At 36.6% G+C, this 144179-nt stretch overlaps 1 long non-coding RNA gene, 11 other non-coding genes and 4 pseudogenes across 14 annotated transcripts; all 16 read left to right on the top strand.

The window, feature by feature from the left end:
• Positions 1-6035: 6035 nt before the first annotated feature.
• On the top strand, positions 6036-23696 carry LOC113607674 (uncharacterized). Of its 3 annotated transcripts, none has more exons than XR_003428025.1 (9): positions 6036-7262; positions 8668-8779; positions 9094-9227; positions 10422-10536; positions 10731-10885; positions 13430-13559; positions 17941-18081; positions 18842-18956; positions 20990-23696. It is a non-coding gene; the product is annotated as an uncharacterized LOC113607674 (long non-coding RNA). The 3 variants fall into 3 exon arrangements; XR_003428026.1 differs by having other exon boundaries at positions 10688-10845; XR_003428024.1 differs by having other exon boundaries at positions 10688-10885.
• On the top strand, positions 6183-6264 carry LOC113607694 (uncharacterized; annotated as a pseudogene).
• Positions 7703-7784, top strand: LOC113607693 (uncharacterized; annotated as a pseudogene).
• On the top strand, positions 9454-9533 carry LOC113607695 (uncharacterized; annotated as a pseudogene).
• LOC113607696 (uncharacterized) lies at positions 11826-11910 on the top strand (annotated as a pseudogene).
• Positions 23697-66900: 43204 nt separating the features above from the next.
• Positions 66901-66976, top strand: LOC113607689 (small nucleolar RNA SNORD115). Its single transcript, XR_003428040.1, has one exon. It is a non-coding gene; the product is annotated as a small nucleolar RNA SNORD115 (small nucleolar RNA).
• Positions 66977-78829: 11853 nt separating this feature from the next.
• LOC113607687 (small nucleolar RNA SNORD115) lies at positions 78830-78908 on the top strand. The gene has a single exon (XR_003428038.1). It is a non-coding gene; the product is annotated as a small nucleolar RNA SNORD115 (small nucleolar RNA).
• A 4335-nt stretch (positions 78909-83243) lies between these two features.
• On the top strand, positions 83244-83321 carry LOC113607688 (small nucleolar RNA SNORD115). The gene has a single exon (XR_003428039.1). It is a non-coding gene; the product is annotated as a small nucleolar RNA SNORD115 (small nucleolar RNA).
• A 1834-nt stretch (positions 83322-85155) lies between these two features.
• On the top strand, positions 85156-85236 carry LOC113607683 (small nucleolar RNA SNORD115). The gene has a single exon (XR_003428034.1). It is a non-coding gene; the product is annotated as a small nucleolar RNA SNORD115 (small nucleolar RNA).
• A 974-nt stretch (positions 85237-86210) lies between these two features.
• Positions 86211-86288, top strand: LOC113607684 (small nucleolar RNA SNORD115). Its single transcript, XR_003428035.1, has one exon. It is a non-coding gene; the product is annotated as a small nucleolar RNA SNORD115 (small nucleolar RNA).
• A 2023-nt stretch (positions 86289-88311) lies between these two features.
• LOC113607681 (small nucleolar RNA SNORD115) lies at positions 88312-88391 on the top strand. Its single transcript, XR_003428032.1, has one exon. It is a non-coding gene; the product is annotated as a small nucleolar RNA SNORD115 (small nucleolar RNA).
• A 2042-nt stretch (positions 88392-90433) lies between these two features.
• LOC113607680 (small nucleolar RNA SNORD115) lies at positions 90434-90514 on the top strand. The gene has a single exon (XR_003428031.1). It is a non-coding gene; the product is annotated as a small nucleolar RNA SNORD115 (small nucleolar RNA).
• A 2052-nt stretch (positions 90515-92566) lies between these two features.
• LOC113607682 (small nucleolar RNA SNORD115) lies at positions 92567-92647 on the top strand. Its single transcript, XR_003428033.1, has one exon. It is a non-coding gene; the product is annotated as a small nucleolar RNA SNORD115 (small nucleolar RNA).
• Positions 92648-94654: 2007 nt separating this feature from the next.
• On the top strand, positions 94655-94735 carry LOC113607685 (small nucleolar RNA SNORD115). Its single transcript, XR_003428036.1, has one exon. It is a non-coding gene; the product is annotated as a small nucleolar RNA SNORD115 (small nucleolar RNA).
• A 17191-nt stretch (positions 94736-111926) lies between these two features.
• Positions 111927-111993, top strand: LOC113607699 (small nucleolar RNA SNORD109A). Its single transcript, XR_003428046.1, has one exon. It is a non-coding gene; the product is annotated as a small nucleolar RNA SNORD109A (small nucleolar RNA).
• Positions 111994-116634: 4641 nt separating this feature from the next.
• Positions 116635-116698, top strand: LOC113607700 (small nucleolar RNA SNORD109A). The gene has a single exon (XR_003428047.1). It is a non-coding gene; the product is annotated as a small nucleolar RNA SNORD109A (small nucleolar RNA).
• Positions 116699-144179: the final 27481 nt, after the last annotated feature.

Raw genomic sequence — 144179 nt, 5'->3', positions numbered from 1 at the left:
TTCTCCCTATTTATCTGCATGAGTCTGACTAATGGTTTATCAATTTTATTTATCTTCTCAAAGAACTAGCTTTTAGTTTTATTGATCTTTGCTATCGTTTCCTTCATTTCTTTTTCATTTATTTCTGATCTGATTTTTATGATTTCTTTCCTTATGCTAACTTTGGGGTTTTTCTGTTCTTCTTTCTCTAATTGCTTGAGGTGCAAGTTTAGGTTGTTTATTCGAGATGTTTCCTGTTTCTTAAGGTAGGATTGAATTTCTATAAACTTCCCTCTTAGAAGTGCTTTTGCTGCATCTCATAGGTTTGGGTCATCGTGTCTCCATTGTCATTTGTTTCTGGGTATTTTTTAATTTCCTCTTTGATTTCTTCAGTGATCACTTCGTTATTAAGTAGTGTATTGTTTAGCCTCCATGTGTTTTTATTTTTTACGTATCTTTTCCTGTAATTGATATGTAGTCTCATAGCGTTTTGGTCAGAAAAGATACTTGATACAATTTCAATTTTCTTAAATTTACCAAGGCTTGATTTGTGACCCAGGATATGATCTATCCTGGAGAATGTTCCATGAGCACTTGAGAAAAATGTGTATTTTGTTGTTCTTGGATGGAATGTCCTATAAATATAAATTAAGTCCATCTTGTTTAATGTATCATTTAAAGCTTGTGTTTCCCTATTTATTTTCATTTTGGATGATCTGTCCATTGGTGAAAGTGAAGTGTTAAAGTCCCCTACTATGAATGTGTTACTATCGATTTCCCCTTTCATGGCTGTTAGTTTTTGCCTTATGTATTGAGGTGCTCCTATGTTGGGTGCATAAATATTTACAATTGTTATATCTTCTTTTTTGATTGATCCCTTGATCATTATGTAGTGTCCTTCTTTGTCTCTTCTGATAGTCTTTATTTTAAAGTCTATTTTGTCTGATATGAGAATTGCTACTCCAGCTTTCCTTTGGTTTCCATTTGCATGGAATATCTTTTTCCATGCCCTTACTTTCAGTCTGTATGTGTCTCTAGGTCTGAAGTGGGTCTCTTGTAGACAGCATATATATGGGTTTTGTTTTTGTTTCCATTCAGCCAATCTGTGTCTTTTGGTGAGAGCATTTAGCCCATTTACATTTAAGGTAATTATCAATATGTATGTTCCTATTCCCATTTTCTTATTTGTTTTGGGTTCATTATTGTAGGTCTTTTCCTTCTCTTGTGTTTCTTGCCTAGAGAAGTTCCTTTAGCATTTGTTGTAAAGCTGGTTTGGTGGTGCTGAACTCTCTCAGCTTTTGCTTGTCTGTAAAGGTTTTAATTTCTCCATCAAATCTGAATGAGATCCTTGCTGGGTAGAGTAATCTTGGTTTCAGGTTTTTCTCCTTCATCACTTTAAATATATTCTGCCACTCCCTTCTGGCTTGCAGAGTTTCTGCTGAAAGATCAGCTGTTAACCTTATGGGGATTCCTTTGTGTGTTATTTGTTGTTTGTCCCTTGCTGCTTTTAATTTGTTTTCTTTGTGTTTAATTTTTGACAGTGTGATTAATATGTGTCTTGGCATATTTCTCCTTGGATTTATCCTGTATGGGACTCTCTGTGCTTCCTGAACTTGATTAACTATTTCCTTTCCCATATTAGGGAAGTTTTCAACTATAATCTCTTCAAATATTTTCTCAGTCTCTTTCTTTTCCTCTTCTTCTTCTGGAACCCCTCTAATTCAAATGTTGGTGCATTTACTGTTGTCTCAGAGGTCTCTGAGACTCTCCTCAGTTCTTTTCATTCTTTTTTCTTTATTCTGCTCTGCAGTAGTTATTTCCACTATTTTATCTTCCAGGTCACTTATCCATTCTTCTGCCTCAGTTGATCCCATCTAGAGTCTATTGATCCCATCTAGAGTATTTTTCATTTCATTTATTGTGTTGTTCATCGTTCCTTGTTTCATCTTTAGTTTTTCTAGGTCCTTCTTAAATGTTTCTTGTATTTTTTCTATTCTATTTCCAAGATTTTAGATCATCTTTACTATTATTATTCTGAATTCTTTTTCAGGTAGACTGCCTATTTCCTCTTCATTTGTTAGGTCTGGTGGGTTTTTACCTTGCTCCTTCATCTGCTGTGTGTTTTTCTGTCTTCTCATTTTGCTTATCTTACTGTGTTTGGGGTCTCCTTTTTGCAGGCTGCAGTTTCCTAGTTCCCGTTGTTTTTGGTGTCTGTCCCCAGTTGCTAAAGTTCATTCAGTGGGTTGTGTAGGCTTCCTGGTGGAGGGGACTAGTGCCTGTGTTCTTGTGGATTAGGCTGGATCTTGTCTTTCTGGTGGGCAGGTCCACGTCTGGTGGTGTGTTTTGGGGTGTCTGTGGACTTGTTATGATTTTAGGCAGCGTCTCTGCTAATGGGTGGAGTTGTGTTCCTGTCTTGCTAGTTGTTTGGCATAGGGTGTCCAGCACTGTAGCTTGCTGGTTGTTGAGTGAAGCTGGGTGCTGGCGTTGAGATGGAGATCTCTGGGAGATTTTTGCCATTTGATATTATGTGGAGCTTGGAAGTCTCTTGTGTACCAGTATCCTGAATTTGGCTCTCCCACCTCGGAGGCACAGCACTGACTCCTGGCTGCAGCACCAAGAGCCTTTCATCCACATGACTCAGAAGAAAATGGAGAAAAAATAGAAAGAAAGAAAGAAAGAGAGAGAGAGAGAGAAAGGAAGGAAGGAAGAAAAAAGAGAAAGAAGGAAGGAAGAAGATAAAATAAACATAAAGTTATTAAAATAAAACATAAATATTAAGAAAAAGAATTTTAAAGAAAAAAAAACTGATGGATAGAACCCTAGAACAAATGGTTGAATCAAAGCTATACAGACAAAATCTCACACAGAAGCATACACATAGACACTCACAAACAGAGGAAAAGGGGAATAAATCATAAATCTTGCCCTCAAAGTCCACCTCCTCAATTTGGGATGATTCGTTGTCTATTCTTGTATTCCACAGATGCAGGGTACATCAAGTTGATTGTGGAGCTTTAATCCGCTGCTTCTGAGGCTGCTGAGAGAGATTTCCCTTTCTCTTCTTTCTTCTCACAGCTCCCGGGGCTCAGTTTTGGATTTGGCTCCGCCACTGCATGTAGGTCACCGGAGGGCGTCTGTTCTTCGCTCAGAGAGGACGGGGTTAAAGGAGCAACTGCTTCGGGGACTCTGGCTCACTCAGGCTGCGGGGAGGGAGGGGCACGGAGTGCGGGGCAAGCCTGCAGCAGCAGAGGCCATCATGACTGTTGCACCAGCCTGAGGCGCGCCATGCATTCTCCTCGGGAAGTTGTCCCTGGATCCCGGGACCCTGGCAGTGGCGGGCTGCACAGGCTCCCTGGAAGCGGGGTGTGGATAGTGACCTGTTCTCGCACACAGGCTTCTTGGTGGCGGCAGCAGCAGCCTTAGCGTCTCATGCCCGTCTCTGCGGTCTGCGCTTTTAGCTGCGGCTCGTGCCCATCTCTGGAGCTCTTTTAAGCAGCGCTCTTAATCCCCTCTCCTCGCGCACCAGGAAACAAAGAGGGAAGAAAAAGTCTCGTGCCTCTTCGAGGCAGCCTTTTCCCCGGACTCCCTCCCGGCTACCCGTGGTGCACTAACCCCCTGCAGGCTGTGTTCACGCTGCTAACCCCAGTCCTCTCCCTGCGCTCCGACCGAAGCCCAAGCCTCAGCTCCCAGCCCCGCCCACCCTGGCCGGTGAGCAGACAAGCCTCTCGGGCTGGTGAGTGCCTTTTGGCACCGATCCTCTGTGCGGAACTCTCTCTGCTTTGCCCTCCGCACCCCTGTTGCTGTGCTCTCCTCCGCGGCTTCGAAGCTCTCCCCCTCCGCCACCCCCAGTCTCTGCCCGCGAAGGGGCTTCTAGTGTGTGGAAACCTTTCCGCCTTCACAGCTCCCTCCCAGGGGTGCAGGTCCCATCCCTATCCTTTTGCCTCTGTTTTTTTTTTTTTCTTTTGCCCTACCCAGGTACGTGGGGAATTTCTTGCCTTTTGGGAGGTCTGAGGTCTTCTGCCAGCGTTCAGTAGGTGTTCTGTAGGAGTTGTTCCACGTGTAGATGTATTTCTGGTGTATCTGTTGGGAGGAAGGTGATCTCCACGACTTACTCTTCCACCATCTTCCCCTCGTCCTTCTATTCCATCTTTTGCTTGGTTGATAAATGTACATTATCGCTTCTCATCTTTACATATTACATCTTTACATTCTATTACTACAATTCAAGATGGACCAAGAGCTGGGTTTCATATGAATGAGTTTATTCCCTCTTCTTGAGATCTGACATGAAGGAGTATTTCAGTAACAATTTTGCCTCTCATCCTTAAGGGCCAGTGAGAATTTTCATGCTGGTAAGCACTTTGTCCTGAAGATACTGACATTCCTCTCAGGGAGTGTAACCCTCCAGTGACAATGGGACTCTGGGGTCATCAGTGATGCTGGCCTCCACGGTTGAATAGTGTGGGCCAGTGTGTCCCAGGGAGATGGATTCCTGAGAGCTCAGTGTCTGCCACATGTTTCATTCTAAATTTCCCTTTTATAAGTGTGCCTGGATAAATGGTGACTTCAAAAATGGACCTCAGTGGAATCTGAACAAAATTAGTGACAAAATCGCTTATGTGAGCTGAGGTCCAGTCCACGGACCATGCTAGGCAAAAGTGTGGAGGGATATTCAATTTGCTCAGCAGGTGGTGTCCCCCAGAAAGGACTATGGTATTGAAAAACTAAGATGCTGGCATACACTAGAGGAACTGAATTGTACAAAGGTCGCTAAATAAACAATTTGGGGATGATATAATAACTCTTTGGGTACTTGGCTGCCAGCATGTACAAACTTGTAGTAAATAAACTCTGGGTAATCACCACTTCAATAATGAGTTCTATGAGAAATCTTTGTAACTACACTTGAACCATTCACACATTTATCTGAGCTACCAAAATCTTCTGAGTGATTATTGATATCTTTAGTGTGCTTAGATTGTCAAAATTCAAAGATATTGTATTATGAACTTCTACTTTTCCTTTTCTATTAAATGGAACAATTATATGTAAATTGAAGAGTAGATGTGTGGAATCTTCACAACATATTTTAATTTGCTTGCCAACCCAGACACCAGAAGTAGAACAGTTGTTTCTTTGTTTTTCATTTTTCTTACAAACTGAGCAAGTAATTTCATATATTTTGAATGCTGGCTTCAACTACTAATAGTTTTCTGATGTGAAATGATTATACTTCAAATTCTTAGATTTTTACATGGATATCATTGGCCCCTTTCATATATTCTCAATGGGTTTCTAATGTGTTTAAAGAGACATCCTAGTTACAGTAAATGATTTTGCAGTGACTGTTTTGGGGAAACTTTGAGACAAATATCTTAGAAAAAATTATATCTGTTCTACTGTGATCAAAGTTGTGAGCATAATTGTTCTTGTCATCTCATGATTCAAGGAATATCTGTTATGAATACTTATAACTTCTTACAGCTGAATATTCCATTAGGAAAACTTTGTTTTGCAATTTCCCTAATTTCCTGCGTACTTTTTATATTGACCATAACATTAGAATTCCATGAATGTCATCACCACACCACTGAGGTACCGATTTTGTCACTTGTGCCAGCTCTCTTAACTGGGAAGTAACAAAACAATGCACTCCTAGGGTAACATCCAATTTTAGTAAATTTACTTTTCTGGATTATTTTTATTATTTTTTAAGTAATCAAAAATTGTATTGAGTTGTTGAATAATCAGTTAATACAAACAACTCTACTAGCTTTAATAATCTGTTGAGGCATCTGAGGCTTCAGTCTCCTTTATTTTTAAGATTTTATGCTTTACTTTAACCAGAAACATCCTAAAGGAGTAATAAATTAGGAGATTTTCCATAAAGATACATAGCACATCTTCTTGTCTTATGCAATTTTGACAAATAGACATGTATACCTTTCACCTTTTCACATTTATACTTTCCCACAAGTAGATATGGACCAAAAACTAGGTTTCATATGGACGAGTTTCTTCCTACTCCTTGATATGTGCCATGAAGGAAAATATTAGGAATAATTCTGCCTTCCATCCTCAAGGGCCAGTGGGAATTCTAATGTACTTTTTCCTGAAAATACTCCATCCCAGGGAGACGGAGTCCTGAGAGCTCAGTGTCTGCCACATATCTAAGGATCAAGGTCTCTTTCACAAATGTGCCTGGATCGATGATGACTTCAAAAATGGATATTGTTGGAATCTGAACAAAATTAGTGACAAAATCACTGATGTGAACTGAGGTCCAGCAGAAGAGACCATGCTAGGCAAAAATGTTGGGGTAGAGCTCAGTTTGGTCAGCTAGTGGTACCTATAGGGTCCATAGTAATTGAATGCTATCCTGATTGCATACATTAAAGGAATTGAATTTCACGGAGGTCTATAAATATCTGACTTAGGGATGACATGGCAACTCTTTGAATGCTTGGCTGGCAGTTTCCATGCATTCATAGTAACCAGATCCTGGAGAACCAGCATAGGAGTAGAGAGGCTGGTGGTAAATGGTTATGTCTACCCATGAGCTATTCACACATTCTTCTTAGGTGCCTTAGTCTTCAGAGTGAAGTCAATTAGGTATTCAAGGCAGAATATATGAGTGTTTATTTATCTCTTAAAGTAAAAGAAAAACATAGAAATTTAAGAGCAGTTTCTATTTGTCAAAATGTCTTCCAGAACATTTTAATTTCCTTGCTGACCAAGTCACAAGTATTAGAAGAGTTTTTTTCCCTGTCACCCAAAGAGGAATTTTCTAGACATTTATGTTATGGATCCAAATAGATGCTGTATTAAACATATTTAATTAAAAATTATTACATTTCCAATTACTTATATTTTAGGTAGATTTCATTGCCCAGTATTCATATTGTGTTAGTGGGTTTCATAGTGTTGAAGGGGAGATCCTAGTATTAATGCCTGCTGCTGAGTGAAGGCTTTGGGGAAACTTTGAGACCAAGGCCTTACAACTTTCAGTGTTACCCTGATCCAAGTAGTGAGCATTATTTTTCTTCTTATACAGATAGTCAAGGGAATATCTATGGTTTATTCCTTATAATCTGTTATTAGTTAGTAAACTTTCAATTATGATGGTTTGGTTTGTCAAATTCCCTAATTTCCCAATATATTCAGTAGATTAGAGGTGATATTGAAGTTGGATGGAATTCCTCCCACTTCTTCAAGGAACTGCTGATTTTCTCATTCATACCAGCTCCCTTCTGCATAAATAATCACAACAATGCACTCCAGAGGTAACATTGCAACTTTTAATAAATGTATTTTCCTGGGTTAGTATGTGTTTTTAGCGAGCAAGATTACAGATGGTCTTTTGGAGTCTGTTAATCTGAACATGTGAGGCTTTTAATAGTCTGGGTCATCTGAGGTTTCTGTGTACTTTTTTCCCAGGATTTTAATGCTTCCTCCATTTTGCATAACATCAGAAGATCCTACTAGAGAAATAGTATTTTTGTATACTTGTGCATAGTAAACATCTTGTGTTCTGCGTGGTTAACAGGTGGACACATATACTTCTCATCTTTCCATAATTTTACTCTATGCCAGCATATCGACATGGACCAAGAACTCAGTTTTGTATAAAAGTGTGGGCCACTGTGTCACAGGGAGATGGAGTCCTGAGAGCTCAGTGTCTGCCACATATCTCAGGATCAAGGTCTCTTTCACAAATGTGCCTGGATTGATGATGACTTCAAAAATGGATCTCGTTGGAATCTGAACAAAATGAGTGACAAAATCACTTATGTGAACTGAGATCCAGCATAAGAGACCACTTTAGGCAAAAATGTAGAGGATTCAGTTTGGTCAGCTAGTAGTATCCCCCATAAAAGGACTATGATATTAGAAAACTAAGATGCTGGCGTATGCTAGAGGAAATGAATTGTACAGAAATTATAAATAACCATTGTGGAATGACAACTCTGAGTGCTTGACAGGCAGTATCTTTACACCCATAGTAAACAAACAGTGGAGAATCAGCACATGAAATGGTTGTGCTTACACTAGGACATTCTCACAGTTTCCTTAAATGTTGCAGTCTTTTGTGAAGATCAGCGTGTTTTGGTCTATTAGATAGCCAATTAGAAAGAAATTATTAGTTTTTGCTTGTCATTTATCTCTTAAGTGAAAGAAATATGGGAAAATAGAAGAGTTGATTGCATTAGTGAGATTATCTTATATCATGTTTTAATTTGCTTGCTAACCTATCAATTCAAAGAGTAGAATATGTTTTTTTCTTTTTCTTGTCACTCAGGGAGAAATTCCCTAGATATTTGATGATGGATTAAATTTAGATATTTCATTAAACATTTTTAACATGAAATGATTAAATTTCTAATTCTTGGAATTTTATGTGGATATCATCAGCGAATATTCATATTCCTTCAATGGGTTTATATGTTTAAAGAGATGTTGTAATTTTAGTAAGTAATAGGGGGAATTTTGGGTCAACTTTGAGATGAATGTCTTAGAAAAATTGATTTTCTATTCTACCCTTTTCCAAGGAACAAACATAATTTTTTCTCATTATATAGATGGTCAAGTGAATATCTGTGGTTAATTCCTTATTACTTTTTATCAATTGACATTCAATTGGGAAGGTTTTATTTCACAACTTCCTTTATTTCCTCTGTGCTTTGAAAGATGGAAGTGACTTTGGAATTGCATGGAATACTCACCACCATAAAAAAGTGCTGATTTTGTTGCTTTCACCTGTTCCCTCTCCTGGGATGGAACAAAATAATGAACTCCAAAGGTAATAACAAATTTTAAACAAATTTTCTTTTTATGGCTTATTTTTATTATATTTTTTGTAATCAGGTAGATAATTGGTTTTGTGAAGTATCTGTTAATCCAAATAATGTGTTATTAATTATCTGGTGAGGTCCAATATTTTGTCTCCTTTATTTCCAAGGTTTTTGTGCTTTCTCCCTTTGAATAACATCAGAAACATTCTAGTAAAGTAATATGTGTATATTTAATATGAAGGTACATAATAAATCTGCTTGTCTTTTGCATGTTTGACAAATAGACATATATACATCTCATTTTTCCATATTTTTACTCTAGTTCCACAGATATGGACCACTGGTTGAGTTTAATATGAAAGAGTTTATCCCTCTTCTTGAGAGGTGACATGAAGGAAAGTATTGAAAATCATTTTACCATCTCATCCTCAAATGCCAGTGGGAATTGTAACATCAGTAAGCATTTCATCCTGAAAATACTGACATTCCTCTTAGGACATTGTAACACTCATACGACAATGAGACTCTGGCTGTGCTAGTCAGTCATGGGGCTGTTATCGACTGTGATGACTGGTCTGCATTATTGAATACTGTGGGTCAATGTGTCTGAGGGTGTCAGATCCCTGAGTGCTCAGTGACTGCCACATATCTCAGGATCAAAGTCCCTTTTACTAATGTGCCTGGATTAATGATAACTTCACATATGTTTCTCATTGGAATATGAACAAACTGAGTGACAAAATCATTTGTCAGCTGAGGTCCCTCCCAGGGACCATGCTAGGCAAAAAATGTGGAGGGAGCTCAATTGGTCTAGTAGAGGTACCAGCCAGGACTGAAGTGTTTGAAAGCTCACATGATTGCATACATTAAGGGAAATGAGCTGTACAGAGATCTATAAATGTCTGGTTTAGGGACGACGTGGAAACTCTTAGAGTGCTTGGCTGACAACATCCATTCACTAATAGTAATCAGACTCTGGAGAATCAGCACATTAGTAGTGAGACCAAGGATATATGATTTTGTCTACCCTTGAGCCATTCACAAGATTTCCTTAGATGCTACAATCTTGTGAGTGAGCAGTAGTCTATTGAGGTCAATTACGTAGTCAGTTCAAAAGATATTATGTCTTTACTTGTCAATTTTTTTAGATAAAGCAAATATATGGAAATTTAAAAGTAGTTTGTATTTACAGGAATATCTTAGGGCATGTTTTGATTTGATTGTTAACTCAGTCACAAAAATTCATACAGTTATTTTTCTTCTCACCCAAAGAGAACTTTTCTAGACGTTTGAGTGATGGAGTCAAGTATATGCTGCACTAAATATTTTTAATTGTAAAATTATTGCGTTTCCAGGTCTTGGCATTTTATTGGTTAATATTCATATTCCTTCAGTCTGTTTCACATGTGTTTTAAGGGAGATCCCAGTTTTAATGAGTGATTCTAAGGGTCCTTTGGAGAAATTTTGACCAGGTCTTAGAACAAATGACTTTCTATACGTTCCTGTTCCATGGAACAATGCTATTTTTATTCTTATCATACAGGTGGTCAGCAAATATATGTAATTAATTCCTTATAACCTCTTATCAATTAATATTCAACTTGGAAGGTTTTCTTTCTCAACTCCTCTAATTTCCTCTGTGGTTTGTAGGTTGGAAGTAATACTGGAATTGCATGGAATTCTTACCACCCCACCAAAGAAGAGCTGGTTTTGTCACTTCTGCCAGCTCCTTATCTAAGAAGAAATCCAATGATGCACTCTCAAGGTAACATCTAATCTTTTATAAATTTTTCCTGAGTTATTATTTTTTAAGTAATTAAGAATTTAATTGGTGTTTTGTAGAGTCTGTCAATTCAAACAGTGTGAGGACTTAATAATCTGGTGATTCTTTGAGGCTTCTTTCTGTTCTTTTCCAGAATTTTTGCATTTTCTCAGTCTTCCTACTAATGCCTCATACAGGAATTAAGCATGGAGATGAAAGTAAAGCCATTCCTCACCAGTGTGGCAGAGAGAAACTGTTTCTACTGAGGGGTGTGCTTGGCCAAATGTACTGAATCCTCAGCAGTGTGGCCTGGTGAGCACCACCCTGACAATAGGATGGGAAGTATTTCATGGTGAGAGGGCTCAGTGTTTGACTTTTCCTCTCTGCACCCTCCCAACCTCTCTAGTCACATGTCGGTATTTATTGTGCCTGTGTGAGTCCTGCCTGCATTGCTGTGACCATACCATGTAGAATCAGGCGTAGAGTAACTGTGCATCCTCTGCAAATTGCCAGGTTCCTGAGCTCAAGCAAGTTTAGTGCTATAAGTGATTTTTAGACAACTGTTCTTTATTTCCCTATCATGGCAGTTTTCTCCTCCCCAATCCATTGGGTCATCTTTGAGGATAAAATAATTCTGAGGTTTAATTTACAGAATATATATGTATTATATGCATTGTTGTGGTTGAATTGTTCACCAGGCCAACATTTTCCTGGAACTTTAAGCACATTCCGACAGTCTGATTTCACATTTAATTTGTCTGGCAGAAAATGTTGGACAATATTTGCTCTTATGGAGGCCAGAGAGCCTAATACAATTAATGTTGTTGGAATAACACTGGAAACACCCTAGCAGAGCAATGCATTAGCTTATTTAATAGGAGGGTACATTATTGAACCCTACTGTCTTATGCCTGACCGGCCAATGGACAGGTTTACTTCTAATCTTTCCACATTTTTATTCTACTCCCACAGGGTAACAAGGATAGAGCTCAGGTTTCCTATGAAAATGTTTATTCCTTCCCCTTGAGATGCAACATGAAGGAAAGGCCCATCCTAAGAGGCCAGTGGGAATTCTCAAGTCAGTAAGCATTTGTCCCTAAAATATTGACCTTCCTTCTAAGGATTATATAATATTCCAATTACCATAGGCACTGTCTATGATAGTCAGCTGTGAAGCCTGGATCACTGATGTGGGGTCTGGTCTCCATAACTGAGTAGAGTAGATAAGTGATGAACTTCAGAGTCTCTTTCACTTTCTGAGGTGAGCAGTGCCCTATTTTAGAAACTCATGTGTATCAATGATTGCTATAATAATTGATCTCATTTAAAAATCTGAACAAAATGAGTTACACAATCACTTCTGTGAAACTGAGGTCTAGCATAGATACCCACCCTAAGCAAAATATTTGCAGGGTGGAGATCAGTGATTTCATTCATGTGGTATCAGGCTAAGCTGCTTGCATGCATTAGAGGAACTGAACTGTACAGTGTCTATTCATATCTAATTGTCAGGTGAAATTGCAACCCTTTGAGTCTTTAGCTGGCAGCATAAATACACTTGTAGTAAACAGACCCTGGGGAACTAGCACATGAGCACTGAAGATTCTAGAAATGGTTGTACCTACACTTGAGCCATTCACACAGTTGTCTGAGCTACTGGAGTCCTCTCTTGAGTGCTATTTATAGGTGGTCAAAATACAGATTATGGATTTTTACTTTTCCCTAGTAAGTGAAACAAATATATGATAATTAAAAAGTAGGTACTATATGTGAGACCTTCACAATATATTTTAATTTGCTTGCCAACCAGTCACTAGGATTGAATTATTGTTTCTTTGTTTTTTGTTTTTCTCATCAACCAAAAGAGCAACACACAAGTACTGGCTTCAACTATATACTGCATTAAACATTTTCAGATGTTAAATGATTAAATTTCCAGTTCTTGTGTTTGTTTGTTTGTTTTACATGGATTTCCTTATACACTTTTATATACCCCCAATGGATTTCTAATGTGTTTAAAGAAAGATCCCAGTTATAATGAATGAAGTTCTGGTGGGTACACTGAGGAAACTTTGAGACAAATGTCTTAGAACAAATATTTCTAAATTAATATGTTCCAAGGAATGAGCATTTATAGTTCTTGTCATATTTTTTTAACATCTTTATTGGGGTATAATTGCTTTACAATGGTGTGTTAGTTTCTGCTTTATAACAAAGTGAATCAGTCATACATAAACATATGTTCCCATATGTCTTCCCTCTTACGTCTCCCTCCCTCCCACCCTCCCGGCGGTCACAAAGCACCGAGCCAATATCCCTGTGCCATGCAGCTGCATTCTTGTCATATTGATTGCCACTGAATATCTTTGATGTATTCCTTATAACAACTTGTTACTAAATATTACATTAGGAAAGTTTTCTTTCTCAGCTCCCTAATTTTCCTTGTGCTCTGCAGATTGGAAGTGATGTTAGAGAGAAGGGATATTTTGCTGCTTGTAATTCTCACTGCCACACCAAAGAAGTGCTGTTTTTGTCACTTGCACTAGCTCCATTCTCTGGGAAAAATCAAAACAATGCCTTCCATATGTAATATCCAATTTTAATAAATGTGTGTTCCTAGAATATTTTACTAAGCAATTTAGAATTTTATTGCTTTTGTGAGGTGTCTGTTAATCCAAAGAGTGTGAGGCATTAATAATCTGGTGAGTCATATGAGGCACTTTTCCACCCCCAATTTTTGCACTATCTGTCTTTTGAATAATTTCAGAAACATCTCAGTAGAATGATAATATGTATTACACTATGCATATACATAGTGAACGCTCCTGTCTTGTATATAGTTGACAAATGGACTCATCCTACTTCTCATCTAGATGCACATTTATCTTTCCCACAGGTTGAGATGTTCCAAAAACTGGGTTTCATAAGGATGAGTTTATCCCTTCCCCGTGAGATGAGACATGAAGGAAAGTGTTGGGAATAATTCTGCTTCCCATCATCAAAGGCCTGTGTGAATTCTCACAAAGGTAAGCATTTTGTCCTGAGGATACTGATATTCTTTTAGGGACTTGCAATGTTCCAATGACACTGAGAGTCTATCTGCATTAGTCAGACATGGAACTGGATCGCTGACTGGGTTTGCTGGTCTCCATGACTTAGCAGCATGGACTGTGTATCCAGTGGTGATGGGATCCTTATTGTTCCATGTCTGTCACCTATCTCAGGCTCACAATTGCTTTATAAACATGCTGGGGCCAATGATGGCTTCAATAATTGATATGTTGGAAAATCTGGACAAAATAAGTGACAGAATCACTTCTCTGAAACTGAGTTCAAGATATATAAAAGGACATATAACAAAATTAGTGTTACTCTGAAGTAGATTGTGATAATTTAAGGTGCATTTGTAAACCCTAGGGTCAGTACTAAGCAAATAACTCAAAAACATTAAAAGAACTACCAAAGAATTAAAATAGTACAATAAGAAGTATCTATTTAATACAAACAAGGCAGCTAAGAATGAACAGAGAAACCAAAATGATATGACATCTAGAAAACAGATAGGAAAATGGCAGGCATAAATCCAACCACATGACCATTATATTAAATTTAAAAGACAGAAACTGGGAGATTTAATTTAAAAAAATTAAACAGGGCTTCCCTGGTGGTGCAGTGGTTGAGAGTCCGCCTGCCAATGCAGGGGACACGGGTTCGTGCCCTGGTCCAGGAAGATCCCACATGCTGCGGAGCGGCAGGGCCCATGAGCCATGGCCGCTGAGCCTGCACATCCGGAGGCTGTGCTCCGCAACGGGGAGGCCACAACAGTGAGAGGCCCACGTACCGCAAAAAAAAAAAAAAAAAAAGAAAGAAATAAAATTAAACAGGTATACATTGTTTATAAAAGAGATACTTCAGAACAAAAAACACAAACTGTATGAAGGTAAAGGATTAGTAATTATATCATGCAGAGAATACCCAGAAGAGAGCAAGAGTGGCTATACTGACATCAGAGAAAATAGCCTTTATGGTAAACTATTACTAGAAATTAAGAAAGATATTATATGATAGAAGGTTTAATTACATAATCATCAAGTAATAGTGTCTCAGATTACATAAAGCAAAACCCAACATAATCAAAAGGATAAATAGGCAATTAAGCAGTAACATCTGGGCTCTTCAGTACCCTCTTCTTAATAATTGATAGACCAATATAGAGAATCAGTGTGGTTATAGCATACTTGAGCAATCTTATCAACCAACTTGACCTGACATATATAGAACACTCTACCTAACAATAGCAGAGCACAAATTATTTTCAAACACATCTGGAACATTTTCTGACATAGGTCATATGCTAAGTTATAAAACTGAACTCAGTGAATTTTAAAAGATTGAAATTGTGTAGAGTATGTTCTGTGACCACAGAAGAAATTAAATTAGAAATCAAACAAGTCAATCTGGCTTATTACTAAATATTTGGAAATTAACATCTTTTACAAGAACCCATGGTCAAAGACAAAATTATAAAAGAAAACATTTAGAACTGAGTCAGATACAACTAAAGACATGCCTGGGGGAAATTTATAGTTTTAAATGATTATATCAGAAAAGAGGAAAAATATCAAACAAATAATCTAAGCTTTAACCCTAAGAAGCAAGAAAAAGACTAAACTAGAGAATTAAACCCAAATCAAGTAAAAGGGAGTAAATAATAAATTTCTGAGCAAAGATCAATGACATAAAAGTAAAACCCAGAATAGCTATAGGGAAAACCCATTTAACTGAAAGCTAGATTGGTTGGAGGAATGCTACTATTTGTCTCATTGTGTTTTCTTGAGAGGAGGTGGCTGTGGAGGAAAGCAATGTTCTAGTTGCACTTTAAACTCAGTAACATGCCATTGATATTAGGTTTGCATTACTATCAGTATCAGTGCTGATCTCTGTGAAGTTTCCAGAAGATTCATTGACAATATACTATCATTCAAATTTACCTGTTGCTAGTCAGTGGTTTTTTTAATTTGTTTTTGTTTATTTGTTCGTTTTGTTTTGCTTGTCAATAGTTTAATCTCTTTTGGGAGGACCCTTGTTATAACATCAGATACATACATTAATAATATGGTGAGTTCTCCATGGTTTCCATTCCTGTAGATTCTAGGATTTTTGACACTTCTGTGCTTAGCTCAAAGCATAAAGGCATTGGACATTTAGAGTGCTTGAATAGTTCCTTCCTTTTTAGGAATGAAGATGATGTTGGGCCAAAATGAGGTATATGATTGAGAGAAGGTCCCTGAAACCTCAGCAGTGTGTCCTGTTGAGTGACCATTTGAAGAGAATGGGAAACTGCCTCAAACACAGTTCATGACAGAATGGAACACTCTATGCGCTCCTTACCTGTTTAGTTTTTTTTCTCAAATTAACAAGTATTCACAGTGTATTCTCAACATAGTCGATGTCATCCTCCTGAGGTGAAAAATTGGTTCTTGGAAATCAAAAGAAATCTTAAATATTACAGTGGTTCATTGTCCTCCAAACAACCATAGTACATAAGCAGATATACAGCATATCTGTGGTACTAAAATTTGGGGGCAGTGTTGAAAACTAGGAGAAAATGTCTAAGAAGGATATCCAGGCAGGTGATGGGAAAAAAAGGTTGTGAAACACTGTTGAACATGTTTCTGCCATCCAACTATATAAAAAACAGGTGTGATGTAAGCCAGAGCACTTGCTACCATTTGCCAAGATTTCCTTAGTAGTAGCAGGTTTTACAGAGACAGTGATTTTAGAAGGTTGTGTTTCTTTTTCCATTAGAGGCACTTAATATCCTTCTCTTCCTCAATACATTATCTTAACTTAGGTCTTAAATATTTTCTGAAGAAGTGTGTCTGTGTAGGTTTCTTTGAAGGCAATGGCTGCTTATCTTCTATTGGAACTTTCAGAAAACTCAAAGTCCACATCTATATATTTTCCAGCAGGAATATTTAGGACTAAATTTGCTGTGTCTGAGACCAATGGCTATTGCAATAGCCATTGTGCAATAACATATGCACAATGATATGCTTTTTCTCACCCCTAAGATTTCCAGACCTTTGTTTAGCAGAAACCAAAGTTCTATTGGACACAAGTTATCTAGAGTTATTACATGTATGTCACTATATGGTAAGAGATATAGTTATTATAAAAATAACATCTTTAAAAAGTTGTTGAAATTTTAGGTAAGATTATTTTGGAAAACTATGTTGGAAAGTAGAATTATAAGCTATCACATTATGATAAATATTTCTAAATTTGTTTATTGACTTGTCAGGAAGCAAGAAAATGAAATAAGACAGTGGCCTTATATCAATATGTTTATATTCAGAAGACCAATGCATGTTTTAACAAGTGTATGTTTTTTGCTTAACTTTAATATAGAAGTTAAAATTTTACTCCTTTACATAAATCTAGTATTTCAATATATTTTAATGGTTAACATGATAATAGAAGAAAACCTGTAAATACATTTGATAAAATGTGTGATATAGTGTTCCGCAGATGACTTCAGAAAGAGTATTCAGACATCACTTTAAGATAGATACAGTTTTTCATTTGTTCATCGGGTGATCAGCAAAGTTGAGATCAGTAAATCACATGTAAGCCATTGTTCTCTGCATTTTTGAAGATAATCTGAACATAGTAATCAAATGTGTTCTTCATTTTGTCACATCTATAGTTATATTGAGATTGCTTAAAAATCATATATTAAAATATTGTATTTATGTATATGTTTTAGATGAAGAATAGTTAGTACACTTCTGATTATTGCACAGAACTGTACCTTTTCACTAGATTATTGTTCTGGGGCAAATTTTAGACTATTTTTTTAAAAAGAGTAATTTAGCTTAATCCAATGTTTCTAGGTATTTGGATATTATTGACAGGCATATTTTTTCTAAAGATGGTTTTATGATAATTGATAAACTAGAAACAATTTTCTTTTGCCATTGGAATTGTTGGGAGCGTCTGTTGGACTTCAGCAGGTTGTAATAGAGAAACCATGTTTTCATTGATCTGTACATAATAGTAAAAAAAATTGTTTTCTAACATTTAGTCTTAATGGAATGGGAATATTTTCCCTTGCTAACATAATTATTGGTCAGATACTCTCTGTGTCTATTGGACCTCAGGGGGAAAAGAGAGCAGTGCATGTCTGAAAGTTGTGCACGTAACACACAAAGGACTTAGCGACATCCACCCTGCCCAGTCTGTGTGTAGCACAGGATACCCACATTTTATGAATGTTTTATTGTTAAATTAGATTACATGCATGTGTGTTTGTGTACAGTTTATATGTACACATAGGTGCATTTATATCTGCATATACTCTTTCTTAAACTGTTATTTTTCCTCTTTTTTTTTTTTTCCTGTCAGGTGATAGAGCCTAGAAGGAAAGGGAAACTGTCTATGCTTTTGCCTTAACCTTTGAATGTCAGTTCTAGAGAAGGAGGTGACAACTTACTTCTCAGCCAGTGCTCTCCCTTCCCACCTGTGGTCCTTTGGACACCCTCGCAGGTATGACTATACAGGCAGGGAACTGCATGTTTATTAGAAAAAGGCCTCAGGTGGATAGGCATTGATAGATCTTGCTCTTCTTAAGTTTGATGACATTTGGTTGTAGCTAAATAGCATTAAAAACCAATCCAAGATCCAGATGAGCGTGAGAATAGTAATTGGAAGTTACAGCTTTGGGTCATAACAGGTCTTCCTAAATGGGGGTCTTTCCTCAACTATTCTATCCTAAAACTAAATTTACCTCTATAGGACCATTTACTAAGTTACTTCTCAGCTCTTTATTTGTATGACTGATTCATCAAATGGGGTTTTAATTTCTTATGGCCTGATGTTTTTAGATTCATTTTTGTGACACAAGTGCCTAATGGGCTGTCAGACATAGAGTAGGATTTCAATAAAATTTTATTGAGAATAGATATATGAATAGATGATATAGAGTGATTTTATAAATAACCTGGCCAACTAAGCAGAAAAAAATAAATGATAAAAAAGAAACAATTTTCAGCAGGATCCAGGCAATCCAGTCAGCTTTGGAAATGTACAAGAGAGAAAGGTTCTGATACAAGGTGTTGATATTGAGATGTATAGAATTATGAGCAGCTAGCTAGGTATAATTTCAGAGCTGCGTAACGGAGTAGAAAGCAGCTTCCAAATTAAATCAATCTGGGAGAGTACCGAACGGTGACTTCCCAGCTTCCAGCTGAATTGCCTTTTTCACTGGAAGTGGTGTTTCTTTTCTTTTCTCCCCCCCCCCCCCCAGAAGATGACTTCTTGGGAACTCTTTTGGGAATGAATGATACCAGTAAATCCCTGAAGCAAGATTCTTCAGACAGAGCCTATTCACCTACCTGTTGTCCAAGGGCTACCCTCTGAAGGTAAGGTTTTTGTCAGAATAATCCTCGCTTTCTAGTAGCAACCACATCTGGGTAGAAAGTTAGACATTAATTTTCTGAAGATTGATGACTTGTGGTTACATTCTAATTGAAAGGCCAGATTGTATAATGAGTTAAGAGATGTAACTTCTGACCTGTGTGAGGTGATACCTCACTGTGGTTTTGATTTGCATTTCTCTAATGATTAGTGATGTTGAGCATCTTTTCATGCATTTGTTGGCTATCTCTATGTCTTCTTTGGAGAAATGTCTATTTGGATTTTCTGCCCATTTTTGGACTGGGTTGTTTGTTTTTCTGATATTGAGCTGCATGAGCTGCTTGTATATTTTGGAGATTAATCCTTTGTCAGTTGCTTCATTTGCAAATATTTTGTCCCATTCTGAGGGTTGTCTTTTCGTCTTGTTTATGGTTTCCTTTGCTATGCAAAAGCTTTTAAGTTTCATTGGGTCCCATTTTTTATTTTTGTTTTTATTTCCCTTACTCTAGGAGGTGGTTCAAAAAGGATCTTGCTGTGATTTATGTCATAGAGTGTTCTGGCTATGTTTTCCTCTAAGCGTTTTATAGTGTCTGGCCTTACATTTAGGTCTTTCATCCATTTTGAGGTATCACCTCACACCGGTCAGAATGGCCATCATCAAAAAAATCTACAAACAATAAATGCTGGAGAGGGTGTGGAGAAAAGGGAACCCTCCTTCACTGTTGGTGGGAATGTAAATTGATACAGCCACTATGGAGAACAGTATGAAGGTTCCTTAAAAAACTAAAAATAGAACCACCATATGACCCAGCAATCCCACTACTGGGTATATACCCTGAGAAAACCATAATTCAAAAAGAGACATGTACCACAATGTTCACTGCAGCACTATTTACAATAGCCAGGACATGGAAGCAACCTAAGTGTCCAGCGACAGATGAATGGGTAAAGAAAATGTGGCACATATATACAATGGAATATTACTCAGCCATAAAAGGAAACGAAACTGAGTTATTTGTAATGAGGTGGATGGACCTAGAATCTGTCATACAGAGTAAAGTAAGTCAGAAAGAGAAAAAGAAACACCATATGCTAATGCATATATATTGAGTTTTAAAAAGCAGTACTGATGGACCTAGTGGCAGGGCAGGAATAAAGATGCAGATGTAGAGAACAGACTTGAGGGCGGAATGGGGGGGAAGGGGAAGCTGGGATGAAGTGAGAGAGTAGCATTGATGTATATACACTACCAAATGTAAAATGGATGGCTAATGGGAAGCTACTGCATAGCACAGGGAGATCATCTTGGTACTTTGTGATGACCTAGAGAGATGGGATAGGGAGGGTGGGAGGGAGGCTCAAGAGGGAGGGGATAGGGGGATATATGTATACATATAGCTGATTCACTTTGTTGTACAGCAGAAACTAACACAACATTGTAAAACATTTATACTACAATAAAGATGTGGGGGAAAAAAAGAGATACAACTTTTCTTGTATATCTTCATAGTTTTCTACATCTCAGTTAGTACATTTACTGTTAATATGAAAGATTTCCTTAACTTTTCTTATCCAACAAACTAAACTCCTTGGCTGGATCCATTGTGTTATCAGAGAATTATTATATGCATGAGATATAATAGATTCTCAATAATTATTAGACTGGAAGGTAGACAAGTAGTTTTGCCTGAAATAATTGAGTCAATGAATGAGTGACCTAGAACTTTAAAGAGCCAAATTCAGAGGGGAAGAGACAGATAAATATCTGAGATAGTTGGAGATCTCCATCATTTTTTGGCCAAGCAAAGGAGAAAAATGTATCACCAGTGTTTTGCATCCTTTAGGAAGTCTTAAAGTCACTTTTCTGGCCATAGCAGCCACCCAGTTGCTGAAAATGTGGTTTTCTCTGTGTATTCTGGGTAGATTTTTTCCAGAACATGTAGAGGAAGAGTGTACAAGGATTTCATAGCCCCCCTGACAGGCTCCTTAGAAAATGTGTGCCTCACCTTTGCCAATTTTCCCCACTGTGTCCTTGCAGGTGATGACCACAGAGACGAGGTGGATTTGTTACTGTGGGTACCATTACTTCTACCATCAGCTTCTTCAAAACAATGATACAGTCTTCTTTGTGCATGGAAACTCTTCTATTTCCTGTGTTGCAGTGGATTCCTCCTGCAGATAAGAAATGCTTAACTGAGAAATGCTCATGTTGGGATATCATCGATGAGACTTTAATTTGGGCATGGTGACTGTTTCCCTTGCTTCCACTTGACTCAATCCCAGGAGCCTCAGTAGAGGAAATATTATTGCACAAGAAACTCAGAATGATGGAATTGCTCAGTGCTCCCATAAATATACATTTATAATTTTCATTTGCCATGTGGTAAATTTAAAAATTAAGTTCTATTAAAATTTTTTCAAAAATTCAAAGCATATCTAAATATCTAATATATAAATTAAGTGCCCTCCTCTCTCCCAATTCTATCTCCTAGAGTTATCCTCTATTAAATAAGTTGTGTGCATTCTTTAAGTGGATAGATGCACACACACACAAACACACACACACAAGATATTTTGGGGGGTTCTGAAAGTGGAGCTATATTGTACACATTATTCTTCAAATTGCATTTCATTTAACAGTTTTTTCAACACCTTTTTCTGTTTCAGTAATACATATCTGTGTCATTTGTTGAATGACTGCATGATTGTTTTGTACATGAAATATAATTAAATGTTTTAAGCATTTCTCATTCATAGATATTTATGTTAGCACCAAATTTCTGTGCAATGAACCTCCCTATATATCAATAATTTGCATTTGTCTATTATATCATAATAAATTACTCAGCAGTGAAAATACTGGGATTAAGTATATGCACATTTCAAATTTTGAAAATGATCACAAGATTTCCTTTAAAATGTGGTAACAACTTTATCCTCAAATGGCAATGAATGAGATTGCCAGCTTTCCCACAACCTCACAGATAATGAATTTTATGACTATTTAAAATCTTTGCCAGTGTGATAGCCCAAACTATTGTCTTAAATTGTATTTCTTTCATTTTTGAGTGTGATCATTTTTTCATATGTTTATTAGCCATCTGTATTTTTAAATTTTCTTTTTATATCCAATTTTGGGGGTGGGTGGAGGTTTTAATCTCTTGCTAATTTCAGAGAGCTCATTTATTATTGGGGGAATAAGCTTTCAATTGTCAAGCATTACAGATATTTTTTACACACTTTTAAACTTCATTTTTGTTATAAGAATGTGTATGACTGTTATGTGTCCAAGTATAACCATGTTCGCTTCTATGGCTTCTGAGTTTCATGTCATTTTAGAAAGATATTTACACTGATCCCATAAAACTCTCCACCTATGTTAACTTCTAATTATTTTGTGTTTTTTAATTCAAATTCTTAAATCATGAGAAAGTTTTTTTATTTCAAATCTTAAAGTTGCCAAGTTATTTGCCATTACTTGCGATTATTTGCCAATAATTGCCCATTTATCTGTAATGCCATCTTGCATATATGCTGTATTCTCATCTGTGACTGGCTCCATTTTTGTTCTGTGGGTCTGTGTGTCTCTTCTTCTGCCTCCTGTCTCATGTGTCTTCTCATTGGAAGAAATTACAGTTTAGACTGCAATTTCATCAACTTCAATAAATTAATTTAGTGGAGAATTGGTTTTTAACAATAGTCTTCCTATCCAAGATCAAGGTATGTCTTTCTTTTTATTCAATAATTTTAATTACTGTTAATATTTTCACTTTGTGGTGGGGGTATCTTCTTTCAGTTTATTTTCTTACTTGCTAATTTTTCTATATCTGGAAGTTTTGTTTTGTTTTGGGGGTAAGTGATCTCCTTACTCTTTCTCATGGCTTTTCAGAATTTTTTTTCAAATTATGTACTAAATCCTTTGAAAATACTGATAGTTGTGATTCTCCTCTTCCAAATGATCTGGATTTTAGTTATGTTGATAAAATTCACTGACTGATACTTTCAGAGCACTTAAACAATTGTGGAAATATTACCCACCATTGATTTAATTAGGTTTTAATGGATACTTCTTGGGTTTGACCAGCATGTTTTTGCTGGTCTATTAAGCAAAAAGACTCTCAGAAACCTACTGCAGCAAGGGAAAACACCACTTTGACAAGGTTTAGTAGTGTTTCAAAAGCAGGAAATTAGGGCTTTGAGGGATGGGTTGATGTGGTTTAAGGCAGGATTTTCAAGGCAGGGAACTGGTTAAGAGTGGGCAAAATTTGTCCTGCGATAGTTTGAAGTCGATGAAAGAGTAAGATGAGGACCTTGATGTGAGTTTAGATAATCAAATTTTTGTCTGATGAATGAGCTACTTCCCTATATGAATAATAAGTTATCAATGATGGAAGAACTATTTGCTTAGATGAACAGACTGAATTTATTTGTTGGTTTACAGTTCTATCTTGTTTATAGAACCCTGCTAGGGGTGGTATCAGGTCTTAGTTCCAATAGGTAAGTTATTTTGATGTAAGTAGTCTCAGTCATCAAAGTAAGATGCTAATTTTAAATTTGAGATTCTTGTGTATTGTGTTAGGAAAAGTCTCTTACCTTTGATATATTTCTAAAGAATTTTAATCAAAACCAAGTGGTAGATATAATCAAATGCTTTTTGCATAAACAATTGTATTATTCTTTAAACTTTTATCATTGTGAAATAATTCATTTTTAATATTGAAATTTCCTTATATTCCTTTTATTGTTTATTCAGCAAACTCATTTTGGTTAAAAAGAAGTTTTGCTTTTTAAATTTACTACTGAATTATGAGTATCTTAATTTGATTTGGAATTTTTGCAGGTGTACTACTTAGATGAAACTGATCTGCAATTTTCTTTTTTGTTCTGTTTTTGTCATGTTTGTATATTAGATTTTCTGGTTGTGTTAAAATAATTTTAAGGATTTTCTTTTTACTCTGTGCTCTAGAATGGGTTGAAAAGGTTTGGCATTAACATCAGCAGTTAAGCGAACACATCATTTAAATCACCTGAATTCTCCTTTGTTTTTGGTGGTTTGGAGTAGAACTGAGGCTAACTATCTAGAAAGTGTTCTCACTTTTTTCTACGGTTATTGCTTATTTTTTGTTTTATTATCTTATATTTAACTTGTTTTCTACTAGAAAATCACAGTCCAAGTAGATTTGCAAACACGGTATGTAGGATGAAGTAATACAAAGTGTTCTTTCATCACTCTGTTAATTTCTCTTGTCTCAATTAATATCCGTTTTCATTCCAGTCTTGGTTGTTTCTGCTATGTCTTTTTTAATGAAATGAGTTTGACTCATGGATTTTTATCATCACTAGTTCTCCATTCCCCTGTTCCCCAATCAGCTCTTTGGTATAATTTATCAGTGTTGTTTTTTTTAATGTTCTAATTTATTTATATATTTTTTCTGTATTCCTCTGTGGTTTTTTCCTAATAAATTCTTAAACATGTGTAATCCACTGATTTTCACTTGTTCTTGGCAATGAAAGATTTTCTCTGTTCTGAATTTTATAAAACTTCACACAGAGTATAAGGAGAAAAGAACAGTGACTTTACAAATACCAGTAACCCAGGTTCTACCACATTTTGCCATATTCACTTCATGTTATTTTTAAAGTATTTTTAAATAAGTTAGAGAAATCATAACACTGCTTTCCCCCAGAAGCATTTTTTAAATTTTATTTTTAAAATCATAATATATGTTACAAAATTCAAAATTGAAAAAGTGATTTTCAGTGAAAGGTAATATATCTTTTCAATTCTGTCTTTCATAACCACTCAATTTCCCTTTCCTGGAGACAACTATGTTACAGTTTCTTGCGTTTCCTTTTGGACATACATATACACATACACACACACATCCCAAAATGTGTGTGAGTGTATGCATAGATATACACACATACTTTTATAGTGTTCTGTACTTCCTTTTATGTTATATATCTATGTAATGTGTAAATATTTTTAATATTTCTAGCAGATCAGCTCATATCAGTAATGAGCTTCCTTATTTTTTAAAAAAATATACTTTTACTGGTTCTGATGAACCCAGGGGCAGGACAGGAATAAAGATGCAGATGTAGAGAACCGACTTGAGGACACGGGGAGGAGGAAGGGTAAGCTGGGATGAAATGAGAATGGCATGGACATATATACACTACCAAATGTAAAATAGATGTCTAGTGGGAAGCAGCTGCATGGCACAGGGAGATCAGCTCAGTGCTTTGTGACCACCTAAAGGGGTGGGATAGGGAGGGTGGGAGGAAGATGCAAGAGGGAGGGGATATATGTATACATATAGCTGATTCACTTAGTTATACAGCAGAAACTAACACAACATTGTAAAGCAATTATATTCCAATAAAGATGTGTTAAAAAATATAATTTTACACAGGTAAAATTTTCATAGTTAAATGCATAGATCTTAATAGTGTAATTCAATGAGTTTTCTTAAAAGTATATACCCATGTAACTACTACCTTATTCAGGAGGTAGAGTATTTTTTATTACTTGAGAACCTCCCCTACTGCATCCTTCCAGCTAAGCCTAATTCTCATAGGAGACAATGTTCTGATTTCTATCATCATAGATTAGTTTTGTCTGTTCTCACAATTAATTAAATGAAATCACACAGTATATGTCTGACTTCTTCCACTCATCATAATGATGTTGAGATTTATCCATGTTATTCCCTGTATCAGTAAGTTTAAATTTTTTTCTGTTTAGTTATAGAGTAACATTCCATTGAACAGGCATATTGCAATCTGTTTATTCATTCTCCTGTTGATGGACATCTGGGTTGTTTCCAGTTTTTAGCTATTTTGAATATGTTAGCAAATCTTTTATGCAATTACCTAAAAATGGAATTTGCTTGATTATAAGATATGTTTTGCTTAATTTTATAAGGAACTGTCAAAGAGTCTTCTAAAGAGGTGGAAATTTTTCACACTCTCCATATATATCAGTGACATATGATATTTTCAATTACTGTCCATCATCACCAACACTTGAAGTTGTCATTCTTTTAAATCTTATTCACTTGAGTGAGTGTGAGATGTTATCTTATTGTGACTTCAGTTTACAGTTTGGTCACTTAAGATAAAAAAATTTTCATAAGTTTAGCTGCCAGTTTTAAATCTTAGGAAAAGTTTCTGTTTAGTTTTTCCCAAAATTTTATTTATTATTTTGAAGTAATTTTAGACTTGCAGGAAATTTTCAAAAATAGTACAGAGTTCTTATATATTATTTACCCTGATTTCCTAATGTTAGCGTCTTATATAACCATTATTATAACGTTAATACATGTAACAATCTTTGAAATACGTAAATACTATTAACTAGTCTGAAGACCATAATTTTAATTTTTCCAGTTGTCCACTAATGTTCTTTTTTCTAGTTCAGAATCTAATTCAAGATTCCATATTGCATTTCTTTGTCATGTTTCCTTTTTCTCTATGCCAACCCCCTAATCTGGGGGAGTACCTCAGTCCTTCTTTGTATTTCATAACCTTGACACATTTGAGAAGAACTAGGCTGTAATTTTGTACAAAAGTCCTCAGTCTGGCTTGTCTGATACTTTAATGATGAGATTGGGGTTATGCAATTTTGGTAAAGATAACACAGCGATGATAGTATGTGCTTTTAGTGGATCATATCAGGAGTGCATGAAGTCAATATGTCTTATTTCAGCAAATGTTAAATATGGTCACTTTTGGTTAAGGTGGTGTATGCCAGGCTTCTCCACTACAAAGTTACTACTTTTCTCTTTTCAATTAACAAATATTTTGTGAGGAGATACTTTGAGACTATGCAAATATTGTCTTTCTTATCATACATTTACTCACTAATTTTAGTACCCATTGATCATTCTTGCCTACATAAATTAATACTATGATGTTTACCTAATGATAGTTTTCTATTTCCATGATACTTTCTACACTTATTCACCAGAATTTAACTATAGGGAAGAACTCTTCCCTGCCCCCCTCCTCTATTTTTTATGTATTCGGTCGTTGTTCTACATCAATATGGATTTATGATATTTACTTTAGTCTATGGGTTTTCATATATTGTTATAATTATTTATTTTTACTTCTAAAATTTTTTTTAAGATTTGACCATTGGGAGCTCCTTTAAAGTTGGCCCCTGTGTTCTTTTACCATGCCCACATAATTTTTTGAGCACTTACTTATTTTCTGGTTCCACAGATGTTCTAGGTTTATCTTATGTTTTCCTTCCCCAAACCTGGAATCAGCCATTACTTCAAGGAGCTCTGGTTCTTTGTATTGGAAAATAATATTTAGAAACCAAGATCTGAGTGTTATGTGTGCTCATTGCTACTGGGAAATCATTTCTTCTAGGCCCTACTAATGCACAGAGTTGGGAAATATTTTTAGGTTTATTCATACACACATGCACCCACCTAAAAAACTCCATCTGTGTGTTTGTATCTCCATACTAATGTTTCTGATTATGACTTATTTTCTTCTTCCCTCTTTCCCTATTTGTAACTCCTTTCTCTAACAGCAAGAAACCTACCTTTCATTATCCACAATAGTTTCTTATTTCCTTAATCCAATATGTAGTAGTTTCAGAATCGCTAAAACATACCCCTTTAAAAATGAAAGCACTAACTAAAGTACAGTGTTCAAATACAGGGCTTTTGTTTCTTTACCCTTACAGTATCCAGTCAACACGTTAAATAGATAGGTTAGTTTTTCCCCCGAACCCCCTACATATGTTAATCTTAGAGTCAGGTATTTCTCTTATTGTTTATATTCCAATTTGAGTTACTCCTCCTCATGGTTGACTCTATTTATTTTTGCAGTATGAAGCATTACTGTGGTTCTAAGAATTAGAACTCTGAGGATTGTTGTTCTTCCCCCATTACTGGTCCCATTCCTCCCACCTTTCCAGGTAACTAGTCTCCTTAGTTTCTGGTTTATCTTTTCTTTTCCCCTTGTTCACAACTGGGTAACTACATGTATATTTTTTCATATCCCCATCCTTCTTACATGAATGGCAGCATATTGTAGATGGTCTTTTACAGTTTGCCTTTTCCACTTCATTATCATGGAAATCATTTCATCAGTATGGAGATTCAAAGAGGTCTTCCTCAGTGTTTTGGTTGATACTTAACTCTGTACATACTGCAATATGTTCCACCACTCTGCTTTATGGGAATTGTTTACAGTAGTTTTAAATTGCAGAAACTTTTAAATTGGGTTGTTTCACTCTTCATTTATAAGTGTTCTAAATATTATGGGGATACACATTTCTTGACCAATATTTGTATTGCAAATGTTTCTCCCATTAAGTAGCTTACATTTTCCTTGTTTCTTTCTCTTTATTTTCCTTTAAATGACCATGTGGTCTAAGTTTTTAAATAGCCCAAATTTTCTAATTGTTCATCCCTTACTGCTGTTATTCTCACTCTATTTTCCTTTTTCTTTTGCTCTTTTTTTTTAACTGAGATGAAATTGACATAACACAAAATTAAACCTTTTAAAGTGTAGTATTTAATGGCATTTAATACACTCACAATATTTTATAACCACCAGCTTTATCTAATTCCAAAACATCTTCAGTACCCCAGAAGAAAACCCTTACCCATCAAGCAGTCAGTAGCACTCCCCTTTCCTTACATTTTCATTTTTAAGTTGTGTTTTTATAGGCAGACATTTTTAATTTTGATGAAGGTTCAGTTTGATTCTTTACTTTTTAGTGTTTATTGAGAACTCACTGCTATATTCTGTTTTCTTCTAGAAGCTTTATTTTTTCACATCTTTATTGAAGTATATTTGCTTTACAATGTTGTGTTAGTTTCTACTGTACAACAAAGTGAATCAGCTGTATGTATACATGTATCTCCATATCCCCTCCCTCTTGAGCCTCCCTCCCAAACTCCCTATCCCACGCCTCTAGGTCGTCACAAAGCAGGGAGTCGATCTTCCTGAGTTATGCAGCAACTTCCCACTAGCTATCCATTTTACATTTGGTAGCGTATGTATGTGAATGCTACTCTCTCACTTCATCCTGGCTTCCCCTCCCATCCCTGTGTCCTCAAGTCTGTTCTTTACGCCTGCATCTTTATTCCTGCCTTGCCACTAGGTTCATCAGAACCGGTTTTTTAGATTCCATATATATGCTTTAGCATACAGTATTTGTTTTTCTTTTTCTGACTTACTTCACTCTGTATGACAGATTCTAGGTCCATCCACCTCACTGTAAATAACTCAATTTTGTTTCTTTTTATGGCTGAGTAATATTCCATTGTATATAAGTGCCACATATTCTTTATCCATTCAAAGTTCAGTGGACATTTAGGTTGCTTCTATGTCCTGACTATTTAGAAACTTTATACTGATTACTCCTGCACATAAATATAGCATCTATCTCAAATCAGTTTTATGTGTGGTGTGATATCAAGGCCAAGGGTTTGTTTTTGTTTTTTTCATGTGTTCCTCCAGTTGTCCCAGAACAATTTGCTAAAAAAACTTTTCTTTTTCTTTTGAATTACCTGATGCCTTTGTTGAAAATAAGTTGACTATATATGTATGGATCTCTTTTGAACTTTATTTTTCCCTTTTTATGTCATTCATTTTCATAGAAGCTTCATAGTAAATCTTTAAATAAGGTAGTGTGAATCCAAACCTTTGTTCTTTTATTTCAAGGTTTTTGTAGAGGAGGGAGCTGGTTTATGGTATTTTCACTTAAATTTTAGAATTAACTTGTCAACTTCCTAAACACAAAACCCTGCTGAGATATTGATTTTAATTACCTTGAACTTATAGATCAATTTAGGGAGAATTGACATCTTTACAAGATCGAGTGTTCTGATCCATGAAAGTGGTCTATTTTCCATGTATTAGATCATCTTTAATTTCTCACAGTAATCTTTTATAATTTTCAGTATAGAAGCATACTTTGTAGTTTTCAGTACAGAAACATACTTTGTTAAATTTATCTATTTTATTTATTTTTGTGCCAATATTGTAAATAAATATTTAAAATTTTTACAGACTTTGTTGCTATTATATAAAAATAAAACTGAGTTAGTACATTGAGCCTCTGTCCTGTGGCCCTACTAAGTTAATTTATTAGTTCTTGCAATTATTGTTCATATACATTACGATTTTCTACATAAGCAGTGATGCCATCTGTTAATAAAACAGCTTATTATTTATTTTTGAATCTCTATGGATTCCCCTCCTTTTTTTGCATTATTACATTGCCAGGGACCTCTAGTATAACACTGAACAGAAGTGATGTGAGTGGGTATTCTTGCCTTTTTCCTAGTCTTAGGTGAGATTATACCGTTTCTCATCATTAGGGAAGACACTAGCTGTAAGTTTTTTGTAATACACTTTACCATATTGAACAACTTTTCTTCTAGCCCTAGTTTGCTGATAATTTTTACAATAAATGAGTGTTAACTTTATTGAATGCTTTTCTACACTTACTGATGTAATTACGTTTTCCCATTATTCTCTTATGGGAAAACATATTGATCAATTTTTTTTTAATTTTTAAAAAATTGATTATTTTTGGCTGCGTTGGGTCTTCATTGATGTGCACAGGCTTTCTCTAGCTGTGGCAAGTGGGGGCTACTGTTCGTTGCAGTGCATGGGCTTCTCACTGCAGTGGCTTTTCTTGCTGTAAAGCACGGGCTCTAGGTACACGGGCTTCAGTAGTTGTGGCTCATGGGCTCTAGAGCGCAAGCTCAGTAGTTGTGGTGCACAGGCTTAGTAGCTCCGCGGCATGTGGGATCTTCCCAGACCAGGACTCGAGCCCGTGTTCCCTGCATTGACAGACGGAATCTTAACCACTGTGCCACCAGGGAAGTCCCTATTGATCAATTTTTAAATGTTAATCCAGCATTGCATTCCTGATATAAACTCCACTTGGTCACTATTGTCCTTTATATTTCTATGTTCAGTTTACTACTTAAGGATTTTTTATCAATGTTCTTAATGGCCATTAGCCTGGGATTTTCTTATCCATATTTCTTTCCTTCTTCCTTTTCTGTGATACCTACTTAAGGTTGAAACTTGGATCATTCCTGGTGGATCTTCTATCCTCATGTAAATGATCTAAGTCTACAAGCACTGCATTAATGGATCCCACAAATTTTGATATTTAAATTTTGTTATTTTAATTATCATTTAGTTCAAACTTTTTTTCACTTCTCTTGCAGTTTATTTTGACCTGTTAGTTATTTTTAAGTGGTGTATTTAATTTCCAAGTACTTGGGGTTTTCCTGGTAACTTATTACTGATTTATATTTTAATTTTGTTATAGAAAAAATAGAACTCTAATATTTTAGCTTTCCCAAATTTGTTGAGACTTGTGTTGTGGTCTAGCATAGAGTCTATCTTGATGAAAGTTCACATGCACATGAATGTGTATTTGGCAGTCATTGAGTATAATGGTATACAAATGTCAATAATTCAGGGTGTTTGTTCATATTTTGTTCAGTTAGTATTTAGATTTTCTATATCTTTAGTGATAATTTTCTTGTTCTGTCTTCTAGAAGGAAGTGTTAAAATTTTCTACCTGTGATTGTGAATTTCTTTGGTTCTCTCATTTGCTTTTTTTTTTTAACATCTTTATTGGGGTATAATTGCTTTAAATGGTGTGTTAGTTTCTGCTTTATAACAAAGTGAATCAGTTTTACATATACATATGTTCCCGTATCTCTTCCCTCTTGCGTCTCCCTCCCTCCCACCCTCCCTATCCCACCCCTCCAGGCGGTCACAAAGCACCGAGCCGATATCCCTGTGCCATGCAGCTGCTTCCCACTAGCTATCTACCTTACGTTTGTTAGTGTATATATGTCCATGCCACTCTCTCGCCCTGTCACAGCTCACCCTTCCCCCTCCCCATATCCTAAAGTCCATTCGCAATTAGGTCTGTGTCTTTATTCCTGTCTTACCACTAGGTTCTTCATGACATTTTTTTTTCTTAAATTCCATATATGTGTGTTAGCATACAGTATTTGTCTTTTTCTTTCTGACTTACTTCACTCTGCATGACAGACTCTAGGTCTATCGACCTCATTACAAATAGCTCAATTTCGTTTCTTTTAATGGCTGAGTAATATTCCACTGTATATATGTGCCACATCTTCTTTATCCATTCATCCGATGATGGGCACTTAGGTTGTTTCCATCTCTGGGCTATTGTAAATAGAGCTGCAGTGAACATTTTGGTACATGACTACTTTTGAATTTTGGTTTTCTCAGGGTATATGCCCAGTAGTGGGATTGCTGGGTCATATGGTAGTTCTATTTGTAGTTTTTTAAGGAACCTCCATACTGTTCTCCATAGTGGCTGAACCAATTCACATCCCCACCAGCAGTGCAAGAGTGATCCCTTTTCTCCACACCCTCTCCAGCATTTATTGTTTCTAGATTTTCTGATGATGGCCGTTCTGACTGGTGTGAGATGATATCTCATTGTAGTTTTGATTTGCATTTCTCTAATGATTAATGATGTTGAGCATTCTGTCATGTGTTTGTTGGCAGTCTGTATATCTTCTTTGGAGAAATGTCTATTTAGGTCTTCTGCCCATTTTGGGATTGGGTTGTTTGTTTTTTTGTTATTGAGCTGCATGAGTTGCTTGTGAATTTTGGAAATTAATCCTTTGTCAGTTGCTTCATTTGCAAATATATTCTCTCATTCTGAGGGTTGTCTTTTGGTCTTGTTTATGGTTTCCTTTGCTGTGCAAAAGCTTTGAAGTTTCGTTAGGTCCCATTCGTTTATTTTTGTTTTTATTTCCATTTCTCTAGGAGGTGGGTCAAAAAGGATCTTGCTGTGATTGATGTCATAGAGTGTTCTGCCTATGTTTTCCTCTAAGAGTTTGATAGTTTCTGGCCTTACATTTAGGTCTTTAATCCATTTTGAGCTTATTTTTGTGTATGGTGTTAGGGAGTGATCTAATCTCATACTTTTATATGTACCTGTCCAGTTTTCCCAGCACCACTTATTGAAGAGGCTGTACATTCTCCACTGTACATTCCTGCCTCCTTTATCAAAGATAAGGTGACCACATGTGCGTGGGTTTATCTCTGGGATTTCTATCCTGTTCCATTGATCTACCTTTCTGTTTTTGTGCCAGTACCATACTGTCTTGATTACTGTAGCTTTATAGTATAGTCTGAAGTCAGGGAGCCTGATTCCTCCAGCTCCGTTTTTCATTCTCAAGGTTGCTTTGGCTATTCGGGGTCTTTTGTGTTTCCATACAAATTGTGAAATTTTTTGTTCTAGTTCTGTGAAAAATGCCAGTGGTAGTTTGATAGGGATTGCATTGAATCTATAGATTGGTTTGGGTAGTAGAGTCATTTTCACAATGTTGATTCTTCCAATCCAAGAACATGGTATATCTCTCCATCTATTTGTATCATCTTTAATTTCTTTCATCAGTGTCTTATAATTTTCTGCATACAGGTCTTTTGTCTCCTTAGATAGATTTATTCCTAGATATTTTATTCTTTTTGTTGCAGTGGTAAATGGGAGTGTTTTCTTGATTTCACTTTCAGATTTTTCATCATTAGTGTATAGGAATGCCAGAGATTTCTGTGCATTAATTTTGTATCCTGCTACTTTACCAAATTCATTGATTAGCTCTAGTAGTTTTCTGGTAGCATCTTTAGGATTCTCTATGTATAGTATCATGTGATCTTCAAACAGTGACAGCTTTACTTCTTCTTTTCTGATTTGGATTCCTTTTATTTCCTTTTCTTCTCTGATTGCTGTGGCTAAAACTTCCAAAACTATGTTGAATAAGAGTGGTGAGAGTGGGTAACCTTGTCTTGTTCCTGATCTTAGTGGAAATGCTTTCAGATTTTCACCATTGAGGATGATGTTGGCTGTGGGCTTGTCATATATGGCCTTTATTATGTTGAGGAAAGTTCCCTGTATGCCTGCTTTCTGCAGGGTTTTTATCATAAATTGGTGTTGAATTTTGTCAAAAGCTTTCTCTGCATCTATTGATATGATCATATGGTTTTTCTCCTTCAATTTGTTAATATGGTTTATCACATTGATGGATTTGCATATATTGAAGAATCCTTGCATTCCTGGAATAAACCCCACTTGATCATGGTGTATGATCCTTTTAATGTGCTGTTGGATTCTGTTTGCTAGAATTTTGTTGAGGATTTTTGCATCTATGTTCATCAGTGATATTGGCCTGTAGTTTTCTTTCTTTGTGACATCCCTGTCTGGTGTTGGTATCAAGGTGATGGTGGCCTCATAGAATGAGGTTGGGAGTGTTCCCCCCTCTGCTATATTTTGGAAGAGTTTGAGAAGGATAGGTGTTAGCTCTTCTCTAAATGTTTGACAGAGTTTGCCTGTGAAGCCGTCTGGTTCTGGACTTTTGTTTGTTGGAAGATTTTTAATCACAGTTTCAATTTCAGTGCTTGTGATTGGTCTGTTCATATTTTCTATTTCTTCCTGATTCAGTCTTGGCAGGTTGTGCATTTCTAAGAATTTGTCCAGTTCTTCCAGGTTGTCCATTTTATTGGCATAGAGTTTCTTGTAGTAATCTCTCATGATCGGTTGTATTTCTGCAGTGTCAGTTGTTACTTCTCCTTTTTCATTTCTAATTCTATTTATTTGAGTCTTCTCCCTTTTTATCTTGATGAGTCTGGCTAATGGTTTATCTATTTTGTTTATCTTCTCAAAGAACCAGCTTTTAGTTTTATTGATCTTTGCTATTGTCTCCTTCATTTCTTCTTCATTTATTTCTGATCTGATTTTTATGATTTCTTTCCTTCTGCTAACTTTGGGGTTTTTTTGTTCTTCTTTCTCTAATTGCTTGAGGTGCAAGTTTAGGTTGTTTATTCGAGATGTTTCCTGCTTCTTAAGGTGGGCTTGTATTGCTATAAACTTACCTCTTAGAACTGCTTTTGCTGCATCCCATAGGTTTTGGGTCGTTGTTTCTCCATTGTCATTTGTTTCTAAGTATTTTTTAATTTCCTCTTTGATTTCTTCAGTGATCACTTCATTATTAAGTAGTGTATTGTTTAGCCTCCATGTGTTTATACTTTTTACATATCTTTGCCTGTAATTGATATCTAGTCTCATGGCGTTGTGGTCGGAAAAGATACTTGATACAATTTCAATTTTCTTAAACTTACCAAGGCTTGATTTGTGACACAAGATATGATCTATCCTGGACAATGTTCCATGAGCACTTGAGAAAAATGTGTATTCTGTTGTTTTGGGATGGAGTGTCCTATAAATATAAATTAAGTCCATCTTGTTTAGTGTATCATTTACAGCTTGTGTTTCCTTATTTATTTGCATTTTGGATGATCTGTCCATTGGTGAAAGTGGGGTGTTAAAGTCCCCTACTATGAATGTGTTACTGACGATTTCTCCTTTTATGGCTGTTAGTATTTGCCTTATGTATTGAGGTGCTCCTATGTTGGGTGCATAAATATTTAAAATTGTTATATCTTCTTCTTGGATCGATCCCTTGATCATTATGTAGTGTCCTTCTTTGTCTCTTCTAATAGTCTTTATTTTAAAGTCTATTTTATCTGATATGAGAATTGCTACTCCACCTTTCTTTCGGTTTCCATTTGCATGGAATATCTTTTTCCATGCCCTTACTTTCAGTCTGTATGTGTCTCTAGGTCTGAAGTGGGTCTCTTGTAGACAGCAAATATATGCGTCTTGTTTTTGTATCCATTCAGCCAATCTGTGTCTTTTTGTGGGAGCATTTAGCCCATTTACATTTAAGGTAATTATCGATATGTATGTTCCTATTCCCATTTTCTTAATTGTTTTGGGTTCATTATTATAGGTCTTTTCCTTCTCTTGTGTTTCTTGCCTAAAGAAGTTCCTTTAGCATTTGTTGTAAAGCTGGTTTGGTGGTGCTGAACTCTCTCAGCTTTTGCTTGTCTGTAAAGGTTTTAATTTCTCCATCAAATCTGAATGAGATCCTGGCTGGGTAGAGTAATCTTGGTTGCAGGTTTTTCTCCTCACTTTCAGTATGTCCTGCCACTCCCTTCTGGCTTGCAGAGTTTCTGCTGAGAGATCTGCTGTTAACCTTATGGGGATTCCTTTGTGTGTTATTTGTTGTTTTTCCCTTGCTGCTTTTAATATGCTTTCTTTGTATTTAATTTTTTGACAGTTTGATTAATGCGTGTCTTGGCTTATTTCTCCTTGGATTTATCCAAGGAGACTCTCTGTGCTTCCTGGACTTGATTAACTATTTCCTTTCCCATATTAGGGAAGTTTTCAACTATAATCTCTTCAAATATTTTCTCAGTCCCTTTCTTTTTCTCTTCTTCTTTTGGAACCCCTATAATTCGAATGTTGGTGCATTTAATGTTGTCCCAGAGGTCTCTGAGACTGTCCTCAGTTCTTTTCATTCTTTTTTCTTTATTCTGCTCTGCAGTAGTTATTTCCACTATTTTATCTTCCAGGTCACTTATCCATTCTTCTGCCTCAGTTATTCTGCTATTTATCCCATCTAGAGTATTTTTCATTTCATTTATTGTGTTGTTCATCATTGTTTGTTTCATCTTTAGTTTTTCTAGGTCCTTCTTAAATGTTTCTTGCATTTTGTCCATTCTATTTCCAAGATTTTGGATCATCTTTACTCTCATTATTCTGAATTCTTTTTCAGGTAGACTGCCTATTTCCTCTTCATTTGTTAGGTCTTGTGCATTTTCATCTTGCTCCTTCATCTGCTGTGTGTTTTTCTGTCTTCTCATTTTGCTTATCTTTTTGTGTTTGGGGTCTTCTTTTTGCAGGCTGCAGGTTCGTAGTTCCTGTTGTTTTTGATGTCTGTTCCCAGTGGCTAAGGTTGGTTCAGTGGGTTGTGTAGGCTTCCTGGTGGAGGGGACTAGTGCCTGTGTTGTGGTGGATGAGGCTGTCTCTCTAGTGGGCAGGTCCACGACTGGTGGTGTGTTTGGGGTGTCTGTGGACTTATTATGATTTTAGGCAGCCTCTCTGCTAATGGGTGGGGTTGTGTTCCTGTTTTGCTAGTTGTTTGGCATAGGTTGTCCAGCACTGTAGCTTGCTGGTCGTTGAGTGAAGCTGGGTGCTTGTGTTGAGATGGACATCTCTGAGAGATTTTCGCTGTTTTATATTATGTGGAGCTGGGAGGTTTCTTGTTGACCAGTGTCCTGAAGTTGGCTCTCCCACCTCAGAGGCACAACACTGACTCCTGGCGGCAGCACCAAGAGCCTTTCATCCACACGGAAAACGAGGAAAACGGGAAAAAAATCATAGATCTTTCTCTCGAAGTCCACCTCCTCAATTTGGGATGATTCGTTGTCTATTCATGTATTCCACAGGTGCAGGGCACATCAAGTTGATTGTGGAGCTTTAATCCGCTGCTTCTGAGACTGCTGGGAGAGATTTCCCTTTCTCTTCTTTGTTCTCACAGCTCACAGGGGCTCAGCTTTGGATTTGGCCCTGCCTCTGCGTGTAGGTCTCTGGAGGGTGTCTGTTTTTTGCTCAGACAGGACGGGGTTAAAGAAGCCGCTGATTCGGGAGCTCTGGCACACTCAGGCCGGGGGGAGGGAGGGGCACGGCATGCGGGGCGGACCTGTGGCGGCAGAGGCCGGCGTGATGTTGCACCAGCCTGAGGCCCGCCGTGCGTTCTCCCGGGGAAGTTGTCCCTGGATCCCGGGAACCTGGCAGTGGCGGGCTGCCCAGGCTCCCCGGAATAGGGGTGTGGATAGTGACCTGTGCTCGCACACAGGCCCCATGGTGGCAGCAGCAGCAGCCTTAGCATCTCCCGCCCATCTCTGGGGTCCGCGTTTTTAGCCACGGCTCGCGCCCGTCTCTGGAGTACCTTTAAGCAGCGCTCTTAATCCCCTCTCCTCGCGCACCAGGAAACAAAGAGGGAAGAAAAAGTCTCTTGCCTCTTCGGCAGCTCCAGACCTTTTCCCGGACTCCCTCCCAGCTAGCCATGGTGCACTAACCCCTTCAGGCTGTATTCACTCAGCCAATCCCAGTCCTCTCCCTGCGCTCCGAGCAAACCCCGAGCCTCAGCTCGCAGCCCCGCCCACCCTGGCGGGTGAGCTGACAAGGCCTTCGGGCTGGTGAGTGCCGGTCAGCACTGATCCTCTGTGCGGGAATCTCCCCGCTTTGCCCTCCACACCCCTGTTGCTGTGCTCTTCTCTGCGGCTCCGAAACTCCCTCCGCCTCCCCCAGTCTCCACCTGCGAAGGGTCTTCCTAGTGTGTGGAAACCTTTCCTCCTTCACAGCTCCCTCCCACTGGTGCAGGTTCCGTCCCTATTCTTTTGTCTCTGTTTTTTCTTTTTTTCTTTAGCCCTACCCAGGTATGTGGGGAGTTTCTTGCCTTTTGGGAGGTCTGAGGTCTTCTGCCAGCGTTCAGTAGGTGTTCTGTAGTTGTTGTTCCACATGTAGATGTATTTCTGGTGTATCTGTGGGGAGGAAGGTGATCTCCGCGTCTTACTCTTCCGCCATCTTCCCCTCTCCTCTCATTTGCGTTTTATGTATTTGAAGATCTTTTATTTTTTACACTTTTATGACTATCAAGTCTTCTTGATGAATTGTCTCTTTCCCAACTTTGTATGTCTCTCTTTATCTTAGATATATTTGTTGTCTTGAAGTCTACTTTGTCTTATATTGGAGTAGTAATACCAGATTTCTTATGCTTACTGTTTGTCTGATTTTTTTTATCTCTTTATTTTCAGTCTATTTTTGTCTTTATATTTATAGTCTTTCTATTGTAGACAGCATATAGACCGGTCTTGATCTTTATCCAGTTTAACCACCTTTCCTTTTATTTTATTTTATTTTTTAATAAATTTATTTATTTATTTATTATTTATGTTTGGTTGTGTTTGGTCTTCATTGCTGTGAGTGGGCTTTCTCTAGTTGAGGTGGGTGGGGGCTACTCTTCATTGTGGTGCACTGGTTTCTCATTGTGGTGGCTTCTCTTGTTGTGGAGCATGGGCTCTAGGTGCATGGGCTTCAGTAGTTGTGGCTCGCAGGCTCTAGAGCACAGGCTCAGTAGTTGTGGCACACAGGCGTAGTTGCTCCACAGCATGTGGGATCTTCCCAGACTGGTGATTGAACCCATGTTCCCTGCATTGGCAGACAGATTGTTAACCACTGTGCCACCAGGAAAGTCCCCCACCATTCCTTTTAAATCATTTGTAGTCTTTTGGTCCATTTACATTAAATATACTTATATATTTGGAGATAATTGGATTTATGCCTACCTTTTAGCTTTTTTTTTGGTCCCTTTTAATTTTCTCTTCTCTCCATGCTTTTTTTTTTTTTTTTACATTCTCCATGCTTTGCTTTATTCTTTTGGCAAAGAATTGAATAACTGCCAAATTATTGAATATTTTAGTGTTCTGTATCAACTTCTCTATTTATGTTTATCTTTACTTCTAATTAGCTTTATTTAGGGGTTTCATATGGATTATAGTATGTACCTTTAACTTACAACTATCTTAGAATTAATATTTTATTTCTAGAATTTTCATTTGGTTCATTTTTATAATTTCCCTGTCTCTGTATATATGCCCTATTCATTCATTATGAGCATCTTTTTTCTTTAACTATTTTGAACATATTTTAATGGATTCTTTAAAGTCCTTACCTATTAATACCACATCTGAGTCATTTTAGAATATGTTTCTATTGACATACATGTAATTGGGGTCTTGGAAGAAGAGAGAGTGGGGAGAAAAAATAATTTAGGAAATACATTGACTGATATAAAAGAAGTTTATCTTTTCTTTCAAAATTTGAAAGCCATATTAATATTGAAACCTAAAATTATAATACTAGGTCATGGGTGTTGTAACATATGTAAATATAATCTATATTACAGCAGTAGTACACAGGATGGGGCAAGGAAGAATGTAATGATAGTGGTGCATGGTTTTTATATTTTATATGGAGCTATATTATATTAACTATAAGTGGACTCTGATAATTTAAAGGTACATATTATAACCATACAACAATTACTAAAAAATACAGAGAACTATAGCTAAAAAGCCAATAACAGAATTAAAATATAATGATAATAAATATTTTATTAACCCAAAATAGTGCAGGAAAGAATGAAGAAAAATTATACAGAGGTATATGGAAAATAAAAAGCAAAATGGTAGACTTAAAGCCAACCATATTGATAATTACTTTATACTCTAGTTTTTCATTGCTTTGATTAGTCTAATACTGGGTAAAATGCTTTAAAGCTTCTTCATAGTTTTCTTTAAATCTCATGGATTTTGTACAATTTTCACTTTGTAAAATCTAATACTATGATATTTACCCTTAATGGGGTCAATCTAATTTTATCTTCTTGTGGATTGTAACTCTTATTTTTCTGTTGAAAGCTCTTTTTAATCTCAGATGTGTCATTTTGAAAAAAAATTTTGTCGCATTATTTTAATTTAATGTTATGTTTTAAATTAGATATTATAATCCTATTATTCTTATTTATATAACAGGCAGTGTTGTTTTTATTACCTACCGTTTTATAATCCTCCCTTTTTTAAAAGTGATTTGTGGTGTTTTATTTGACTTTAATCTGTTTTTATATAACTTCTGTTTCCTCCATTTCACTTATTTAGAAGATGTGTTGCATGTGTGTTTTGATTAGTTTAGGTTACTTACATACCTTTAAATTATATTGGGAAGCAAACATATTTTTTTAATTTGATCATCTTAATAGAAGCTTCCTTTTTTGAAAGAAGAAAATAACAGGTCTATACATTCCTTATTCATGTAATAAAATAATTAATGACTATGATAATAAATGTTTTTATTTATTAAGTGCACACTTAAAGGTGGTAGGGTAAACCTTGAATTTTTTTGGTTTGTAAACCTTGAATTTTTAAAATTTTCCAGTTACCCCATGAGATATGTATTAGAATGTTATAAATTTGATACATATATATTTTATATATGTGCCTAAATAGTGAGGATACTCATACTGCCTTTCTCACATTTCTCTTTTAAGTAGTAAATGTCTTCATATAGATAAAGCAGCTTGGAAAAATTTAGAACATAATGCTGCAGTGAACAGATGCTGGGAACAGCAACAATAATGGTAGTCATTATAGTAACTGGTTGAGGTAACATTTGAACCCAGATATGTCTTAACTGTAGAACTGTTTGCTTAACCACTATACCTTAATTCTCTCCACATCCTTGCTTCATTTTGTTGGCATAATCTGAAAGTTTAATCCCATGGTCACATATTACATTTGCACAGTTATATTCAATTACAATATCTGTACAAATAGGTAACATTACAGAAAGTTACATTATTGAATTTATTTCATCATTGCCTTCTGTTTTGCAGCATTAGATACAACATGATCAACAATTAATCACATATCAAAGAGAATTTTGTTGTCACCTCTTGCTCCATGGTACCACCTTCACATCACTTTTATTTTATCTTTTATTTCCCCCATTGGCAGTATTATGTTCTCAAGAAGAATTGTTCAAGAAGCACTCTAGGAATAATATAATTCCTCAATGTTGATATTATTAACCCTTCTTTACATTTCCTCATAATTGTCTTGATTAGTCATATCTCTCAGTTATAAATGAAAGATATACAACACAGTACCTTAAAAGGAGGAAAGGAAATTCATAATCTTCTATAATCATGAGTCTAGCTTCAGTCTTAGTGGAATCCAGGAGTCCAGGATCTAAAGAAGCATCTGACCTTGTGCTCATTCCACATCTCTTAGTTCTTAATTCTATGTTTCTTGGCTTCAATCAATTCTGCAGTCAATTTTTTCTTTAGATGATTGGCAAAAAAGCCTTTTTAAGTTCTAAATTCAGTTATCTACTTTGCAATTTTAGTAAAATGTGAACTTTTCTCTCCCCTTTTCTATATAGAAGTCCAAGTGTCGAGGGATGGGCCTGACTTGGGTCACTAAGATATTCACTGACCCAAGAATAGGAACTCTGGGTAGTCTGGTTATATCCCCAGTGGAGGTAAGGTACCCCATGATTATCAGCCCTTCCAATATCTCGTAGTCTAGAAGAGAATGTCCCCTAAGAGAAAGGGAAAGGGAGTTAGTTGCAAACATGGCCAGGCAGCTATAAAGCATAAGTGCCACCATGCACCACCAGTGTGCCATGTGCTCTAATGCAAGCCTTTATGACCATGTATGTCATGTTAATAATTACAACAAGCTTACATTATCAAACAACCCTACATACCACGAAATATGAAGTACAGTCTGATAGACAACAGCAAGGGCTCCCTCCCTACTTACGTTCATTGGTCAATTAATCCAATTGTTCTTGTTTTGCTTTTGTGGAAGAGCTCAGTTTTCTAGAGGCCTTAGAAGCTATATGATGACAGTGGTTGGAGAGTTCCCTCTTTGTGGACTATTATGACTTAAAAATTCCTTTTATCAGGGCTTCAGGGTTAGGCTTTAGGTTTCTAATTTGTATATGCAGTTCTCTTGAAGAACATAGGCAGTTTGATTGAGGAAACTTCTTGGGATATGAAACATTATCAGGCACCATTACTTATCATGGTATTTAAATCATGACTCTACCTTTAGAGAAAAAGTGATTCTTTCTGTCTTGGCCTCAGGCTGCTGAAGTGAGTAATAGAGCATCACTTATTTCCTGAGGCAATAACCTCCTAAATGAATTCTTTTAAGGGCCAGTGATGTACACCTTCCATTCAGGAAGGAAGTGTGCATCTGGAGGCACTGGTAAAGATTTCTTATCTCACTCTGGCTTGGGAAGAATATGGCTACTGCAAATTTTCTACTTTCATGAAAATTTGACCTTCAGGTTCCTTACATTTTGTACACAGAATAGACTTCTCCACAAAGCTGTATGCTATTCTCTGCTTTTAAAAGGGCAGCTTGGGATGGCACTTATTTCATTGTGGCAGCACCATTATGACTAGATACCACATCCTTAACGTTATTACATTTTTTGATCAAGACCCAAAGACTTCAGGTCAAGACTATCCCAAAAGATATGGTAATACACTTCTTTGGTATAATCTCAAAGTAACTGCCAGTTTTCCATTGGAAAGCCAAACTAGTTAGACATAGAACATAAGAATAGAACTTCCTCAAAGGAACTAGGGGAGTGAAGAATGTAATGTACGTTAGGCACACAAATTATTGTTCTTTTTACCTTTGATTCCTTTCCACTGAATTATGAGTGAGCTCCCAACCCCCACACTACCTGCTCATCCTTCACCTCAGTGAGGCTATTTTCAGGCTGTTGTGGAATTAAGTGTGTAGAATTAAATTAATATTTTTCCTTCTAGCACTTGTAAAATAAACAAAAGGAAGAAATTTGAAAAAGAAACTATGTCTCTGATATAGAAATAGGACCTGTACTACAAATAGAAAGGTTTCATCCACATAAATGAAAATAGTACCAGGTGAAGGAAAACACTGGGGATCATTCATTTTTATAATTGCAATCAGGGTACATATTTTTAAATTTTAGTCACAGACATATAAATGCAGTATTAGCAACTCTCAACTTGAAGAAGAAGCTACTGTTGTTCTGGGTAGACCACAGAGGAAACAATACCAACTGCATGTTATATTTATACAATTTAAAATGGCAGTGCTCAGTATTTTCTGTCTCTGACCTCTAACAGAGAATCCTGCCCTAGACAATATAGCTGGTGTCAGACCACAGGGAACCCTGTTCAGCATGTTCCACACTCTTCTGGGTAGGCTTGACCTTCCTCTATCCTGGTTTGGAGGACAATTAGATTCATCATTAACAAAATTAGAGGTATAAATTGAGAAAATATTATAAAAAAATCTTCTAAATAAAACTACAGGAATAAGTTGTGTCATCATTCTTAGACCTGTTTGTAAGTTCGTTCAGTTATGATTTTTAATTATTGTCAGTGTTCCTTTCATCCTTGGTAAACTATAAGCTTCAGATTGTCTTTTTCATATTGAGATATTAGTGCTTCTCACACTTTCTGATCATGGTATATGCTCAATAAATGCAATGATTAAAGAAATGGGTTATTATATGTATTTTATATATAGTCACATGTATGTATGTTATGCATACACACACATATAAAAAGCTATATAGAGATTCAGGAATATACAGCTGCATACATACACACATATACATTATTCTTTCAATCAGGTGTGAGTTTTAGTGAGTATGAACAAATGTGTAAATTTCAAAGGATAGTATAAAGAAAGCTTATTTGAGGTGAGTGTCAGAGATGCATGTGGATATGATATAGAGGCCAAGAGGGCATTGGAAACTTCACACTGGCTGTCAGCACTATACTGAGTTCCATGAAATCAGTCAGAGGAAGGACTGTACTCTTGTGTCTAGTACAATACCAGGTATAGAGGACATGCTACAGCAATGCTTGTCTATTGAATAAATTATCAAAAACATGAATGGGCAAGAGGATTTTTTTCCCTACCTGCTGTGGGAAGTTTCTTATAGTTATTACCTCCATGAAATAGAGTAGTATCTGAAGAGAATCCATAGCTAAAATCATGATGAAATTTCATTTTTTGAAGTCATGATGGGTCTCTTTTTAGCCTGTCATATAAATGAAGAAGATTACAAACATAATACTGTATGTGCTTAACCTGACACAATTCCTTCCTTTTGAGGGGTTATCTGTTGTTTGATTATTATTATGCATTGAATGAGCAAATAGTGCAGAAGTAAATGTGATACTTTCCTTTCATTACCACTTATTGAGGTTTTGCTATATACCAGCCACATGCTTTATCCTGTATCTATGTCATCTTTCTTATATAATCTACATATGTACATCTATGTAGGGCTTACACCCACTTGAGGAGAAACTCCAATGTTTAGAGATCAAGAAAGATGTCTTGGGACATACATTGCCCTAGTGACAGGGAAGTTTACCTCTACAGCAGCTGGGCAGAATCCCCACTACAATAAAAATGCAAGTTTACTCCCTCACATATCTACCTACTTTTCCTCTCCCCTTTTAATCCCTGATTCTGGATGAGATGTAATAGGCATTAAATGGTTACAGTCCACTTTCATGCATTGTCTCCAGACACTCAGAAACCTCCAAAATAAAAAAAGGAATAAAAACTAAAACTATACAACAGCTTATTTTATGTTACTAAATAACCAGAAACAAGCTGAAGTGTAAAAAATTAAGGGAGTATATCACTTAATGAAATCATAGTTAGGAAAGTAAACTACTGGGGGGGAAACAGTATAAGAATCATCATTATCATCATCATATTAGACACCATTTTATAGTACCAGTCTATTCTAGCCCCTATGGCTGCTGCCTTATATAATTCTACCATATAATCTTTAAAGCAAACCTAGGTATTATTTTCTCCATTACAAAAATTATTTACCTTAAGGTAAATAATAACCAATTAGCATATATATTAGTTGAACTTCTGAATTCAAAGCCCAGGTTCTAGGATATCACTCTTGTGTACCATCATGCAATATGTTTTAAATTCATCTATTCATCCTAAAAATATTTGTGGATCATGTTATATGAGAAAGGAACTGTTCTATGCAGTGGAGAAATAGCTGTGGGCAAGATAGTAAGGGTCCCTGCAATCATGCAAATAGAATATATTAGTAGGTACAAAGAAATGGATGCCAGGATAGATTTCCTGGATCCAAATTCCCATTCACCATGGTTTCCTAATTGTCTCTGTAGTGAGGAAGTGAGATGTGCCAGCCATTACCACAATTAAGGGAGATATGTTGGGGAAAGTTTCACTTAGCTCAACATCTGGCACATTATGTGTTCAATAAATTTTACTTGTGACCCTTTGAGAAAACATACATTTAAAAATAACTGATTATGTTACAAACATCAAATGCTAGCTTCTGAAAAATATCACCAAATCTACCTTACTCTCTTATGATAGCAAGAGATAGCCCACCTTGGCAGAGTCTCAGCAGTATATCAGAGAGGGAAGGACATTCTGAAATTTCATTCAAGGTGAATCTTTCAGTATGGGGGCTTGAGAAAGAAAGCAATACAGAATTCCCCTTGAGTAGTAGGGCTTGCATTCTAACATCAAGGTCTCGTTTTTCTTCTTCTAGAATTAAGTTATCTGAGGATCTCTTCTTAGAGGAGAAACTAATGGGTCAAAATAGAACATGGGTGATGTCAGAGAGTATACGAAAGGCAGAATTTAGTTTATCAAGGTAGCAGGTTCCTCCAGTGTGCAGGATGTAGCCAAGAGACTTTTGCTTCACTGATCCAATACCAGTCTTTCAGAGGTACACAATGGTCTGTTTAAAGCCAAAATACCCCTATGATATTGTCAAATAGTTTTGTAATGGTTCAGTGCTTACTCATCAAGAATAGTTTAGTGCTAGACAATGAATTTTGTAGTATCAATATCATTAGTAGATCTAAAGCAGAAGAAAAGTAGTGAGTCTTACTTATAAGATCTGAGAAAATTAGACACCTCCAAATAAATACTGTCTGCTCTGTAGTTCTCATGCAAGTTCTATTCCTGTGAAAGTTCAGTTACAAAAGCTGACTTCCACCAAAGACCCTCCAGTATTGTCTTCGTAGACATAGAATACACCTTTTCCAGATATGAGAGGATAGTGATTTTAGATTTCTGGCTGTCTAGTATATTGTTGTTTGCCTGCCTTGTCATCTATTAGTTGGGCCTCAGTTACTGATTCATTTCAAAGAATTGGAACCAAGAGAAATTGTGTGGCTCACAAGGGAAAATGTGTACAAACTCAGCAGTCGGTTTGATTGTATGCTTTAACCCTTCACACATACACTGTAACAGATATTAGACTTGTACTAAAGAGTTATTACATGCAAAATAAATAAAGCAATATAAATAATAAATGCCTTATAAGTAACGTAATTAAATGTAACCTAAACCAGGTAGGTAAGAAAATAAACAATAAAGGAATACAGATTAAATGATGATAATTTATCATATTTTTTGTGGATATTGAGGGGAAGCCGTCGCCGTCTACATAGCCATCTACTTGGTTAGAAGGTCTTTAGTAGAAGCCATTTCTTTCCAAAGAACGTCTGCTTCTAATGCGTTCCTAAAATTTCTTAGCTTGATATCTCCAGTAATGATTTAATATGGTTTATGCATCTTTGATTGAAATACATCACTCTCAACCTCATGGAATTTTACTTCTGCACTAGCCTCAACAGTATCTGATAAGGTTTTTTCCCCCAGAGTTTGAAGGCTATCTTTCTCTCACAAATATTAGACAAGACCTCCAGAATTTAATAGTTGTTTAGGAAGATATTGAGGAAAGCTATTTGTGTCTCTTGATTTAAAGGAGACCCTAAGCTAAAACCAGGCCAGCAGAAGTTTCCACCAGTTTAGCTGCTATGCCTATTGTCACTGGTCAAGACAGATATATTAGTAAGGTGGTCTCTGAGGATTCCAATGAAGTTGAATCAGAACACCAAGAGTTTTTCTGTCCACATTACTCAGATACAAATTGGTAGAAAGTTTTATTATAATTACAACTGGATGAATTTCTTGAGTCACCTGCAGTATTTGACTAGGATTGCTTACAATAGTGAAGAGGTGATATTCCTACACTCATACATCGTCCTGTTGCTAACTCAAAAGGAACAATTCAATGAACCCCAAGAGTTAAGCTCATTGTCATTAAAGCAAACCTTAGGCCATGGGAGTTTGAGAGTATCTGAGAATGTTGCTAATCTGGGCTTCAGATTTCTGTTTATTCTATCCCTTCTGAAGATTGGAGCAATATGGACAATAGGGTTACTGTGTGACTGGAAAAGATGTGCAAACTCTTCAATCATGGTCTCATTAAAATAATTTTGCCTAGTACTATCTCAGAGATAGTTTGGGAACACAAAATCATGTAATATATTGCTACTGGCAGAGCTGGAATTCTCCAAAGAGGCTTTAATCCACCCCCCGAATAAACAACCAATTACTGTATATTTTTTAACATCTTTATTGGAGTATAATTACTTTACAATGTTGTGTTAGTTTCTGCTGTATAACAAAGTGAATCAGCTATATGTATACATATGTCCTCATATCCCCTCCCTCTTGTGTCTCCCTCCCACCCTGCTAGGTGGTCACAAAACACCGAGCTGATCTCCCTGTGCTATGCAGCTGCTTCCCACTAGCTATCTATTTTAAATTTGGTAGTGTATATATGTCAATGCTACTGTCTTACTTTGTCCCAGCTTATTTTTACCATCCCCATGTCCTCAAGTCCATTCTCTACATCTATATCTTTATTCCTGCCTGCCCCAAGGTTCATCAGAACTTTTTTTTATTCCATATATATGTGTTAGCATATGGTATTTGTTTTTCTGTTTCTGACTTACTTCACTCTGTATGACAGACTCTAGGCTCCATCCACTTCACTACAAATAACTCAATTTTGTTTTTTTATGGCTGAGTAATATTCCATTGTATATATGTGCCACATATTTATCCATTCATCTGTTGATGGACACTTAGTTTGCTTCCATGTCCTGGCTATTGTAAATAGAGCTGCAATGAACATTTTGGTACATGACTCTTCTTGAATTATGGTTTTCTCATGGTATATGCCCAGTAGTGGGATTGCTAGGTTGTGTGGTAGTTCTATTTTTAGTTTAGTTTTTTTTTTTTTACATCTTTATTTCAGTATAATTGCTTTACAATGGTGTGTTAGTTTCTGCTTTATAACAAAGTGAATCTGTTATACATATACATATGTTCCCATATCTCTTCCCTCTTGTGTCTCCCTCCCTCCCACCCTCCCTATCCCACCCCTCCAGGCGTTCACTAAGCAACGAGCTGATCTCCCTGTGCTATGTGGCTGCTTCCCACTAGCTATCTACCTTACATTTGGTAGTGTATATTTGTCCATGCCTCTCTCGCTTTGTCACAGCTTACCCTTCCCCTCCCCATATCCTCAAGTCCATTCTCTAGGAGGTCTGTGTCTTTATTCCCGTCTTACCCCTAGGTTCTTCGTGACATTTTTTTTTCTTAAATTCCATCTATATGTGTTAGCATACGGTATTTGTCTTTCTCTTTCTGACTTACTTCACTCTGTATGACAGACTCTAGGTCTATCCACCTCATTACAAATAGCTCAATTTCGTTTCTTTTTATGGCTGAGTAATATTCCATTGTATATATGTGCCACATCTTCTTTATCCATTCATCCGATGATGGACACTTAGGTTGTTTCCATGTCCTGGCTATTGTAAATAGAGCTGCAGTGAACATTGTGGTACACGACTCTTTTTGAATTATGGTTTTCTCAGGGTATATGCCCATTAGTGGGATTGCTGTGTCATGTGGTAGTTCTATTTTTAGTTTTTTAAGGAACCTCCATACTGTTCTCCATAGTGGCTGTATCAATTTTTCATTGCCACCAGAAGTGCAACAGGGTTCCCTTTTCTCCACACCCTCTCCAGCATTTATTTGTAGAGTTTTTGATGATGGCCATTCTGACTGGTGTGAGGTGATACCTCATTGTAGTTTTGATTTGCATTCCTCTAATGATTAGTGATGTTGAGCATCCTTTCATATGTTTGTTGGCAATCTGTATATCTTCTTTGGAGAAATGTCTATTTAGGTCTTCTTTCCATTTTTGGATTGGGTTGTTTGTTTATTTGATATTGAGCTGCATGAGCTGTTTGTAAATTTGGAGATTAATCCTTTTTCAGTTGCTTCATTTGCAAATATTTTCTCCAGTTCTGAGGGTTGTCTTTTTGTCTTGTTTGTGGTTTCCTTTGCTGTGCAAAAGCTTTTAAGTTTCATTAGGTCCCATTTGTTTATTTTTGTTTTTATTTCCCTTACTCTAGGAGGTGGTTCCAAAAGGATCTTGCTGTGATTTATGTCATAGAGTGTTCTGCCTATGTTTTCCTCTAAGAGTTTTATAGTGTCTGGCCTTACATGTAGGTCTTTAATCCATTTTGAGTTTATTTTTGTGTATGGTGTTAATAAGTGTTCTACTTTCATTCATTTACATGTAGTTGTCCAGTTTTCCCAGCACCACTTATTGAAGAGGCTGTCTTTTCTCCATTGTATATTCTTGCCTCCTTTATCAAAGATAAGGTGACCATATGTCCATGGGTTTATCTCTGGGCTTTCAATCCTGTTCCATTGATGGGGTTTATCCCAGAAATGCAAGGATTCTTCAATATATGCAAATCAATCAATGTGATACACCATATTAGCAAATTGAAGGATAAAAACCATATGATAATCTCAATTGATGCAGAAAAAGCTTTTGATAAAATTCAATACCGATTTATGATAAAAACTCTCCATAAAGTAGGCATAGAGGGAACCTACCTCAACATAATAAAGGCCGTATATGACAAACCCACAGCCAACATCATTCTCAATGGTGAAAAGCTGAAAGTATTTCCTCTAAGATCAGGAACAAGACAAGGTTGCCCTCTCTCACCACTATTATTCAACATAGTTTTGGAAGCTTTAGCCACAGCAATCGGAGAAAAAAAAGAAATAAAATGAACCCAAATCAGAAAAGAAGAAGTAAAGTTGTCACTGTTTGCAGATGAAAAGTTACTATACATAGAGAATCCTAAAGATGCTACCAGAACTACTACAGCTATTCAATGAATTTGGTAAAGTAGCAGGATACAAAATTAATGCACAGAAACCTCTTGCATTCCTATACACTAATGATGAAAAATCTGAAAGAGAAATTAAGGAAACACTCCCAGTTACCACTGCAACAAAAAGAATAAAATACCTAGGGATAAACCTACCTAAGGAGACAAAATATCTGTATGCAGAAAACTTATAGAAACTGATGAAAGAAATTAGAGATGATACAAATAGATGGAGAGTTATAACATGCTCTTGGATTGGAATAATCAACATTGTGAAAATGACTATACTACCCAAAGCAATCTACAGATTCAGTACAATCTTTATCAAACTACCAATGACATTTTTCACAGAACTAGAACAAAAAATTCCACAATTGGTATGGAAACACAAAAGACCCCAAATAGCAAAAGCAATCTTGAGAAAGAAAAACAGAGCTGGAGGGATCAGGATCTCTGACTTCAGACTATACTACAAAGCTACAGTAATCAAGACAGTATGGTACTGTTTCAATATATATTTAAAACCCATTCCAGAAAATATGAAATCTGTTTGGTCATGTTCAAAGGACCCCTGAGGTTTGAGCTCTTATCCATGCTCCACTTTTACAGTTTTACCAAGAAAACAAATGAGACAATCACCACAAACACCCTGAGTGATCTTAGTAAAGTTTCTCCACCAATGTTGATTATGTATATTAGCCAATTTGTCTTTGCTGTGAGACATTCACCACAGACACATTGAGTGGTCTTAAGTAAAGTTTCTCCACTAATGTTGAATATCTTTAGTAGCCAATTCGTCTTTGCTGTGGTGGATAATTTCATGTTAAATGTTTGCAATTTTCCATTTGTGGTTGCCTGCTACTACTAAGTGTCCGTAATGAGAGTGCTAGAGATTATTCTCATGTAATTTACCTGCAGTTTTCTCACAGTAACACTTTGTCAACTCTGGAGCCAATTTCTGGCATTGTATAAGAGGCTATTTTAATCTCTCAAAAGATTTAATCATGAGGGATAGAAGCTTAGTGAGCACTGCCTTCTGGGGCATTTCCTTCAGCTTCCATGGTATCCCTTCTTGTATGAGAGTTTACTTTTATAATAGCCACCATTTTAGGAAACTTCAGAGTGTTTACTTTGATAATAGCCACCTCTTTAGGAAACTTCAAACTAAAGTTACTTAATTTGCTGACTATTCTTCATCAATGTTCCTGCTGAGATCAAGAACCCTGTTTATTCTCAAAGAATTCCAAAATCGTGGGCTACACTCAAAGTATACTCATTATCGCTCTGTATCACTCTCTTATCTCTCTCTAAATGATCAGATTTGTGGAGTGTAATGAGTTCTGCCTTCTGGATATGTTTTGCCTTGGGACATAGTCCAACTATACTGTTGATTTTCCTGAGTGGACAAATAAGTATAGACTATTTTGATACAAAGTGACACTAACAAAAAACTAGAACCGAATCTACCACTATAAAATATACTGCCTCAAGGAGTCACTGAAAATAAAATGGTATTTGTGTGTGTACTATAGGGAAACAGCGAATAATGATTCTATTTATGGCTCTGAGGTCCTAAACAAATCTCAATATTTGCCAGGTAGGTTTTTGGAATTGGAGGGTAAAAGTTTTATAAGGACTGGTACAAGTTTTGGACTTGTGTTTTTAGTCCTTTTCAGTTCCTGGTTTTAGAAGATACTGTGCAAGTTTGGATAGCAATTTAGATGGATAAATCTAAACCTTACTGGGTTTAGCCCAAACAATCCTATGTATATTAGTAGAAATTCTTGTGCACAGGAATATTGGGCGCTTCCTTGAGATCTTCAATTTGGATTCAGTTTAGATACAAAAGTAACAGTAAATCAATTTCCAGATTGTCTATAAATTCTTTATGAGGAGGGGAATCCTCAGGGACTTGAGGCCCAGACCATCCAGAGAGTGTTTAGTTTGCAATTCCATTTGTACAGTAAATCTCTACCTAGCAAGAAAGCAGAGGTGGTATTACAGTGGAAGAAAGTGTAATTTAGTTAAAGTCTGAGGGTGATTTGTCCTAAGCTGGAACATGGGGAACATGGAACATGTGAGAGTTACTGGAGAAACCTACCACCTGAATACTTTGTCATTTCTGAGGACCAAATTGTGAAATGCATGTAATAGTGGTAGTGTGTAAAATTGATATTGTAGCACCAATATTAATTTTTTAAATTGCAAGTTTATCTTTAACATTTAAAGAAAGTTTTCTTTTTGACTTTAAGGGTAAAATGGATTATTATTTGCTTGATACACACTTGAAGCACCTTGATTGATTACTTATTTCATTTTTTTTTCTGTTTAGATTCTCAGCTAATGCAGGACAATTATTTTCCCAATGTACTTAACGTTTACAGGTGTCTAGGATGAGAGGATGTAGTTTTGTCTCTAGTCTGATTTTGTTTTTATTATAAAACTCAAAATGATAGTGAGGTAATAGAGATCTGATAATGTGACTATTTCCCATTCTAGGGTGGTTTTTTTTTCATATTAAATCCTCTATTTCTGGCTTTAAGTTTATTTGTATCCTGTTCCATGATTTTTAGTACTTATCATCTAATATGAAGTACTTTATTTAATATTTTTTAATGAGTGTCTTCCTTCTTGCCCTAGAATGTAAACATGCTGAGCATAGAGACTTTTGTGTGTTCTTTACTATACTAATACCATAAAAATTAACTTAAATTTGAAAATCAATTGCTAAATTTACTTCAAGTTATTAGTCTGGTAAAGGAGAAACTGCAAGAGAAAATTCAACTTTTTGCTTCTTGAAGAAAAAAGCAAAATTACATAGACTTTTGAGGATGAGTGGAATTTAGGCCAAATTTATAATAAGCAGTATTTTGGGTAGATCAAAGCAAAAGTGGAGTTGGTTGGATGGAGTTGATTTGATCAAAGCCAAATAGAGATGATTGGAAGGATTGGAGAGCAAGTCAGTTCCAGTAGTGTTTGCTAAATGTGGGGATTTAGTTAAAAACCACTTTTGACCACTTTTGCAGCTTCCTGAGTACTGGGTAATTCTACCATGGGAAATTAGAATTTGCAGTATTTTTGTATGTGTGGATGATGTCCTTCAGGCAAGGGTGGCATTTGTTAAAATCTAACCATCAAAACCTGGAAAAGTACAGGGAACATAAAAGTGGGAACATAATGTTCATAATCATCTAGATACTCTTATTTGCCTTTGTAAATAATTGCAGTTTTCCTAAATTAAATGTCTTTAATATAAATAACATTTGAAATCTAACTTTTTTTGCCCCTTAATAAATACAGTTGACCATTGAACAACATGGGTTAGAGGTGCAAGCAAGTCTCCTCTCCCCAGTTGAAAATCTGCATGTAACTTTACATTCGGCACTCTGTATCTGTGGTCCTGCATCCTAGGACCCACATTCACAGATTGAACCAACTGCAGATCCTGTAGTACTGTAGCACATATTTACTGAAAACAATCCATGTATAAGTGGATCTACACAGGTCAAACCATGTTGTTCAAGGGTCAACTGTACCAATGAAATAGGAAATTTCCTTAAAAATATAACTAGTGAAAAAATTGCAGAAAGAAATAGAAAGTATAAATTGTCCTATATCTGTTAAAGACATTGAATCCAAAGTGAAAATCTTTCCAAACGAGAATACTCCAGGCATAAATATTCTCACTAGTAGATTTTTACAAGTATTTAAGGAAAAATATATTATTAATTCTCATTTTCCCAGAATAACTTAACTAAACCTGATAATGACAGTGTAAAAAATGAATTTACAGAATATGACTACTATGAATATAGATGCAAACATCCTAAATACAATAATAGTAAATCAAATTGCATAAAACATGTCAAAACAAATGCATCAGAACCACTTGGGGTTTACTTATTTAATAAAAATTTTTCTTTACATTCAAAACGTTATCTAAGACTTCTGATTCCAAATCTGACATGTGAAGGGATCAGAAATCATTATTTCTGCTCTTACAAGATAAAGGTGGGAAAACTGAGAAAATCAACTGATTTCCTAGGATCCATCAGAGACCTGAAGCTGCAGGGAAAACTGCCACCCCAAATTCTGGAGATACAGACATCCATTGAGATACAGGTGAGATTTGCTTATCTGAAACAGAAGCTACAAATTGAAAACTTGAGTGGCAATTTAGATGAATAGCTGGACTGAATGTGGACTAGAGTGAAAGGGGGAAACTTCTGGAAACTCTCACACTTCTGTGGGCTTTACCTAGAAGAACCTCACATGTTTCTTATGGTAAAGATTTAAGAAAACCCCCCAAGATGCCCTTAATGGCTCTGGAATTGGAGTGCTGGGGTAGAGTGATCATTGTGAAATACACCCAAAGAAATTTCCATGACAAAGGCTAATCTTCAAGGGAAAGACTTGGGCAAAGTATTATCACACTTGAAGGAAGGGCATTCATCTAACTCTGGTCTCTAGCCATTCTATCTTATCAATCAGAAAACAGACACACACACACACACACACACAATTGTCAATAGAGGTCAATGCTTCGAGGAAATAGATTGGGAACACTAGAGTCAGAACAAGGAGAAAAAACTATATTACTGAAGAAATACTTGTGAAGGTCACAGTTCTAAGACACAGGCACATAAAAACAGAGAAAAAAACGTTGTGGATCACCCAACTCCCACACAAACTTACCATTCCACCAATAGGCTTCACTATAATAACAGTGGATTAGAGTTGAAAGAGCTGAAAGACACCAACTCTCTCAGGGGTACTTAGGGAAACCCAGAGTCAAGAGAGGAGACAAAAACAAGCACACTAAAGGAATTTGACACTTCTGATACCTCTAGCAACAGCAAACATTAAACAACATAACCCCTAGTTAGATTACTATAAATCTCATACTAAAGGCTTATTTATCTCAATTCCTAATGCCAGACACAACTCAACAAACAATTACAGTGAAGTTATATGGCAAGAAAAAAAAAAAACTCTGAAGAGACAAAACAATTAGTGAAACCAGACTCAGGACACAGATGTTGAAATTATCAAATGGGGAATGTAAAATAAGTGTGATTAATGTGTTAAGAGCTCTTAGGGGAAAAGAAGACATCATGCAAGAATAGATAGGTTATATAAGCAGAGAATTAAAAACTGTAAGAACCAAAAGGAAATGTTAGAAATAAAAATCACTGTAACCCAGATGAAGAATGCCTTCAACAGACTTTTCACTAGACTCAACAAGATAGAGGGAAAAAAAATCAGTGATGTTGAAGAGTCCAATAGAAATTTCACAAAATGAAATACAAAGAAAAAAAATAATGGAAAGACAGAACAGACCATCCAAGAACAGTTGAGCAATTTTTTAATGTAATAGACATAATTGGAATACCAGGATGAGAAAAGAGAGAGTACAGAGCAGAAGAAATTTTCAAACTATTATAATAATCATCAAGGATATTTCTAAATGAATAACAAACATCAAACCGCAGGTGCAGGAAGTTTAGAGAACACAAAGCAGGAAAAAATGCAAAGCACACAGACAATAACAACATTAAAGCCTAGGCATATCATATTCAACTGAAGGAAACCAAAGACAAAGTCTTCAAAGAAGCTAGAAAAATACCCACAATGCATTACCTATACAGAATTACAGTGGACTTCTTATCAGAAACCAGGAAAGTTAAAAGAGAGTGAAGTAAAATATTTAAAATGTTGCAGGAAAAAAATTCTATCTAGAATCTATATCTAGCAAAATTATACTTCAAAAGTAAAGGAAAAAAAAAAAGTAAAGGAGAAATAAATACTCTCAGACAAACCAAAAATGAGGGAATTCTTGCCAATATACCTGCCCTCCAAGAAATGTTACAAGTTCTTCAGGAAGAAGGAAAATTATACAGGTCAGAAACTTGGATCTCCATAAAGAAAAGAAGAGCATTGGAGAAGAAATAAATGAGGTAAAATAAAATGATTATTTCCATGATTCTTAAATAATCTAAAAAATGTCTAAAATAATAATAGTAACAAAATATTGGTTGATTACGGCATATGGATAGTGAAATAAATGACAGTAATGTCACAAGAGATGCGAAGGAGAAGTTGAGAATACTCTGATCTATGGAACATGTACTACACATGAAGTGGTATAGTGTACTTTGAAAGTGAGTTTGGGTTAGTTGAAAATTTTTATTGTTAAGTTCTAGAGAAACTAATGAAAAAATGAAAAAGAAAGAATAATTGATATGCTAAGAGAGGAGATAAAAAGGAATCATGTAAAAAGATCAATTAAAAACAGAGAAGGCAGTAAAATTGGGAAATGAAGAAACAGAGTAGTGCAGTGACTAGAAAACAGTTATAAACATGGTAGACACTAATCCAACAATATTAATAATTATTTTAAATGTGAATGGTTTAAATTAAAATACAGGGCTTGCTAGAATGAATAAAGAAGCAAGACTCAACTAAATGTTGTCTACAAGAAACTTACTTTAAAATTAAAGATTTAGGTCAAAAAATATAAAGGGATTGAGAAAGGTACATCATGCTAAAACTAATCAAAAGATAGCTGGAGGGCTTCCCTGGTGGCGCAGTGGTTGAGAGACCGCCTGCCGATGCAGGGGACACGGGTTTGTGACCCGGTCCGGGAAGATCCCAGAAGCCGCGGAGCGGCTGGGCCTGTGAGCCATGGCTGCTGAGCCTTCGCATCCAGAGGCTGTGCTCCGCAACGGGAGAGGCCACAACAGTGAGAGGCCCGTGTGCTGGGAAAAAAAAAAAAAAAAAAAAGATAGGCATGAAGATTATTTAATGTTAAAGGATCAGTTCTTAACAAAGACATAACAATCATAAATGTGTATGTCCCTAATGACAAAGTGTCAAGATAAGTGAGGTAAAAGTTGAAAGAACCAAAAGTAGAAATAGACAGGTCCACTATTACAGTTGGAGACTTCAACACCCCTCTGGCAGTAATGGATCAAGCAGGCCGAAAAACAGTAAGGATATAGGTGATCTAAAGAGCACTATCAATTAGTTAGTCCAGCTGATTCTTATAGACTACTTCATCCATCAAAAGGAGAATACACATTCTTCTAAATCTCATATGAAATAGTCACCAGAATAGATCATATTATGTTCCATAAAACAGACCTTAACAAATGTAAAAGATTCGAAGTTATACAAAGCAACAATGGAATAAAACTGGTAGTTGATAAAGATACAGCTGGGAAATCCCCAAATATTTGGATTAAAAAAAACATTTCTAAATAACAGATATATCAAAGAACATTTGAGAAATTTTAAAAATATTTTGAGTGAAGTCAAATGAAAATAATTATCATAATTTGTCAGATGCAGCTAAAACATTGCTTACAGGGAAAAAATTTAACATTAAATTTATGTTAGGAAATATAAAAGACCTAAATCCACAATCTCAGCTTTTACCTTAGAAAACTACAGAAAGAACACTTTAAGCCTAAAGCAAATAGAAGAAAATTAATAACAATAATTAGAAGTCAGTAAAATTAAGAAAAGGAAAACAGTAGAGAAAATGAACAAAAACAAGAGGTAGTTCTTTTAAAAGCCCAATAAAATTGCTAAAACTCTACCCATGCTAAGCAAAGGAATAAAAACACAAAAATGACCAAAAACAGAAATAAGAATCATCAGTTCTGATGCTATGGATATTAAAAGAATAATAACATAATACTATGAACTCTATGCTCCCAATTAGATAACTTAGATGCAATAGACCAATTACTCATAAGACAAATTACCAAAATTCATACAAGGACAAATACATATTCTAAATAGCCCTAAATCTACCAAAGAAATTAATTAATAGTTAATAACCTTCAAAAAAGAAAACACCAAGCCCGGATAGTTTTGCTGGTTTATTTTGCCAAACATTTAATGAAGAAATAATACCAGTCCTCCACCATTGCTTCCATAAAATAGAAAGAAGGGAGACACTTGGTAATTCACTGCATTAAACCATTATTACCCTAACACCATAACCAGATAAAGACATTACAAGAAAGAAAAACTGCAGACCAATATCTGTCATGAGCCTCCTCAAAAAATATTAGCAAATTAAATCCAGCAATGTATAAGAAAAATTGTACACCACAACCAGGTGAAATTTATTCCAGGTATGCAAGGCTTTTTCACCATTCAAAAATCAATCAACATAATCCATTACATTAAAAGGCTATAAAAAAATCATATGGTCATATGCTATGAAAACTTTTGACAAAATCCAATATTCATTTAACATAAAAACTCTCAGTAAACTAGTAACACAGGGAAATTTTCTGTTTGATAAAGAACATCTACAGAAAGCCTTATAGCTAATATCATACTTCCTGATGAGAGACTTTATGATGCAACATCATACTGGAAGTATGATGCAACATCATGCTGGAAGTCTTAGCTAGTGCAATAAGACAAGAAAAGTATTAAGAAGCATACAGATTGAAAATGAAAGAAATAAAACTGTCTTTATTCAGAGATGACATGATTATCTATAGAGAATCCCAAAGGATCTACTAAGGTAAACAAAACAAACACCTCCTGGAATTAAGTGAGATAAATGAGTATAACAGAGATAAATGATATAAGGTTAGTATTTAAAAAGTTAATTGCTTTCTATATACCAGTTATGAACAATTGGAGTTTCAAATAAATAATATTTTTTTAAATCTCATTTACAGTTGCAATAAAAAAGAAAAAACTTCGGTATACATCATACACATGCACACACAACATGTGTGTGTATATGATCTAAAGGCAGAAAGTACAAAATTCTGCTAAAAAATAACAAGGAAGATATAAATAATGGACAGATATTCTGTATTCATGGATTGGAAGACTCAATATTGTTACCCGACTTTACATATAGATACAATTCAATCCTATTCAAAACCCCAGCAAGTTGTTTTGTAGATATCACTGAATTGATTTTAAAGTTTATATGGAAAGACAAAAGAACTAGAGTTAACCAACCTAATACTGAAGGGGAACAAATTTGGAGGACTTGCACTACCTTATTTTAAGACTCTTATTATAAGCTTACCATAATCAAGACAGCATGGTATTGGCAAATAAATAGACATAGGTCAATAGTACAGAATACAGAATCCAAAGGTAAATACACACACTTAAAATTACCTGATCTTTGACAGGTGTTCAAAGGCAATTTAATGCATAAAAAATAGTCTTTTCAATAAATGATGCTAGAACAGGGGATGTCCATGTTCAAAAAGGGGACCTAGACACAGACCTTACATGTTACATATAAACTAACTCAAAAGAAACCATAGAACTAAATGTGAAATATAAAACTATAAAACTTCTAAAAGTAAACATAGGAGAAAATCGACATGACCTTAGGTTTTGTGGTAAGTTTTTAGATACAATACCCAAAGCACAAAACCATGAAGAAAAAAATGAGTTGAACTTTATTAAAATTAAAAGCTCTGCTCTGGCAAAAGACACTATTGAGCTAATGAAAAGACAGGACAGATTGGGAGAAAATATTTTCAAAATACATATGTGCTAAAGGCCTTCAATCCAAATATACAAAGAACTCCTAAAATTCAGCAAAAAGAAAATAACCCATTTAAAATGGGCAAAAAATCTGAATAGAGACCTCACCACAGAAACATACAGATGACAAATGAGCATAGGTGAAGATGCCCTACATTATCTGTCATTAGGGAGATGCAAATTAAACAAAAAGATACAGCTACACACCTAGGAGAATGGCTAAAATCCAAAGAACTGGCAATGCCAATTTGTGAAAATACAAGCAACAGAAACTATTATTCATTGGTGGCTAGCATGAAAAATGGTACAGCAATGTTCACGACAGTGTGGAAGTTTCTTACAAAGCTAAATGTTCTACATTAAGCCACTGTGCTCCTAGGTATTTAACCAAATGAGTTGAAAACTTAGGTCCACACAAAAACTAGCACATGAATATTTATAACAGCTTTATTCATAATTGCCAAAAACTGGCAGTAAGTGAGATATCCTCCAATAGGTTAATGCTTAAAAACCCTGTGGTACGGGGCGATCAGCTCGGTACTTTGTGACCACCTAGAGGGGTGGGATAGGGAGGGTGGGAGGGAGGCACAAGAGGGAGAGGATATGGGGATATATGTATACATATTACTGATTCACTTTGTTATACAGCAGAAACTAACACAACATTGTAAAGCAATTATACTCCAATAAAGACATTAAAAAAACAACAACAGCAAAAAAAAAACAAACTTGTGGTACATCCACGTTTAAAAATATATATATACACAGATGAATCTTAAATGCATTTTGCTAAGTGAAAGAAGCCAGTTGAAAAGTATATATATGGTGTGCTACCATTTATATGACATTCTGGAAAAGGCAAAACTAAAGATACAGTAAACACATGTAGTTGTCAGGGGGAAGGCAAGGGCTGAATAGATAAAGTACAGCGAATCTATCCTGTACAGCAGTCCCCAACCTTTTTGGCACCAGGGGGACCGGTTTCATGGAAGACAATTTTTCCACCGACAGGGTGGGGTGGGGATTGGTTCCGGTGGTAATTCGAGCGATGGTTGAGGCGGTAATGCAAGTGATCTGGGGAATGGCTCAGGCACTAATGCGAGTGATGAGGGTGCTGATTCAGGCGGTAATGTGAGCGATGGGGAGAGACAGATGAAGCTTTGATCACTAGCCCGCCGCTCACCTCCTGCTGTTCGCAGCCCAGGGGTTGATACTGTATGATACTGTAATGGCATATACATGACATTATGCATTTGTCAAAACCCATAGAACTTTACAGCACAAAGAGTAAACCTTAAGATACATGAATTTTTAAAAAACCATTTAGTAGTTGGGGGATCCCAGGATGGAATATAAAATGTGAAAAAAGGATTTACTGTATTACAAATGCATGAAACAACCTCACTGATGGGGTTGGAAGGAAAAGGTGCTAATTTAAGTAACTAGGGGAGTTAGTGTAATCTGTAAGATTAAAGGCAAAACAACTGTCCATAGCCCTGTACTTAACTAAATAAAGTCATTTCTCATCGGTGTATGAAACCACTACATATGTATACTGGATTTAAACAATTAAGTAAATGGTTGGCAGATGGTGTAAGGTTTCTTGACATTGGAGTAGAAGGTTACAGACAAACAAAAAGTGGTTAGAATTATCCATGTAATAATGGATTCGAGTTGGAAACTTCACTGTGAACTTATGTTCTATATATTGGGTTAACCAAAAAGTTCGTTCAGGTTTTTCCATAACACGAAAAACCCAAACGAACTTTTTGGCCCACCCAATTATATACGTATATACATACGTAGTTACACATATGAATAGTTATAAATATACGTATACACACAGTTACTGTGCACGTACATTTTTCCTTAATCTATCAGTTAAGAAAGCCTAGAAGCAATGATAATCTAGTAACAAATGTCACACCTAGAACCCATATCTTGGTTTCTAATACCACTCTCCAATAAAACAAGCCAGGGGTCCTTTCAAAAATGGCTGATTCTATGAAGGAGCAGGAAATATAAAAGATGAACCTGGAGCATCTTAGATGGCCAGAAAGTAAGGAAGTGCTCATCTCTCTCTCTCTCTCGCTCTCTCTCTCTCTCTCTCTCTCACACACGCACACACACACACACACATTGATGGAAGCATGTCAAAGTGACAGGAGCCAACCAAAAAAGATTCCAATGATCAAAGCTGGAGCAATTTGAACAAATAAATACTATAGTATTGAATTAGAAACCAAATATAATTATCCATGAATCCACACTAATATAAAAAAGTGAATAAATACATTGGGAGAATAGACAGATTTCTTATGCAGAATAATTAAAAATAAATTTTGTAGATACTTTGACTTCAAGGACGTACAACACAACTCCTCACTCCTCAAGTGTGGTCTGTGCATAGTGACTTCCTTGCAAAGAATACAGTATTAAAATGGCAGGTGGGAGGAAAAATAACTTTACAGTGGAGAAACCTGACAAACACTACCTCAGCCAGGTAATCAAGGCTGATTAAATAGTCATGTCATGTTGATAGAATGTACCCTTGATATGAGAGGATGAGAATGGTACTTTATCTCTATGGTCTTCCACCCCAAAACCCATTACCCCAGCATAATCATGAGATAATAATTAGACAAATCCCACTTGAGAGACACTGTACAAAACACTTGACTAGTTCTCAAAAATGGGAAGACCATCAAAACAAGGAAAATCTGAGAATGTGTCATGGTCAAGAGGATCCTAAGTAGACATGACATCAAAATGTAGCATCCTGTATGGGATCATGGAACAGTAGTAGGTCATTAGGCAAAAACAATGGAAATCTGAAAAAAGGCTAGACTCAATAACAGTGTACCAATATTGATTAGTTGTGTGACAAATATACCATACTAATATAAGATGGTAATAATATGTGAAATGGGATATGGGATATTTGGTAACTCTCTGTGCTATTTTCACAACTTTTTTTTTCACAACTTTTTAAAACAAGCCTAAATCTATTCTAAAATAAGTATAATTTTAAGTAATTAAAAATCATTCAATGTAATTCATTGTAGTAACACAACAGAGGGGAAATATCATATGATCATCTCAAAAATAAAAAGCATTTGATAAAATACAAAACCTATTCCTCATAAATCTCATGGAACTGGGAACTTACCAAAATTCTTTAATGAGATAAAGAGTATTTACAAAATAAGTCAATTGCAAAATCATTGATAATGGAGCTATTGAAAGTTTTCTCCTGAAATTGAGAATAAAACAAATCTTCTATCACTATTTCTATTCAACACTATACTGGATGTTTTAGTGCAGTAAGTCATGGAAAAGGAATAAAATGTGTATAAGGATTAAAAATGGAAAGGTATATGTAGACATCATTATTTAAAGACAACAAAGTGGTGTTTATATGTATATGTGTGTTAATATATATCTCTATCTATCTATCTATATATATATCCCCAAATGACTTGAAGTAAACAAAATTAGAAAGTTAATTTAGCAAAGTTGCTGTATTAATAAGCAAATAAGTGTAATGAAATGTGTTTACGCAAAACAACAAATATAAAAAAATAAAGATTTTTAAATATAACATTTTCAGGAACATCAAAAATATCAATTACATAAGAAAAGATCAAATATATCATTACAAAACATTATTGAAAGGAAGTAAGTAATACCGTGCAAATGAAGAGATGTATTCAGATTGGCAGGTTTGATTTATATAGATGTTAATTCTCCCCCAAATTCATTTTAAATATTCAATGGAGTAGCATTCCAAATCCAAATCCCATTAGGTGTTTTGTAAATTGTCAGTCTGATTTCAAGAATTACATATAATGCAAAGAGCCAAGAAGAGTCAAGTTTGAGCCATAAAAAGAAACAAAATTGAATTATTTTAGTGAGGTGGATGGACATAGAGTCTGTCATACAGAGTGAAGTAAGTCAGAAAGAGAAAAACAGCTACTGTATGCTAACACATATATATGGAATCTAAAAAAAAAAAAATGGTTCTGAAGAACCTATGGGCAGGACAGGAATAAAGACGCAAACATACAGAACAGACTTAAGGACATGGGGAGGAGGAAGGGTAAGCTAGGACGAAATGAAAGAGTGGCATGGACATATATACACTACTAAATGTAAAATAGATAGCTAGTGGGAAGCAGCTGCATAGCACAGGGAGATCAGCTCGGTGCTTTGTGACCACCTAGAAGGGTGGTGTAGGGAGGATGGGAGGGAAACGCAAGAGGGAGGAGATATGGGGATATATGTATATGTATAGCTGATTCACTTTGTTATAAAGCAGAAACCAACACACCATTTTAAAACAAATATACTCCAATAAAGATGTCTTTTTTTAAAAAAAAAAAGGAACATGTTAGTTTTTTTCTAAATGTCAACAACTTGAAAAAAAAACTTCATAACTTACATGACAAAATTTCAAAGCATTTCATAAGGTTACAGTAGTTAAGACTGCGTGTACTGACAAAAGATAGAAAACTAGCCTAATGGGAAAAAATAGAGACTTCACAAACAGATCAAATGTTATATGGTTACTTGATCTATAATAAAGGTGTCACTGTTGCACATGAGGAAAAATAACTTTACAGTGGAGAAACCTGACAAACACTACCTCAGGCAGATAATCAAGACTAATATAAATAGTCATGTCATATTGATAGAATGTACCCTTGATATGACAGGATGAGAATGGTACTTTATGGTCTTCCTTCCCAAAACCCATAACCCCAGCATAATTATGAGATGATAATTAGACAAATCCCTCTTGAGAAACACTCTACAAAACAAATAACTTTTGTTTTGAGTCCATTTTCCAACCATGCTGAAAAATAATTTCTAGGTGTAATGTAGACACATATGAAAAGCAAAACAATAAAGATTATTGAACATAACATAGGAGAGTAGTATAATGATTTGGTGAATGCAAAAAATTAAAATTGAATAACAACAGCACTAACCATAAAGGAAAAATTGATGAGTTGGTTTGCATCAAAATGAAAACTTCTGTTTATCAAAATGAAAACTTCTGTTTATCAAAGTGTATATTCAATGAAAGACAATTATACATAAGACATAGTAAACTTATACATGTCAAAAATTGAGAAAGAAGACATTTAAACAGGTCCATCACAAAGGAGGATATCCAAATGGCTAATAAGCATGTGAAAAGGTACTCAAGGTCATTAGCCATGAGAGAAAAGAACATTCAAACAATAAACAGTCACCAAGATATATAAAAATTTAAAAATCTTCCTATATGTCTATTTAGAATACTCTTAGACTGTGTTCACAAACATAATCCCAGGTACAAGAAAAATTCATATATCTATGCCCTAAAAACATACACATGAATGCTTACAGTAGCACCATTTCTAACAGCAACAACATTGAAAATCAAGTGTCCATCTCGAGTTGAAAGCATAAGTAAACCTCGGAATATGCACACCTTGAAACAACAGCTAGATCTTGGGGAAATAAAAATAGAGAGGCTAACACAGTAGAGGAGGGAGAGCCTCAACAGGGGCTCTCTCACATATAGAATGACCACATTTGTTGGAGCTGGACCAAGAAGCACAATGCTGCTTTACTAAAATCTGGACTGCACAGGGCTAGATAATAAATACCTACACAATGTGGAATAACAAGCTACAAAGCTAAGCTAAAAAATTCTTTAGCACAGGAATAACTCATCCACAGTTTTCAGAGCTGGGTTGAAAAAAGAGTCTGCAGTAGCAATAGGTATGAAGTACAAGTAGAATGAGAACTAACAGAAATGAAAATTAATCTGGACCCTCACCCTCTTCAGTGATTACAGAGAGCTATAATTCCAAATAGATCTATGGACTAATAGAGACTAGCATCTAAGGTGTTTAGGTTAGTTCTTTAAGGAAATATGGATATTATTATGGTTAATTCTTCTCCATGAATGACTCATATTGATGATATGATATGAGAAAAAACTTTAGTTCGTACCTGAGCTTTGCTTTGATTAAATTTGAAAAATCTTATCATTCACTAGTATTATTTCTATGGTGCATTGTTTGGTTAGATCTAAATTCATATATAGACAAATTTACTTGTTAGATTATTTTGAGTTTGATAAGGTGTTGTGATATTTGTGCATCGTAAATGAACTATTCACAATTGAAGGGCCATGGCAACTGCAGCCAGAGTTTTAAGATTCAGGTATAATAAGTGAGATTGAATAAAATTATAAGCAGCCTGATACTGATATCTAGCTTCTGAATATCATGTGGCTTCATTAGATTTATTTTAAGTGGAAAATCCATGCTATGAGTGATGCCATTATTTTTTCTGCTCTGGCTTCCTGGAAGATACAGCCAAAAGCTGGTTAATAGCAAGATTTTATTGCTGCATAAAAGCTCCTGACAGGTTCTTGAGGCCAAGGTATCTTATTTGTTTCAAGTTGAATATGTTAGGTGAATCACTGGTCTATATACAAAGGAATGTGGCCCTGTCTTTTTTTTTTTTTTTTAGTAATATCCTTCCTGTATAAATCACAGAGGAACATATGAGAAATGCAAACATGAGATACATAGTTTTCTTCTTTGACTACCGCCCTGATCCTTCCTCACAGACAAAAACAAATGGGGAAGAAGACACTTGAGCTCACTTTCCCTGGGGCATGATTAACTACCCAGTTGTCCCGCACTGAATCTCTCAGATCTCCAGTCAACTTGGGACCCAGAATTTAAGGATGCCATTAGTAAAAAATTACAGGACAAAGAAATTATAGGTGTGGGTGATGCCATGGTTTGAGTGAATGAGGACATCATATCTTGAGGAGATGTGATTGCATAAAAATCATGCTTAATAAAATTACTCTGGGGCCCAGCAGAGGTGACAATCCTGGATTACAAAGTGGGAGTGAGGGTTCTTAGCTTCACTGTAGTAGAAACTCTATTCATGGACTTCAGGTAATAAAGCCCATATGGGAAATTTGTTTCATCCACCTCTTCTACCTCTTTCCAGGTAAACAATGGTTTCTTTTATATTAATCAGATTGTGGTGGTTTATTCTCATATTTTTTGAAATCATACCTCAACTCTTTTTTTTTACATTGTGTGTACATTAAATGGATTAGGCTGCCTTTGATAACTGGTAAGTGTGAAACACACTTCTAAACTAGTAAAGACTTACTTCTAGGGCATTTAGCTTTATTCTTTCTGATGATATAAATATCATTATGGGTTCTTTTTCTCCATGAGTGATATATATATAATGGGATCTTCATCAGAAGAATTTCGCTTTTCACCTGAGTGTGCTTTACTGGAAGTTGCAAAAGGTTTGTGATTCATCAATACCAGCTCTATGGTGCAATATTTGCTTGGTTCTAAATGTCCAAGTAGACAAATTCAAGCCTGTTATATTATTTCAGAGTTTTAATGTGTTACACTTGTGGATCGTTTTTGGACTATGACTATTCAAGGATTCTGGGAAGGGTGAATCCATGCGATCCAGATATTTGTTTTCCTGTGGATGTAAAAATCAATAAAATTAGGAGCTTCCTGGTATCGTATTTACTTTTTAGGAATAATACCCATGAAATACAGTTTTCATTTTTGACTACTGTCCTCTTAGACAAAGACTACTGAGAAAGATGACTTTCTGTCCTGCTACACCAGGGATACATGAAAGCTACACAGACTAACTTCATTGAATCTACCCAAACCCTAATCTACTTTGGCACAAGGTTTTTAAGAAACCCAACCCGGGTTAGACTTTTCAGGATCAAATAAATGTATAAGGGAAGTGCCATGGCTTATGTCATTATGTTAATCCCCAGCATAGGCGCCATTCTTGGGAAAGGATGTAGGAGTGTTCTAGGCTATGCAAAGCAGAGCTATGGAAGCAGATATGATTAAGAGTAAAACACAAGTAGTCATTGAAAAGTTGTGTAAGAGACTGTGTCATAGAATGAAAACATGAGGTTGGGCAGTGGTTGCCTAATGACCTGGAAGAAAGGGAATCAAAACAGTCATACTACTAAATGGCAAAATGAGAACTGAAACTACATTGTCATAGAAAAGAATTTATTTTTCATTTCAATAAGAAGAATATCAGCCCTATACTTTTGTATCTCCAGCAACTCAAATAACTGGTAGAATGTATTAAGGGCTGCTGGAAGGACTAGAAATAGTAAGAATCTATATGCCCTTTTCCCTAGTGCTCTGGAGAGATCCACAAAATTTTCCGGAGGTGATCTGCACTGTGTTTTCAGTCTACGGCCCTATACATGGGGATGCATACTGGCTGCTACACAAACTGTTGCCTCCAGTTGACTAATGGAACAGGCACAATGAAGGTAAAATAGTAATCTCCATATTAGGGAGTTCCAAGTCCTCAGGAATCCAACTGTACACTTCCTCCAACAACTCAGGCTATTCTATTCTTTGTACCTTGGAAACCTAACATGAGAGACTACTGACAAGATTCCTCGAAAGCTTTCTGCAGAAGGTAAACTGAGAGAAGCTAAATGCTGTACTCAGAAGCTGAGTCCTTCATTATTTTTCAACACAGTTCACTGAGGCATTTTATAAGTTTACATATATAAATCCATGTGAAGATCAGAATAGACTTATGGCACTTTTGTTGCCAGGAATTTAAATACAAGTAGGAGAAAAAGTAGGTTGATGATAAGAACAGATAATTTCTCAGATATTGGTGGCTACAATCCAGCTTTGAGAAAATATGTAGAAAGATTAGCCGTAAAGAAACTTAAGACTGCAGCTTAGCTGCCTAGTTATAATTATTTACAAGGGAACACAATATTATCTGGAGACCCCAACAAATAAAAAGGCACACCTGATGGAAAGTCAATAATTCACTATTGAAAAGTCAAGACATTGGCAGAAATAATGCTGGAACAGACTGAGGAAGATGCAAGGGATACAACCTAACTCTGAAGCTTTACCACCTCCTCAAGAGGTTCTTTCCCACTCCAGGAAATCAGACAGAAAGTAATTGGCAAATGGTGCAAACTTATGGACAAAATTGACATAATGAGAGAACCTTAGAAATGGGAATGGAATGAACTTACATTTCTGTTTCTTTTCCCCATTTTAAACTTTTCCAGTCCTTTCTTGTGGATACTGAAGCCATGAATTCTGCAATTTCTACTACCTTTCTTGTTTTACTCTAACTCAGAAAAATATCCAAGATATGGGTGTTTCTGGATGACCTATCTGTTCTTTCTCCTCTGAAGTTCCCATGCAAACAGGTATTTCCGTAGAAGAATATGCCTTGTCTTCTGATGTGCTTGATAATTCCAAAAAGGGACTTAACTATGTAACAAAGGGATATGATATTCTATATTCTGGATAGAGTGTTGTCGGAGCACTTGGGATGCAAGGCATCTAGGTTAGTAAATAAGTGCTTTCAAAAACAAAAGGGGGGCTTCCCTGGTGGCGCAGTGGTTGAGAGTCCGCCTGCCGATGCAGGGGACATGGGTTCGTGCCCCGGTTCGGGAAGATCCCACATGCCACGGAGTGGCTAAGCCCGTGAGCCATGGCCGCTAAGCCTGCGCGTCCGGAGCCTGTGCTCCGCAACGGGAGAGACCACAACAGTGAGAGGCCCGTGTACCGGAAAAAAAAAAGCGGGGGGGGGGGGACTATGGGAGAACAGCAGTCTCACCTAGTGCTGAAAACGTACACCCAAATTACAGGAAATCTATATTTATGGGCGGAAAAAAATAGAGAAATTTAATAAAAGGGACGAATCTCATTGTTATAGTTTACAATAAAGAAAAAACATGGCCATGTATAAAACATATTCTCTATCTGTAGCTCAAATACAAGGTATAGAACCAGTAATTAGAGAAATGTGAAAATAGGCATAATAAAGAAAGTATATTTACCTTATAATTCTCCCATATTACCTTAAGAAAGAAAGAAATATTTTACAAGGTCAATCTGTTTATAGATTTGTCCATGATCTGAGAAGAATAAATAAGTCATAATTGGTCTGATACCTGTGGTACACATTCTTGCTACTACATTAACTTCTGTGTCTGAATAAGCTAATTATTTTTATGTAATAGACTTATGTTCAGCTTTCTTTCTTTTACCTTTAGCTAAGGAGTCAATGTTCCTACTTGACTTTACCTATGTAGGCTTTTAATATTTGTGGCAATTGATTCTCCAGAAATTCAGAGATTTATTTACTGTATTCTCTAGGTATTTACAAGAAAAATTAACAAATTGTCTCTGCCTTGATGCTCCAAACTAATTCAATGCTGGTTGATTTATTGATAGCTGCTAATATCTTACATGTTAGTAAAGAAGATACTTTAGCTTTACTAAATTTCTTAGTCTCCCAAGACACAATGTCTTCCTGAATATGTTGCAGTATTATCAAACTGAAGTCAAATATTTGAGATATGTATTATTGGCCAACAGACAGAAGATGGTTGCGTCCTGAACTCAGCCTAATATACAAATGAAACAATGTTAAACACACACACACACACACACACACACACACACACACACACACACACCCCTCCACTGATTTTGAGAGTTGGTTGTGGATCCTTGCCTTTTATGAAAAGGCTAAACCTCTCCTGGTATGTTACATGAAATACCAAAATTGTGGTACAGACAAAATCAAGAAGCCTTTCACATTCTTAGAATAGCTGTTGTTTCTCCATGTGTATTAGTTTTTAACTTTGATAAAACCTTCTACATGTTCTGTCATAAGATTTAGGGTGCTTCTAATAGCTTATTCAAAACTTAGGCCCTAATTATAGGCATATTGCTTACTTTTCTGTGTTATTAGATTTTGTTGCTCTGGGAATGCAAAGGTATTTATAAGGCATAATAGCAAAAACTCTCTTGATTGAAAGACTCAGGCTTTAATCTTGGAACACAATTTACTTATAGATACCTCATGATGTTACTATTTTACAAGTTTTTAAGATTCATTTCTCACTGTGTTGCCAGTCTAGCTATGAACAAATCTTATTTTCTAATCCTAATACTACTCTGGGCAAGTGTAGCCTCTTGAACCCAGCTACTATGTTGCCTTATCCTGAAAAAACAGGTTGAATATGACTGTCTCACAGTCACTGATGTAGATATTGGACCTTGGTCTGATTCACCTAATATTCCTATTCCCAAAGCTGACTTAATATTGTTCACCGACCCACAAGAGACTATAATAGTATGTTATGCAGTAGTCAACCCTCATGAGATTTTAGATGCTTCTGTTCCCTCAAACATAAAGTTAGTCCAAGTGGCAATGTCTCCTCTTTCATTTATAATTTTATTTGTGTTGCTTTTTTCCTCAGGTAGTCTAGCTAAAGGTTTGTCAATGGTGTTTATCTTTTACAAAAAAAACAACTTAAAAATATTTATATTGCTTTGTCTAGTCTCTATTTCATTTATTTCTGCTCTGATCTTTATTATTTCCTCCCTTCAGCTAACATGGAGCTTAGTTTTTTCTTTTTCTAGTTTTTTGAATTGTAAAGTTAGGTTATTTGAGATCTTTCTTTTTTTCTTAATGTAGGCATTTATTCCTATAAAATTCCCTCTTAGAACTGCTTTTGCTTCACCTCATAAGTATGTTGTGTTTCCATTTTCAGTTGTCTCAAGATATTTTTAATTTTACTTTTTATTTCTTTTATGACTTTTTATTTCTTTTTGTGACCCATTAGTTGTTCAGGAGTGTGTTGTTTAATTTCCACATATTTGTGAATTTTCCAACATTCCTTCTGTTATTGATTTCTAGTTTCATACCATTGTGGTTGGAAAAGACACATGATAATCTCAATAATCTTGATTTTGTTAAAACATGCATTGTGGCCTAACATATAATATATCCTGGAGAATATTTGTGTACTTAAAAGAATATGTATTCTGAAGCTATTGGATAGAATGTTCTGTATATATTTATTAGGTCTATAGTGGTCTATAGTGTTAAGTCTGATGTTTTCTTATTGACTTTTTGTCTGGATTATCTATCTATTATTGAAAGTGAGTTATTAAAGTCACCTACTATTATTCTATTGTTGCTATTTCACCCTTCACTTCTGTCAAATCTAAGTCAGCTAGGTGCTTTGATGTTGGGTGTTGGGTGCATATATAATCATAACTGTTACATCTTCTTGTTGAATTGGCCCTTTTATCATTGTATAATGACTTATTTGTCTCTTATTACAGTTTTTTTGTCTTAAAGTCAATTTCACCTAATGTAAATATTGCCATTCCTGCTCTCTTTTGTTGTCATTTGCATGAAATTCCTTTTTCCTTCTCACTTGCAGCCTACATATGTACATAAATCTGAGTCTCTTGTAAACAGCATATGGTTGGGCCTTGTTATTTTAGAGGACATTCAGTCACTCTATGTCTTTTGAATTCATTTACATTGAAAATAATCATTGACAGGTAAGGACTTACTATTGTCATTTTGTTAATTGTTTTCTGTCTGATTTGTAGTTCCTTTGTTCCCCTGTTCTCTTGTGGTTTGATAATTCTTTTTGCAGTTATACTGTTTATTTTCTCTCCAACTTTTGTGGATCTACCATAAGTTATTTCTTTTGTGGTTTCCATGAGGCTTGCATTGAACTATCTATAGTTATAATGGTCTAATTTAAACTGATAACAACTTCAAATGCATAAAAAGCTCTACACTTTTATTTTCCCCCATATGTTCAACTTTGTTTATTGATGTTGGATTTTATTTCTGTTTTTAAATTGTGAATCTATTAAAAAGTTCTTGTGGTTATAGTTATTCTTAATAGTTTTGTCTTTTCATTTTTATACTATGTAGCAGGATGAAACTAATTTATACGTTATTAAAACTATTAACACTATTCTGTGTTTGTCTATATATTTACTTTTACAAGTGAGATTTGTACTTTCATACACTTTTGTGTTCCTGTTTAGTGTTTATTCATTTCAACTTGAAGAACACCCTTAAACTTTTCTTATAAGGTAGGTGACAAACTCCCTCAATTTTTTATTTAACTGGGAAAGTCTTAATATCACCTCTATTTTTAAAGGACAGTCTTACCAGTTTAATATTCTTGATTGGCAAAGTGTTTTTTCCTTTCAGTATTTTGAATATATTATTTCTTTCTCTCCTGGCCTACAAGGTTTCTGCAGATAAATCCACTTATAGTCGTATGTGAATTCCTTTGTGTGTGATAAGTCACTTATCTTTTGCTGATTTCATGGATATCTCTTTGCCTTTGCCTCTTCCAATTTAATTATAATGTGCCTTGGTGTAGACCTCATTGGGTTCAAGCTATTTTGTGACTCTTAAGCTTCATGAAATCCATTTCTCTCCACAAATTTGGTAATTTGTCAGCCATTTTTTTTAAAATAGAATTTTTGTCTCTTTCTCTTTCTCTTCTCCTTCTAGAATTCCCATAATGCAAATATTGTTCCATGTGATGGTATTCCATACTCCTGTAGGCTTTCTTTTTTTTAAAATTCTTTTCTCTTTTTATCCCTCTGACTGAATAATTTTAAATGACTTGTCTTCAAGTTCACTAATTCTTTCTCCTGTTTGATCAAGTACACTGCTGAAGCTCTCTGTTGAAATTTGTAGTGCAATGATTGTATTCTTTAGCTCTAGAATTTCTGTTTGATTTTTTCTTGTTTCTATTTATTTATTGAACTTCACATTTTGTCCAGGTATTAGTTTTCTGATTTCATTCAATTGTTTATATGTGTTCTCTTTTAGTTCTCTGAGCTCCTTTAAAACAATTATTTTAAGTTCTTTATCAGGTTGTTGGTAGATATCTATTTCTTTAGGGTTAGTTATTGTGGCTGTATTAGTTTCCTTTATACAAATTCATTAAAGCAACTCATTAAATCTTGGCTTCAGAAGAAAGTCATTCACCAGTCAGCTCAACCTGGGATTATGGGAAGGCCAGTTCTTGGCACCCATAGACAGGAGAGGCAAACTACCAATACTCTGATGTTGGGTGAGGACACTTGCTGGGATCTGTCATAGGGGGAGGTGTGAGTTGGGCCTTATAGTTGGACAGGGCTGCACCTGTGTTCTCTGGTTGGGTGGGATTGGTGGGAGACTCCTTGTTCTAACAATGCTGGTAGCAAGGGCCCTGGTTGGACAAGGCAATGTTGTTGTTAGGAGCACAAGGCTTCTGTAAAGATCTGCAGTATAAGTTACTGTGAACCCATAACCCTTTTCCTTGTTCCTAGCTGTCCCCAGGTGGTATACCAATGCCAGTTCCTTCAGTGTTCCATGTGAGCTGAGAGATAAGTGGGCCTCTCAGACAATGCCCTGAAACCCTGGGGAAGTTGGATGTATGTCTTAATTTCTCTTTCCCCAACTGGAGAAATCATGGGCCAAAGAGATCCTTCTCAGTGTGTTGCTGTTCCAGCTCAGGGAAGGGGTGACATGTAAAAAGTGAAATGTTTATTCTAACCCTTTTTGATGTAGTTTTCTTGTTTTTCATGCTCCACCAGTGTACTATATATAGCCTTACCCCTGAGGTGTCAGGCATTCAGGACAGCATTTTCATCTGTGTATAGTTGCTAAATTGTTTTTCTGTGAAGGAACTAGGGACAGGGATGCCTATTTACCATCTTGCCAATGTTACCTTAGACTAGCCTTTAGTCTTAAAATGAATATCTATGCTGATAATAAATATCTTTATGGTCTGTTAGGCCACCAGCAAACTTTGGAAGAATGGAGGTTTTCAAACGTTGGTAGAAACTAAAATATTACATGGGAAATGAATCACCAATGTATTAGAGTCATTGAAAATTCTCTAACAGAATTATATTATTGATTGTAAAATTCATACTCTGGAAAAAAATTATCTAAAAAAAGAATTTTCAGACCAAGTTGTGAAAAGAGCTACTGAGTTTTGGACTGGAAAAATTAAATGCCCATTATTTCTACCCAGAAACTCCTATTCATAATTTCAGAAATATCTAACTCTATAATAATTAGAAAATTATAAATCAAGGGTAAATAAGAATAACACCATAGGAAAATGGGAATTACATGATGGGAATTTTTCTTTACAATATTTCCATTGTATGCTTGGGTGGCTTTTCCATACTTTTTCAAACAGAAGGAATATACTGAATATTTTGGAATATTGCAACACCTATAATTCAGTAAATAATACAAAGATGTGTTGTTTGAAAAAAATTATTTACAGGTAACACCTAAGATAAATCAAGGAAGCCATCTAAAGCCAATGTTACCTGGAATACGGTGGCAAATGGACTTGATCAAGATTAGACCTTTAGAAGGTATCAAATATTTTTAGTAATGTTGAGTATGATGTTTAGAGGGCCAGACATGTTTCCATAGGCTAAAACTGATGCTCGAGCAGTGAAAAACACCTTTCTAAATTATATCGTCTCAACTTTTGGAATTCCTAAATATCTAGAATCCAATAGAGAAAGTAATTATATATTTTGTAATTTAGGAGCTTTGTAACATCCTACAAGTACTCAAATTTTGCCTACTTTTTATCATTTCCAGTTCCTGGACAAGTGGAATTAATGAACCATATCCTAAAATTTATTTGGCTAAATTACATCAAACCACTCACTTGCAGTGGCTCAAAGCCTTACCATTGGTTTCATTAAAATTAGGTTAACTCCTTCTAGTAAGCAAATTTCAAATTTCAATTAGAAGATATTTGAATTTAGGGTTTAAGCCTAACCCATTATCTGATGCAATAAAAAGTAGTCATGATCAAATATAATACTTAAAGAGTTTGCAGGCTTCCCTGGACTTATTTTGCCAGATGCTGGAAAAATTTCCCTGAGGAGGTATGCCATCAATATTGAACAGGAGACCTGGTATATATCAAATTGTTCCAATATCAGACTGATGGTCGTCACACCAGATAGAATCCTACCAGGTTTGTTGATAATTCACATCAAGGTTTGTTGATAATTCACATCAAGGTGAAGAAGAAACCCAAGTAGATGCATGCTTCTCTTGTGAGACCAACACCTATGATTGAGTGGGCCACAATTTCCATTAAGAACCTTAAGGTTAAATCCTCTAGATAGTAATTTAAAATAATATGTAGGCTGAAGAAAAAGTTTGTCTAGTGGACAGACAGTAGGAGACATAGATTGTTGTGTTACTTCTTAATTACCTTGACCATTATAATTTTGATACTTATTCTATTTTATATCAGTTGAACATGAAGCTTATAGTATTAGACCTTCTTCCTTTAAAAGTGAGTATATTAACCTCAGGGAATTTTGAATTGATTACAAATGTTCTGAATATGGAGTGAGGACTCACGAAATACATATTTTGCCATAATACTTCAGATCCTTCAATTGGATAGTTTAAATTTAGAAGAATGAAACCCACAGACTATCTATTGATCTATTTACCCAAATAAAACAATCTTAAATATCACCCTTTGTGTTATTGAATATACTAATGGGAAGAAATTTTTTAACCAGTCGAACTAAATACAATAAATAAATAAATAAATACAATATTCAAATTGAAAGTCCTTGAACAATAACACAAAACTCCAACTGCTCTCTACGTTATATAGCCATTGGAGCCCAGTTTGACAAAACTGGAATGAATGTACAATGAGGAAGACATATCCCAGCCCAAATTATATAGCATATTTCCTTTAAAAGTCCCAAAATATAGTGTTCCATTAAAAATAAGCCTACCTTATTTAGAACTTAGCAATCTCCAGTCTCCATACTTAAGGTTTCTAGGGTCATTAAATGGACTATTGCTTTTAATATTACTACTTCTAATTTGAGTCAATTCAACTCAATTCTACTTGTATGCAATAGGCTTTATGACTATGAAAAGTGTTTACATGAATATTAAAATGTGTCATGATCAAACTAAAAGAGATTTACTAAATACCATATTTATAGGTAAATAGAAGCTGGGACAACAATTGCAAACTCTATTGATATAGAAATATGGACAAACATACTTAGTGCCTTGGGACAATTGCAGAAAGATGTAATTCAGATGCAAACAGGGTGGAATCAAAACCTAATACAGAATACAACTATAGAGAAAAGTGAAAATGGAATTGAGAAATAATTTGGAATTGGACACCTGGGAATGAAACCCTGCTGCAAAAAAAAAAATGTACCTAAATATTTTTCACAAGCCTTCACTCATATAACTGAACAATTAGTTATTCAACAATTGCAATATACACTTACTAGTACTGAAATACAAGATTGCACATACTTAGAACAACAGTTAGATTTGGGCGTGTTACTATATATGGAGAGATTAAATAATGTTGTAAAAAGATTAATCATAGAAGAGCTGAAACTTGGCAATTGCAGACTGAAACTTCTGAAAACAAAACTACTAAAACTAACTTCACTAAAAAACATAAGTTTTCTCCTATACATATGTGAAACTAATATGTTAGATGGGTGCCAGTCCTTCAAGGAGATATATTTGAATTGAGACAATGGTGCCTTAAGAAAAACATATGTGTCTAAATCAATCTATGTGCTTATAAGTAAAGAAAAATTGTTCATCTATTAAGCTTTGTTTAATGATTTATAATTCCTAATAGTGTTGCACCTTTGGGTTCTATCCTTCGCTCTTTTTCTCTCTTTACATATTACAGTAAGATATACTGCTAAGAGTTACACCTTCTCATTAAGTGACAAATGACAGCCTTACTCATAAATTCATTCCAAATAGATCACTGGACTAGAGAAGTTTCACCCTAAAGCACTTAGACTTATTCATTTAGTCAGCCTGAATATTGATATGGGGTGTTCTTATTGATTGACTGATCTACTTGATGTAATCTTATGACAAAATATTTGCTTATTATTTGAATTTTACATGATTAACAGTTAAGAAAAATTTTGTTAACTGGCATATAGATCAATGTTCAATACTCATCTAGGTCTCTATAATGACTAGACCAATATTTATATAATATTGAATGGGATCCTAATAGTGTCTTGCTGCTTTAGGACCATTGAATAACTTTTAATAAATGACAATTCTGCCAACATAGATTAAAATGTGAAATTCAGTAATTTTCTGTTTCTATTAACCCTAAAGTTGATTATATTAATGAGGAAACCCATATATAAATTTCAGTGCCTGAATATCATGTTAATGCATTATTTTCAGTATAATGATGTATGTGCTATGAATGATGGAGGCTGCCTGGAAATGAATACTATTTCCGGTAACCTGATACTTGATTTGTAAACTCCAAGTTTCAAGTGGCTTCAGGTGTGCCATTTTAGGAGAGTTCATATGCAATAGACAATGCCAAATATTACCAGTATGGCATCTTTTGATATATAGATAAATGATGATAATTGGGATGCTCTTGTGTTTTCCTGACATGTTCTGAGTGGTTCTCCAAAGAAACTTGTGTTCTGTGTCATTCTTGTGTAGGGTTGTCAATAGTCTACAACCTCTATACTAGGTCATTTTCTGAGTATTTATCATATTGCTCCATTAAGGAAAAACTTTCAAGAGCCATGTTCCATGAAAGACTTAGTTCTATATTTTGATACTTGTCCTACTCCTGTACACTTAAATAATGAGTACAGAGGAAGAGCATGGTTTGACCTGCAGCCTTGGAGAATTAATGTGAGTCAGGTACCTACCACTGAATATGTCAATATGCCAGTCCAAATTGGTGCCATAATTGGCTGGTACATATATTCAGGTCCAAGTGTATATATGTGTATGGAAAGCCAGGGCTTCAGTCAACGATGAGAACTTACAGTCTTGAAGTGAGATGATGACTTGGAAATCATGATCAATAGAATTAAAATGAAGGTAAACCTAGGTGACAATACAAGGAAATATATATGGAATCATTATTTCCTTTATAGGCATTTTGTTTGGTGCTTGAGACAATGAAACCTTAAAAGAAACTTATGTAAACCAATCCTGTCTATCTACTAAAAAGTAAAAAGAAATACTCATCCTATAAACTTTGTTTCAGAAATTTATAATTTTTAATAGTAAGGTACATTCAGGGATTAGTCCACTGTTTTCTTCTCAATGTGTCTTTGAGTAAGACATTAAACCAAGGAATGCAACACTGCATTGATGATAGGTGTCTAGATTCCTTTAGTCATAGTTATATTCCAAATAGAAAATTGACTGGAGAAGATGCACTCCTAAGAATAATAGATTTAAGCAGAAGGTAAACTGAATAGGAATATGGAATTTCCTTTTGAAACAGTGACTGACTTACTTGATGTAAATTTATAAGTTTCATTTGAACATGAAATTAATAATATTGAAGTTGAGAAATTTTGATTCACTGGTCCCCAGTACAATGTTTAATCTACTTCAACAAACAAGATGAAAACAATATTTTTATAATTTTACAGGATTCTAAAAGTAGCTTTGCACTACTTTGAAGTACTAAAGAATCTCCCATAGCTGAAGGAAAATGCCATTAAAGAGATTTGAGATACAGTAGTTGGACTGTTAAAGAGCTAAAATTTTAAGCTTAAAATTTAGTACTTACACTAAGAACAACACAAAATTACAGATCTTAATATGGACCAACTGTATATAATATAATAAACAATTTTCTATAAATCAGCAGTCCCCAAACTTCTTGACACTAGGGACCAGTTTCGTGGAAGACAATTTTTCCACAGACAGTGGGGGAGGGGTGGGATGGTTTGGGGGATAATTCAAGCTCATTACATTTATTGTGCACTTTATTTCTATTATTATTACATTGTAATGTATAATGAAATAGTTATACAACTCACCATAAAGCAGAATCAGTGGGAACCCTGAGCTTGTTTTCTTGCAACTAGATTGTCCCAGCTGTGGGTGATGGGAGACAGTGACACCTGAAGTGTGTTGTTTATGTCCAGTCTACTCCATAATCTCGTTTTGGTTGCTGTCACTGCAGAAAACCCTGCTGCACAAAGACAGGATGTTGGAAATGGAAGCAGGCTTTTCAGTGCTTTTGTGGCAATGTCAGGATATTACGTCTTGACTTTAATCCAGAATGTATGGAGATTTGAAGTTGTCTCAAACATACTTTTAAGGCCACCGTAATTTGCGATCTCAAGCAGTTGATCCTCTTCTAGCACGGACAGTCAATTCACCTGGTTTATTCACAAATGAGTCACGGATCCATTCCTTCCCAGTTTAGGGTCTTTTGTGGTTCAGAAGTAATGCTCAAACTTTTTTGAAAGCTGAGATAGGTGATCATGCACCAGCTGGGAGGAAGAAGTCCCTGGCTAAGTGTCTTTCAAAATCTCTGCTAATGTTTGAAACATGTCAAGAAGCCATGTTCAGTTGTTGCCCCCATAACTCCAGTTTGGCTTTGAATGCAGCCACTTTATCTGCTGACTTGAACACAGTTGCCATTCTCCCCTGAAGTGACAGATTGAGTTCGTTGAGCAGATTGAATATGTCACACAAGTAAGCAAATTTTGTGACCCATTCTGTGTCACTGAAGTGTGCTGCCAGTGGTGACAGTTTTTCTAAAAGAAATCCCTGGAGCAGCTCTCATAGCTCAAAAACTCAGGCCAATGATCTACCTTTAGAAAGCCATGTCACTTCTGTGTATAGGAGAAGACATATGTGCTCTGCATCCATCTCCTCCCAGAGCTGCGCGAACAGACGTGAGTTAAGGGCATGTACTTTAATACGGTTGATAATTGTAATCACATCCTGTAAAACGCTAATAAGTTCAGGTGACATTTTCCAGCTAGCCAGCATTTCTCTATGGATGACACAGTGTGTAGACTCACATTCAGAAGTGACCTCTTTGACCTGAGCAGTGAAACCACAAAGCCGTCCAGTCATGGCAGCCGCTCCATCCATGCATATACCAACACAAAATGACCAGTTCAGTTTTCCTGATATGTAATCATTCAAAGACTTGGATAGTTCTGCAGCTGTGGTGTTGGTTGGCAACAAAAGTACACATAACATCCTCATGCACATCCTCCTGGAAAATATATTGCACAAAAACAAGCATTGTTGCCTTGTGGTCAACATTGGTAGACTCCTCAACCTGGATTGCATACCACGGTGACTCATTAATCCTCTCTAACAATTGTGCCTCAATATCCTCTGCTATTTCATCCATTTGTCTATTTATGATGCTAGCTGAAAAAGGAGCATGTGCCACCTTTTGAACTGCAGCCTCTCCTAAAAGTTCACAACCAATGTCCTTAGCAGCAGGCAAGATCAACTTTTCACCAATATTAAGGGGCTTCTTAGCTTTAGCAATGCTGTTAGCCACTAAGAATGATGCTCTCAGTGCAGACACATTTGATGAAGTTGTGGCCTTCAATAATTACTTCTGTTCGTCGTGTTCATGTTTTGTTCTTTTGAAAAACTCCAAAGTCTTGTCTTTTAATTTAGGGTGATTAGTCTCCATGTGGTGAAGCAGTTTTGAAGGTTTCAAGGCTTTGTTGGATAGTCAGTTGCCACATATAATACAAAGTGGGCTTGGAGAATGTGAATCACCTGTCGCAATGAACCCATAATTTAAGTAGGACTCTTAGTATTTTCTTTTAAATACAGCTTTTTTTATTTGGCAGTATTGGAGTCTTCTGCTGTCTCATCATTGGGTCTTTCCCAATTTTCAAAGAAGCTCTCCAGCAAAGTTTGTTTTTTATTCATTTTGGCTAGGGTTAGCTTGTGGGCTTACCAAAACTGTGACTGAGAAAAGTGTGCAGTATGGGAAAGAGTTGTGGATGGAAGTAGTAAATAAAATAATGGGCAGGCCACGCACAGACTAAAATGATTGTTGAATTCTGACTTAAAGCCTGCCACCAGATGCAGCTGTACAATTGAAGTACATCAACTCACTTGCCACTATAAATCTGCCACCAGATGCAGCTTAATTGTCACTTGCCACTCACAGATAGGGTTTTGATGTGAGTCTGCAAGCAATTGATTTATTATGGTCTCTGTGTAATCAAACCTCTCTGCTAATGATAATCTGTATTTTCAACCACTCCCCAGCTCTAGCATCACCACCTCAGCTCCACCTCAGATCATCAGGCATCAGATTCTCATAAGAAGCATGCAACCTAGATCTGTGGCATGTGCAGTTCACAGTAGGGTTCACACGCCTATGAGAATCTAATGCTGCCACTGATATGAAAGGAGGAGGAGCTCAAGTGGTAGTGTGAGCAATGGGGAGTGGCTGTAAATAGAGATGAAGCTTAGCTCGCTCACCGGCCACTCACCTCCTGCTGTATGGCCTGGTTCCTAACAGGCCAAGGACTGGTACCAGCCTGTGGCCTGGGGGTTGGGGACCCCTGCTATAAATGATGCCAGAAGATTCTCATTTACAATTGACTATGCTAGTGTCACTGAATGAGAAGTATTTTTTCTCAATGAGTGACCAACTAACTTTAAAGAATTATCAAGGGCAAATCCAATATTTTTGATGAGATATTTACTGATCTGTGGTTGCCAGGTGATGATGTGATTTTTTTTAACTAAATATATAAGAAGGCATATTTACATTGATTATGAAATTCATTTCTTCTGTACCTACAAAGTGGGTAAGATATTGAAGAAAACACACAATATAACAATGGCTTATTAACCATGTTCAAAAAGGCTAAAATTCATGTTCAAGCATCACTAAAAAATCAAAATGACAACTGTACTGTTATTTTATTTGTAATCCAAAGACTCATGTGGCTTCAAAAATAGAACTTGAGGAAGTTCTTATGCAAAGAGAAAAATACAGAGATAACAATATAGATCAGTGTTTAATAAAATAAAATTGATCAGTGAAATGACCTCATGTTTCCTAAACACTAAAGGTGGAAAAAAGGAAAACTAATTCACAAACATTCTAATTCTACAGGAAAAAATGAAAGGTAAACAAAACTATAATAACATTCAAAAAATATATAATGATAATTAAAAAACAGAAATATTTAGGATGTTTAAATGAACATATACAATTACATCAACCCGAAAATTGAGAAAGTAAAAAAGGAAAGAACAAAAAATATTGTATATAATAAAAAATAACACTAAAAGTATTTCTTCTAAATGTCAAAAAATATTATGGAAATAATATTCAGCATAATGTATTAATTTTAAAATATTTTGTGGTACGCATGTTGAAGAAAGAGGAAAATGATACATGAAAATAGCAGAAAAGATTAGAAAATAAAAATTATATTATCGTCAAGAGAGATGATGGTCTAAAAATCATGCTCAACAGGATTGTGCTGAAGCACAAGGGAATTGGTCATCCAGGGGCAGGAGGATGCAATCTTCCTGTCCCTTCCAGAGCCCTTGGATGTGGGTGTGGATGCACCCTATCCTTCTAGGAAAGCATGTGAGACTTTACCTTGTCTAGGGACTTCCATGTGGACAAGTCATGGTCCTGTCTTTGGCTTTCTTTCCTGATTCCTAGTTCCACAACCCGCCCAGAGGCCTTAGGCGGGGCCTTCTTAGCCCTTTCTTTTCAAATTGTGTCTTTCAGTCAGACTTTCTGGCAAGGGTCTCGCCACAGCCTGAATGATTCGAGGTGAGTGGCTCTCTTTGGTCCTTGACACAGGCCTCAAAGGACATTGGATTATGTGGAATGCCCAACTAAAAGCAGTCAAGAGAGAGGAGTCCTTTCAGGAACCTCAGTCATCCCAAAGGGGGATTTCTGCTGTGGCACCACAACTAAGGGCTACGATCTTAGGAAATGAAAAACTGAGAGGCAGGCAAGAACCCATCCACCAGGTCTTGGCATGTAGACGCTGCTGGCTATTGAGAGAGCTGAAGGGCAGCCCCTGGGTTTAATGGGACTTGGGCAGGTAACTTTCAGGGATGGTGGGGTCTCAGTGAGGTTCATTGTTCCTGATACTCCCTCTGGTGGATTTTGCTTCAACAACTAGCAGCCATTGCATCTCCTGTGGAGTTCTTCCACTAGGGGAGACACTGCCGTCAAAGAGAGCACCTTCAAGAGGAGAAACCCCTTTTGAGTGTGCCTACCTACTAAGGTTGTTGAGAGCCCTTCTGAGCCCTGGTATCATCTCCATTGTGAGGCCCTGTTGCCCGAAGTGGAGGGGGACCAAATGATGTGGGCCAAGGAGGGAGTAGTTGCACTGCTGTTCTTTGGGGGCCTTCGATGGTCCATAACACAGGCTGCTGCACCAAAAGATGATGGCTCTTATTCCCGGCCTGAACGTTCACATGCAGGGCTTTGCCAGGTTGACTAGTGCTCAGCGCATGGGCCCATCTCCAGATAATTTCTTCTTCAAGCATCCATTCCATGGGAATTCATGGCCTCGTTTTCTGTGTTTTGGCAGGCAAGTGGCCAAGCCGAATGTCCCATTGACTGCCCCATGCTTGCATGGACCAGAATCGAGCCCAAAGGAACATCTCTGTTCCCCAGCACACGTCCAGAGAGTTTTGGTGGCCAAGAAGCCATGGCAACAGGCCTTCTGATGGGAGGTGAGCAACTGATGCTCTGCCTTCTCTCAGCAGTCTTTTAGATATTCGTCATTTCTTCATTCCTTGACACATTTTTTATGTATGCATTCATACACAGATCCACACGTCCACTGGTTCATTTATGTTTGTTAGTATATATAGAAGGAGGGAGGGAGAAAAATAAGGAGTTAGGGAGGTAGGGACCTAGAAAGGTAGGTAGGTGGGTTGGTAAGTAGGTTGGTAGATAGGTAGGTAGGTAGGTGTTAGGTATGCGTTTCAGATAGATACTTATGTCAATGCATATAGGTACATTTGGTCACTCTGTGTTTATGCATGTATCCCTGTTGGTATGTCTTATAGTATCATCCGATGCATGAAGATGTACATGCAACTACACCCAATGCCTAACGCTATGGACTAGGAGTTGACACAAATGTCCTACTCCTCTCTAAGCAGAAAACGTCACCAGGAGAAGGAAGATATGAGTTTGGACTGCTGCCTATGGTGAAATCAATGTCAGCCTTTGTCCAACACCTGGAAGAGATAGAAAGTCACGTCTTTTTGAGCATCCTCATTTCCAGAAAGCATCTGAGGTAAGACTACTCAAGTGCCAGGGCACAGAGGTGTGGGGATTGCCTTGGTCGGGTCAACGATGAGAACTCATATGGTCCTGAAGAGACATTATGACCTAACAATCATTCTCAATAGGATTATGCTGAGGCCCAGTGGAGGTGGCCATCCAGGGGCAGGAGTTTGTGAATCCTCCTGTCCCTTCCAGAGCCCTGAGGTGTGGGTGTGGAGCCCTCAAGGAAGCCCTTGAGACTCTACCATGTCAAGGGTCTTCCATGTGGCGAAGACATGGTCCTGTCTTTGGCTTTATTTCCTGATGCCTGGTTCCACAGCCCAACCAAAGGCCGTAGTCGGGGCCTTTCCTTAGCTCTTTCTCTTCAAATTATGTCTTTCAGTCAGACGTTCTGGCAAGTGTCTCACCATGGTCTGAATGATTTGAGGAGAGTGGCTCTCTTTGATTTTTGACAGAGGCCCCAGTGGACATTGGACAGTTGGGGAGGCCCGGACAGTTGGGGAGGCCCATCTCAAAGCTGTCAAGAGGGGGGAAATCCTTTCAGGAACCTCAGTCTTTGCAAAGGGAAGATTTCTGCTGTGGCACCACATCTAAGGACTAGCTTCTCAGCCACTTAAAAGCCTTTCATTAGAACTGAGTTCTAGTCAGGTTGCACATGGAGGCAACGTTTCCTTCCCTGAGCCCCTGGGGAACATCCAGATGTACGTAGGTAAATAGTCGTTAGGTATGCGTGTCAGGTAGATGTTTATGTTAATGTGTACAGGTACATTTAGTCACATTTTTTGTTCATGGAAGTGTTCCTGGATGTACAAGACATGTGTTGGTATGTCTTGTATCATCATTTGATGCATGAAGGTGTACACACATGACCCCCAATGCCTAAGGGTTGGACTAGGAGGTGACACAGCTGTCCTACTCCTCTCTAGCCAGATAACATCCCCAGGGGAAGAAAGATCTGAGTTAGGCCTGCTGCGTATGGAGCAAGTGTTGTCTGCATTGGTCCAGCACCTGGAAGAGACAGAAACTCACGTTTGGGACATCCTCATTTTCAGAAAGCTTTGGAGGTAAAGCCTACTCAAGTGAGGGGGCACGAATGCGTGGGGAGTGCCTCAGTTGGGTCAATGATGTGAACTCATATGGTTAAGAGAAATGATGGCCTAAAAATCATGTTCAATAGGATTACGCTGAGGCCCAATGGAGGTGGCCATCCAGAGGCAGGAGGTTGGGGATTCTCCTGTCTCTCCCAGAGACCAGGGGTGTGGGTCTGGAGGCCCCCTATCCCTCTAGGAAAGCCCTTGAGACTCTACCGAGTCTAAGGGCTTCCACGTGGCAAAGACGTAGTCCTATCTTCACCATGCTTTCCTGATCCCTGGTTCTGATTCCCACCTGGAAGCCATAGGCGGGACCTTTCCTTAGCTCTTTCTCTTCCTATTGTGTCTTTCAGTTAGATGTTCTGGCAAGGGCCTTACCATGGCCTGAATGATTCGAGGTGAATGGCTTTCTTTTTTAGACGGTGGGCCCAGTGGATGTTGGACTATGGGGGTGGGCCATCTCAAAGCCTTCAAGAGGGAGGAGTCCTTTCGGGAACCTCAGTCCTCGCAAAGGGGGGAACACTGCTGCCCCACCACATCTAAGGACTAGCTTCTCAGGCACTTCAAAGCCTTTCATTAGACCTGTGTTCTAGTCAGGCTGCACATGGAGGCAACGTTTCCTTTCCTGGGCCCCAGTAGAACATCCACACAGGTCTGTGTGTACCTCAAGGCAGAGGATGCTGATCTACTGAGGAGACAGTCACTTTTGGTGTTTGTTTTGCAGTCTCAAAAGGACCATTGGTAGGGAAGAACTGAGCCCCAGGACAGGAGAAATTGAGAGGCAGGTAAGAAACTGTCCACAGGGTTTTGGCAAGTACATGCTGCTGGCTACTGAGAGAGCTGGAGGACAGCCCCTGAGCTTAAATGGAGCTTGGCCAGGTCACTTTCAGGGATGGTGGTGTCTTGGTGAGGCCAATTACACCTGATGGGACATCTGATGGATTTTCCTTTGCCCAATCGGGTCCAGTGATTCTCATGGGGAGCTCTTCCTCTCTAGGAGCCACTGCCTTCAAAGAGAGCACCCTCAAGAGGAAATAACCCTTCTGAGGGGGCACTCCTAATAAGGCCGTTGAGAGCCCTTCTGAGCCCGGGGATCATCTTGATCGTTAGGCCCTGTTGTCAGAAGTAGAGTGGTGGCCACATGATGTGGGCTGAGGAGGGAGTAGGTGTACTGTTGTTATTTGGGGGCATTCGGTGGGCCACTAGAGGGGATGCTGCACCAACAGATGACGGCTGTTGTCCCCAGTCTGAAAGTTCCCATTCAGGGCATTGCCAGGTTGACTGGTGCTAAGCCCATGGGCCCATCTCCAGATATCTGCTTCTTCCAGCATCCATTCCATGGAATTCATGGCAACATTTCCTTTGTGTTGGCGGGTAAGTGACTAAGTCCAATGTCCCATCGGCCACCCCATGCTTGCACAGACCACCATCGAGCCTGGAGGAACATGTCCATTCTGCAAGACATGTCTGTAGAGTTTTGCTGGCCAAGAAGCCCTCACCCCAGGACTTCTGATGAAAGGAGAGGCAATGATGCTCTGCCTTCACCTGGGAGTCTTCAGGGATTCATCTATTCTTCCTTCCCGGAAACATTAGTTTAGTACCTATTCATGCACAGATCCAACTGTCCACTGGTTCCTTTATGTTTCTAAGTCTGGATGGAAGGAAGGAGAGAGAAAAGTAAGGATAGGAAGATAGGGAGCTAGAAAGGCAGGTAGGTGGGTCCGGAGGTAGGTAGGTTGGTAATTGTTAGGTGTGCATGTCAGGTAGATGCGTACAGGTACATTTAGTCACATTTTGTGGTCGTGGAAATGTTCCTGGATGTACAAGACATGTGTTAGTATGTCTCATAGCATCATTCAATACATATAGGGGTACATGTATTACCCCCCCAATGCTTAACTAGGAAGTGACACAGCTGTCCTACTCCTCTCTAGCCAGATAACATCCCCAGGGGAAGGACGACCTGAGTTTGAGCTGCTGCCTATGGAGCAAGCGATGTCAGACTTGTTCCAGCACCTGGAAGAGACAGAAAGTCACGTCCTTTTGGGCATCCACATCTCCAGAGAGCATCTGAGGTAAGCCTACTCAGGTGCTATGGCACCGATACGTAAGGAGTGCCTCAGCTGGGTCAATGATGAGAACTCATATGGTCATGAAGAGAGATGAGGACCAAAAATCATGTTCAATAGGATTATGCTGAGGCCCAAAGGAGGTGGCCATCCAGGGGCCAGAGTTTGGGGGAATATCTTTTCTCTTCCAGAACCCAAGGGTGTGGGTGTGGAGACCCCCTATTCCTTGAGGAATGCCCTTGAGACTCTACCGTGTCTAGGGGCTTCCAAGTGGCAAAGACGTTGTCCTGTCTTCACCTTGCTTTCTTAATCCCTGTATCCAATGCCTGCCTGGAGGCCATAGGCGGGACCTTTCCTTAGCTCTTTCCCTGCAAATTGTGACTTTCATTCAGACAATCTGGCAAGGGTCTCCCCACGGCTTGCATAATTCGAGGTGTGTGGCTCTCTTTGATTTTTGGCAGAGTCCACAATGGAGGTTGGACTATGGGGGAGGCCCACCTCAAAGCTGTGAAGGGGGGCATTCTTTTCAGGAACCTCAGTCCTAGGAAAGTGACGGATTTCTGCTGTGGCACCACATCAAAGGACTAGTTTCTCAGGCACTGAAAAGCCTTACATTAAACCCGAGTTCTAGTCAGGTTGCACCTGGAGGCAACCTTTCCTTCCCTGGGCCCCTGAGGAACATCCACACAGGTCCCTGCACACCTCAAGGCAGAGCACACTGATCTACTGAGAAGATAGTTACTTGTGATGTGTGCTTTGCCGTCTCCAAAGAACCATAGGTAGTGAAGAATCATGCCCCAGGCCAGGAGATAGTGAGAGTCATTCAAGAACCCATCTACCGGGTCTTGGTAAGTACATGCTGTTTGCCATTGAGAAGCTGAAGGGCAGCCCCTGAGCTTTAATGGGACTTGGCCAGGTCATTTTTAGGGATGGTAGTGTCTCAGTGAGGCCAGTTGTTCTTGATGGGCCCTCTGATGGGTTTTGCCTCCCACTCTCATCCAGTGATCCTCCAGGGAGTTCTTCCTCTGTGAGGCCACTGCCTTCGAAGAGAGCACCCTCCAGAGTAGAAACTCCTTCTGACTGTCCATTTCTAGTAAAGCTGTTGAGAGCCCTTAGGAGCCCTGGTATCATCTCCACTGTGAGTCCCTGTTTCCCTGAAGTAGAGTCATGGCCCCATGATATGGGCTTAGGATGGAGTAATTGCACTGCTGTTGTTTGTAGGCCTTGGGCATGCCATGGATGGAGAGGCTGTGCATCAATAGACAGTAGCTCTTTTCCTGGCCTGAACATTCCCATTCAGGGCTTTGCCAGTTTCACTGGTGCTGAACCCATTTGCCCATCTCCATATATCTGCTCCCTTGATCAACCAATTTTGGGGACTCATGCCCTTGTTTCTGAGTGTTGGTGGGAAAGTGGCCAAGCCCAATGTGCTGTCAGCCACCCCGTGCTTGCACAGACCAGGATCAAGCCTGGAGGAACATTTCCATTCCATAAGACAAGTCCATAGAGTTTGGTGAGCCAAGAAGCCCTTGCCCCAGGCATCTGATGGGAGGATAGCCAATGATGCTCTGTCTTCACCTGGGAGTCTTTAGCAATTCATCAATTCTTCCTTCCCTAATACATTAGTTCTGTATTTATTCATGCACAGATCCATTGGCCAATGGCTCATTTATGTTTGTAAGTCTGGGAGGAGGGAGGAAGACAGAAAAGTAAGGAGATAGGGAGGTAGGGAGCTAGAAAGGTAGGTAGTTGGGTCGGGATGTAGGTAGGTAGATAGGTATTAGCTGTGCATTTCAGGTAGGTGTTTATATAAATGCATACAGGCACATTTGGTCAGATTTTGTGTTCGTGGAAGTCTTTCTGGATGTACAAGACATATGCTGATATGTCTCGTAGCATCATTTGATGGATATAGGGGTTCATGCATGACTCCCTGATGCCTAACGGTATAGACTAGGAGTTGACACAACTGTCCTACTCCTCTCTAGCCAGACAATGTCCCCAAGGGTAGGATGATCTGACTTTGGCCTGGTGCCTATGGGGCAAGCGATGTCAGCCTTGGTCCAGCTCCTGGAAGAGACAGAAAGTCATGTCCTTTGGGCAGTCACATTTCCAGAGAGCATCTGAGGTAAGCCTACTCACATGCCAAGGAACGGATGTATAAGGAGTGCCTCGGTTGGGTCAGTTATGAGAACTCATATGGTCCTGAAGAGAGATGATGACCTAAAAATCATGCTCAGTAGGATTACACTGATGCCCAAAGGAGGTGGCCATCCAGGGCCTGGAGGTTGGGGATTCTATTGTCCCTTCCAGAGCCCTGGAGTGTGGGTTTGGAGGTCCCCTATTCCTGGAGGAAATCCCTTGGGACTCTACCTTGTCTAGGGGCTTCCACATGGTGAAGATGTGATCCTGTCTTTGGGTTTCTTTCCTGATCCCTTGTTCCTCTGCCTGCCCAGAGGCCATAGGCGGGACCTTCCTTAGCACTTCCTCTTCAAATTGTGTCTTTCAGTCAGACATTCTGGCAAGGGTCTCGCCACAGCCTGAATGATTCGAGGTGAGTGGCCCTCTTTGATTTTTGACAGAGGCCCATTGGAAGTTGGACGATGGGGAAGGCCCACCTCAAAGTCGTCAAGAAGGGGGAGTCCTTTCAGGAGCCTCAGTCCTTGCAAAGGAGTGGATTTCTGCTGTGGCACCACATATAAGGACCAGTTTCTTGGGCACTGAAAAGCCTTTCATTAGACTTGAGTTCTAGTCAGGTTGCACCTGGAGGCAATGTTTCCTTCCCTGGGCCCCTGGGGAACATCCACACAGGTCTGTGTGCACCAGAAGGCAGAGCACACTGACATACTGAAGGGACAGTCATTTGTGGTGTGTGCTTTGCCGTCTCCAAAGAACCATCAGTAGGGAAGAATCGTGCCCCAGGACAGGAGAAGTTGAGAGGCAGGCAAGAACACTTCCACTGGGGCTTGGTAGGTAGATGCTGCTGGCTATTGAGAAAGCTAAAGGGCAGCCCCTGAGCTTTAATGGGAGTTGGCCAGGTTACTTTCAGGTATGGTGGGGTCTCGGTGAGGCCAGTTCTTCCTGATGAGACCTCTGATGGATTTTGCTTCACCCACTAGTGGTCAATGAGTCTCCTGGGGAGTTCTTCCTCCCCGGGAGCCCCTGCCTTCAAAGAGAGCACCCTCAAGAGGAGAAACCCCTTCTGAGTGTGCATTCCTAGTAATGCTGTTGAGAACCCTCCTAGCCCTGAGATCATCTCCATCTTGAGGGCCTGTTTACCAAAGAAGAGGGGTGGCTCCATGGCATGGGCTGAGGAGGGAGTACTTACATTGCTGTTGTTTGGGGGCCTTCCATGGGCCACAAGAATGGACACTGAACCAACAGACGATGGCTCTCGTCCCTGGCCTGAACGTTCCATGAAGGGTTTTGCCAGGTGGACTGCTGCTGAGCCCATGGGCCCGTCTCCACATATCTGATTCTTCCAGCACCCATTCTGTGGGATTTCCTGGCCCCATTTTCTGTGTGTTGGTGGGCAAGTGGTCAAGCCCAGTGTCCCATCGACCACCCCATGATTGCACAGACCAGGATCAAGCCCAGAGGAACATCTCCATTCTGCAAGACACATCCATAGAGTTTTACTGGCCAAGAAGCCCTTACCCCAGGCCTTCTGATGGGAGGAGAGCCAGCGATGCTCTGCCTTCACCTGGGAGTCTTTAGTGATTCGTCAATTCTTCCTTCCCTGACACATTAGTTATGTAACTATTCATACACAGATCCACTTGTCACTGGTTCCTTTATGTTTGTATGGAGGGAGGGAGGGAGGGAGAGAGAAAGGCAAAGAGGTAGAGAGGTGGAGAGCTAGAAATGTAGGTACGTGGGTTGGTAGGTAAGTAGGCAGATAGGTAGGTAGATGAGTGTTAGGTACGCATTTCAGGTAGGTGTTTATGTTAATGCATACAAGTACATTTGGGCACATTTTGTGTTCGTGGAAGTGTTCCTAGATGTACAAGACATCTGTTGGTATGTCTCATAGCATCATTCGATGCATGTACATGTACACGCATGACCCCCTAATGCCAATGGTATGGACTTGGAGTTGACACAGCTGTCCTGCTCCTCTCTAGCCAAAGTCCCCATGGGAAGGAAGATCTGAGTTTGGTCCACTGCCCATGGAGCAAGTGATGTCAGCTTTTGTCCACCACCTGTAAGAAACAGAAACTCAGTTCCTTTTGGGCATCCTCATTTCCAGAAAGCATGTGAGGTAAGCCTACTCATGTTCCAGGGCACAGATGAGTGGGGAGTGCCTCGGTTGGGTCAATGGTGAGAACTCATATTGTCCTGAAGAGACATTATGACCTAACAATCATGCACAATAGGATTACACTGAGGCCCAAAGGAGGTGGCCATCCAGGGGCCAGAGTTTAGGGATTCTCCTGTCCCTTCCAGAACCCTGGAGTGTGGGTGTAGAGGCCACCTATCCCTGGAGGAGAGCCCTTGGGACTCTACCATGTTTAGAGGCTTCCACGTGGCAAAGACGTGATCCTGTCTTCAGCTTTCTTTCCTGATCCCTGGTTCCACTGCCTGCCTGGAGGTCCTAGGTGGTGCCTTTCTTTAGCTCTTTCTCTTCAAATTGTGTCTTTCAGTCAGATGTTCTGGCAAGGGTCTCGTCACGGCCAGAATGGTTTGAGGGAGTGGCTGTCTTTGATTTTTGACAGAGGCCTCAATGGACTTTGGGTTATGGGGGAGGCCCACGTCAAAGGCGTCAAGAGGGGGAAGTCCTTTCTGGAACCTCAATCCTCGCAAATGGGGGATTTCTGCTATGGCACCACATCTAAGGACTCAGTCAGCTGATTTCTGCTATGTCACCACATCTAATGACATAGTCAGACTGCACATGGAGACAACATTTCCTTCCCTGGGCCCCTGGGGAACATCCACACTGGTTCGTGCCCACCTCAAGGCAGAGCACACTGATCTACTGAGGGGACAGTCACTGTTATGTGTGCTTTGCCGTCTCCAAAGAACCATCGGTAGAGAAGAATCATGCCCCAGGCCAGGAGGTGGTGAGAGGCATTCAAGAACCCATCCACTTGCCCTTGGCAGGTAGACACTGCTTGCTTTTGAGAAGCTGAAGGGCAGCCCCTGAGCTTTAATGGGACTTGGCCAGGTCACTTTTAGGGATGGTGGTGTCTCAGTGAGGCCAATTGCTCCTGATGGGCCCTCTGATGGGTTTTGCCTCCCACTCCCATCCAGTGATCCTCCTGGGGAGCTCTTCCTCTGTGGGAGTCAATGCCTTTGAAGAGAGCACCCTCCAAAGTAGAAACTCCTGACTGTCCATTTCTAGTAAAGCTGTTGAGAGCCCTTAGGAGCCCTGATATCATCTCCAACATGAGCCCCTGTATGCTTGAAGTAGAGGCATGGCCCCATGTTATGGGCTTAGAATGGAGTAATTGCAGTGCTGTTGTTTGTAGGCCTTGGGCATGCCATGGATGGAGACGCTGCACCAATAGTCAAGGTTCTTGTCCCGGCCTAAACATTCCCATTCAGGGCTTTGCCAGTTTCACTGGTGCTGAGCCCATTTGCCCATCTCCATATATCTGCTTCCTTGATCATCCAATTTTGGGACTCATGTCCTCATTCTTTGAGTGTTGGTGGGCAAGTGGCCAAGCCCAATATGCCATCAGCTGTGCTTGCACAGACCAGGATCAAGCCCAGAGGAACACCTCTGTTCCCCAAGACTCATCCTTAGAACTTTGCTGGCTGAGAGTCTCTCGCTTTAGAAGGAGAGCCAATGATGCTCTGCCTTCTCTTGGAAGTTTTTTAGGGATTCGTCATTTCTACATATCTTGACATATTATTCATATATACATTCATGCACTGATCCACTCGTCCACTGGTTCCTTCATGTTTGTAATAATGTATGGAGGGTGGGAGGGAGGGACAAAAGTAAGGATTTAGGGAGGTAAGGAGTAGAGAGGTAGGTGTTTGCTTTGGTAGGTATGTAGGTAGATACTTAGGTTTTAGATATGCATTTCAGCTACTTGTTTATGTAATGTGTATAGGTGCATTTTGTCACTCTTTGTGTTCCTGAATGTATAAATGTTGGTGTGTCTTGTAGCATCATTTGATCCATGAAGGTGTATAATGCATGACCCCCAATTCCTAAAGTGATGGAGTAGGAGTTCTCACTGCTGTCCTACTCCTCTCTAGCTAGACAACTCCCCAGAGGAATTCAGTTCCTTGTTTGGCCTGCTTCCCGTGGGTCAATCAATGTCAGCTTTGGTCCAGCACCTGGAAGAGACAGATACCAACTTCCTTTTGGGCACCCTCATTTCCAGAAACATCTGAGGTAAGGCTACTCAGGTGCCAGTGCCCCAATGTGTGGGGAGTGCCTCGGTTGGCTCTATGATGAGAATTCATATGGTCCTGAAGACAGAGAATGACCTAAACATCATGCTCAATAGGATTACACTGAGGTCCAATGGAGGTGGCCATCCATGGGCAGGAGGTTGGGGATACCCCTGTCCCTTACAGAGCCCTGGGCTGTGGGTATGGAGGAAGGAAAGCCCTTGAGACTCTACCATGTTTAGGGGCTGCCACATGGCCAAGACGTGGTCTTGTCTTTGGCTTTTTTTCCTGATCCCTAGTTCCACCGCCCCACCCAGATGCCACAGGCGTGGCTTTTCCTTATCTCTTTCTTTTTATTTGTGTTTTTCTCTTATACCTTCTGGCAAGGTTTTTCCATGACCTGAATGTTTCGAGTTGAGAGACTCTCTTTGGTCCTTGACACAGGCTTCAGAGGACTTTGGACTATGAGGGAGGCCCATCTTAAAACATCTGGAGGTGGGAGTTATTTTGGGAACCGCAATCCTCATAAAGATGGGATTCCTTCTCTGGTGTCTTTTCTACATTCTAGGATCTCAGGCTCTGAATAGCCTTTTGTTAGACTTGAATTCTGGTCAGATTGCACATGGAGTCAATGTTTCCTTCCCTGGCACCCTGAACTACATCCCCACATGTTTCTGCACATTTGGAGGCATAGAATGCTGATCTATTGAGGGGACAGTCACTTGTGGTGTGTGCTTTGTGGTCTCCCAAGAATCTATTATATGGTGTGATCTAGCCCCAGTCTGGACTCATTCAGATACATTCATGAACCAGTCCACCGATCTTCGTTTGTAGACACTGCTGGCTATTACTTGAGCTGAAATGTGACCCCTGATATTATGTAGGGCTTTGCCAGGACATTTTCAGGGATAGTGGGCTCTAATTAATGCCAGTTGCTTTTGATGGGCCCTTCTCTTTGTTTTCCTACTTTCAGTGGGGCCCATTGCATTTCATGTGGAATCTTTTTCTCTGTGGACACTGCCCTCTTATATTGCCTCCCACTCCCACAGTTCTGGAAAATCTGTTACAGCTCTTTGGTGCCATTGTATCATCTCAAACTTTAGACCATTTTGAGGCAGGAGTTAGAGTGGTGGCCCAAGATGTGGTCCTAGTGGGGGAGTAGTTGCCTTTCTGTTTTTTGTTGTTCATTGTCTGGCCATGACGGGGTCCCAAAACTAAAAGTTGATGGCTCTCTTTTCAGGCCTGAAAGTTCCCTTGCATGTTTTTGCCAGTTTGACTGATGGTAAGCCCATGGGCCAGTCTCCAGATATTTGCTTCCTAGAGTATAAATCCACGTGACTTCACAGCCACATTGTCTGTGTGTTTATTGACAAGAATACAACCCCAATGTCTTGTCTGCTACCCATTGTTTTAAGAGACAATGAAGAACCAGTATGAATTTCTTCATTCTTTAATCATCCTATGTTGAATGAATCAACTATTGCATAATTAATGATTCTTTTTGTGCATTTAATGTATATTTCTCTTTAGATATGAAGGAATGTCAAACATAAGTCATTTACCTATAAAAATTTTATGTCTAATCATTTAATACTCTCCATTATTTTTCTTTTAGTTAAAGACTATTTAGTAAGATGACTTTTTGGACATTGTTTTTGACTCTACTTTTACCATCAGATCTTCCTGCATTCAATCTGGTCACTTGTACACCAAAATTAAAGCTTTCCATTCTGGGTAAGACTTTTCTGGAACTGTTTTATTTATATTTGTGAATAGTCATGTTTTGTGTTTATGATAAAAATTAGTGATTTCTTGAATAAACTCTTAATATCTGATCCTAATTAGCAGGAAGTTTCCAAATGTTTCAGTTTGATTTTAGTACTCTTCAGTTTTAAATTCTTTGGAATTTTGATACTAATTCATGGTGCTTTTTGTTCTCATTTTTTCTTTCTGCATGTCTGGTTAATAGGTGATATCCCAGTCTATGATGTTATGTGAGTGACAGCACCAATGTACAACGTGGTGGCTGTAAAGTTCCAAATAAAACATTGGACAAGTGAAAAGCAGGGCTCTCTGATAGTTTTATTCAATTGGGAAACATAAATATTATAATGGGTTTTCTTCTCATAAAAGACTGGCCTACTTTCCAAGATTCTTATGAGAATTTTTTTGTTTTTCTTCTGAATTTGCTTTAATTGAAACTTGAGAAGTTTTGTTATTCTATAGTGATATTTATTATAACCTAAAAATGCTTAGACATATTCATTCTTATTGTATATTTCCAGGGTGGTTATAGTGTTGTGATATGTTTTAATCACTGGCAAACTACTCACAATTAAGAGACCCAGGCAATTGAGGCCTCAAGTTTGAGATTCATATATATGCTTTGCCTATGATATGTGATCTTGGATAAAATATATGCAAACTGACATCTCTTTTAATGTTTCTGACTTTTACATTGCTTTACTTCTTTCCTTAGAAAGGAAGTACCTGATGTGATTAATTATTGTTATTCTTGATATTGCATCCTTGAAGATATGCAAGTCCAAGGACTTGTCAAATATCTATTTGTTTATGTCTGTGATTGATATATCTCTAGTCTACAACAGAAGTATTTTGGACTTTTTAGAGTAAGAAAAATATTCTTTGTGTAGAAATTATAGAATAGTCCACATGAACAATACATACATGAGAGATATAATTCTCATCCTTGACTACTGTTATTTTCAAATCGAATAATAATGAAAAAATGAAATCTCAATCTCCTGAAGTACCTGGTAGCTACCCAGGAATGTTGTAATAAATGTTCCAGTCTCCAGTTTACTCTGACACCAGGGCTTAAGGATACATATATCTGGTAAGAATTTTCAGGACAAAATGATTATATCTGTGGGTAGTTTTATAGTTCAAATCAATAAGAGCTTTTCTTTTTCCCCAGAGTTATTGAGGAATAATTGACAAATATAATTGAATATATTTCAGGTGTACAACATGATGGTTTGATACACTCTACATCATAATATAAATACCAAGATCCAGACAATTAACACCTCCATCCCCCACCCCACAGTTAATTCCCGTGTGTGTGTGTGTGTGTGTGTGTTGAAAATGCTTAAAATCTTCCCCCAAATTTCAAGTATGCAATACTGTATTCTTAACTATATTCACCATGCTGTATATTAAATCTATATACTAGATTAGATTAGTTACTAATCTAGTAACTAAAAGTTTGTACCCTTTGATCTAATCTTCCTAATTCCCCTTCTCCTCTATCCACTGGTATTCTATTCTCTGTGTCTATAAAATTGGCCTTTTAAAAGATTCTACATATAAGTGATACCATACTGTATTTTTGTATCTCTGTCTGGGTATTTTCATTTCACATACTGCCCTCCACGTTCATCCATGTAATAACAAATCACAGAATTTTCTTATTTTCTATGCATAATATTTCATTATTTTATATATGTATACATTTTCTTTTTCAATTCATCTATGAATGGATATTGTTTCCATATCTTGCCTGTTGTAAATAATGCTACAAAGAACATGGAAGTGCAGATATCTCTTTGAGATACTGATTTCATTTCCTTTGGCTATATACCCAGGAGTCAGTTTGCTGGATCATATAATCTTCTATTTTAAATTTGTTGAGAAAACTCCATACTGTTTTTCATAATGGTGATAACTCATTGTAGTTTTGATTTGTATTTCCCTAATGATTAATTATATTGAGCTTCTTTTGCATTTGTCTTCATTGGAAAAATATATATTCAGGTCTTTTGCCCATTTTTAATTGAATGATGATGATTGCTATTGAGTTGTACAAGTTCCTTATATATTTGTGTATTCATCATTTATCACATACATGGTTTGAAAATATTTTCTCCCATTCTGTAGGTTGTCTTTTCAATTTACTAGTTGTTTCCTTTGCTGTGCAGAAGCTTTTCAATTTGATGTAGTCCTACTTGTTTAGTTTTACTTTTGTTGCCTGCACTTTTAGTATCATATCAAAAATTTATGGCCAAAACCAACATCAAGAACCATTTTACCCATGTTTTCTTCTAGGAATTTTATGGTTTCAGGTCTTATGTTTAAGTCTTTAATACATTTTGTGTTAACATTTGTGAGTGGTATAAGTTAGGGGTCCAGTTTCATGCTTTTGCGTGTGGTGATGGAGTTTTCCCAACACCCCTGGTTGAAGAGACGATTTTTCCATTGTGTATTCTTAGTTCCCTTGTTGAAGGTCTGTTGAATATATATCTGTGGGTTTATTTATGGGCTCACTATTCTATTCAATTGATCTATATATTTGTCTTTATGCTGGTAACATACTTTTTAAATTATTGTAGCTTTTATTTTATTTTTAAAATTTTATTTCATATTGAAGTATTGTTGATTTACCATGTTGTGTTAGTTTCAGGTGTACAGCAGAGTGATTTAGTTATACATATACTTATATCTATTATTTTTCACATTTTTTCCCATACAGATTATTACAGAGTATTGAGTAGTGTTCCCTGTGTTATACAGTAGGTCTTGTTGATTATCTATTTTATATATAGTAGTGAGTATATCTGTTAATCCCAAACTCCTAATTTATCCCTCCCCCCACATTTCCCCTTTGGTAACCATAAGTTTGTTTTCTAAGTCTGTGAACCTGTTTCTGTTTTGTAAATAAGTTCATTTTTATAATGTTTTAGATTCCATATATAAGTGATAACATGTGATAATTTTCTCTGTCTGACTTACTTTACTCAGTATGCTAATCTCTAGGTTCATCCATATTGCTGAAAGTGGCATTATTTCATACTTTTTTATGGCTGAGTAATATTCTATTGTGTGTGTGTGTGTGTGTATATATATATATATATATATCACATCTTCTTTATCCATTCATCTGTCAATGGACATTTAGGTTGTTTCCATGTCTTGGGTATTGTAAATAGTGCTGCAATGAACATTGGGGTGTATGTATCTTTCCAGATTATGGATATATATTCTCGGGATATATGCTCAGTAGTGGGATTGTTGGATCATATGGTACCTCTACTTTTAATTTTTAAGGAACTTCCATACTAGTCTCCATAGTGGCCATACCAATTTATATTCCTACCAACAGTGTAGGAGGATTCCCGTTTCTCCACACCCTCTCTAGCATTTATTGTTAATAGACATTTTCATGAAGGCTTTTCTAACTGGTGTGAAGTGATACTTCACTGTAGTTTTAATTTGTATTTCTGTAATAATTAGCAATGTTGAGCATTTTTTCACGTGCTTTTTGGCCATCTGTATGTCTTCTTTGGAGAAATGTCTATTTACATCTTCAGCCCATTTGTGTTATTGTGTTGTTTGTTTTTTTATATTGAGCTGCCTGAGTTGTTTGTATATTTTGGAAACTAAGCCCTTGTCAGTTGCATCATTCGCAAATATTTTCTCCCATTCTGTGGATGGTCTTTTCATTTTGTTTATGGTTTCCCTTGCTGTGAAAAAGCATTTATGCTTAATTAGGTCTTAGTTGTTTATTTTTATTTTCATTACTCTAGGTGATGGGTCCCAAAAGATATTGCTGCAATTTATGTCAAAGAATGTTCTGCCTATATTTCCCTCTAAGAGTTTTATAATATCTTGTCATACATTTAGGTGTTTAATCCATTTTGAGTTTATTTTTGTGTATGGTGTTAGAGAATGTTCTGATTTCACTCTTTTACATGTAACTGTATGGCACCACTTATTGAAGAGGCTGGTTTTTCTCCATTGTATAGTCTTGCCTACTTTGGCATACATAAGTTGACCATAGGTGTATGGGTTTATTTCTGGGCTTTCTATCCTGTTCCATTGATTTATAAGTCTGTCTTTGTGCCAGTACCAAACTGTTTTGATTACTGTAGCCTTGTAGTATAGTCTGAAGTCAGGGAGGCTGATTCCTCCAGCTCCTTTTTTCTTTTTCAATATTGCTTTGGATATTTGAGTCTTTTATGTTTCCATACAAATTTTAAGATTTTTTTGTTCTAGATCTGGAAAAAATGTCATGGGTAATTTGATAAGGATTACATTGAATCTGTAAATTACCTTGGGTAGTATAGTCATTTTGACAATATTGATTCTTCCAATCCAAGAACATGGTATATCTTACCACCTGTATGTGTCATCTTCGATTTCTTTTATCAGCATCATATATTTTTCTGAATACAGGCCTTTTGCCTCCTTAGATAGGTTTATTCCTAGGTATTTTATTCTTTTTGATGCAGTGGTAAAGGGGATTGCTTCCTTAATTTCTCATCATTCCTTGCTAGTGTATAGAAATGCAACAGATTTCAGTGTGTTAATTTTGTATCCTGCAACTTTACTGAATTCATTGATGAGCACTAGTAGTTTTCTGCTAGCATCTTTAGGATTTTCTATGTATAGTGTCATGCATCTGTAAGCAGTGACAGATTTACTTCTTCTTTTCAATTATTTCTTTTTCTTCTCTGATTGCCATGGCTATGACTTCCAAAACTATGTTGAATAAAATTGGTGAAAGTGGACATCCTTGTCTTGTTACTGATCTTACAGGAAATGCTTTCAGCTTTTCACCATTAAGTATGATGTTAGCTATGGGTTTGTCATATATGGCCTTTATTATGTTGAGGTAGGTTCCCTCTCTGCCCACTTTCTGGAGAGTTATTATCATAAATGAGTGTTGAACTTTGTCAAATTATATTTTTGCTTCTATTGAGATGATCATATTTTTTTCCTTCAATTTGTTAATGTGGTGCATCACACTGATTGATGGATTGATCCCTTGATCATTATGTAGTGTCCTTCTTTGTCTCTTGTAACAGTCTTTATTTTAAAGTCTATTTTGTCTGATATGAGTATTGCTACTCCAGCTTTCTTTTGAAAGCTGTGGATTTGTGGATATTGAAAAATTCTTGAATGCCTTGGAAACATCCCATTTGATCATGGTGTATGATCCTTTATTATGTATTGTTGGATTTGGTTTGCTAGTATTTTTGTTGAGGATTTTTGCATCTATGTTCCTTGGTGATTTGGCCTATAATTTTCCTTTTTTGTGGTATCCTTGTCTGGCTTTTGTATCAGGGTGATGGTGGCCTCGTAGAATGAGCTTGGGAGTGTTCTTTCCTCTGCAAGTTTTTGGAAGAGTTTCAAAAGGATAGATGTTAACTCTTCTGTAAAAGTTTGATAGAATTCGCCTGTGAAACTATCTGGTCCTGGATTTTTGTTTGTTGGAAGATTTTTCATCACAATTTCAATTTCAGTACTTGTTATTGGTCTTTTAATATTTTCTATTTCTTCCTGATTCAGTCTTGGAAGGTTGTACCTTTCGAAGAATTTGTCTATTTCTTCTAGGTTCTCCATTTTATTGGTGTATATTTTCTTGTAGTAGTCTCTTATGATCCTCTGTATTTCTGTAGTGTCAGGTGTAACTTCTCCTTTCTCCTTCCTAATTTTATTGATTTGAATCATCTCCCCCTTTTTCTTAATGAGTCTGGCTAAAGGTTTATCAATTTTGTTTATCTTCTCAAAGAACCAGATTTTAGTTTCATTGATCTTTGCTACTGTTTCCTTGGCTCTATTTCAATTATTTCTGCCTTGATCTTTATGATTTCTTTCCATCTACTAACTCTGAGTTTTGTTTGTTATTTTTTCTCTAGTTGCTTTAGGTGTAAGGTTACATAATTCATTTGGGATTTTTCTTGTTTCCTGAGGTTAGATCGTATTGCTATAAACTTCTCTGTTAGAAATGCTTTTCCCGTGTCCCATAAGTTTTGGATCGTGGTGTTTTCTTTTTTGTTTGCCTCTAAGTATTTTTTGATTTCCTCTTTGATTTCTTCAGTGATCCATTGGTTGTTTAGTAGCATTTTTTTAGCCTCCACATATTTGTGTTTTTTACAGTTTTTTTTCTTGTACTTGATCTCTAATCTCATAGCATTGTGGGTGGAAAAGATACTTGATATGATTTCAATTTTCTTAAATTTACTGAGGCTCAAATTTTGGCCCAAGATATTATCTATCCTGGAGAATGTTCCATGTGCACTTGAAAAGAATGTGTTTTATGCTTGGATGGAATGCTCTATAAATATCAATTAAGTGTATAATGTGTCACTTAATGCCTATGTTTCCTTAATGCTTTTCTGTCTGGATGGTCTGTCCATTGATGTAAGGGGGGATGTTAAAGTCCCCCACTATTATTGTGTTACTGTCAATTTCTCTTTTTATGGCTGTTAGCATTTGTCTTATATATTGAGATGCTCCTATGTTGGGTGCATATATATTTACAAATGTTATATATTCTTCTTGGATTGATCCCTTGGTCATTATATAGTGTCCTTCTTTGTCTCTTGTAACAGTCTTTAAGTCTATTTTATCTGATATGAGTATTGCTATGGCATCTTTCTTTTGATTTCCGTTTGCATGCAATAACTTTTTCCATTCCCTCACTTTCAGTCTGTATGTGTTCCTAGATCTGAAGTGGGTTTCTTGTAGACAGCATATATACAGGTTTTGTTCTTGTGTCCATTCAGCCAGTTTGTGTCTTTTGGTTGGAGCATTTAATCCATTTACATTTAAGACAATTACTGATATGTTTGTTCATGATGCCATTTTGTTTATTGTTTTGGATTTGTTTTTGTAGGGTTTTTTTCTTCTCTTCCTCTTTTGTTCCTTTCTCTTCTTTTTGATGACTACATTTAGTGTTGTATTTGTATTCCTTTTTCTTTAATGTGTGTATCTATTGTAGTTTTTTGGTTTGTCATTACCACGAGGTTTTGATATAGCAGTCTATATATACAAAAGATTGTTTTAAGTTGCTGGTCTTTTAATTTTCAACACATTTTCAATATCCTGCATTTGTACACTCCTCATAATTGCTCATTTTGATATCATATTTGTATGTGGATGATTTCCTACCTTTACTTTTTCTTTGCCTTTACCAGTGAGCTTTCCCATTTGTAATTATTTTGTTTCTAGTTGTGACCTTTTCTTTTCCACCTAGAGAACTTCCTTTAGCATTTGTTGTAAAGCTGGTTTGCTGGTGCTGAATTCTCTTGGCATTTGCTTGTCTGTAAATCTTTTGATTTCTCTGTTGAATCTGAATGAGGGCCTTGATGGTAGAGTATTATTTGTTGTAGGTTTTTCCCTTTTATCACTTGAAATATATCATGCCACTCCCTTCTGGCCTGCAGAGTTTCTGCTAAAATGTCAGCTAATAACCTTATGGGAATTCCCTTATATGTTATTTGTTGTTTTTCCCTTGTTACTTTTAATATCTTCTCTTTGTGTTTATTTTTTTTCAGTTTGATTAATATGTGTCTCCACATGTTCCTCCTTGCGTTTATCCTGCCTGGGACTCTCTGCATTTGCTGGAATTGGGTGATTGTTTTCTTTCCCTTGTTAGGGAAATTTTCAGCTATTTTCTCTTCAAGTATTTTCTCAGGCCCTTTCTCTCTTCTCCTTCTGGGACCCATATAATGTGAATGTTGGTGCATTTAATGTTGTCCCAGAGACCTCTTAAACTGTCCTTATTTTTTTTTGCTCTTTTTTCTTTATTCTGTTCTGCAGAAGTGATTTCCACCTTTCTGTCTTCCAGCTCATTTATCTGTTCTTCTGCCTCATTTATTCTGCTATTGATTCCTTCTGGTGTATTTTTCATTTCAATTATTTTATTGTTCATCTCTATTTTTTCTTTATATGTTCTAGCTCTTCATTAAACATTTCTTGTATCTTCTCAGTCCATGCCTCTATTCTTTTTCTGATATCTTGGATCATCTTTATTATCATTAGTCTGAATCCTTTTTCAGGTACGTTTCCTATCTCCCCTTCACTTAGTTGTTCCTCTGGAGTTTTATCTTGTTCCTTCATCTGGAACATATTCCTCTGCCATCTTATTTTGTCTAACTAATCAGCAGGCTGCAAGATTGTAGTTCCTCTTGCTTCTGGTGTCTGCCCCCTTGTGGATGAGGCTTGTTCAGGCTACCTGGTTAGAGGGACTGGTGCCTGCCCTCTGATGGGTGAAGCTGGGTTTTGTCTCTCTGGTGGACAGGGCCATGACAAGGTGTGTGTTTAGTGGTGGCTGTGGCCTCAGAAAGACTCTAAGTAGCTTATCTGCTAATGGGTGGAGTTGTGTTCTGGCCCTGTTGGTTGTTTGGCCTGAGGCATCCTAGCACTGGAGCCTAAGGGCTCTTGGGTGGGGTCACATCTTGATATCTAAATGGTCTCTAGAACAGCTCATGCCAATGAGTACTCCCCAGTACCTCCACCACCAGTGTCCTTGTCACCTTAGTGAGCCACAGTCACCTCAGGCCTCCTCAGGAGACCCTACAAGTCCAGCAGGTAGGTCTGGCCCAGGCTCCTCTGAAGTCACTCCTTTTTCCCCTGGTCCTGGTGTACACAAGAGTTTATGTGCACCCTCCAAGAGTGTAGTTTCTGTTTCCCCAAAACTTGTGGAATTCCTGCAATCGAGCCCCACTGGTCTCCAAAGCCAAATGCTGTGGGGGCTCCTCAACCCAATGCCAGACCCCAGACTAGGGAGCCTGACATGGGGCTCAGAACTCTCACTCTTGTGGGAGAACCTCTTCAGTATAATTATTTTCCAGTTTGTGGGTCACCCACTTGGTGGCTATGGGATTTGATTGTATCATGAATGTGCCTGTCCTACCATCTTGTTGTGGCTTCCTCTTCAGAAGTAGAATATCCTTTCTCTAGGTTCCAGGTTTTTTTGTCAATGGTTGTTCAGCAGTTTTTTGTGATTTTGGTGTTTTCATGAGAGTAGGTGAGATCAGGTCCTTCTACTCCACCATCAGCCTTGCATCCAGGCTGCTGGCTCCCTCAGGTCAGTTCAGCTCTCACCACATGAGACATCTGAAAGACTGAGCTGGGCAGCTCAGCCCTTGAATAGCCATTCCACTCCTGTGAAGATATTTTCTGAATAAGCATTCAGCAACCATGCTAGCTTCAGAGCAGTAAGTACAGTTGCCCCTCGGTGTTCACAGGGGATTTTTTCCAGGACCCATGAGGATAATAGAATCCTGGGATGCTCAAGTCCCTTACATAAAATGGTGTCACTGTAGCTTTTAATATATTTTATTTTTTATTGAAATACAATTGGTGTATAATATTATATTAGTATCGGGTGTACTAACAGTCATTTGACGTTTATTACATACATTATGAAATAATCACAATAAATCTAGTAACAATTTGTCCTCATATAAATTTATTACAATGTTATTGACCATATTCCTTATGCTATATACTACATTCCAGTGGTTTATTTAGTTTATAATTGAAAATTTATACCTCTTAATTCCCTTCACCTATTTTGCCCATCCCCCACCCATCATCCCTCTGGAAACCACCCATTTTTTTCTCTGTATCTGTGACTCTGTTTTTATTTTGGTTTTTTGTTTGTATTGTTAATTGAGTCCAAAGATAATTGAGATCATATGGTATTTGTCTTTATCTATTTGACTTAATTCACTTAGCATAATGCCCTATAGGTCCATCCATGTTTTCATAAATGTCAAGATTTCATTCTTTTTATGGATGAATAATATTCCATTGCATACATATACCATATTGTTTTTATTCATTCACCTATCAATGGACACTTATACTGTTTCCACATCTTGGCTATATAAATAATGCTGCAATAAATATTGGACTACATCTATATTTTTTTGAATTAGAGGTTTTTTTTTCTTTATGTAAATACTCAGAAGTTAAATTGCTGGATTATATAACAGTTGTATTTTAAATATCTTGAGGAACCTCCATACTGTTTTCCATAGTGGCTGCCCCAATTTGCAATCCCACCAACAGTGCATGAGGGTTCACTTTTCTTTATTTTTTCAATGATTTTTAAAAATAAATTTCTTTATTTTTTGGCTGCATTAGGTTTTTATTGCTGGGCACAGGCTTTCTCTAGTTATGGTGAGCATGGGCTACTCTTCACTGCAGTGTGCAGGCTTCTCATTGAATTGTCTTCTCTTGTTGCAGAGCACAAGCTCTAGGTGTGTGGGCTTCGGTAGTTGTGGCACACAGGCTCAGTAGTTGTGGCTCATGGGCTCTAGAGCACAGGCTCAGTAGTTGTGGTGCACGGACTTAGCTGCTCCACTGCATGTAGGATCTTCCCGGACCAGGTCTCAAACCCATGTCGCCTGTATTGGCAGGCAGATTCTTAACCACTGTGCCACCAGGGAAGTCCCAAGAGTTCATTTTTCACCACATACTCACCAATGCTTATTTGTTGTCATTTTGATTATTTAATGTCATTCTGATAGGTGTGAGGTGGTATCTCATGTTTTTAAATTGCATTTCCCTGGTGTTTAATAATGTTGAGCATCTTTTTATGTATCTGTTGTCCATCTGTATATCTTCTTCGGAAAAATGGCTGTTCAGATCCTCTGCTCGTTTTTTAATTGGGTGGTTTCATTTTTTTGATGTTCAGTTGTATGAGTTTGTTACATACTTTTGATATTAACTTCTTATCAGATATATCATTTGAAAATATCTTCTACTATTTATTAGGCTGCCTTTTCATTGTGTTGATAGTTTTCTTCACTATGCAAAAGCTTTTAGTTTAATGTAGTCCCACCCACCCTTTTTTTTTTTTTTTGGCTTTTTATACCTTGCCTGAGACAAATCCAAAAAAACATTGTTAAGAATGATGTCAAAGAATGTATTGTCTAGGTTTTCTTCTAGGATTTTTATGGTTTGTGCTTTTACATTTAAGTCTTTAATTAATATTTTTATTTTTGTATATGATGTGAGGAAGTGGTCCATTTTTATTCTTTTGCATGTAACTGTCTGGTTTTCCAAAAAACATTTATTGAAGAGGCTCTCTTTTCCTCCACTGTATATTCTTTCTTCCTTTGTTGTAGATTAATTTATCATATAAGCATGGGCTTATTTCTGGGCTCTGTATTTTGTTCAGTTGACCTCTGTGTCTGTTTTTGTGCCAGTACCATACTGTTTTGATTACTGTAGCTTTGTATTATAGTTTGAAATTAGGTACCATGATACTTCTAGCTTTGTTCTTTTCCTAAAGATTGTTTTGGCTTTTTTTTAAGGTTTAAATAAAATTTTAGAATTATTTCTTCTTGTTCTGTAAAAAATGCCATTGGTATTTTGATAGGGATTGAATTGAATCTAAGTTTGGCTTGGGTACTATGGTCATTTTAAAAATATTAATTCTTCCAATCTATAAGCAAGGAGTATATTTCCATTTATTTATGTCATCTTCAAGATTTTTCATCAATGTCTTATAGATTTTTTAGTATAAATCTTTTACTTCCATGGTTAGATTTATGCCTGGGTATGTTATTTTTTTGATGCAATTGTAAATGACTGTTTTCATAATTTCTCTTTCTGATAGCTTGTTATCAGTGTATATAAATACAACAGATTTGTGTGTGTGAATTTTATATCCTTCAACTTTATTGAAGTCATAGAAGAGTTCTAGTAGTTGTTTGGTGGAATCTTTAGGACTTTTTTTTTCTGTATGTGGGCCTCTCACTGTTGTGGTCTCTCCCATTGCAGAGCACAGGCTCCGGACGTGCAGGCTCAGAGGCCATGGCTCATGGGCCCAGCCGCTCCGCGGCATGTGGGATCTTCCCGGACCGGGGCACGAACCCGCATCCCCTGCATCGGCAGGTGGACTCCCAACCACTGCGCCACCAGGGAAGCCCCCTAGGATTTTTTATATATAGTATCCTGTCATCTACAAACAGTGACAGATTTACTTCTTCCCAATTTAATTTCCTTTTTTTTTTTGTCTGATTGCTGTGGCTAGATATTCCAATACTATGCTAAATAAAAGTGGTAAGAATGGGCATCCCTGCCTTGCTCCTTATCTTAGAGATGATGATTTTAATTTTTCACCATTGAATAAGATGTTAGCTGTGGGTTTGTCATAAATGGCCTTTATTATGTTATGTTCCCTCTATACCTAATTTGTTGGTATTTTATATTAAATAGATGTTGAATTTTGTCAAAAGCTTTCTCTGTATCTATTGAGAAGGTCATATGATTTTTATTCCTCAATTTGATAATGAGGAGTATCACATTGATTGATTTGTTAATATTGAACCATCCTTGCATCCCTGGGATAAATCCCACTTGATTATGGTCAAGTGTGATCCTTTTGGTGTATTGTTGAAATCAGTTTGCTAATATATTTTTGGGAATTTTTACATCTATGTTCATCAGTTATATTGACCTGTAATTTTCCTTTTTTTATATTGTCTTTGTCTGATTTTGGTATCAAGGTGATGCTGGCCTTGTAGAATGGGTTTGAAAACGTACTTTCCTCTTCAATTTTTTGAAATAGTTTGAGAAGGATGAGCATTAACTATTCTTTAAATGTTTAGTAGAATTCACCTGTGAAGCCATCTAGTCCTTGACTTTTGTTTGTTAGGAGTTTTAACATTAATGATTCAATTTTATTACTGGTAATTGGGTGTTTATACTTTCTATTTTTTCCTGATTCAATCTTGGCAGATTGTATGTTTTTAGGAATTTATTCATTTCTTCTAGGTTTTCCATTTTATTGGTGTATAGTTGTTCATAGTAATCTCTATGACCTTTTGTATTTCTGTGGTGCTGATTGTAACTTTTCATTTTTATTACTGATTTTATTTATTTGGGTCTGCTCTCTTTCTTTCTTGATGATTCTTTGTCTCATTGAATTTTCTATTGTTTCTTAGTCTCTATGTTTTTTAATTTCTGCTCTTATGTTATTTCTTTTAATAACTTTTGGGTTTGTTTGCTCTTTTTCTAGTTCCTTTAGGTGTAAGGTTATTCTCTGAGATTTGTTTGTTGGTTTTCTAAAGTAAGTTTGTATAGCCTACTATAAACTTCCCTCTTAGAACTGCTTTTGCTGCAAAGATTTTGGAAAATTGTTTTTATGTTTTCATTTGTCTCCAGGTATATTTTTAGTACCTCTTTGGCTATTTAGTAGCATATTGTTTAGACTCCATGTTTTTGAATTTTTGCTATTTTTTTCTTGTAATTGATTTCTTGTGTCATATCACTGTGGTTGCAAAAAATGCTTGATCTGATTTCAATTTTCTTAAATTTATTGAGACTTGTTTTGTGGCCTAGCATGTGATCTATCCTGCAGAATGTTCCATGTGCATTTGAAAATAATGTTTATTCTGTTGCTTTTTTATGGAATGTTCTACATATATCTATTAAGGCCACCTGATATAATGTTTCATTTAAGCTTAGTGTTTCCTTATTGATTTTCTGTATGGTTGATCTGTCCATTGAGGTAAGTGTGGTGTTAAAGTCCTGTACTATTATTATGTTACTGTCAGTTTCTTTCTTTATGTTCGTTAATATATGCTTTATGTATTTAGATGGTCCTATGTCGTGTGCATAGATATTTTCAATTGTTATATCTTATTACTAGGTTGATCACTTAATCATTATATAATGTCCTTCTTTGTTTCTTGTTACAGTATTTGTTTTATTGTCTATTTTGCCTGATACAAGTATTGCTACTCCAGATTTCTTTTGTTTCCATTTGCATTGAATACATTTTTTCATTCCTCATTTTCAGTCTGTGTGTATCTTTAGATGTGAAATGAGTCTCTTGTAGGCAGCATATATATGGGTCTTTTTTTGTATCTACTCAGTGCCATTCTATGTCTTTTGCATGGAACATTCAGTCTATTACAATTAAAGTAATTATTGATAGTTATGTACTTATTGCCACTTTGTTAATTGTTTCCTGGTTGTTTTGTGGGTTTTTTTTTATCCTATGATTTCTATATGAACACATATATTCTGTGGCTAGGGAGTACAGATCTATTGGATAAAAGGAGTATCATATTTTATACTTTGCATACTTTAATAATCTTTTAAGTGATATTACCCAAGTTCACAGTTAACTACTCTTTCTTTGTTTCTATCATACTGGATAAATATATCAGCATTGAAAATTGCCCCAGTGCAATATCACTTCATGTATCATTCTAGACAGAAGAATACTGGGAAGCTTCCCGAGTTGCCATTATAACCAGTGTTACTAAAATCAAGTCAAATGTCTACCTGTGCCATTTTCCACTACAAGTTGGATGAAAGTGGTAAATTGTCAAGAGCATTAGTGTGTGTAAGGAACGCTTATTTGTTGGTAGTTGTCCTGTCTGGATCAAGGATGAGCATAAGTATCAAGGTTACTGAGATCCTGCTGAGTGGCCTTCTAATAAGACAACACTCTCAGAACTGGCTTAATTTTTAACCTCCTCAATAATAGCACAATACTCTTACCATGTGTCTTGCATTTTTAAGTCAGAGGTACTTTTACATCATAAGATATTTATAAAGTCTTTATTGGATGGAATACAACTTTAGAATTTTCCATTTGAGATAACTGCTGTGTCACTTATTTGCATAGTTCAGTACAGAGGATTATAGGCAATTTGCAAAAAGTAAAAAACTCAGAGAGGAAACAAGTGGATAAATGAAATGGCAATGGTGACAATGGATGAAGCAACTGTGATGTTTCTGGCAAGGAAAGCCTATATGATTAATTAAAATGGAACCAATGTTATGCTTTATTTTTAATTAATTTAATTCATTGTATGATCTGATCTATTTTCTTTGTGATATTTTGCTGCAGGTCAAAAACTAGAACAAGTTACTCTTCTTTCAAGTGAACAAGTTATTTTCAGGGAAGAAAAGTGAGCAGCTACTCTGGTACATTCAAAATTCTTATGTGTTTTATGACTAGTGATGTCAGTAGTCAATGTGAGATCGTTCAGAGACTCAAGGAAGAATATTTTTATGATAGATATATTTTTTCTTGTGAATGTCTCTACATAGTTCAAGGAATTCTCATTATTGTTTCTTCCCTTTTTAAAACGTTTTTTAAAAGTAACCTGAATAATTTTGGAGAGTCATTGCTGTAATTCCTTTTTTCACTATTTTGTATTGAATGACAATAATCTTGTAGTTAAATACAAGTGTGCTAAACATTGATATTTTTAATCTATATCTGGAACATTCAGAACATAGATGCTTCTACTTATATTTGTACTGTAATTATACTACATATAACTTTGCTACACTAATTACTCTTCAAATTTTTAGTTGATTAAGTTTTTCTGTGTTTTCCCAATGGATTTTATCTAATTTTATTAGAACAATCCAAGGTCACTTTTTTCCAGTTATATATATAAGAATTCCATTATTCAGGTACTAAATAGGATGTCTACTCTACCATGTACTGTTCTTTATTCATAGTGCAGTAGATAAGCCTGAAGGAAATAAGCCTGGCTGTGGAAATGCTTATTTGTTGGGAGGGTGCTTGTCTGGATCAATGATGAGCACAACTGTCTGAGGATGCTGAAGGACTCATTCCAGATGTCAATCTGAGGTCCATATGAATGCCCCTCTAATAAGACAAATAAGACTCTCAGAGCCTGGCTCTATTTGGTGACCCCTGAGTAACAACATAATGCCACTGTTAGCATGCTTTTTTCTTTCTCACAGAAAAGGGCATTAGTGTCCTATCTTATAAGGCAGTATGTACCTTTATGATCAGTGATCCATTTTGCTTTATTTTGGTCACTTTGAACAGAGTCATAAATATGACTATATATACATGTATATGGGAAATATGTTCTTGTGTAATGAATTAGAAAATGAAAAGGATTGAATTAAGAAGGGGACAAGCAACTGTGATGGGTACTGAAAGTCTCAGTAATGTTGAACTAAAAGAAGGAAACACTGCATGTGTACAGTAAATAATGGTAATGGTACCAAATTTTAGTTCTTTGTTATTTTTACTACTGAATATTTTCTAAGACTCTGCTTTTCTTTTTGTTATGTTTTGCGGAAATAGAAGGACTGGAATCAGGTCTTCCAATTCAGAGGACAGGGGTGAGTAGCTATTTGAAATTCATATTTCATATGCTCTGTGCCAGGTCCTGAGGTCTCTCTGTTTATCTTTTTAGAGGCTTATTTGAGAATATTTTGATGATGTGTCCTTTTTCTATTTGAGACCCTCACTAAGGTCACTTACATTATTGAATCTTTATAATTTCTTCTTTCATTTTAACTCTTTTCTGCTTTGATGGAAAAATGTAGAATTTTAGAGAATTTTTGGTAATTTCATAGTGGATCAAAAAATTATTGTAGTAAAATCGGAATCTTCCAAAATATTATCAGATTTTCCTCATCTGTTTTATTGTTGGGATTTCAGGACACAGGCTCAATTATTCATAGGCATTTGTGGTCACACTGCATTGCTTTTTTGTTTCTACTTTAATATTTGTGGATTGGCATAAATTAGTTGTTTCTCATTTTTGCAACATGGAAAGTTGTATGAGAAATTTTGTTAGATCTCTTTAAGACCATGAAGTTTTTATACAATAAACGTTGCCATATTCTTTTGAAACCCAAAATAGTTCAGTTTTCAATACTGTGTTGGGCTAAAAAGAAAAGGTATTATGTTAGAGATATCAAATGGAGAAATATGAAATATCACATATGGCATCATTATTTCTGAAAGTTGAAATATGCATCACTAAAAAGAGTGGTCTATATATTTCCTGGCAAGCTATGTTGAAGATTATGTGTTACCTGGTACTTTGAGATGAATGCCCTAAGGACAGGTAAACATTTTTCTTGACAAAGTTCTGTCACACATTCTATCAAGAAGTACTTATGTTTATATTTATTATGTATTGTTTATTTATATTTATTCTATAGAACCATAGAGATAATTCTAAAGAGTTGATAATAACTAAAAAAAATAGTCATAGATCAAAAAAGGAAATTGGTTTAGCCAGATATTGAAATGAACTCTAGAACCTTGATCATTAACAAGCTTTGGAGCAAGCACATGAATAGCAGGAAAAATGAGACATGTTTTTACTTTTAAAAATGTCTTCTCGCAAACCCTTTTTTGCATATTTGTTACTATTAGTAGATTCACAGAGCCATGAAGTCAGGGATACTGTCTCAATCCAAAGAGTATAACACTATATTGATGCATAATATATATTCAGTAAATTGCCCATATTATTACTCTACAATAGTACAGGATTCAGACACAGAAGCAGAATAGGACTGGCATAATAAAACCCTTCCTTATGACCAGCTCCAACCTCTTCTCCCCAAATGCTGCTCCTTCTGAAAAATGTACTTTATTTTTATGTTTTTTTTAAGTTTATAAAAATGAACTGTATAATTTTTTTCTCTTTGTGACTACATCATTTGCACAAGATTCTTACTAATCAGATGAACATTTTATTTGAAACATCAAATTCATTGTTGTGTTAGTAATATGCTCTTCTTATTTTGTAAGTCTTTATTTTTTAGGTATTTTGTTTTTAAAATAGCAGTATGTCTTTTAGATTAAGCATTTTGTGTTATCTCTAATTCTTGATTAATCTTGCCAGGAGGGTTTCAATCATACTAACTATTTCAAATTACTAATATTTGTTAATATTTCCGATTACCTGTCTGCTTTCTATTTTGGTGTTTTTCTGCCCTTAATCTCATTAATTTTTCTTTACTCTTCTGGAGCTTGATTCAGTCTCCTTGATCTAGCTCTTGTGATATATAATCTATTGATTTTCAGCCTTCTTCAATTCTCATATATTGCTTTTTACTCTAAACTTCCTTATAAGTCACAAGAGCACAAGTTTGGCATTCTTCATCCTTCTTATTCCTCACATAAATGTATTTTCTAATTTCATATTGATTTATTTTTGAATTATGGATTATTAGAAGGACATTGCTTAATTTCCAAACAGCTGGACTTTTTCTATCGATTTTTATTACTGATTTCTAACTTGATTCCATATGATAAAAAATACTTTGAATATATTTTATTACTTTGGAATAATTTTGTATCTCTCTAATGGCCCAGAGGGTGGCATAATTTAGTGAATATTCCATTTTCACTGATTATTACATTAGCATGTAATTATATCATTGTGGATGCAGTATTCTATCTTGCCAGTTATTTCCATTTTGAAATTGCCACATCCATATCTGATGTGTATTTACTAACCTATGATCTGAAAATGAGTTAGTCATTGAAAGTCATGTAGGAGATTGTCATGGAAATAAGGCACCTGGGTTGTTTTTGGAATGCTTGTAATATTTGTATTACAACCTGTGTGTGTTGATTAGTTGCTGTGTTGTTTGGATGGCAAATTAATTAAGCTTTACAATTATACTGCATGCTCTTTTCTACACATATATTTTAGTAGAAAGTTTAAAATATCCCATCAAAATAGACCAAATGTTAGCTAATAAATTTCCTAGGAATATTGTCTACTAAATAATGTGTTATTTGGGGACTAACAATTGATGTCTTTAGGATAAGTCAAGAAGTTCTCTTTTAAACACAGATATTTCAGTAAATCAAACATTGCAGTAACGTTAAATACTCACAGCCATGCCATAACAGCCTTTCAATTCCAATCACTTGAATACTATTATTAATTTCAAAACAAAATTTGTATACTAAGGTTCAGATGTTCTGAAAAAGCTATTGTTTAGATAAATCATACAAGATTTTATTTATAATAATAAATTCTGATAATTAATTTAAGATGACAATGAGAGGGCAAAATTGATTACACTGTATTTAAAAGAGTGTTAACATGAAGAAATTACTCAGGATAGCTTCCTAGTAGGAATTTTTAAGATTCTGGTACTACGTGTGTTTCTTTCCAGATAACTTGAGAAGATTTATATTTGGTATATGGATTTTTCTTTTCATTTCTTTGTGCTGGCAATTCATGCTTGAGAATGAACAAATAAGAAAATAAATATAAAGCTATAAGTTATGGTGTCATGTTAAAGTAGTAGATTAATGACACAGAATACAAAGAATTTTAATCTAGTGGTAAATCTTGAAAATTATTATCATTTCATTGAAAGTCTAATAGCTACTGAAACACTCTTATTTTGCACCAACCACCCTATAAACATTGTGTGGTTTATTCAGATGAGAGCCTAGATGTATGTTTATGTATGTATGAGTGTGTTTGTGAACTTGACACAGAGAAATAAGAACATATGGTTGCCAGTGTGCTTTGTATATATAAGGTTAGGGTCATGTCGACTCAAACTTACATATCAAACATGGCTTACCTAACTCTGGGGTGTGCCCACAAATCAAGCATTTCCAATAAACATAGGTTAAAGTCTCCTTGCCCTCAATATTCACAGGTTATCTTGTCAGTATTTTCTAAGTATACTATTTGTGTGAAGATAAATCCAAGGTCATTTCTCCAGGCCAGATTTAGTTTTGTGGTAAACTTATTATTTACTTACAAAAAATGCTAATTAGATTGAGAGACTGTGGCAAAGTGGGCATGATTGAATAGAGATTGGAGTGTAAGTTAGTGACGCTCTTGGTTTGGCTAAGCAGGTCTAAGAAAAATGGAAAAGCATATATGGCAGGAAAGCATTAATATGATTCCATCTAGAGAGTTTGGCTAAATTTTTGCATATTAGAAATATGGGTGTTGTCCCTAAATAGAAAAAGTAAAAGTTTTTTAAAAAGTATTACTGGAGAGAGAAAATTAATGAAAAAATTGTAAGTGCAGATCAAGTAAAAATATAGTTAGATCGAGTGATACAATCAGTAGATCAGCACTTGACAATAACAGTATTGTTCCAATGTGAACAAATATTGCTTAGGAGAGTGAGAAAAGATAAAGTTCCTAACAGCAAGCTTATATGGGATGTAGTTGTGGTGTTGATTGCTTTTTGCTCCAATAATCTAAGTGATAAATATTTAAAATTGATTTCTGCCACATTATTTATTCTGTTCTAATTTTTGCATGTGTCAACATTACCGTATTCCAAACTGTGCCATCCCCATAGAGAGAAGTGTTTCTGCAGAAGTTTATGCAGCTTCCAAATTGCTAGCTTCAATAAACTAAAGCTGAAACATTTACTAAAGCTGAAGCATTTATTGTCTTAATACAAATAATAACTCTGTAGGAATGTAACCCAGTTATAGAAATGCTAATTTGTCAAGAGCTACCTTACCAAGATCAATGGTAAGCATACTTGTCTGGGGATTCTAGATTATTTCCAGACATTAATCAGAGGTTCCAGCTGGATGTCTATTCATAGGAAGAGAACACTTTAAAAATTGGACCAATATGGTGACCTCCTCAGTAATTTTACGATGCCTCTATGCACGTGCTTTTCCATTCTCTTATCAAATTGCACTGTCATAATACCTTCATTAGGCAGACTTCATGCTTAGAGTTTCACATTAAACAGAGTTCTGGTGTCATATATTTTAAACTATTTGTTGTTAACTGTGAATAAATATTGAAATAAAAGTTTAAATATAGAAACATATAAATAACTTAAAAAGTCATCGTGACTATAGATTAAGAGTGTTATCAGTAATATTGGGAAATTATAAGGGAATATAGAACATTTAGATGTTACATAATGGCCATGAGACCAAATTTTATTTTATTATGATTACCATTTATGCATTTTCTCAATTAATATTTACTTTTTCTGACAATTTTTTTTTTTGCATAGAATTGCTACAACTAGTATCAGCACATAAGAGAATAGAAATAAGCAGCTCCATCCATGTGCCTTTTGGAATTCTTCATATACTGGGAGGACCATAAATTGTGTCTTAATAAATTTAAAACAATTAAATTAATATAAACCATGTTAATTTAATTCCACAATGTGATGGAATTAGAAATCAATAAAGAATATCTCTTGAAAATCCTCCAAAGAATTAGAAATTGAAATTAGCATTTCTAACATATTCATTCATCAAAGAAAATTATACAGCATTTTGAAATGGAAAAGATTAAAACATAACATGTCAAAATGGGTGGGATGCACCTAAAGCTGTATTTAGGGGGAAATTTATAGCACTAAAATGCCTATATTAGAAAAGAAGAAAGATCTCAAACCAATGACTTTATTTTCCACCTTAAGACATTTTAAATGAGCAAACTAAACCCAGAGAAAGAGAAAGAAAGGCAATCATACAGATAAGAGCAAAATCAATAAAATAGAAAATAAATATATTTATAAAGAAAAATAAATGAAATTGAAAACTGGTCAGTTGAGAAGAAGAATAACATTGACAAAAATTATAGCCAGATTAAGGGGGGATGGAAGACGCAAATACCATTATCTGGAAATGTGAGAAAGGGGTATCATTAGAGATTCTATGGATATTAAAATGTTAATAAGTGGAATTTATGAAAAACGTATGCCAATAAATTTGAAACCTGAGTTCATGTACCCAATGCACAGTGAGGACAAACAAATCAAAATATCAGAGCTTGGAGCCAAGAAAATTTTAATGCAAGGGCCATGCAAGGAGAAAGAAGTGACTCATGCTCAAAAGACCCCAATTCTCAGATGGGTTTTAGGGAGGGATTTTAAAAAGCAAGGTGAGGGAGAGGAGTCACAGTGTGTGTGATCAGCTTGTGTACAATCCTCCGATTGGTTGATGAAGAGGTAACAGTGTGTTGTCACAAGGGTTAACATTATCAATCCTCAGACTTTACTGTCTGGGGGCTACGTGCTCATGGTCATCAAGTTGTTAATTTCTTCCACTTGTGGAGGTCTTAACGTCAGTAAACAACTCAATAAATGTGCATCACATACTGTTTAGGTACTTCAGAGAGGAACTAAAGATTCTGAGACTGCCATATGGCTGATTTACTGTTTAAATTGTTACCAGTTCTCCTAGCCCAACTGCTACTTTTGTCACTACATGTTCACATCCTTTCAATCATTAATTCTTGAGCCAGACCTTTGTGACTCATGGGAGGCCTTGGGAGACTACAGCTTTTCTACAAACAACAAGCAGTCAGAGGAAATGGGGGGAGGGCCCTGTCCTGGGAAGGGACCATAGAATCCTGCTTAGTTAAAAAATGAAATGGAAAAATTTATTGAAGGATACAAACTACCAAAATTCAATCATGAAGAAATAGATAATCTGAATAACCCTCCTTCAGTGAAATAATAACTTGTAATTAAAATGTTTTCCACAAAGAAAACTCCAGGCCATATAGCTTCACATGAAATAAAAAATAATTCTACACAATTGTCTATAAAATTTAAAAGAAGGGAACATTTTCTACTCATTCTATATGAACAACTTTAACTTGATTTAAAAAAAATGCAATTTAAAAAATACACAAAAATATTCCTCATGAGCATAAATGCAAAAAGTCTAATCAAAACTGTAGTAAATGAAATCCAACAATATATAGAAATATTGCATGACCAAGTAGGGTATATCCAAGGACTGCAAGGATGTTTTAACCTTTAAAAATCAATCAATGTAGGAAAAGCACTTCTGGAAAGTCAGAGTAAAAAAACCTTCAAAAAATCTGCTCCTGGGCTTCCCTGGTGGTGCAGTGGTTGAGAGTCCACCTGCCGATGCAGGGGACATGGGTTCATGCCCCAGTCCGGGAAGATCCCACATGCCACGGAGCGGCTGGGCCCGTGAGCCATGGCTGCTGAGTCTGCGCGTCCGGAGCCTGTTGCTCCGCAACAGGAGAGGCCACAACAGTGAGAGGCCCACATACCGCAAAAATACAAAAAAAAGTCTGCTCCTCTATAAAATTAACAAGAACCATGACCAAAAATGGTCAGAATTAATTTTGCAGAACTTTGGAAATTAACCAAACGCATATAGAATGTCAAAAAACATTTATTCAAGAAAACTGGCTGACTTTCACTAAGAACAACAAGTTTTATAGCATTTTAATGTTCCAACTTCCAATACCTCTCTCCCTAGCACTGTGGCAGGCTTGAAAATAGTAGGCTAACAGCCATCAAGGGAGGAAGAACAGGTTTGGAGATCCCCAAAATGTCCTGTCCTCAGAGAATTGTTACCAGTTGACCTCTCTAAGGTCCCTGAAAAACTCCATTTACAGGACTTGTATTTTTTTGGACTAAGAGCTCACTCAGTGGGGTAAATCCAATTCCAGAACATTAGTTAAAAGGAATCCATGGAAATTTCTGAGTATGACATGTCCCTGAAGTGTTGATATGAACTGGGTCAAAGAGACTGGCCAAAAAACTAAAAAAGGAAATCTTGGGAATGAGATATTCAAAGTATGTTTTGAAAAGCTCGGAATATTCTTTTTTGATCTAGAAAGCTATATACATGTGCAGAGCTGCATGCCAGGAAACACCTGAGAAGGACCTAATCAATTGCCTCTGGCTTTCTTTGAGGCTCTGTGCAATCAAAAGGTGAAGGCTAAAGAAGAGGTGTAAACTATCTGAACACTAAATGTAAGTCCTAACACACACACACACACACACACACAGCCTCTTAGCAAAGGGCAAGAGACATATTGATTAGAGGCATTGTAGGTAATATTGGTCTAATTATTAGCTGACCACTAAGATAACCAAGCAGAAGCTTCAGTGTCCACATATTGCTGGGAATACAGACTTTACAGAATTAGTCCAGGAAAATCATTTTAAAGACAAACAGCAATAACAACAAACAACTACAACAATAAACTTTTGGAACTGAGGATATCTGGTTTCCAGAATTGCCACATTTTATATAAAATGTCCAGTTTTTAATGACAAAAAAAATTACAAGGCATGCAAAGAAACAAGAAAGCATGGCACATACACAGGAAAGAAGTCAATAGAAAGTATCCTTGAGGAAGGCCAAATGTTGGACTTAATGGACACAGACATTAAATTAGCTATTAAAAATCTATTCAAAGAACTAAAGTAAAGCATGTCTAAAGAATTAAAGGGAAGTATAAGAATTATATCTTACCAAATACAGAATACTAATAAAGAGATAGAAATTATAAGAAAGGACCACCTGAAAATTCTGGACTTAAAAATAAAATAACTAAAATTGAAATTACACAAGAAGGGTTTCAACAGCAGATCTGAGTGAATAGAAGAAAGAGTGAATGAACCTGAAGATAGCTTAGTTGAGATTATCCAGTATGAGGAACACAAGGAAAAATAAAAAAGTGACTAAGCTACAGAAAACTGTGAGACATCATCAAACATACCAATGTACTTATAAATTGAAGCCTTAGAAGGAGAAGATAGAGAAATATTTGAAAACATAATAGCTAAAAACTTTCCAAACTTGATGAAAACATTAATCTACACATCCAAGAAGATCAACAAATTCCAAGTAAGATAAACTCAAAGAGATCCAGACCCAGATGCATCATAGTCATACTGTTGAAAGATAAACACAGAGAAAAATGGCTCAACATGTACTCGTGATCCTCAGTAAGCTTAAAAACTAACTTCTAATAAGCCATGTGGACCAGAAGGCAATGTGATGACATACTCAAAGTGATGGAAGAAAAAATTCTCAACCAAGAATTCTATAGCCACAAAATCCATCATTTAAAAGGGGAGAAATTAAGCCACTCCCAGATTAAAAAAAGAGAGACAGAATTTCTTGCTATGAGATCTGTTCTACAAGAAATGTTAAAGGGATTTCTTCCATCTGAAATAGAAAGACACAGGAGAGTAACCCAAATCCACATGAAGAAATAAAGAGCACTTTAACTAGTTACCTTAGCTGAAACTACATATGTAAGTATAAAAATAAATATGTTTTGTTTGTAACATTTTTCTTCTCCTATTTGATTAAAAATATAATTTCAATTATAAATTTGTGCTGATGGTCTTGTAATTTATATATTTGTAACTTATATGACAATAATAACACAAAATAAGGGGAGGAAATGAAGCTATATTGATGTTAAAAATATCTATTTAACCAAAAAAAAAAAAAAAAAAGAATAAAGGACAAATTCAGGGGGAAAAACACATAAGACATATAGAAAATTAATAGCAAATTGGCTGTCATAAATCCTACCTTATAAGTAATTATATTAAATGTAAAATGAATAAACATTCCAATCAAAAGGCAGAGATTTCTAAATTGGGGGGAAAACCATGATTAACTATATTCTGTGTACAAGAGATATACTTTAGAGTCAAAGCACAAATAGATTGAAAGTAAAAGGATTTAAAAAAAGATATATCATGAAAACTGTACCTAAAATAAAGCTGGAGCAGCTCGGACAAAATATTCTTTAACAAAAGTTATTGTTAAAAACAAAGAGCATTTTAAAATGATCAATCTATAAGACATACAATTATTAACATATATACTGAACATCACAAAGCAAAAACTGCTAGAATTAAAAGGAAAAAATAGATGATTCAACTCTTAAAGTTAGAGACCTCAAAACCCAATTTTCAATAATAAACAGAACAGAGTAATGCCAGCAAGATGGCAGAATAGGAAGTCCCCTGCTTGTATCCTCACTCAGGAACAGTAACTTGGCAGCCATTTACAGACAAAAGTGACTTTGTGGGAGCTTTGGGACTGAGGTTGGAAATTGTGAAACACCAATAGGGTTCAAGATCAAGGAAGATCACGTTGAGAAAACAAGCCAATGCCCAGGAGGCTGACTTGCCAACTATAGACCCAACTGCAGAACCCAAAACATCTCCATGCCTCAATGGGCTCAGCTACAGCCCCATATGGTTTTGGTCCTGCCACCATAACCATATATCATGGTACCCAGGAAACATCACACATGACTTTGCCTCAGGCAATAAGCCCACAGACCTTGGTCCTGCCTGTGGACCCTGAAATGACTCATGACCCAGCTCTAGCCCTGTCAGCCATTGTCTTCAAGCAGTACTGCCAGCCTAGGGATCTGGCAGGGGACACACCAATTATTGTCCCCAAACATACTGAAATATTTCTATAATTCAGCTCCAGCCCCTTCTAGCTGAAGTCTGTGAGAAGTCCTGCCATTCCAGGGAATAAGTTGGAAACATACCCATCTGTACTTTGGGAGATCGGGAAACAGCCCTGTAACTCAACTCCAGCTCCCCCGCACCCAGCCAGCCACTTCCCATGAGCAGTCCTACCTGCCCAGGGACCCACTGGAAAATTCACCTGTCATGTCTCTGGAGGGAGGCCAGTGAACTTTAGTCAGACAGTAGACCCTGAAGCAGTCTTGTGGCTCAGATCCAGATCCTTCTAACCACATTCTCTAAGCAGTCCAGCTAGCCCAGTGACCTACCAGAGGACATGCCAGTTAGTGTCCCTTGGTGGCAGGCCAACCAAACTTAATCCACAACAGATCTTGAAACAACTTTGTGAATCAGCTCAAGCCCCTCCCTGCCATAATCCACAAGCAATCCTGTCCACCCAGAGATCCACCAGAATACCCATCTATGCCCTCAAAAGTAAGCCCACCATGGTCTGAAATGGCCCTGTAACTTGAGTCCCATTCTTATCAGATATGGTCAGGGAGTAGTCCTACCTGCCCAGGGACCTGGTAAGAGACACCTCATCATGCCTCCAGAGTCAGGCATACAAACTCCAATTCCAGCTGTGGATCATGATGCAGCCCTTGGACTCAGTTCCAAACCCTCTCAGTCATGGTCCAATGCCAGTCCTGCCTACCCAGGGACTAACCCAGTTACATGGTTGAAGCTCTCCAAAGAATCTCTTGGGAACCATCCCTGTCCATACACTTGGTAACAGATTCACCATTTGTGGATCCAACTGTGGACCCTTTTCCCAGTTCTAGAACTTATGAAAAAGGTCCTGGAGACAGTCCTATCTTCCAGGGACAAGACAGGAGCTATGCCTGCCAGAGCACCTTGTAACAGGCCCACCAACTACAAACACCACTGCAGACCCAGCAATACATGACCTGGCTCTAACCCAATTTACCTACAATTCCCTGGGTAATCCCATAAGTACAAGGAATCTACAGAATTTATTTCCTTGCCAAAAACACTCTGGAAAAACTGAAAAAGTGTTTTCTCCTTCCAATGCACACCCCAATGCAGGATACACAAACCATGAAGACTCAAACAAAGGAAACCAATAAAGTTCCAGTAACAGATTCCAAAGAAGTGTATATTTATAAATTGCTTGACAAAGAATTCAAAATAATCATCAAAGCTCAGTGAGTTACATCACAGTAGAAAACAAAAAATCAAGAAAGTAATGCATGAACAAAATAATAAGTTTAATAAAGAAACAAAAATCACACATGCACATGCACACACACAATTTTGGAGTAAAGAATACAATGATAGAACTGAAAAATTCAACAGAGAGCTTCAACAGGAGCCTTGATTATGTAAAACCAGCATAAAACAAATCAGCAAACTCAAAGGGAGATCATTTGGAATTAGACAATGACAAGAACAATAACAAAAAGAACAAAAAAAGAATGAAGAAAGACTACGTGAATTATGGGATGTCAATAAACAAACAAATATTTACCTTGTCAGAGTCCCTGAAGAGGAAGAAAGAGAGAAAGAAGCAGAAAGATTTCTTAAAGAAATAATACCTGAATACTTCCAAAATCTGGAATAGATATGGACATGAAGGTATGTGAAATTCAAAGGAACCCAAGCAAAATAAAGATGAGTCTGAGATATATTAAAATCAAATAGTTAAAAGTCAAAAACAGGGACTTCCCTGGTGGTGCAGTGGTTAAGAATCTGCCTTCCAATGCAGGGGACATGGGTTCAATCCCTAGTCTGGGAAGATCCCACATGCTACACAGCAACAAAGCCCATGCACCACAACTACTGAGCCTGTGTTCTAGAGCCCATGAGTCACAACTACTTAGCCCAAGTGCCACAACTACTGAAGCCTGCGTAACTAGAGCCCGTGCTCTGCAATAAGAGAAGCCATCACAATGAGAAGCATGTGCACCACAACAAAGAGTAGCCCCCACTCGCTGCAATGAGAGAAAGCCCACATGCAGTAATGAAGACCCAATGCCTCCAAAAATAAAATAAATAAAATTTTTTAAGTCAAAGACAAAGGGAAAATTTTGAAAGCAACAAGACTAAAGTGACTTATTACATATAAAGGAACCCCTATAAGGTGATCAGCTAATTTCTCAACAGAAACCCCAGGAGAGAGTGGGGTGATATATTCAAAGTGTTTAAAGAAAAAAACTGGCAAACAAAAATACTACACTCAGCAAAACTTTTCTTCAGAAATGAAAAAGAGGTAAAGACAATCCCTAACCAAAAAAAAAGCTGAGTTTATCACCTCTAGACGTGGCTTAGAAGAAAAGCTAGAAGAGAGTTCTTCAGACTGAAAGGAACAGACACTAAGAAACAACATAAAAACATATGAAAGTATAAAACTGACTGGTAAATGTAAATATACAGTCAAATTCAGAATACTCCAATACTGTAATGTTGGTGCATAAACAAATTTTAACTCCAGTATAAAAGTTAAAAGACAATAGGATTAAAAATAACTATAGCTACAATAATTTGTTAATGGATGCACAAAGTAAAAAGATGCAAAGTGTGACTTCAACAACATAAAATGAGGGGGAGGGGACTAAAAGCATAGAGTATTTTGCACACATAATTTATATGCAATTGAAGGTCAGATGTTATCAGCTTAAAATAGATTGTTACAATTATAAGATGTTTTATGTAAGCCTCATGGTAACTACAAGGAAAAATTTCTAATAGTTACACAAAAATAAAGAGGAAGAAATAAAAGCACACCATTACAAAAACAAAACCAAACCAAAATAAAACAAACAAAAAAACAACAAATCACGAAGGAAGACAGAATGAGAAGGAGAAAGGAGCAAGGGAACTACAAAACAGAAAACAACAAAATGGCAAGAGTAAGTTCTCACCTATCAATAATTACTTTAAATGCAAATAGTCTGAATTTTCCAATCAAAAGACAGTGGTTAAATTAATTTTTTTAATCCAACAGTATGTTGTCTGTAAAAAAACACACCTTAGCTTTAAGGACACACATAGGCTAAAAGTGAAGGGATGGAAAAAGAAATTCCATACAAATTGTAACCAAAAGAGAGGAGGAGTGGCTATACTTATATCAGATAAAATAAACCTTCAGTCAATATTGGTCAGAGACAAAGGTCACTATATAATAATAAAGGGGCAATTCATCAGGAGAATATAATAATTGTAAATATATATGCAACCATCTTTGGAACACCTATATATTTAAACAAATATTAACAGAAAAATAGACAGCAATACAGTAATAATAAGGGGACATTAATATCTCACCTTCAACAGTGAATATATCATGTGTACAGAAAATCAATAAGGAAACAGAACACTTGAACACATTATAAGCCAAACATACAGCATAATTTCATCCAACAGCAACAAAATTCTTCTCAAGTGCACATGGAACATTCTCCAGAATAGATCATAAGTTGTGCAATAAAGGAAGTCTTAACAAATTTAAGAATATTGAGATCATATCAAGCTTCTTTTCCAACCACAATGGCATGAAATTAGAAGTCAATAACTGGAGAAAAATTTTTAAATTTACAAATATGTAGAAATTAAATAACAAACTGCTGAACAACCAAATGGTTAAAGAAAAAATCAAAAGGGAAATTTAAAACATATTGAGACAAAAAAAAAAGGAAACTCAACAAATTAAACTTTATGGGATGAAGCAAAACCAGTTCTAAGAGGGAAGTTTATAGCAAAAAAACACTTACATTAATTAAAAATCTAAATAAAGAACCTAAATTTTCTCCTCAAATAAATAGAAAATGAAGAACATCTAAGCCCAAAGTCAACAGAAGAAAGGAAATAATAAGGATTAGAGCATAAATAAATAAATTTTTTTTTGAAAAAAGAGGACTCAAATAATAAAATTTTTTTGAAAATTTTTTTTTAAAAAAGAGGACTCAAATAATAAAATCATAAATGAGAAAGGAGATATTACAACTGATACCACAGAAATATAAAGTAATATGAGACCAATATGAACAATTATATGTCACATTTTGAATAACCTGGAAGAAATGAATAAATTCCTAGGAACATACAATCTATCAAGATAGAATCATGAAAAAATAGAAAATTTTAACAGAACAATAATGAGTAAGGATATTGAATCAGTAATCAAAAATCTTCCAAAACAGAAAAGCCCAGAACCAGCTGATTTCACGAGTGAATCTCATCAAACATTTAGAGAAGAATTAATTCCAATTCTTCTCAAACTCTACTAAAAAATAAAGAGGAGGGAAGATTTCCACACTAACCTTATGAAGTCAGCATTACCCTCATGAGAAAGCCAGATAAGGACACTACAAGAAAAAAAAAATATTGACCAGTATCCCTGATGAATATAGGTACAAAAAGCCTCAAAAAAAGCTAGCAAATTAAATTCAACAGCACATTAAAATTATTATACACCATGATCAAGTGAGATTTATACCTGGGATGGAAGGATGGCTCAACATACACAAACCAATAAATGTAGTATATCACATCAACAAAATGAAACATAAAAATTATATGATCATCTCAATAGATGCATAAAAAGCATTTGACAAAATTCAACATCTATTCATGATAGTAACTGTAAAGAAATTAGAAAACAGGTACCTCAACATAATATTGAGCCATATGTGACAATATTACAGCTAACATCATACCTGATGGTAAAAAGCTGAAAGTTTTCCCTCTTAGATTAGGAACAAGACAAGGATGCCAACTCTCACCACTTCTAGTCAACATAGTACTGGAAGTTCTAGCCAGAGTGAATAGGCAAGAAAAGGGAATAAAATTTATCCAAATTAGAAAAAGAGAAATTAAATTGTCTCTCTTTGCAGATGACATGATCTTATATAGAAAATCTTAAAGACTCCACCCAGAAATTGTTAGAACTAATAAACAAGTTCAATAAAGTTGAAGAATACAATATTAATGTACAAAAATCAGTTGTATTTCTACACACTAACAATGAATTATTTGAAAAATAAATTAAGAAAGTAGTGTTTACAACAGCATCAACAACAATAAAATATTCAGAAAAAATTTATCCAAGAAGGTGAAAGATCTGTACAATAAAAACTAAAATATTGGTGAAAGAAATTGAATAAGATGCAAATAAATGGAAAGATATCCATGTTCACAGATTGGAATAATTAATATTGTTATAATGTCTATTACTATTCAAGGCAATCTATAGATTCAATGCAATTATTATCAAAATTTCAATGGCATTTTCCACAGAAATAGAAAAAACAATCATAAAATTTGCATAGAACCACAAAAGACCACAAATAACAAAAGTGAACTTAAGAAAGAGCAACAAAGCTGAAGACATCACACTTCCTGATGTCACATTATATTACAAAGCTGTAGTAATCAAAATAGTATGGCACTAGCATAAAAACAGACACATAGACTAGTGGATCAGAATCGATAGTGCAGAAACAAACTCACACATATATGATCAACCAACCTATGACTGGGGCACCAAGAATAGACAATGAAGAACGGACTGTCTCTTTAATAAATGGTGTTGCAAAAATTAGATATCTACATGCAAAACAATAAAATTTCTTATAACATATTTTTTAAAACCTCAAAATGAACTAAAAACTGAAACATAAGGCTTGAAACCATTGGTATTGGTGGGAATGTGAATCGGTACAGACATTATGAAAATAGTGTGGAGGTTCCTTAAAAATTAAAAATAGGACTATCATAAAATTCAGCAATGCCACTACTGGGTATATATCCAAAAGAACTGAAATCAGGGTCTCAGAGAGATATCTGCACTCTCATGTTCATTGTAGCATATTAACAATAGCCAAGATAGGGAAACAACCAACTAAAGTTGGTTCATCAGATAAACTGTTCATGAATAAAGAAAAAATATATATATATATGTATACACATACATACATATATAAGAATAGTATTCAGCCATAAAAGGAAAGAGCACCCTGTCATTTGTGACAACATGAATAAACCTGGAGGACATTATGCTACATGAAATAGGCCAGAAAGTGAAAAACAAATACTGTATAATCTTACTTATATGTGGAACCTAAAACATCAAACTCATAGAACCAGAGAATGGCATTGGTGGTTACCAGTGCTAGTGGGTAGAAAGTGGGCAGATGTTGTTCAAAGGGTAATAGCTTTACTTATAAGATGACTAAGTTCTGTGAATCTAAGTCAGAACATGGTGACTTAGTTTTTACTGTATTTCATACTTGAAACTTGCTAAGAGAGTTGATCTTAAGTGTACTTACCACACACACAAAAAGTAACAATATGTAGTGATGGATGCATTAGTTAACTTAATTGTGGTAATCATTTCACAGTGTATACTTATATCAAACCATCCTGTTGTAAACCTTAAATATACAATAATTTTATTTGTCAATTATGCTTCCACAAATCCTGAAAAAAAATGATAGATCAACTAGACAAATGAAGAAAAAAATAGAAAACATAACAACATCTACCAGACATCTGTAGAATACACCACCCCAAAATAGTACAATACACATTCTTCTCAAGTGCACATGGAACATTCTCCAGAATAAGTATATGTTAGGCCATATAACCCATCTCAATAATTTTTTAAAAAATTGAAATCATACAACTCATATTCTATGCCCACAAAGATATATTATATTATAAACCAATAACAGAAGAAAACTTGGGAAAAATCACAATGATGTGAAAATTAAACAATACACTCTTAAAAACCCAATGAGATAAAGAACAAATCACAGGAGAAATTAGAAATATCTTGAGATGAATAAAATTGAAGAAACAACATACCAAAATTTTGTGGATGTACTAAAGCAGTACTTAAAGGGAAATTTATAACAATAAATGCTTATATTTAAAAAGAGGAAATAAATCAATAAGCTAACTTTCCACCATAAGAAACAATAAAAGAGAAAATTTAGCCCAAAATAAGTAGAAGGAAGAAATAATAAAAATTAGCATGTTAGTAAAGAAATAGTGAAAAGAAAACAATAGAGGAAATTAATGAAACTAAAGTTGGTTCTTTGTAAATATCAATCAAATTATCATACCATTAACTAGACTGAACAAGAAAAAAAGAGGGAAGATTCAAGTTACTGAAATCAGAAATAAAAGTAAGGACATAACTACTCACCTTACAGAAATAAAAATTATATAAGGGGGAGGGAGTCAAGATGGCAGAGGAGTAGGAGCATATGGAGTTCATCTCTCGCTACAAATGCATCAAGAATACGTCTACAAATGGAACAGTTCTCAAAGAATGCCTGCTGAACACTAGCATAGGACCTCAGACACCTAAAAGGACAAGAAAGATCCCCATGTAACCATGTATGATGAAAGAAAGAAGAAGGGAAAAGGAAGAGGAGAGGAAGCAGGACGAGACTTGCACCCTTGGGGTGGGGGACCCTGAAGGAGATGAAAGGTTCCTGTATCTGGGGAAGACCCTCACTAGTGGGGAGATTATCTGGGACAGAAGGGGAGCATTGGGGTCTCAGAGGAGAGGGCAGAAACTGGTCTGTGACAGGCAGGACAGAGTGAGACTTACACAGATGGTCCATGGTACGGCCTTGCATGCCCCAGCCTGAGACGTGTGTCTGCTGATGCACACGGGGGCTGGGTGTTGGAACATGGGGTTTGGAGAGCAGACCCAGGAAGAAGATTGCTGTTGGCTGTGAGGAGACAGCCTAAGGGGATGTGAGTGAGGAATTCCACAACTGGGAAGGCTCATGGAGGAAGACCGGACTGCATAGAAGTGAAGGGCCATTGTTGAGTGATGTGCAAAGGTCAGGGCTGCCATTGCAGCCTCTCTCCTCAAGCACCAGCCCTGCCTCCCCAGGCACTAGGGAGGGCTGCTGCCAGAGTGGGCTCATGTGCCCCTGACTGTTGCCTCCTTTGTCCCCACTCTGCCTGGGTGGCCTGCTCTCCCCATCCGCCACCTCATCCCCCTCCCACCTGATGGGCCTGCAGTCCTGATCACAACCCCAGCACTCTCCCACCTAGGTGAGCTCGTGTTCCCCAATTGTCACTCTGGCCCCCTCCTGCCTGAGAGGGCTTCTGTACCCTGATCGCCACTCCAGCCATGGGTGGGTGTATGTGCTCTGGCAGTCTCAAGAACAGATGTAGGTGGATGGCCCACACACAGAGGTGGGGCTGAAACCACAGCTGAGCCCCAGGGGCTGTGTGACTAAGGAAGAAGAGCTGAAATCTCTCCTCATGGCTGCATGAACTGTGGATTTACACTTCCACTGGTGGCTTTGTAAATTCAGTGCCTGTGGAACATTCAAATGGACAAGTGCTCCTACAGCTGAGACGGGTCTGGCTTTAGCAGCTGTGGGCTTTGTGGGCACATACCTGTGGGTGTTGGGCCAGGCCAGAGTCTGAGCTGCCTCTCTCCCAGTGAGAGTACTCCAATCCCACCTTCCTCACACCACAGATCAGAAACATAGCTAAGAAACACATTTGGGGGCTTCTACTTCAACAACTAGGGAGCAGACCCTGCCCATGATAGGGCAGCGAGGGACAACCACAGAGCAAAGGGGAGGCCCTACTCTATATCCAGGGCAGGCTGTGGTCACCAGAACACCAGTCAAACCCACTATCAAGGGGATAATGGCCAGCATACACTGAGGAAAGAGGTGACAGTGATCCACATTAAAAACAGTCCGCATACTAAAAACAACAAAACAACAACAAATTATATGTATATATATATATCTCACTCAGGCTAAACAGTGATGTTCCCACATAAAAATAGCTCTCCAAGACAGCCTGAGGGTCTAGCTTCAAGAGAAAGAGCTCCCAGCACATATAACTTGAAGGCCAGTGGGGCTTTAGTGCAGGAGCCCCACAGGGCTGGGGAAAATGGAGACTCCACCCTTGGAAGGTGCACACAAGGTCTCACATGCACTGGGACCCAGCACAAAGCAGTACATCCATAGAAACCTGGGCTATACCTAACTAGGTGTGTTAGAGGGTCTCCTGGGGAGGTGGGGGTTGACTGTAGCTCACCGTGAGGACAAGGACACTGGTAGCAGAGGTCCCAGGGAATATTAATCAGAGTGAGCTCTCCTGGAGGTCCCTATTTAAGCACCAAGAGCCGGTTCCACCCCACAGCCTGCAGGCTCCATTGCTGGAACATCTCAGGCCAACAACCAACAAGACAGGAACACAGACCCACCTATCAGTAGACAGGCTGCCTAAAATGGTACTAAGTACACAGCCAGCCCAAAACATATCCCTTGACACAGACCTGCCCACAAGAGGGTGGCAGGAAGACCCACTGGAGGGCAGGCAGGAAGCCTGCACAAGCCCCTGGACCAACCTAACCCACAAGAGGACAGACAACAGAAGCAAGGGAAACTATGATCCTGCAGCCTGTAGAAAGGAGACCACAAACACAGTAAGTTAGACAAAATGAGATGAGAGAGAAATATTGCAGATGAAGGAGCAAGGTAAAAACCTACAAGAACAACTAAATGAAGAAGACATAGGTAATCTAGCATAGTAATGATAGGAAAAATAATCCAAAATCCTGGAAAAAGAATAGAGGCACAGACCAAGAAGATACAAGAAATGTTTAATAAAGAAATAGAAGATTTAAAGAACAAACAGAGATGAACAACACAACTGCAATGAAAAATACACTATAAGGAATCAATAGCAGAATAACAGAGGCAGAAGACAGAATAAGTGACCTGATAGAGAGTGGTGAAATCACTGCCACATAACTGAATAAAGAAAAAAGAATGAAAAGATGTGAACAGTCTCAGAGACCTCTGGAACACCATTAAACACGCCAACATTCACAGTACAGGGGTCCCCAAAGAATAGGAAACAAAAGGGCCTGAGAAAATATTTGAAGAGATTATAGTCAAAAACTTCCCTAATATGAGAATGGAAATAGTCACCCAAGTCCAGGAAGTGCAGAAAGATCCATACAGGATAAACCCAAGGAGGAATATGCAGAGACACATATTAATCAAACTAACAAAAATTAAATACAAAGAAAAAAACATTAAAATCAAGAGGGAAAAGCAACAAATAACATACAAGGGAATCCCCATAAGGTTATCAGCTGATATTTTAGAAGAAACTCTGCAGGTCAGAAGGGAGTGGCACAATATATTTAGAGTAATAAAAGGAAAAAACCTACAACCAAGAATACGCTATCCAGTGAGGCTTTCATTTAGATTTGACAGAGAAATCAAAAGCTTTACAGAAAAGCAAAAAATAAGAGAATTCAACACCAAACCAGATTTGAATCAAATGCTAAACTTCTCTATGGGGCGGGGGGGAAGAGGCCACAACTAGAAACGAGAAAATTACCAATGCAAAAGCTCACTGGTAAAGGCAAACATACAGTACAAGTAGGAAATCATCACACACAAATATGATATTAAAACCAGCAATTGTGAGAAGAGGAGAGTACAAGTGTAGGAAATGGGAACCGCACATGAAATTAAGAGAACAGCACCTTAAAACAACTTTGCATATATAGACTCCTATGTTAAAACCTCATGGTAACTGCAAACCAAAAAACTACAATAGATACACACACACAAAAGAAAAAGCAACCCAAACACAACACTAAAAATGGTCACCACACCACAAGAGAAGAGAACAAAAGAGAAAGGGAAGAAAAAAGGCCGACAAAAACAACCCCAAAACAATTGAATGGCAATAGGAACATACATATTGATAATTAACTTAAATGTAAATGGACAAAATGTTCCAATCAAAAGACAGAGAGTGGCTGAATGGATACAAAAACAAGACCCGCATATATGCTGTCTACAAGAGACCCACTTCAGACCTAGGGACACATACAGACTAAGTGAGGGGATGGAAAAACATATCTGTGCAAATGGAAATCAAAAGAAAGATGGAGAAGCAATATTCGTATCAGACAAAATAGACTTTAAAATAAAGACTGTTACAAGAGACAAGGAAGGACACTACATAATGATCAAGGGATCCATCCAAGAATATACAACAATTGTAAATGTATATTCACCCAACATAGGAGCACCTCAATATATAACAGAAATGCTAACAACCATAAAAGGAGAAATTAACAGTAACACAGTAATAGTGAGGGATTTTAATACCCCATTTACACCAATGGGCAGATCATCCAGACAGAAAATAAATAAGGAAACACAAGCCTTAAATGACACATTAGACCAGATAGACTTAACTGATATTTCTAGGACATTCCATCCAAAAGCAGAAGAATACACTTTCTTCTCAAGTGCACATGGACCATACTCCAGGGTAGATCATATCTTGGGCCAAAAATTGAGCCTTGGTAAATTTAAGAAAATTGAAATCATATCAAGCATCTTTTCTAACCACAATGCTATGAGATTAGAAATTAATTACAGGAAAAAAATGTGAAAAACACAAACACATGGAGGCTAAACAATATGTTACTAAACCACCAGCAGATCACTGAAGAAATCAAAGAGGAAATAAAAAATTATCTAAAGACAGTGAAAACACAATGATCCAAAATCTATGGGACACAGCAAAATCTGTTCTAAGAAAGAAATTTATAGCAATACAATCTTACCTCTGGAAACAAGAAAAATCACAAATAAACAACTTAACCTTACACCTAAACCAACTAGAGAAAAAACAACAAACAAAACCCAAAGTTAGTAGAAGGAAAGAAATCATAAAGATCAGAACAGAAATAAATGATATAGAGACAAAGAAAACAATAGCAAAGATCAATGAAACTAAAAGCTGGTTCTTTGAGAATATAAACAAAATTGATAAACCTTAGCCAGACTCATTAAGAAAAAGGGGGAGGGCTTCCCTGGTGGCACAGTGGTTAAGAATCTGCCTGCCAATGCAGGGGACATGTGTTTGAGCCTTGGTCTGGGAAGATCCCACATGCCACAGAGCAACTAGGCCCATGCTCCACAACTACTGAGCCTGTGCTCTAGCGTCTGCAAGCCACAACTACTGAGTCCGTGTGCCTAGAGCCTGTGCTCGCAACAAGAGAAGCCACCGCAATAAGAAGCTCGCACACCACAATGAAGTGTAGCCCCCACTCACTACAGATAAAAGAAAACCCATGCACAGCAATGAAGACCCAACGCAGCCAAAAATAAATAAATAATTTTTTTAAGAAAAGAAAAAGCAGGAAAGGATTCAAATCAATAAAATTAGGAAGGAGAAAAGAGAAGTTACAACTGACACCACAGAAATACAGAGGATCATAAGAGACTACTACAAGCAAATATACACCAATAAAATGGAGAACCTGGAAGAAATAGACAAATTCTTCGAAAGGTACAACCTTCCAAGACTGAATCAGGAAGAAATAGAAAATATAAACAGACCAATCACAAGTATTGAAATTGAAACTGTGATTTTAAAACTCCTAACAAACAAAAGTCCAGGAACACATAGCTTCACAGGCAAATTCTATCAAACTTTTAGAGAAGAGTTAACACCTATCCTTTTGAAACTCTTCCAAAAAATTGCAGAGGAAGGAACACTCCCAAGCCCATTCTATGAGGCCACCATCATCCCGATATGAAAACCAGACAAAAGTACCACAGAAAAGAAAATTACAGGCCAATATCACTGAGGAACATAGATGCAAAAATCCTCAACAAAATACTAGCAAATCGAATTCAACAACACATTAAAAGGATCATACACCATGATCAAGTGGGATGTATCCCAAGGATGCAAGGATTCTTCAGTATACACAAATCAATCACTGCGATGCACCACATTAACAAATTGAAGAATAAAAACTATATGATCATCTCAATGAATGCAGAAAATAATTTGACAAAATTCAACATCCATTTATGATAATAACTCTCCAGAAAGTGGGCATAGAGGGAACCTACCTCAACATAATAAAGGCCATATATTACAAACCCATAGCAAACATCATTCTCAATGGTAAAAAACTGAAAGCATTTCCTGTAAGATCAGGAACAAGACAAGGATGTCCACTCTCACCAATTTTACTCAACATAATTTTGGAAGTCCTAGCCATGGCAATCAGAGATGAAAACGAAATAAAAGGAATCCAAATTGGAAAAGAACAAGTAAAACTTCATATGACATACTATACATAGAAAATCCTAAAGATGCTACCAGAAGACTACTAGAGCTCATCAATGAATTTGGTAAAGTTGCAGGATACAAAATTAATACACAGAAATCTCTTGCATTCCTGTACACTAACAATGTAAGATCAGAAAGATAAATGAAGGAAACAGTTCTATTTACCACCGCATCAAAAAGAATAAAATACCTAGGAATAAACCTACCTAAGGAGGCAAAAGACCTGTACTCAGAAAACTATAAGATACTGATGAAAGAAATCAAAGATGACACAAGCAGATGGAGAGATACACCATGTTCTTGGATTGGAAGAAACAGTATTTTCAAAATGACTATACTACCCAAGGTAATTTATAGATTCAATGCAATCCCTATCAAATTACCAATAGCATTTTTCACAGAATTAGAACCAAAAAATTTACAATTTGTATGGAAACACAAAGGACCCCAAATAGCCAAAGCAATCTTGAGAAAGAAAAACAGAGCTGGAAGAATATGGCTCCCTGACTTCAGACTATACTGCAAATATAAAGTAATTGAAACAGTATGGTACTGACACAAAAACAGAAATATAGATCAATGGAACAGGATGGAAAGCCCAGATACAAACCTATACACCTATGGTCAATTAATCTATGACAAAGGAGGCAATAATATACAATGGAGAAAAGACAGTCTCTTCAATAAATTCTGTTGGAAAAACTGGACAGCTACATGTAAAAGAATGAAATTAGAACACTGCCTAACACCATACACAAAAGTAAACTCAAAATGGATTAAAGACCTAACTGTAAACCTGGATACTATAAAAGTATTAGAGGAAAACATAGGCAGAACACGCTCTGACATAAATTGCAGCAATTGATCCACTTCCTAGAGTAATGAAAATAAAAACAAAAATAAACAAGTGAGACCTAATTAAACTTGAAGGCTTTTGCACATCAAAGGAAACCATAAACAAAATGAAAAGACAACCCTCAGAATGGGAGAAAATATTTGTAAACAAAGCAACCGACAAGGGATTAATCTCCAAAATATACAACAGCTTATCAGCTTGATATCAAAAAAATAAACAACTCAATCAAATATGGGCAGAAGATCTAAATAGACATTTTTCCAAAGAAGATATACAGATGGCCAAAAAGCACATGAAAGATGATGAACATCATTAATTATTAGAGAAATGCAAATCAAAACTACAATAAGGTATCACGTCACACCAGTCAGAATGACCATCATCAAAAAATTTACAAAAAATAAATGCCAAGGAGGATGTGGAGAAAAGAGAATCCTCCTACACTGTTGGTAGGAATGTAAATTGATACAGCCACTATGGAGAACAGTATGGAGGTTCCTTAAAAAACTAAAAATAGAGCTACCATATGATCCAGCAAGTCCACTCCTGGGCATATATCTGGAGAAAACCATAATTTGAAAGGATTATGCACCCCAATGATTATTGCAACACTATTTATAATAGCCAGAACATGAAGACAACCTAAATGTCCATCAAGAGATGAATGGATAAAGAAGATGTGGAATATATATACAATGGAATATTACTCAGTCATAAAAAATAATGAAATAATGCCATTTGCAGCAACATGGATGGACCTAGAGATTGCCATACTGAGTAAAGTAAGTCAGATAGAATAAGATAAATGTCATATGATATCTCTTATATGTGGAACTTGAAAAATAGTACAAATGAACTTATTTACAAAACAAATAAAGTCACAGATGTAGAAAACAAACTTATGGTTACCCGGAGGAAAGTTGGGGGGGTATAAATTGGGAGATTGGGATTAACACACACTACTATATATAAAAGACATAACTAATAAGAACCTACTGTATAGCACAGGGAACTCTACTCAATATTTTTAATGACCTATATAGGAAAATAATCTAAAAAAGAGTGGATATATGTATACGTATAACTGATTCACTTTGCTGTACCCCTGAAACTAAAGCAACATTATAAATCAACTATACTCCAATAAACTTTTTTAAGTATATAAGGATATTATGAGCAATGTTAAAACATTAGATAATTTATGAGAGGGACAAATTTCTCTTTTTTTTTTAACATCTTTATTGGGGTATAATTGCTTTACAATGGTGTGTTAGTTTCTGCTTTATAACAAAGTGAATCAGTTATACATATACATATGTTCCCATATCTCTTCCCTCTTGCGTCTCCCTCCCACCCACCCTCCCTATCCCACCCCTCCAGGAGGTCACAAAACACCGAGCCGATATCCCTGTGCCATGCGGCTGCTTCCCACTAGCTCTCTACCTTACGTTTGTTAGTGTATATGTCCATGCCTCTCTCTTGCCCTGTCACAGCTCACCCTTCCCACTCCCCATATCCTCAAGTCCGTTCTCCAGTAGGTCTGTGTCTTAATTCCTGTCTTACCCCTAGGTTCTTCATGACATTTTCTTTTTCTTAAATTCCATCTATATGTGTTAGCATACGGTATTTGTCTTTTTCTTTCTGACTTACTTCACTCTGTATGACAGACTCTAGGTCTATCCACCTCATTACAAATAGCTCAATTTCGTTTCTTTTTATGGCTGAGTAATATTCCATTGTATATATGTACCACATCTTCTTTATCCATTCATCCGATGATGGGCACTTAGGTTGTTTCCATCTCTGGGCTATTGTAAATAGAGCTGCAATGAACATTTTGGTACATGACTCTTTTTGAATTTTGGTTTTCTCGGGGTATATGCCCAGTAGTGGGATTGCTGGGTCATATGATAGTTCTATTTGTAGTTTTTTAAGGAACCTCCATACCATTCTCCATAGTGGCTGAACCAATTCACATTCCCACCAACAGTGCAAGAGTGTTCCCTTTTCTCCACAAGAGAGGGACAAATTTCTTGAGAGGCACACACTAGCAAAACTCAAGCAATAGAAAAATCAGAATAGATAATTTACAATTCAAGAGATTGAATCCTAACAAACAGTTCAATAAATAACACTAATCCTTTACACACTCTTTTAAGTGAAAGAGGAGGAAGAAACAATTCACAGCTATGTGGTCCATTCAATGAGGCCCATAACACCCTGATACCAGAACCAGACAAAGACATCACAAGGAAAGAAAACTACAGACTATGGTTTCTTCTCTGACGTATAATGAGATTAGAAGTCATTACTACCACCTACATGGGAAATAGTATGAACAAACTAAAGTGAATAACTGTTTTAAACTAATCAGAGAATTGAGGTCAGAAGGCAAACCACCATGCAAAAGCTCAAGAGATAGGCAAATACAGAGAATCAGCTTTCTGGGAGTAGAAACTGCTGAAGACAGCAACTGATAGAAACATTTAAAGGATAATTGATGAATTGCTGGGGTATGGACTCGGTAGAGACTTAAAAACTACTGAAAGCCCAGTCTTAGAAGAGCTCCACATTTCTGTGAGCTTTTCCTAGAGAAGCCTAAAGAGATTCTCACATTTAAGATGCAGAAAAATGCCCTCATGCTTCAGTCATGTTTAAGGAAAAGCAAACATTTTAAAATGTGCCTACAGGGAAAGCAGCCATTTTGAAAAATTCTCAGAGCATTCTGTTCTCCAGGGAAGTGGTCTGCCCTCTGGGGAAACTACTTCACCTGAGCCTTGTCTGAACTAGGGGAAATGCAACTGGATGACATGAGCCCCCTCTGGCCTCCACTTATCACATAAGGGAAGAAAAATATAGTCTAAGTCACTCTTCTGAAAGTCATAGCCCAGAGGGATTTAATCATAAGGTTATAGAACACTCATCCCTAATACCATACTACGACATCAACAGGTCTTTAGTTTAATAGCAGTGGATTACTACTGAGAGAGATGGAAGACACAGACTCTACTCAAGAAGAAATTTCTAGAAAAAACCCAAAACAATGTGGGAACAAAAATACTAGAGGAGATTGAAGCTTTTTACACCTATAGCTACAGAAAACGTTAAACATAGCATAACCCCTAATCAGATAAATAGGAAACCTCACACAAGGGTCTATTATCTCAGATCCTATTATTCAATGTATCATGTTTTGTTTCAACAAAAACTACAAGGCATGCTAAAGACAGGAAAAAACGCAGTCTGAAGAGACAAAGCAAGCATCAGAATGATACTCAGATATGGCAGAAATTAGAAATTATCAGATCATGACTTTTAAATGGACTATGATTAATATAAAAAGTCTTCTAACATAAAAATTAGGCATACTATTGAATTATGTTTTTTAATCCTCTCTGCCAATCTCTTTCTCTTATACTGAGGTGAAATTTACATAACATAAAAATAACGTACAATTCGGTGACATTTAGCAATAGACAATGTCATGCAACATTAACTCTTCCGAGTTCCTAAAACTTTTCATCACTCCAAAAAGAAAACCACATACCCATTAAAGAGTTTATTCTAATTGCTCCTTCCTCCAGCCTCTGACAACCACAAATCTGCTTTCTGTCTCTATGGATTCACCTATTCTGAATATTTTACGTAAATAGAATCACAATAAGTGACCTTTGTGTCTAACTTTATTAACTTAGCATTATGTTTTTTATGTTCATTTATGTAGTAGCATCTATTAGTACTTTCTTTCTTTGTATGACTCAAAAATATGCCATTCAATGGCTACATGACATTTTGTTTATCCATTTACCATTTGATGGGCTTTGGGGCTGTGTCCACCTATTGGGTATTGTGAATACTGCTGTTAGAAAAATTGTGTGCAAGTTATGTTTGAATCTCTCTTTCTCTCTTTCTTGGTCTATATCTATTAGTGTAATTGCTGTGTTATGTGGTAATTCTATGTTTAGCTTATTGAAGAATTGCAAAACTGTTTTCCACAGTGGCTGCATCATTTTACATTCCCACCAGTAATGGACAAGTGTTCCAATTTCTTCATATTTTCACCAGCACTTGTTACTTTCCAGTTTTATTTAAATTATAGCCATCTAGTTCGTGTGAAGTGGTATCTCATTGTGATTTTGACTTGCATTTTACTAATGACAAATGATGCTGAGCATCTTTTAATGTACTTGTTGGTCATTTGTATATCTTATTTGCAGAAATGTCTATTCAAGTCCTTTGCCCATATAAAAAGTTAGGTTGTTTGTCTTTTTGTGTTGAATTTTAAGGTTTTTTTTTATATATTCTGAAAACTAAACCCTTATTAGATCTATGATTTGCAAATTTTTTCTCCCATTCTATGGAATGTCTTTTCACTTTTGTTATAGTGTCCTTTGATGCACAATTTTTAATTTTGATGAGTCAATTTCTTTTTTCTTTTGTTGCTTGTGCTTCTGCCCAACTCAAAGTCATGAAGAATTTTCCCTGTTTTCTTCTGAGAGTTTTACAGTTTTAGCTCATACATTTAGGTTGATAATCCATTGTGAGTTAATTGTTGTATATTCTGTAAAGAAGGAAGTTCAACCTTATCTTTTATATATGGCATCATTTCCTGAAGAGACTATTTACAGTACTGAATGGTCTGGCACTCTTGTCAAAAATCAATTGACAATAGGTATATTGGATTATCTCAGACTCTAAATTCTATTCCATTGATAATATGTCTATTTTTATGTCAGTACCACACTATTTTATTTACTGTAGCTTTATTGTAAGTTTTGAAAATGGGAAATGTGTATCCTCCACCTTTGTTTTACATTTTCTAGGGTTTTTTTCCTATTTGGGGTCTTTTGTGATTCCATATGAATTCCAAGATTGGCATTCCAATTTATGCAAAAAATTGTAGTTGGGATTTTCATAGCAATTACATCAAATCTGTAAATCACTTTGGATAGTATTGTCATTTAAACAATATTAAGTCTTCCAATGCATGAACATGGATATCTTTGTCTTTATTTAGATCTTATTTACTTTCTTTCAGCAATATTTAGTAATATTCTGTGTACAAGTCTTGTACCTCCTGGAATAAATTTATTCCTAGGTATTTTATCCTGTTTGGTACTATTTAAATCAAATTGTTCCATTAATTTTACTTTCAGATTATTTATTGCAGGTGTATAAATACAACAAATACAACTGATACATTGTGTGTTTATCTACTTATTTGCAACTTTGCTGAATTCATTTATTATCTCTAAAGGTTTTTTAAGATTATTTAGGGTTTTCTATATATATTTATGCCATCTGTGAATAGAGGTACTTTTCCTTCTTAATTTTCAATGTGGATATTTAATTTCTTTTCCTTGCCTAAAACTTCCAATATAAAATAGAATAGAAGTGGTAAAAGCAGCCATACTTGTCTTGTTTCTAATGTTAAGGGAGTAAATTTCAGTCTTTCACAATTGAATATAATGTTGGCTGTGGGTTTTTGTTAAATATCCTTTAATACATTAAGTAAGTTTCTTTCCATCCCTAGTTTGTTGAGTGTTTTTACAAGAAAAGGGGTTTGATACTGTGAGATTATTTTCTGTATCAGTTGAGATTATCATGTATTTTTCCTTTATTTTATTAATGTGCTATATTACATGATTGATGTTCATATGTTGATCCACCTTCACAAACCTGGGATAAATTCCATTTGGTTATGATATACACAAGTCTCAGGCTCTGTTCATTTTATTCACACTTTTCTTTTTCTGCCTCTCAAACTGGATAATATCAATTGATCCATTTTTTCAAGTTTACTTGTTCTTTCTTCTGGTGTTCAGATCTGCTTGAATCCCTCTAGTGAGTTTTTTATTTCATTTATTGTACATTTCATCTCCAGAATTCCTATTTAGTTCCTTTTCATAAAATTCATGGCTTTATTGATATTCTCTATTTGGAGAGACATAATTTTCTTGGTTTCCTTTAATTATTTGTGTGTAATTTTCTTTAGCTCTTTGAGCATATTTAAGACAATTGATTAAAAGTATTTTTCTGCTAAGTCTAATGGCTGGGCTTTTTCAAAGATAATTTCTATTATTTTCTTCTGTGAGTGGCCCATGTAATATTTTGTTTGAAAACTGGACATTTCTAGTATTTAATATGTTCATTCTGGAAATCAGATGATCTCTCCACCTTAGTACTTACTGATTTTTGTGTGTTGTTTTCTTGTTTAGTGGTTTTTCTAAACCATTTTTGAAAAACCATATTATCTGTCATTTGTGGCTACTGAATTCTGTGTTCTGTTAACCTCATGGTAAGCTAGTTTTTTTAAATTTTCTCAAATTATTGGAGCAAAGAAGAAATTAAATTAAATTTTAAAAGAAAATAAGAAAAAAAGGAGGAAAAATAAAAGACCTTTACAAAAACTCTCCCAGTTTTGGCTCTGTGTGTGGGATTTTCTCCAAAATATAGCCAGGCCATTTACAACTCTACCTTAGCCTTCACTTCCTATTTGTGTGGTATCTGAAGGGGTAAAAGCTTAGCATCTTCTCAGGTCTTTTCTGAGCATGATTCTTCCCTTGGGTACATGCATGGTCTTTTCAATTTTTTGGTATATGCAGGAGCTTTTAAAAGGCCTCATTTTCCATATACCTCTTTTCCTAATCTCTTCTTTCCACCATATTCAGTCTGCTTATTGTTTGTCCCAACTGTTGTTTCTTGCCCCCAGATTGCTGCAGCAAGTACTGTGTCTTTAAATGTTTTCAGCACAACCTATCTGGAAGCTTCCCCAGCCATGGGTCTGCTCTGAGTTGGGTAAAACAAAGGCAAGTCCATGCACTGTACTTTCAGGGAGGCACAAGACAAACCAAAGCTCACAACCACAATTCTTTGAAAATAAGGTCTGAATTGGTTTCTGTGGCCCTAATAACCTGCATTAGGAGATTGGGGCTGCCCTCCTCATGGTTGCTTGTATGAGTTTGCTAGGGCTACATAATAAAATGCTACAGATTGGGTGACTTAAATAGCAGGAATTTATATTTTCTCAGAGTTCTGGAGGCTACAAGTCAAAGATCAAGATATCAGCCTCTTTGGCTTATTCTGAGGCCTCTCCCTTTGGCTTCCATATAGCCATCTTCTTTCTGTGTCCTCAAACTGCTTTTTCTTTGTGCATGCACATCCCTGGTGTGCCCAAATTTTATCTTCTTATAAAGATACCAGTTAGATTAGATTAGGCTCAACTCATATGACCTCATTTAACCTAATTGCATCTTTAAAGACCTTATTTACAAATACAGTCACATTCTGAAATAATGGGGGTTAGAACCTCAACACATTAATTTTGAGGGTACACAATTCACTCTATAACATTCCACTCTCTGGATCCCCTAAGTTCATCTTCTTCTAACATGTAAATATATTCTTTCCATCCCAAAGAGACTCAAAAGTTGTAACTCATTTCAGAATCAACTCTAATTTCCAACTCTCATCTAAATATCATCTAAATCAGGTATGGATGAGACTTTATGTATAATTCATCCTGAGGCAACATTTCTCTTCAGCTGTGAACCTGTGAAACCAGGCAAGTTATCTGCATACAAAATACAAACAGGGATAGAATAGACATTCCTTTTCCAAATGGAAGATATCAGAAAGAAGGAAAGATGAGTCCCAAGAAGTCCACGACCTATCAGGGAAAATTCCATTATATTTTAAGACTCAAGAATAGTCCTCCTTAGCTCAGTGTTCTGACTTCCTGGACTATCAGGGTGATGGTTCTGGGTCCTCGATGGC

This window comes from Aethalodelphis obliquidens, unplaced genomic scaffold (assembly GCF_003676395.1).
Source record: "Aethalodelphis obliquidens isolate GAN/ISIS:26980383/991018 unplaced genomic scaffold, ASM367639v1 scaffold49, whole genome shotgun sequence".
NCBI classification, from domain to species: Eukaryota; Metazoa; Chordata; class Mammalia; order Artiodactyla; family Delphinidae; genus Aethalodelphis; species Aethalodelphis obliquidens.
Note: the sequence above shows the minus strand (reverse complement) of the source record. Positions and strands in the feature narration are given on the sequence as shown.